The 118,058-nt window shown below is 53.9% G+C and overlaps 4 protein-coding genes and 1 non-coding gene across 6 annotated transcripts in view; 3 read left to right on the forward strand and 2 right to left on the reverse strand.

Annotated features, from left to right (window-relative positions):
- The window catches only part of ZNF574 (zinc finger protein 574), a 5,540-nt gene extending 2,940 nt beyond the window's left edge, over window positions 1-2,600 (reverse strand). Inside the window, exons 1-2 of one of the 2 annotated variants that reach the window (XM_061139443.1) lie at window positions 2,554-2,600; window positions 1-23 (exon numbers count right to left, since the gene is read on the reverse strand). The exon at window positions 1-23 is cut by the window's left edge and continues 2,940 nt beyond it. In XM_061139443.1, coding sequence (XP_060995426.1) covers window positions 1-3 — 3 coding nt within the window. In that variant the 5' untranslated portion in view covers window positions 4-23; window positions 2,554-2,600. Of the gene's footprint in view, window positions 24-2,436 lie in introns of both variants that reach the window. The other variant, XM_061139442.1, reaches the window with a different exon arrangement.
- A 6,232-nt stretch (window positions 2,601-8,832) lies between these two features.
- GRIK5 (glutamate ionotropic receptor kainate type subunit 5) lies at window positions 8,833-69,791 on the forward strand. Its single transcript, XM_061135790.1, has 20 exons — window positions 8,833-9,153; window positions 12,778-12,906; window positions 13,215-13,379; window positions 16,050-16,147; window positions 16,240-16,405; window positions 19,099-19,277; window positions 21,262-21,315; window positions 21,395-21,556; window positions 23,287-23,439; window positions 23,687-23,791; window positions 23,926-24,033; window positions 34,441-34,644; window positions 50,414-50,527; window positions 50,697-50,806; window positions 51,205-51,378; window positions 61,519-61,684; window positions 62,226-62,451; window positions 64,594-64,722; window positions 64,826-64,947; window positions 69,369-69,791. Exons 2-20 carry the CDS (start codon window positions 12,828-12,830, stop codon window positions 69,789-69,791), a joined length of 2,937 nt encoding a protein of 978 aa, XP_060991773.1. The 5' UTR covers window positions 8,833-9,153; window positions 12,778-12,827.
- TRNAR-CCU (transfer RNA arginine (anticodon CCU)) lies at window positions 52,467-52,539 on the reverse strand. The gene has a single exon. It is a non-coding gene; the product is annotated as a tRNA-Arg (tRNA).
- A 4,722-nt stretch (window positions 69,792-74,513) lies between the features above and the next one.
- On the forward strand, window positions 74,514-94,659 carry ATP1A3 (ATPase Na+/K+ transporting subunit alpha 3). The gene is made up of 23 exons (XM_061135802.1): window positions 74,514-74,626; window positions 78,694-78,783; window positions 78,900-78,959; window positions 79,097-79,300; window positions 80,713-80,826; window positions 80,940-81,074; window positions 81,588-81,705; window positions 81,835-82,103; window positions 83,510-83,708; window positions 83,788-83,897; window positions 83,984-84,118; window positions 86,249-86,441; window positions 86,698-86,873; window positions 86,961-87,097; window positions 87,730-87,880; window positions 87,999-88,167; window positions 90,929-91,083; window positions 91,162-91,285; window positions 92,419-92,564; window positions 93,122-93,252; window positions 93,686-93,787; window positions 94,023-94,114; window positions 94,420-94,659. The coding sequence occupies exons 1-23, from the start codon at window positions 74,621-74,623 to the stop codon at window positions 94,446-94,448; spliced, it is 3,045 nt and encodes a 1,014-aa protein (XP_060991785.1). The 5' UTR covers window positions 74,514-74,620; the 3' UTR covers window positions 94,449-94,659.
- Window positions 94,660-98,740: 4,081 nt separating this feature from the next.
- On the forward strand, window positions 98,741-101,700 carry RABAC1 (Rab acceptor 1). The gene is made up of 5 exons (XM_061139445.1): window positions 98,741-98,935; window positions 99,213-99,425; window positions 99,753-99,850; window positions 101,291-101,392; window positions 101,475-101,700. The coding sequence occupies exons 1-5, from the start codon at window positions 98,880-98,882 to the stop codon at window positions 101,561-101,563; spliced, it is 558 nt and encodes a 185-aa protein (XP_060995428.1). The 5' UTR covers window positions 98,741-98,879; the 3' UTR covers window positions 101,564-101,700.
- Window positions 101,701-118,058: the final 16,358 nt, after the last annotated feature.

Genomic DNA, 118,058 nt, shown 5'->3' on the forward strand with positions numbered 1-118,058 from the left:
CATGACGGCGGCAACACCCTGGGCTGGGAGATGTGGGGACAAATCATATCTAAGTCACTGCTTCTTCAGTCCTACCCAGGGACAATTCTTTCCCTTCATCATTCCTCTACCAAAACCTGAGATCAATTTACCCCTCTAACGTTTTGCTTCCATATTTCTACCCCCACCCCACTCCCTAACAACCCTTCCTCTCCTGAACACATAAGAACACCAAGCACAAAGCGTTTCCCACAGTCCCTTCCCAGTCAATCTACCTGAATCTCATCTCTGAATCAACTCCCATTAAATTCCCACCACCAGATCCTTGCAACCGGTCGAATCCCTCATTCTCCTGCCCCACAGCTGGCCCAAGGCCCCAGCCTACCATACAGTAACCTCTTCAGTCAGTATTTCCTCTACTGACTCCTTACCAACACACCACCCCATCCCTACCCCAGGTGCCTCACAGAGGCCTGGAGCACCCACTGCTCACAGCTCGCTCCTCCTCTGCTTCCACCCCCAGGTTCTCTCTCTCTCTTTACACCCCAACCACTCAAACTGTCCCAATGCCCGGCCACCTTCAGCACCTTTTCATGGTTCAACCCCCCTCCTCTGCACATAACCCATCACCCACTAACGTTCTCCCTTTGGTGCCCACGTTCCTCACATCAATAAACTTTTCTCACATTGGCCTAACCCATCTCCACACCTAGACCTTGCCCACCTTAACCACTTTCCCACAATTGCCAGGTCCCTCTCTTCAAATGACTTAACTCCCTCTACACATTAAGGCTCTCTCCCACAACCCTAATAGCCTACCCAGAACTTCTAGACTCAGCTTCACAAAAGACAGCCAGAACTTTCTTCACACTTAGATCCCTTCCACCACCCTAACTCACGTCTCCAGAGCACCCAGACACTCTTCGCATTAATCATCTACCTCTTCTGTGCACTGAGACCTCATCTACAATTCTAAGTCCCTCTGGGGTACCCAGCCCTCTCTTCATACTAACTTAAGCCCCCCTTCTTCACAGACAACCACCCTGGACAATAGAGGGATTCCCAGAACCTTTCTCCACATATTCTTCTTCGCAAAAAAAGACCCTTCCCACCCTAACTTCTTCTTGGGATACCCAGATCCTTCTTTAAAAAAGACCCACCCTCACCCTAATCCATTCCGGGGACAGACGCCCTCCTCTCACACATTACTAATCTAACCTTTTCTTCCTTGCAGAAAGACCCCCTTCCTCCCACCCTAACCCATTCTAGGGACGCCCAGACACTCTTCTTCCTATCAATCGAAGCCCCTCTTATCCGCAGTAAGACCCAACCCCACCCTAACCCACTCCAGGGATGCTCAGATCCCCTCTTGATACCCAAATTCCTCTTTTCTACAAAAAGATCCCACACATACTCTTATCCAATCCAAGAATATCCAGACTACCCTTCATAATGGCTTAGATTCCTTTCCCACATACTCCTCCCACTGTCCAAATCTCATTAAGAATACCTAAACCCTGCATCAGCATCCTAAACCTGACAGCCAGCCAGATCCCCCTTCCTAACACCCAAGCCCCTCTCATCAGCCTATTAACCCTGGGTCTATCCAGCCCCCTGCCCCACCCTAGACACAGATAGCTCTCACCACCCTAAAGTCCTCCAGGGACCCCCAATTCTTACTCTTCACCTTGACCTAATTCCTGGTACTTTCCAAAAAGACTACTTTTCAAGTTATTCTATAAACACGAAGACCACAGCTTCATATAACATAAAACTTCTTTACACAGAGACCCATTCTCAAATCTCTCAACCCATTCCAAGAGTGCCCAACGCTCCCCGCTCGCCCTCCCTCCCCACATACTTTAGTTTAACTCTTCATATTAATGGAACTCATCCCCATCCTTCACACTAGAACCTCCACCTCGCCCTGAGCTCTGAATTTCCCCTCTAGGCATATCCATTTCCTGGTATCTTTTCACACTGAAGACCTAACTCATGGGCCTAACTCTCCAGGCATAACTAGATTTTCACTTTACGTCAACTTAACCACCTCTGTTCTCACGGCCGGAACCCCTCCCCGGGCACCCAGCTGTCCTCTAACCGTCCAGCCTTCGTCCTGGGTTGTCCCACCGCCAAGCCCTTAGCCACGTACTCCCTGGAGCCTTAGAGACCCTCCCGGGGACACTCGAACTCCTCCCTTCCCACCCAACTCCCCGCCAGCGCCCAGCTCGAGCCCCGTCCCTCCTCACTCAGCCCTTCCCACGACTCTCGCTCCCTTCCCACCCGCCGCCCCGGCCCGGTCTCCCGCGCACCCGGCGGGCCGTTGGTACCGCTCCGCCCCACCTCCCGGTGCGCGCCCCCCCTCCGGTCCTCACTGCGCAGGCGAGGTGGCGAGAGAAGGCCGCGCGGGCAGGGTGGGGAGCCCGGCCGGCCCTTCACTCGCCCGCTCGCACGTACCGGCCTCCGCCGTCTCGCACGCCCCGGGACCGGACCCGGACCCGGACCCGGACCCGGGCCGCAGCTCCCCTTGCGCGGCCACCCTGGCGCTGCGCCCTCTCTAGCTCCCGCCGTCACCTCTCGCCTGCTCCGCAGCCTCGTTCTCGCCCCCGATCGCCCGCAGCAACGCCCCTCCCACCTTCCTCCTGGGCTGCCGCGCGGATGGCCGAGTGCGCCCAATCATCGTCCGCCTGGCCTCTGCCATTCGGCCAATCGACGCTCACGTTTCCGAGCCCTGGACCAATAGTATCGGGCGTTGGTCTCCCTCAGCAGCACCCAACCAATCCTCCAGCGACGTTTTCTCACTAGCCCGCCCCCGACTGATAGGGCCCGCCTCCTTACGCCCTCTGAAGGATGTTCCTCCTCCACCTCCTCCTCGACCCCTCTTGACGGGTCGAGAAGGGAGGGCGGCGCGATGACGTCAGGCGGCGGAGCGACGCTTCTGGCGCCATCTTGGGGCCGCTGGGCGGGCGGCGGGTTGTTCTCCAAGGGGAAAGTAGGGGAAATTGAGGCACAGACACCAGGAGGGCGGCGAAGGCGGGGGAGCTGAGGCTTAGGAATCCCTGAAGAGCGAAGGGAGAGAATGAAGCTATGGTCAGCGCGAAGGGGAAGCTGTAACACCAATTGTATGGAAGGAGAAAAAGGGGAAATCAAGGCTCTAGACTTAATTTGTTAGAGAAGAATAAAGGCAGAAAGAAGGAAGGGCAGAAAAACTGAAGGACCTTTGAGGGAAGGGGGGAGGAAGAAATGTCGGAGGGAAAGCACGGATAGGGAATCTGAGCGAGCAAGGAAGATCTGAAGGATAAGGGAGGAAATGGCAGTTGGAGGGAGAAACAGTAAACAGGAGGGGCATTTGTTTCCTATCGTGAATATTTAATAAGCGGCTGCACTATGCCAAGTCAAAGTTAATCTTTGTAGGGATAGAGAAGGAACAGGAAAAGTCTGTGCCCTCCTGGATTTTAATTTCTGAGAATATAAAAGTATCAGATTCAGGGCTTCCCTGGTGGTTCATCCAGTGGTTAATCCGCCTGCCAGTGCAGGAGACACCCGTTGCATTCCTGATCTGAGAATGTCCTACATGCATCGGGCAGGTAGGCCAGAGGACAACAACTATTGAGCCTGTGCTCTGCCCCAAGAGAAGCCACCACAAAAAGAAGCCCGTGTACTGCAAATAGAGAGTAGCCCCTGCTCCTGACACCTCGAGAAAGCCCACGTTATAGCAAGACCAAGTGCAGTCAAAAATAAATATTTTAAGAAAATACAAGTACACAAGTAGCTGTAGACAGCCAGTGACAGTAGTTGTAAAGAAAATAAAGCAGGGGGACAGAGGACATGGACTGATCTAGGGTGGCAGGGAGGTGCTCTCTCTGAGGTCATTGAGGAACGTGGGGAGGGAGCCAGGAAGGAAACTGCCTGGGGGGTTGGGGAAAGTACCCAGATGGATCCTCATTTTTCCCCAAACTCCATTCAACTCAGCCTGTGGTCCAGGAGAATTTCAAAGTAAACCCAAGTCCAGGACAGTGACGTTTCTGCCTTCATTATCAAGGCTTTCAGAGCCAGGACAGAGGAGATGGCAATGGGAATCTCCTGGGCCCCTTCTCTCCCTGCCATGGTACCCCTAGACTTCCTCTATCCCAGGCCAGAGGTCTGAATTCCTACCTTTTGGGAAATCTGGCCCCCATTCCACCTCCCATACTGAAGAGTCACTAAGGTCTCACGCCAGGCCAGCTAGCTCTGGCAGTTTCATTTGAAGAAAGATGTGTAGGGGGTAGATGACCTGAAAGACAGCCAGGGTGAGAACCTGAAGGTGGTGACCCTGTAATGTCTGAACTGTATTCCACTTTCTTCTAGGGTGCTCTTTTTCCAGGCTGATGGCCCAGAAGCTCAGGAAGGCTGGAATCCCCATATGTTTGAGGGGCTCTGACCTACTCACATCCCTTTATGGATGGCCCTCAGGGCCTTGGAAGCAAGTTGCTCCCCTCCCTGCACTGTGGTGTGTTGCCAGAGCTACTCTACTCCCCAAGGACAGGAGGGGACCTGCAAGAGATTCAGCTGTTCTAGTTGCTCCCCCTCCCCCCATTGCTAAATGTCCATCAACAGATGAATGGGTAAAGAAGATGTAGTATGGAATACACAATGGAATACTACTCAGCCATAAAAATGAAATAATGTCAATTTGCAACAATATGTATGGAATTAGAGTTTATCATAGTGAATTAAGAGGAAGGCAATTGCCATATGATGTAACTTATACATAGAATCTAAAACACGACACAATTGAAGATATCCGTGAAGCAAACAGGCTCACAGATACAGAGAACAGACCTGTGGTTGCCAAGCAGGTGGGGTGGGGGAGTGAAAGATTGGGAGCTTGGAATTAGCAGATAAAAACTATTACATATAGGATGGATAAACAACAAGGACCTACTGTATAGCACAGGGAATTCTATTCAATATCCTGTGATAGACCATAATGGAAAAGAATATGAGGGGACTTCCCTGGTGGTCCAGTGGTTAAGAATCTGCCTTCCAATGCAGGGGATGCAGGTTCAATCTGTGGTCAGGGAGTTAAGATCCCACACACCTTGGGGCATCTAAGCCCGTGCACCACAACTATAGAGTCCATGCACTGCAAACGAAAGATCCTGCATGCTGCAACTAAAACCCAACATAGCTAAATATGTAATAATAAGATAAATATTAATGCGTATATATGTATATCTGAATCACTTTGCTGTACAGCAAAAATTAACAACATTGTAGAGCAACTATAATAAAAATTTTTTAAATTTAAATCAAAAAAGTTGTGTAAGAGTTATCTTTATTAGAATCTCAAGTGCTTCCTTTTTTAAACAATTTATTTTGGCCGTGCAGCATGCAGGAGCTTAGTTTCCAACCTAGGGATAAAACTCATACCCCTCATACCCCATGCATTGGAAGCATTGAGTCTTAACCACTAGACCACCAGGGAAGTGCCTATGCTCAGTGCTTTCCAACATAATCCTCTCAATAACTCTAGAAAGGAGGGAGGAACTAATGCTCTCACTCTACAGAGAAAATGAAGCTCAGAGAAATTAACATGTCTCATCATTAGGAAGAGACACAACCAGGATTCTAACCCAGGAGTTCACTCCAAGATGTACACTCTTAGCTCCCACTCAGGTGGGATATCCAGAACATCATACCAAATGGATGAATGCATTGCATGCATGCTAAGTCACTTCAGTCGTGTCTGGCTCTGCCACCCTATGGAGAAGGCTCTCAATGGCCTACTTTGAGCCCGTCCCCATCTCTGAACCGATCCCTGTGGCCGGGACGATGTGGTTATTTGATCCTGGGTCAGGAATCAATCAGTTCTGGGAACCATGTGGTTCTCTGAGGGAAAGTTCAAGTTCTGCCACGGGGATGGGCACTGGGCAGGTGTAAACAAGACTCTGCCTGCCTCCCAGCCTGGAGATACATGCATGTATAAGGAGAAAGAAAAGGGAAGAAAGAGAGCCGGTAAATGCAACAGAGGAACGGTGTTTGGGGTGTAGAGTGTAGAGGGAAACTTGGCTGTGGATTCAGGGTAGAAGGGATGTTAGATGAACCCTAGGTGGTGGTTGTTTAGTCACTAAGTCGTATCAGACTCTTTTGTGATCCTATGGACTGTAGCCCACCCGGCTCCTCTGTCCATGGGATTTCCCAGGCAAGATACTGGAGTGGGTTGCCATGTACCTCCTCCAGGGGATCTTCCCGAACCAGGAATCGAACCAACGTCTCACATCTCCTGCATTGGCAGGTGAGTTCTTTACCACTAGTGCCATCTGGGAAGTCCAGATGAATCATTATTGCCTTCAGGGTGAAATCACCAGGGGCAGGAACCAGATAACCTGGAAGCTAGAATCACCCTTTGGGGTTCCATGCTTTTGGGCAGATTCTCACTCTTGCAGAGGCCTCCTTTCCCCACTTGAAAACGGAAGGGTCCAGCTTGACTTATCTTTCTGCTTGTACCTTCAGCTTGGAATTCCTGGTTTATCTGGATTGACTAGGTCCCTTCACTTCAGATGATGCAGGAGTAAGCTGAGGCCTGCATCCGTTTTTCTGGAGGTGGTGGCACGGGACTAGGGCATCTGGGACAGGATCAGCTTAGAGAGAATATCATTCTATGCTGGGGTCCGTGCATAAGCAATGGTCTAGAGGCCACTGTAAATCTGGGCTTTCAGACCTAGCTGGAGCTGAGAGTGGGTGTTGCGGGTTCCTTAAATCACGTGAGGAGGGGTATGCAAAGTCAGAGACAAATGGGGAGTGGTCTGGGGTGACCGGAGAAGAGGCCTACAGAAACTGGAACAAGTCCTTCAGGGTCAAATACACATGTCAGATGTATGTTGGGGCCACCCCACATGCCAGCTGCAGAGGGACTTCTGTGCCAGGCCAGTGTGAGAGTTGCCACGTGCCGACTGTGTGCCTTCTCGCGAGGCATGCGGTCACGTGTGCTGGGGGCTGCACGTGAGTGTGTTAGTGTCTCCTCCCCATCACGAGCATTGGGGGTGGTGGTGAGTCACGGACTCAGCCTTCAGCGCCAACTGTCATGTTCCTTCCCCCCAAATTTCACCCCCCACCCAGCCGTGCACCACCCACCCCGACCCCAAGATCGAGATCGGAGTCTCTGCTTCTCTCTACCATCCCCCTGCCCTGCTCAGCTCTCTCCCAGAGGGAGGGAGTCTCCCACTTCTGTGGGTTCTGCCCTCCAGCTCCCTGCCCTTTCCCATTGCCTCCTTGCTCGGGTGGGTGACTCTCCTCCCCACCCACTCAGGTCCCCGGGATTTCTCTCCTTTATGGAGAATTCCCCTACTCACCACCCATCCCTGCATCTCCATGGGGGCTATTTCTATTTCTAGGGGCTACTCCCTTTTCCCCACAGGCCCGCTGCTCCTGCCTCAGCAGGTCTTTTGTGTCCTCATTCTGCCTTTCTGGGTTTCCTGGTATCTGGCGGCCTCCCTCCAGGTCCAGGACCCTCTCCCCCTTTCCCTGGCCCTCCTCCCAGTCTCCGTGACGTGCATCCTTGTTCCAGTTTCTGTAGGCCTCTTCTCCAGTCACCCCAGACCACTCCCCATGCCTTCTGTGTCCGAGGGCCTCAGTCCACAAGCTTCCCTCTGTCCCCATCTTCACGAGGGGCTCTCTGGGTCCACCAGCTGCCCTTGTCTCTGAGGTGCTTAGCTCATCTCTGTGGTCTGCTCCTTTGTCTCGACGGCCGTTTTTTGCGCTGGGCTTCTTCCTGTCCTTGTCCTTGTGGGTGTTGTGGACCCTGGGCCACCTCCGTGGCTCTTGATGGCTGTCTTGCCGTTTCTCTGCATTTTTCTTCATCTCCGTAGCCCTCTCCCCCAGCTGCACGGCCTTCTCCCCAGGTCTCCCTGCCTCTCAGCCTCTGTCTCCTGTGGGCGCCTGTGCCCAAGGGCTGCCTGGGCAGGGCGGTGGCATGGTGTGGTGGAGGAGGTGGCCCGAGGGGTGGGCCCTCTGTCCAATGCAGCGCCTTGCCCTCATCAGCATTCTCCTCGCGGGGGCCCCCCAGCCCGGACCAACGGGCTCCCCCTCCCCCGACTCCCCTCCCTCCGATCTCTCCCTCTCTCTGTCTTCCTCTCTCTCTATCTCCTCCTGCCTCCCTCCCGTCCTCCTGCCCGCCCTCCTCCCTGTCTCCCTCCCTCCCTCCTCTCTCCCCCCCGCCCCCCTGCGCTCCAGGACCCAGCGCGGGCGGCAGGCGGGCAGGCAGGCAGGCAGGCAGGCGGCGGCCTCGGAGGGGAGAAGTGGCGGCGGCGGCGGCGGCGGCGGGGAGGGAGGCCCAGCTGGGAGCCCGGAGCCGGCGGCTGTTCCTCGCAGGGGACCAGGAGTCCGTGGCCAGGCCCTCCCGCCGAGGCCCAGCGCTGGGCGCCCCCGGGACACCCCACCCTCCTCCGCCTTCCTCTTCCACCTGCTCCTCTCCATCCTCCCCTCCCTCCTCCTCTCCATCTCTCCACCTCTCCTACCCGGCTCGTCGTCGTCGTCGTCGGCTCTTCTCGGGGTCTCCCAGCACCCCATCCTCCCCCAGCCCCTCCACTCGTCCGCCTCTCCCCGCCCCCAGCATGCTTTCCCGGCGCGGGCTGAGGGCTTGAGGACTCCAGGCCCCAACCTCCTCATCCAGGGCCGGCCCGGGGCTCCAGGGGGGAGGGGGGAAGGGGTGGCCCCCTCCCCCCCACCCAGCCCTCCCCTCCCCCACCTCTCCTGATGGCTGGCCTCCTTGTCGCCACCCAGTCCTCGCCCGCCGTGGCCCCCCCAGGCCGGCCCGGCTAGGGGAGGGGGCGGGGGCCCTTGCCTGGGCCGGCTTCCCCCTCCCCCGGCTCTGCCTGTGCCCCCTCCCTTGCGTTTTCACCTTCCTCCCTCCTTCCCCCTCTCCTCTCTCCCCTTCCCTCCTCCATTTTCTCCTTTCCCCTTCCTCCCCTCCCTGGTCCGCCCTCTTCTCTTCCACCTGTCCTTCCTCCCTGCCCCCCGGGGAGCCCCGTGTTTGGGATTAGTTGGGGGCCACCGCCGGAGGCGGGGGAGGGGGCCCTGTGGACTGCCCTCTCCCCCGGCCCCAGCCACACCGCCCAGCGCCGGAGCATCTCCCCCTTGTCGATCCGATCCTCGGGCCTCGAGGGAGCCCAGCCCTCCGTCCCACCAGGATCCGTGAGTGTCTGCAGGGTGCGGGCTGGGCCTGGAAGGCTGGGCTCACTGCCGGCTGGTGGGGGGCCCACATCCCCCCCGATTGCCCCGAGCGGCAGACACCCTCCCCCACCAAGGGCCTGCCCTGCACCCTCCATCTCCCCACCTCCTTCCCCCTCAGCCTTTCCTCACCCCTTCTTCTCATTACACAGCTCAGCCGTGCCCCCCAGCCCCCCAGCTGCTGGGCTCCTGAGGGTCTGGTTTGGCTCTGACTTGCGATCTCACTCCGCCTCCGGGACTCCTGGCTGGTCTCCGCCCCTGCTCTCCAGCCTTGGTCCTCGGTGACCGGCTCTGCTCTCTCACTCTGTTTCCGTGTCTCTCTCCTTTCCCCTGAGCCTCAGCCTCTCCACCTACCGTGGGCCCCATCCCAGCCGGTCTCTGTCTCCTGGAAGTGTCTTTTTCCATTTTTGAATTTCCTATTTCATGTGTCTCTTGGACCTCTCTCTGACTCTGTCCAACTTCTTTCTCTTTGCGGTGAGCCCAGCCCTTTCTTGGTGTGTCTCTATGGATCTCCCCGTCTCCCTCCCCTCCCTCCGTCTCCCCAAGCTCTCCTGTCTCCTCTCTGTCTGGGAGGATCCTGTGCCTGGTCTCAGCCTCTCCCCACTGCCCTCTGTTCACTTTGCCTGGGCCTCTGCTCACCTGTCTGCCTCTCTCTCCACCTCTGGGCTTGGAGGCCGTCTTCCTTCTCTTACTTTCTGCTTTCTTCCCCCAGATCCACTCCTCATCCTGTCTCCTCCATCCCTCACTCCTTAGCCACTGCCCTGCTTCGTGGCCCACTTTATCTTTCCCACGGTGATCTCCCTGGCCCCCTATTCTCTCTTCCCCTTCTGCATCCCCCTGCCTGGCTTCTGGTTTCCATTCCTCCCCTTGCCTTGGGGCTTGCAGTCTCTAGGGTTGACCTGCTTCCAAGATGCTCCTCTGTGCGGATGGATGGATGGATGGATGCTCCTGTGTGTGGGTGCTTGTCCCCTGCCTGTGCCCCTCCAGGTCACTCACTTTTCTTCCCTCCCTCAGTTTCCCTCCTTGACTCTCCTTTCTCCTCTCTCCATGTTGGGGAGTCTGTCTCTCAATCTTGTGTCTGTCTCTCCTGCTTGGTCTTTCCTCTTCTCCAGAGAAGCTGTGTGGCTCATAGACCTTTTCTCTCCATCTCTCTCTTTCCGACTAGCCCTCCTTGTCAGAGTTTGGTGATTTCTCTCCTCCCCTCCGTTCCTGTTTCTGTTCATCTTTTCTCTCTATCGCTCACCCCATTTGCCCTCTCTCCTTTGCGATATTTCTCACTTGCCCACTTGTCTGTCTTCCTCTCCTGGCAGGGCCCGTTCCGCTCACTCAGCTGCTGTGTTTCCATCTTTATCTGACTCTGCTTAAGTCTCTGGGCCTGATTCCCTGCCCTCCTCTCTCTGTGCGCTCTCCCTCTTGTCTCTGTCCCCTCTGGTGTCTCACTTCTAGGTGATGTCTGTGTGCCCTTCTCTCTCATTGAGCCCCACTTACTTCGTTTTGGTTTGCCTGTCTTTCTGTCTGTGCCTTCCTGTGCCTCTGTGTCCATCTGCTGCCCCAGCCCAGTCCCTGGACTGTCTCTTTCAGCTCCCACCTGTGTCTGCCACCTGCGGGTCCCTGCCTTTCTGGCCCCTGTCTCTTTCTTGGTCTTTATGTTTCTAGTCTCCTCCCTGATTTGTCCCCAGAAGCCCCTGGAGCTCAGGATGACCCCTCACTCATGCCGCTCTCCTAGCCCCGCCCTCCACACCCCTGTCCCTGTGAGTTCTCCTTCTGGGTTCACCCTGCTTTTTTCCATCCTGCACCCTTGACAGGGCTTCACTTGTGATGCAGATTACAGTCCAGAGGCCCCAGGCGGTCCAGCAGGCCCTCCTACCCCCAGCCTGTCTTTCCCAGAGGTCCTGAGAGAGAGGGACCTGTTCAAGGTCACCTGGGAGGTGGCGGCAGAGCAGGGACCTAGGGGGTCTCCAGTGGCCCTGGCCTAGGTTTTTCTGGCTACAAGGGATGATGTGAAGTGTTGCCGTGTGCTTCTGCCTCCTCCATTGGTGGGTCTCATTCTGCCATCTCCCCAGCCTAAGCCCTCCTCCCATGAGAATGAGTGGCGTGTGGGGAGCCCCCCAGGTTCACATCACCCCACTCCAGGCCTCTCAGGAACCCTCTCCCATGGAAACCCAAGTGTCCCTTCCCATGGGGCCCTGCTCTTGACCAGGGGGAGCCATGCAGTTGGCCAGACTCATCCCTGCCTAGTGGTCCCCCTGCAGAAGGCAAGGGCACTGGGAGCAATTAGGGGAAGCAAAGACTCACTGCCTTCCGCTAGTCTTCAGCTCCCTAGAGCAGGGTGGGGGGGCCATAGTTTGGCATGCGATTCAGCAGATAGGGCCCCCCTGCTTTATTCACTCCTTCCATCCAGCTTTCTGGTGGCATCTTGAGTAGATTTGTGTCTTCTCTCCATTCTGTCTTCATGTTCTGTTCTGTGTCCCTCCTGTGTCTTTTTTTTTTTTGGTCACACTGCTTGGCATGTGGAATCTTAGTTCCCCTACCAGGGATTGAACCTGCACCCCTTACACTGGGAGCGTGGAGTCCTAACCACTGGACCACCAGGGAAGTCCCCTCCTGTGTCTTGATTTCCCTGTCTTCTACCTGCCCACTCTCCTCCTTTCCCTGCCCTGCCCTTTCTCTCTCTGTCTCCATGTCTCCCTGTCTTCTGTCTTCTCCTTCTTTCTCTTTCCTAGTCCTGTCCTCTTCTCCCTACAACTCTCCTTCTCTGTTTCTCTCCATTGTTTCTCCCAGTTCTCTTTGTCTTCGTATCATCTTTCTGTTCCCTTATATTTTGGCCTATTTTCCCTTTCTCCTTTCCTGAGTCTTTTCATATCTCTGCCACCCCCAGCCTCTCTTCTCTCTGTCTGTTTTTGTCTTTCTCTCTCATTACTCTTTTTTTTTTTTTTTTCCTTTTTTCTTTTTTAGCCCCTTAGGTGCCTTGGATCTTCCCATCTGTCTCCATCTGTGTGTCTCCATGTGTCTTTCTCTTCCCAAGTTTCTTAACTCCCGGATACTTTCCCCTCCAGACCCCGGATGTCCAGGCTTCTCTCCCCGTGGGATTGTGGGAACCAGGGACGTCAGGAAGGTGGCAAGTGAGGCCTGGGATGGGGTTGCCTAGCAACCACTGCATCCTCTCCAGCCGGTTTCTGTTGCCTAGTAACAGCTGCCTGCCCAGAGACAGGGGCGGAACTGGGTGGGGGGTGGCACTTCCTGGTTTCCTATTGGGGTGGAGATAGTCCCTGGAATCTGCTCTTACCTGAGATCCTTTTCATATCTCCCTCCCGTTTGGGTAGCTGTGAACATTCTCCATCAGTTCTTCTCCCCCTCGGTGCTGGGGTGCTGTGAGCTTTGCTCCCCCTCCCCACTGCTAGTCTCCTCTGAGTCTCGGTGCCCCCAGCGATGCCTTCAGTACTGTCAGCTCTAATGAGAGCAGGGCCCTTCAGAGCTCAGCAACTGTGTCCCAGGCTTTGTGGTCACCACCCCATCCAGCAGTCCACAGAGGGGCTCAGAAGCCCCCATTTCGGCAATTTCCCCGTGGGCGGGGGGGTCTCCCTGCAGGTGGCGAGTGGGGGCCGCGGCAGCTGCGTCCCCATGAGGAGGGGAGGAAGATGCCGGCTGAGCTGCTGCTGCTGCTGATTGTTGCCTTCGCCAGCCCCAGCTGCCAGGTGCTCTCATCACTGCGCATGGGTGAGGCCCTAAAGCCCCCCTCCGCCCCGCCTCTGCACAGACCCTCCCACTGGGCCCTGGGGCTCTTCTCTGATCATGCCCGTCCCTCAGGAACCAGGGATCTGGGCCGCAGTCTGGCAGCCCCTGCCCAGCTCCTTCCTCCCCCTGAGCCTAGGAGTCGGGATCCCAGGTCTCTCCAACCTCAGATTCAGGAGTCTGGACCCCTTCACCCCACCTGCAGCCCTACCTCAGAGCCAAGGAGTCCGGGAACCCAGCCCCTCCTCCCTCAGGACCCAGGAGTACAGTCCCCAACTCCTGTGTTCCCTCAGCTGCCATCCTGGACGACCAGACCGTGTGTGGCCGCGGCGAACGTCTGGCCCTGGCCCTGGCCCGGGAGCAGATCAACGGGATCATCGAGGTCCCAGCCAAGGCCCGCGTGGAAGTGGACATCTTTGAGCTGCAGCGGGACAGCCAGTACGAGACCACGGACACCAGTGAGCAGGGCCACGGGGGGGGCGGGGGTGAGGCAGGCTGGGCTGCTGCCTCCATCCCTCCCTCAGCCTGCCCTATTCTGGCCTCCTCTGCCCCTTCCTTCATGGCTGCACTGCCTCCTCCTTCCCAGAGATGGCGCTGCTGAGTGTGTGGGGCAGCAGGGAGAGCTCCAGCCTGGGTGCTGCCCTGGAGGACCCGAGGGCCTCATTTGAAAGACAAGCTTCATGACTGGTTGGGGATGCTTAGCCCCCAGAGCTAAGTAACGAGGGGCCCAGCCAGTGGGGCTGGGGGCCTCAGGGGCAGGAACAGCGCAGGTGTTCTGGAGAAGACTAACCTGAAACTGAGCTCTGAAACATGAGCAGGATCTAGAACGAGAGGCATTGCTCAAGATCTAGCCTGTGAAACACAAGCAGCCCTCTAGTAGGGGATGCATGAGTCTACTGAATACTCACAGACTGAGCGAATGTCCCTTGAACAGACGTGCTGGGAACACAGACTTGTGGGAGATGTGGCCTTCAAACGAGTTTTAGACAGATTTCTTCCCTGCAGACCTTGTCAGAGCCTTTATTTTGTTCATGTTTGTTTCAGATCTTTGAGAGGCCCAATGGGGTCCAGTGACGCCTAGACTTTTTTGGCGGAGTAGCACAGAACACAAATTGAGAGGCTGGGTTGGAGGGTATGGAGGCAGATGGTGTTCCAGGCACGTGCCTGTGGTCTGGAGCTGGGGCAGAGGGGAGGACCGAGTGTTTGGAGCCAAGGAACACGGTGTGGGGTTGCACTCAGCGTGACCACCTGGGCTCAGGACTTGTGTGCAGGGATCGTGAGAGACTGGAGTATAGCTGGGTGATGGGAGGTGAGGCCGGGTAGGTTGACAGGTCAGCTCGAGGAGGCTGAAACATGCCATCTTCACGTGCAGGCAATGGGGAGTCATTGATGGGTTTGGAGCAGGGAGCTGGTGAAAGTGGAAATTAGAGGCTAGATTTGGGTGGCTCATGAGGAGGCTGGTGAGTGCCTGAGTTGACACCCCTAGGTAGGACAGGGGAGGAGGGGTTGAAGAGAGGGAAAGATGTGAGAAAATTTGAGTACAGAAATGAGACAGGACTTGGTGACTTGACCATTAGGAGAAAGATCAAAGCTGAGGATCATTTCCAGGGATGTGGTGTGTGTGAATGGTGACCCCGCCCCCCTCACCAACACAGAAGGCACGTAGGTAGTAAGTTTGGAGGAAAATGAAATGTTTAGTTACGATGCTCTCTGTTGGGTGGCAGAAACCCAACTCAGGCTGACTTAAGAAAAACAACTTATCAGGTCATGTTGCTAAAGGCCCTGATGCTGGGAAAGATTGAGGGCAAAAGGAGAAGGGGGCGGCAGAGGATGAGACAGTTAGATGGCATCACCGACTCAATGGACATGAATCTGAGCAAACCTCGGGGAGATAGTAGAGGACAAGGGAGCCTACCATGGTGCAGTCCACGGGGTTGCAAAGAGTCAGACACGACTTGGTGACTGAACAACAGCAAAATGACCTAAAGATTAATTTGGGGCTTGCTTGGATCCAGGTCCTCGAATGATATCCCTGGACTGTTTCTGGCATGCAGACACTCAAGTGATGTTCCAGGAAGCTCTGCGTCTTCCTCTCTGGGTCCTACTTTCCTCTCAGTTGGTTTTGTTTTCAGGAATGCCCTCCCCAGCTGGTGTCAGGATGGCCACAACTGGTCAAAACTTTACATCTCTCCAGTTTAGCAAAGCCAGGGATAATTTTAGCAGCGGACCTGGGGAAGGCTCTCAATGGCCTAGTTTGAGCCCGTCCCCATCTCTGAACCGATCCCCGTGGCCAGGACAATGTGATTCTTTGATCCTGGGTCAGGAATCAATCAGTTCTGGGAACCATGTGCTTCCCAGAGGGAAAGTTCATGTTCTGCCATGGGGATGAGCACGGGGCAGGTGAAAACAAGACTCTGCCTGCCTCCCAGCCTAGAGACGCACACGTGTATAAGGAGAAAGAAAAGGGAAGAAAGAGAGCCAGTAAATGCAACAGAGGAAAGGTGTTTGGGGTGTAGAGCATAGAGGGAGCCTTGGCTGTCAGTTCGGGGTAGAAGGGGTGTTGGATGACCGCCCCCCCCACCATGCACTACAGCCCACCAGCGTCCTCTGTCCGTGGGATTCTCCAGGCAAGAATACTAGAGCAGGTTACCATTTCCTCCTCCAGGGGATCTTCCTGACCCAGGGATGGAACGTGCGTCTCCTGTGTCTCCTGCACTGGCGGGTGGATTGATTCTTTTACCACTGAGCCGCCTGGGAAGCCCAGTATCCTAGGTTTTGTGTGGTTAAAAAGGTTGACAAAGACAAAGGCTGAGAAACCAGACACTGGATTTGCAGCCAGAAGGAGGTCCTTGGTGTCCTCTTGCCCGCTTTGTTTCTCTCTTGCTCTGACCTGGCCGTCTGTTGGCCTGTCTCCCTGTCTCCCTGTGTCTCGTGGCCCCTCTGTTTTTTTCCCCTGCGATGGGCCTGGTCAGGGATCGGGCCTCCGGGTGCCCGGCACGGGGAGAAGGATCAGGCAGCACTATGTGGAGTGTCGGGTTCTCTCCTGGGCCAGGGAAGGGTCCCCAAGGGCGGGGTCAGAAAAGAGGAAGCAAGTGCCTGAATCTGCGGTCTCTTCCTGCCCCTCACAGTGTGTCAGATCCTGCCCAAGGGGGTTGTGTCTGTCCTGGGACCCTCCTCCAGCCCCGCGTCTGCCTCCACCGTGAGCCATATCTGTGGAGAGAAGGAGGTGAGAGGGAGCCTGGGGTGGGGGGTGGGTCCCTGGAGGGTGAGGGCTGGGGAGGGGGAGCAGGATGGAAGCACAAGTTCTTCTCTGTTTAGATCCCCCACATCAAGGTGGGTCCCGAGGAGACACCCCGCCTTCAGTACCTCCGCTTCGCGTCCGTCAGCTTGTACCCCAGTAATGAGGACGTCAGTCTGGCCGTCTCCCGGATCCTCAAGTCCTTCAACTACCCCTCGGCCAGCCTCATCTGCGCCAAGGCCGAGTGTGAGGGAGGAGAACGGTTTTTTATTTCATTTTTACTTCTTTGATTTTGTTGGCCATGCCTTGCGGCTTGAGGGATCTTAGTTCCCCGACCAGGGGTCAAACCTGGGCCCTTGGCGGTGAGAATGCGGAGCCCTAACTGCTGGACTGCCAGGGAATTCCCACGAGGGAGGAGAGCAGGAGGCTTTGTTTTCTGTTTCCCCAAACTGCTCTTCCCAAGAGATCTAATCTCTCACAGTCACTTGTGCCCCCTGGTTGTAAGGTCTGGGTGAGTCAGACACAGTCTCTCCTTGTCCCTGCATCCCTTTCCCTTTAGGAACCCAGATCTCTGGGTTCCATAGGCCACCCCCCTTCTCACTTCCCCACCCCAAAGAGACCATTTAATGCGCAGATAATCACTAAGCATGACTCCAAGCAGGCCCCTGCTAGGTCTCGGCGTTTCCTCAGTGAGTAGTGCTAGGCTCGGTCCCCGACTTCCCGGAGCTCCGGGGCCACTGGGCCGCACGGCGGTCGAGCAGTTGTGATTCAGAGTGATGCGAGCTCTCAGGAGTTAAGTGGGGGGTGATCCTACCCTGGTCTGAGAGCCTCAGTGTCCGCCTCCCAGAGGAAGGGACCTTTATGCTGGACCTGAAGGGTGGGGATGAGTTGAGGTGGGAGAGGAGGGAAGGCGTGGGTACTGAGTAGAAAGCAAGGCAGAGGCAAGGCCCAGGGAGGCTCAAAGATGCCGCCCGTGCAGGAGTAATGAAGCAGGACCCGGAGATGGGGCTCCATTGCTCCGGGCCTTGTGTTTTATCCTGAAGACGATGTGCTAAGTCGCTCAGTCGTGTCCGACTCTTTTGCGACCCCATGGACTGTAGCCCGCGGGGCTCCTCTGTCCATGGGATTTCCCAGGCAAAAATACTGGAGTGGGTTGCCATTTCCTCCTCCAAGGGATCTTCCCCACCCAGGGATGGAAGACAGATGTGTCTCCTGTGTCTCCTGCATTGCAGGTGGACTCTTTACCCACTGAGACATCAGGGAAGCCCAGTGATGGAGGGTGGGGCAAGGACTGCACCAGGTGGGTGTGTCGCAGGAAGAGCTCTCTGGGCCCTTTGGCTGCGGTGTAGACAGCAGACTCGGAGAGCAACAGGAGATGTGGCAGGGAGAGCCCCCAGAGGTGGCAAGGGATGGTCTCGATTAGGGCTCAGGTGGTGGCAGGGGCTGGAGGGGCCAGAATGGATCTGAGGAGCATCGTGAGGGAAGGCCAGAGGGGTCATGGACGGTGACCAGGTCCTGCCCGAGGAGGAAGGGACGGTCAGTTCTGGGGCATGCAGTGGCTTTGAGGTGTCCTTGAGACAGTCAAGTGGGGACGTCTAGGGGGCTGGTGGGGCTGGTGGGCCTGTGGGTGTGCAGCTGGAGAGAGAGAGGACCGCGCTCAGTCACCTCCAGGAAGAAGTCCTCTTTCATAATGTATTTCCTGCACACTTGCCGTGGTCCAGACGTTCTTCTCGGTCTTAGGGATGAGGCTGTGCGTGAGCCAGGCCAGGGGTCCCTGCCCTTGTCAGAGCTAATGAGAGGAGCCAGGCGGTGAACATAGAGGAGACGTGGTCCAGCCAGCAGTGTTGAGTCCTGTGGACAGGAACTTCCCTGGCAGTCCAGTGGTTAAGACTCGAGTTTCCAATGCAGGGGCTGTGGGTTCGATCCCTGGTTGGGGAACTGGGATCCCATGTTGCACGCACAGCCAAAAAAAAAATATGTATGTGTGTGTGTGTATATATATAAAGTCTTGTGATAAATAGAGGAAGATGACGAACCGGGAGAGCTGGGGCAGGGGGTGGTATTTGAAATGGGCTGGTGGGCTTGGGCCTTGTTGAGGAGGTGACATTTGAGTAGAGATCTGAAGGTGGTGGGGGACGGAGCCGAGTGGGGATCTGGAGAAGAGCGTTCCAGGCAGAGGGGACAGCAGGCGCGGAGGCCACCAGGCATGTGTGTGTGTTTCTGTGTGTGTGTGTATGTGCGTGTGTGTGAACGAGGAGGCCAGCATGGCTGAGAGTGAGTGAGAGGAGATGAGGTCAGGGAGATGAGGCGCGTGGGCAGATGGAGTGGGGCCTTGGGGGCGTTGAGGACTTTGGCCTTCACTCTGAACAAATGAGAAGGCGTTGGAGGGTTCGGAACAGACGGGGACACACCTGCTTACAGCAGTTCTGGCTGCTGCCCCGGGAACAGGCTCTCCCGGGGGTGCGGGGCAGTGTGGCCATCATAACAGGCAGGAGATGGCAGCGGCCTGGGCCAGGGCGGTGATGGTGGCTCGGCGCCACGGGGTATACTTTGAAACTCAAGCCTGGGTGGATTGGGCGCTGATGTGAGACGGAGAGGAAGCCAGGCTGCCATCAAAGGGTTTGGCCTGAGCGCCTGGCCGGCTGGAGTTGTGCACTGACCCTGAGAGACTGGTGGTTTGGCGAGAAGAGCAGATTGCGGCTCCGCACGTGCGAAGTGTGCGTCCCTGTGATGCAGCCCCTTGAGGGCAGAAAGGTGGCAGGAGACAGGCATGTGGAGGTCAGGGGAGGTCCTGGCCCAGCGCCCCAAGAGAGCCAGCTGCGCTCTGGACAGCTGCCCCGCGTCCTCTCCCCAGCTACCCTGTGCCAGGGAGCAGGGAGCGGCCACTCCCATCCAGGCGCACGGAGGGGCTCTAACACAGGGCCCCTTCCCTCCCTCAGGCCTGCTGCGATTGGAGGAGCTGGTGCGCGGCTTCCTCATCTCCAAGGAGACGCTGTCTGTGAGGATGCTGGATGACAGCCGGGACCCCACGCCGCTGCTCAAGGAGATCCGTGACGACAAAGTGTCCACCATCATCATTGACGCCAACGCATCCATCTCCCACCTCATTCTCCGTAAGGTGGGTCCCTCCCTGCCCCATCTCTGATTCCCTGCAGGGTCAAGAACAGAAACATGGGGGTGACAGAGCAAGTCAGCCAAGGCCCACGGGCATCAGTGGTTGCATGGCGGTCCGGAGTCCCGCTTCTCACGTGCAAACAGTAACCAGGAAGTTCTGTCTCTTCCCGCTTGCACCCCTGGTTGGATCCTGGACAGTTGCCTCCCCTTTTGGAGAATACTTCCTACCTCATTGGGCTGCCATGAGGGTAAATGAGGGAATGGTCGGGAGGCACCCAGATGGCCCCTGGCCCAGAGCAGATGTTGGCGTACTGGGAGTGCACTGCGGTCTTTACTGAGTGCTTGTCCTACTCTGGTTGGGGCGTTTGCGTGTCTTCTTTAATTTGGCTCTCGGGAATTCCCTGGTGGTCCAGTGGTTAAGGTTCCACACTTCCACTGTAGGGAACATGGGTTCCATCCCTGGTTGGAGAACTAGTATTGCACAAGCTGCGTGGCTCAGCCAAAAAAATATATTATATAGGCCTCCCAGGTGGCACTAGTGGTAATGAAGCCCCCCGCCCCCCACCCTGGCAATGCAGGAGATGTAAGAAACGCAGGTTCAATCCCTGGGTCAGGAAGATCCCCTGGAGGAGGGCATGGCAACCCAGTCCAGCATTCTTGCCTGGAGAATCCCATGAACAGAGGAGCCTGATGGGCTACAGTCCATGGGGTCACAAGGAGATGAACATGACTAAAGGGACTTAGCATATAGCACAGTATATATATGTGTGTTTGGCTCTCATCCCACCCTGCAGGGCAAGCATGATACCATTTTGTGAATAAAGAAGCAGGGATTTGGGGGGAGAGATGGACTGGCTCAGAGCCACCCAGGATAGGCCAGTCCCAGGACCTTCTCCTCCCACCCCAGGGCCCTCCAAGTGCCACCCACCAGTGACCCGCATTCATTAATCATTCATTGTTCCCTGCTCTTAATTTTCCTTATAATCTAATCTGTATTATTTATTTTTCTCCAGCTTTTAAAAAATTAAAACCATATGTCATTGCTGAGTGTAGCTTCTAGGAAGAAGTGTGACAGAATCCACGGGGCTCTTGAGGCAGGCGTCTGAGAGAAAAGACTTTGGGTTCTCAAGGCAGGCAGGGCAGCCCTGGGCCACGGTCCCAGCCACTCCTGTGTGAGCAGGTGACCAGTGTTCACCTTCCTTTCTGGCCCGCACTTTCCCGTCCTGGAAGGGGCTGTAACCACGCGCTAACAGCTCTTGCCATGCAGGCTATGCAGGCCGGTGCCATTTCCTGTTCTAATGATCCGAGTGGGACAGAACTGGGTGCTGCAGACCTAAGATGTCTTCTAGCTTTGTTCTTGAGGACTGTGAGAATGTGAATCTTGAGACTTATTTATTTTTTATTTTCTAAATCTTCTTCTTTTTTGGCCATGCTGCGGGCAGGTGGGCTATTAGTTCCCACTCCACACCCTTCCCCCGCCAGGGATCGAACCTGTGCCCCCTGCAGTGGAAGCGCAGAGTCCTGACAACTGAACCTCCAGGGAATTCCCCCAAATCTTGAGATTTAAATGCACGTCCTTTCATGGCAAAGTGCTTTTAAAAATGGCAAGGTGTAGTTTTTCTGACCTGTGACCAGGCTGAGCCCTACACATTAGCAACCCCAGACTTGGCTTTGGGGCAACCTGGGGGTTAAAGTCAAGGTTACCTACCCTTCCGCCACCCTTTTTCTGAGGTGTCCCTTTGGCTGTCTCCAGAAAGTAGTCTTCTAAGTGACCTAAAGAGAAAGGTGGGCACTTGAGGGTGTCATTCTCCCTCCAACAAAATCTTCATCCCACCTGGGGCGCCAGCCACCCTGTGGGATGGGAGGGACCGAGGTCTCCCTCTGTCTCCATGCATCTCCTTTTTCTCTGTCTCTCTCTGTCCCTGGGTGTCTGTTTCCCATGGGGTGTCTCTCGGCTTCTCCCCATTTCTGCCTCCTCTGTTCTCCAGGCCTCGGAGCTGCGAATGACTTCAGCGTTTTATAAGTACATCCTCACCACCATGGTGCGTACCCCCTGCAGCCCCCACCCGCCTCTGCCCCAGGCGGGCCCACCCCAGCCTCACGCCCTCTTCTCGGCCCCAGGACTTCCCCATCCTGCACTTGGACGGGGTCGTGGAGGACTCCTCCAACATCCTGGGCTTCTCCATGTTCAACACCTCGCACCCCTTCTATCCTGAGTTCGTGCGCAGCCTCAACATGTCCTGGAGGGAGAACTGTGAAGCCAGCACCTACCCCGGCCCTGCGGTGAGCTCGCGCCCTCCTCCCAGCACACAGACTCTTCCGGGGCCCCTTTAGGCTTCGGCTGATCGTGCTCAGAACCCCCTGGTACCCCTCTTACTTTCTGAGTACAGCCAGGAGGCCTCATGGTGCAGCCCTGGGGTTGAGTCTGACCCATTTCTTCCTCTCCACCTGCTCTAGCCACACCTCCAGGTGCCCCAGCACACACACACCCCAGGGCCTTTGCACTGGCTCTTCCTGCTGCTCTGCGTGTACATCCCCAGGGAGCTAGCGATTCGCTCATCACCAAGTTACTGCTCAAATGCCCCCCCATTTTAAAAATGGCCGACTACCCATTATTTGCAATGCGAGAGACCCAAGTTCCATCCCTGGGTCGGGAAGATCCCCTGGAGAAGGAAATGGCAACCCACTCCAGTATTCTTGCCTGGAGAATCCCATGGACGGAGGAGCCTGGAGGGCTACAGTCCGTGGGGTCAGAGAGTCGAATACGGACATGACTGAGAGACTAACACACATCCACGGTTTAGCCCCCTCCCCTGCTGGGTTTTTCTCCACAGCGCCTGTCTTTGCTTATCTAATCACCCCGTGGCTTGCTCTATATTGTGCTTAGATGTATTTGTAGAGATTTAGGTTGTAAGTTCCATGAGGGCAGGGGTTTTCTGTCTGTTTTGTTCATTATTGTATCCCCACACCTAAAACCAGCTGGCTCAGGATAGATGTCCAAAAACATGTGTTGAATAAATGCAGACATACAAAAGATGCATACTTAATGTGTATTTGTTCACAGACATCTAGTCAGACACCAGGGTACCAAGAAGACACACCTTCGTGCACAGAAACTTAACACAGACGCCGAGCCACGCGTTCAGACGTGTGCGTGCAGGGCCCTCACGCACACACAAGGACAGATGCGCATCTGTCCGCACCCTGCACCTACCGACACCACACGGCTACGCCGACCGTCACAGCCAGCCCGCTGAGACACGTTCTCCCACGTTCTCCAAGACACACGTCCCGAATTCACAGACACAGCTCAGCAGCCTGTGCGTGTCCAGCCCTTGCTGAGTGCCGGGCACTGTTCTGAGCTCTTTGCATGCGTTCTCTCCCTGGAATCCCACATGAGCACTCAGAGGCAGAGTTAACTGTTACCTTTATCAGGGAGGAAGCGGAGATTTGGGGAGGGGTGTGGACTCAGCTCTCTGCAGGAAATATTAATAGCAGAGCCAGGCCTCTAGCGGAGTCATCTGCCACCCGGCTGCGGGCTCATAACCCTTCTGCCCTCCTGTTTCCTGCACAGGACGCCCTTCCCCCCATGTATAGACAAATATGCACGTTTGTCCAGCCCCACCCACATAAGTGTGTCCCTGGACACGGGCTGTGACTGTCTCCCTTCCCCTCCTCCATGACCCCGTGTCAACCACACGGACACATGGATTTCTGTGCCCACGAACCTCCCCGCTATGGGGGTGACAGCTGGCCGTTCCAGGCAAACCCTCTTGGATGTGCCCTTCCCAAGACACATGCCCCACAGGAAAAGCTGCCCTGACAACGGCTCGGGCAGCCTGCTTGCCCTTAGCCCTGCCATCTCCGACCCCCGAGAAACCCCTCCTTGCTCCTGACCTCATGATTTTACATTCCTGGAGAGAGAAATGTCTGAGGGCTTGGGGGTAAACACCACGGAGCTTCTGGCCTCCCTTGGCTGAACTCTGCCCCCCACCCCACCGTCCACCCCCCAGCTGTCGGCTGCCCTGATGTTTGACGCCGTGCACGTGGTGGTGAGCGCCGTCCGGGAGCTGAACCGCAGCCAGGAGATCGGCGTGAAGCCGCTGGCCTGTACGTCGGCCAACATTTGGCCCCACGGGACCAGCCTCATGAACTACCTGCGCATGGTGAGCGCGGAGCTGGGCGGGCCGAGGGGGCGCTGCAGCCTGCCTGGGCGCAGGGGCACTCACTGTGTCTCCCCCGCGCCCCCTGCACCTCCGACCCCACTCCCCCGCCTCCTTGCTCTCTCTGGGCCTGGCCTTCCTCCGTCTGTGCTGTTCACCTGTGGTCCTTCCTGGTCCCTCTCCCTCTCTCTCTGTCTCCTCCCTCCGGGCCCCTGCCACCCCTCCCTCTGCCCTCCTCCCGCCCTGCTAGGTAGAGTATGACGGGCTGACCGGGCGGGTCGAGTTCAACAGCAAAGGGCAGAGGACCAACTACACGCTGCGCATCTTGGAGAAGTCTCGGCAGGGCCACCGGGAGGTGAGCTTCCCCAGGGCGATGCCGGGGGGCCTTGGTGGGGTGGGGGCGAGGGTAGGGCAGGGCCCGAGGGCTGAGGCATCCTTGGGGTTGGGGGGGCGGAACTGCCTGTGCTGACAGGGCCCTCTCTGCCCCAGATCGGGGTGTGGTACTCTAACCGGACGCTGGCCATGAACGCCACCACCCTGGACATCAACCTGTCGCAGACGCTAGCCAACAAGACGCTGGTGGTTACGACCATCCTGGTGAGTGGCCCTCGTGGGGGTGGGCCGTGGATGCAGCGGCCTTTGCTGAGTGGTGCCCCGGCCCGGTCCTAGTGAGGAGGCGGGAGGCATTGCCAGGGCTGGCCCAAAACCCAGAACAGGGGAGATGCCACCCGGGCACCCGACGACCCCTGACTGTGGACAAGATGTCACCCACCTAATTGCTGCTGGAGCCTCAGCAGGCACAGACTCTGACCTCAGAGCCAGGTTCAGCCTTGGGAGCTGCCAGCCTGCCGATGCCTGCCAGAGACGGGAACTGCTCTCAGCATGAGCATTCCACTGGCACCGCAGGCAGGGCCTCGCACGGCGCCCAGCCCAGGGTGGGCCCCCGTGAATCACCATCGCGGGAGAGGTCATTTTGTCACATTTGCCCTCCGAGCATATTGACACACACCACCTTATTTAATATCCATCTTGAAGAGGCTCAGAGAGGTTAAGCGACTTGGCCAGGACACACAGCAAGTATAAGGCATGGCCAAAAGGGACGACGCCACGTCTCTGAATCTCCGCAGCCTGGGTCTTAAGCACTGTGCTCTGAAGGTCCAGTCCTCTCCTTCCTGAGCCCTGGCACGATCATGGTCCTGTAGCCCCTGGGGTGCCAGTCCTACGTCTTACCAGGTCAGAGACCAAGCAGCCTTTGTGTGTCAGTGAGGATTTATGAACCTGCTCTCACATCAGGCACCGTGCTAGGCCCTGGCAGGTGTCACTCTTTAAACCTCTCAGCTGCTCCTATCTTTCTCCTTTTGATGGTCAGGAAGCAGTTTACAAGGTGGGTCCTGGCTGGAGCTGAGGGACATACTTGGAACCCCTGCCCTGTCCCCTGCAACCTCTGCCTCCTGCCAGGAGGTCAGGGAGGGGAGATGCTCAGGACCTGGGGAGCAGGAGGGTGCCCCGAGCCGCTGGGCTTCAGAGCAGCTGGGTCCCTGCCCGGGTAGCGTCCATTGTCTCGGGGGAGCCCCCCGGTCACTGTGAGCCGGGCTGGCCGATAGCTGTGGACGCTGAGCTCGGGAGGCTTACATGGGCTCCGCAGGACAGCAGAGGCCCCTAAAGCAGCGCGTCGCACGCTGAGCCATCCCCTCGGTCCCTGGGGAACTCCTGACCCAGTGTGGGCCTCGCGTTCCTCTGGAGAAGGGCCAGTGAGCCTGCTGGGGAGGGACAGATGGCCTGCAGACGGGAAACCAGACACTTCCTAACAGCCTCACTGAGGGGCCCTGAGGGCCAGGCCAGGCTGCCCGGGAGAAGGAGCACCTCCTTGCACTCGTGGAAGCGGAGTGCACCCCAGAGGCTTCCTGGGGTTCTGGGTGGGGAGCAGGGGTGGACGTCAGGGCGGGGGTGTCAGGAGAGCACAGTCATGACCCGGGGGCTTCCAGCCTCTTCCCACACTTGTCTCCTCTTTTCCCCAGGGCCCCTGAGCCCGTGTTGCCCTCTTCCTAACTTTCATTTTTCTTGTGATGGAGTCATTCATTCTCTCATTCATTCTACAAATATTTACTGAAGCTGCACCAGATGTGATACAAATCCCGGAGGCACTGGGATGAGTCACAGGTGGTCTCGTGGTCTCTCTGTCCTCGAGTGGCCCCGGGGAGGGGATCCCAGTCTGATGAAGGAGGTGGACCTGGACACAATCATTCCCAGCCAGGGTGATAAGGGGGCCCCACAGAAAGGAGGGGCTGCCTGAACTTTCAAAAGCCTGAGGAAGGAAGGCTTCACAGAGGAGGTGGCATTAGATGGGGCTTTAGAAGCTATGTAGGAGTTGGGTGCACAGAGGAGGGGGCCTGGCCTCCCAGGCAGCGGGAACTCCCAGGAGGAGGGGCCTCAGGAAGTGTTGGCCAGGTTGGATGTGGAGGCAGCAGCCTCAGTGTGCCCCGAACTTTCTCAGACTCATGTTTCTGGGCAGGGCCTGTGCCAGGCACTTGGCGACACAGACGTGAGTCAGCCTGGGCGCCAGCGGGAGGGGCACGAAGTTGTCAGGACCTGTCATATTTCCCGCTCTGGTCCCCAGGGCTTGGGATGGTGCCTGGCACCCAGCGAACATGGAGGAGTGGTGAGCACTGTGACAGGTGGGGACTAGCCTCTGAAGAGCTTAGTCATGCTCACTCTGTACCTTGGAGGGGTTGCCCTGCTGGCTCAGTGGTCAAGAATCTACCTGTAATGGATGAGATACAGGTTTGATCCCTGGGTTGGGAAGATCCCCTTGAGGAGGGCAAAGCAACTCACTCCAGGATTCTTGCCTGGAGAATCCCATGGACAGAGGAGCCTGGTGGGCTACAGTCCATGGGGTCGCAAAGAGTCTGATGTAACTGAAGTGGCTGGCATGTATCTTGGAGACTGTTAAACCGGAAGGGACTGGGCCAGATCTGGATGTTTGCAAAAGCTGGGCCCTGAAGGAGGCTGCAGGAGAGAGATGCTCCAGGTCAGATGGGAGGATGAGGCTTGGGTGGGCTGGGGCTGTGGGGAGGGAGGGACCTGATGTGGGGTGCTGATGGGCTGGGCTGAGGGAAGGAGCAGGATGAGGTCCTCGATGGGGTGGAGGCTGGGGTTATCCCTGGTGTGGGGCCCACATGTCTAGAGCTGAGAGATCAGGCTGGTGCCAAGACTGAAAGAGGTCCCACAGGGAAGCTGGGGGTGTGGGACAGGCCCCAGGGGATGATGCCGTGCCGGGCCCTCCCAGAGCGTTTTCTCCTTTCCTGGCGTTCCTTTTCATTAAGGCAGGACATCTTATCTTGCTCTTTGGTTCTTCTGGGATCAGACAGACCTGACTTGCATTCCTGACTTCACCTGGACCTCAGTGTTCAACTCTCTAGGTTCCATACCTTCATCTGTAAATGGGTCTAATAGTCCCACCTTGAAAGGCTGTGGGAGGATTGCGTGAGATCAGAGGACTCCCCTGGCAGTGTCCTTCTGGCAAAGCGTGCTGAGCATGTGGGAATCCCTTTTTTCTCCTGACCTCGTATCCTCAATAAGAATAGCAACTGAGACTTCCCTGGTGGTTCAGTGGTTACGACTCCAAACTTCCATGGCAGGGGGCATGGGTTCAATTCCTAGTCAGGGAACTAAGCTCCTAGCTCAGACAAGCCACATGGCATGACTCCCTCCCAGAAAGAGTACAGTAATCATCATGACCAGAGTCTGTGAGCTGTGTGCTGAGCCCTTTGCTGGTGTTACTGTGTTCATGGCAGTCCTGAGGCTAGTACCATGGTGACTCCCAATTTTCAGACAAAAATAAGGCACAGGAGGGTTAGTGGACATGAGTGGCCCAACTGGAAGATGGCAGGGCCCATGTGTTTCTACCTTGAACCACAACACGTCGATTTCTGCTTCTTTCCCAGCCTTCACTTCTGTTCTAGACCTGGCCCAGCTGTCTGTACACTTGGTGACCAGGGTGGGTCTCTTCTCTCTGTTCTCAGCTTCCTCCTGTAAAATGAGGGAATTAAAATATTCATGACAGAGTGAAGGGTGGTGGACTAGATCAAGGTTCTTTAAACTGAGCTCCAGCAAGTCGTGGACATGGAGTTGGGTCCTGGCTTCATGAAAAGGTTGAGGCAAGCAGCTTGTGAAGAATTTTCCAGAACCCATCCTACTTGAACATTTTTGGTTTTCGTTTCAAGGGAATTTTTCCCTAACATGCATACAGAAACTTTCACAAATCATGAGTGTACTGATCACTGAATTTTCGATAACTGAGCACACTTGTGGGAGCAGCCTTCCATATGCCCCTTCAGGTCTATAATGCCTGCCACGGTCTCAACTTTTATCACCACATAGTAGATTTGCCTGCTTTGAACTTCAGATAAATGGCATCATATTCTATATTCTCTCTTGTGCATACGTTTGTGAGATTCACCAACTTTGCTGCAAATGGTTTAGTCTTATGGTCCAGTCGCAAAGTCATGTCCGACTCATTGCGACCCCATGGACTGTAGCCCGCCAGGCTCCTCTGTCCATGGGATTCTCCAGGCAAGAATACTGGAGTGGGTTGCCATTTCCTTCTCCAGGGGATCTTCCTGGACCAGGGATCGAACAATGTCTCCTGCTTCGCATGCAGAATCTTTACCACTGAACCACCAGGGAAGCCTTTAGTCGTGTTACATGTTGTGTTACATGAACGAACCTCGATTTATTTACCCACCAAATTGATGGGTGTTGGAGCTGTTTCTAGTTCTTTTGCTGTTGTGAATAGTCTGCTGTGGATACTCTGTCGCATGCCTTTTGGTGAGCGGATAGGCATTCCTGTCGAGTGTATAGGCAGGAGAAGAATTGTTGGGGTTTGCAGCCTCTGCAGATACTGACAAGGCATCTTCCTAAGCCATGGTACCCATCTTCATTCCCACCCATGGTGTATGAAGGATTCCAGTTGGTACTCCCTTCTGCCGGTGCGGAGTGCAGAAAGGCGCCGACCCTATTGTGGTTTTCATGTACATTTCCTTAATGGTCAGGGAAGTTGACCACTTTTCATTTATTGCCTATTTGGAATCTCCTTCTGGGAGGTCACTGCTCAAAGCTTTCTGTATATTCAGAAATTTGAGATATCTGAACTTTTTATTGATTTGTAACGTATTTGTGTATTTTGGATATAAGTTCTTTGTCAGAATATGCATTGCAGAAACCTTCTCCCACTTTGTGACTTTCCTTTTCACTTTCAGAGGTTTGTTTTTTCTTTTTTTCAGCCACACTTGTGTGGCTTTTGGAATCTTAGTTCCCTGACCAGAGATCAAACCCTTGGCAGTGAAAGCGTGGAGTCCTAACCACTCGAAAATCAGGGAATTCCCCTCAGTGGTATCTTTTGAGGAAAAGATTTTTAATTTTCCTAAAGTCCACTTTATCCATTTTTCCCCCTTTCTGTTTAATGCTTTTAAAATTTAAGAATTCTCGGGACTTCCCTGGTGGTCCAGTGATTAAGACCCTGCATTTCCACTATAGGGGGCATGGGTTTGATCTCTGGTTGGGGAACTAAGATCCAACATGTGGTAAGGCATGGACAAAAAAAAAAAAATTGTCTGCCTACCCCAAGATCATAAAGCTAGTTTCCTGTATGTTTCTTTGTAATAATTTTGTCTTTTACATTTAGATCTACAGTCCACCTAGAATTGATTTTTATGTATCATGTGAGGAGGGGGTGGTCAGAATACTTTTTTTCCATATGGATGTTTTATTGAAAGGCATCATTTATCAAAATGTTCATTCTTTCTCTTTTCTCTACAGTCTTACCCTTATCATAAATCATGCATGTTTGCATGGTAAGTCACTTCAGTTGTGTCCAACTCTGTGTGACCCTATGGACTGTAACCCACCAGGCTCCTCTGTCCATGAGATTCTCTAGGCAAGAATACTGGAGTGGGTTGCCATGCCTTCCTCTAGGGCATCATCCCAACCCAGGGATTGAACCCACGACTCTTATGTCTCCTGCATTGGCAGGCAGGTTACCATGAGTGCCACCTAAATCAAGTATACATTTACCTGTGGATGTACAAATTCTTCATTCTACTGTTTGTCTGTCTTTGCTCTACTACCACATTGTCTTAAAACACCACAGCTTTAAGTTGTGTTAAAGCTATGGTAAATCCTTCAGCTTTCATATTCTACTTTAGGATTGCTTTGGTTCTGTTGATCTTTTGCATTTTCATATACATTTACATATCATCTTTAAGATGTTTTAAATATTTCAAAATTAAAAATGTTAAACTGGGGGTGGGACAGAAGTTAATTAAATAGAATGAAATAGCATTCAATTTAATTCTCCATTAAATTGAATTCAAGGCTTGCAGGGTGGGTTAAGGAGTGAAAAAAATCTGTCTCTTTCCCTCTCCAGTCCCCATTTTTTCCCCATCCTCCCAGAAATATCTGAGCATATACAAGCACATCCCCACTCTTGCCTTCACAAAGAATAGCATATTGTACACGTTGTTCTGTAGCTTGTTTTTTTCCTCTTAATATATCTTATAGAACTTGTTATTTCAGTAGTTGCCTGGGATTCTTTGATGACATCAATAATCTTTTTAACCTGTTCCAAATTAGGCTGTTTCAGTCTTTGTTCCTGCTACAAGAAACACTGCCATGACTCCCCTGGACCTACATTTTTGTGTGCAGGTGCATAGCCACTCGTTGGATGAATTCTTAGAATCAGACTTAGCAACATCCCACTGTCTCCAATGCTGGGTTTTCTGCAGAAGATTGTTTTTTGAAGGAGTCTGAAAACCTTGGATTAGAGGCTCCTCCAGGCCCCCAGCTCTGATGGTCTGGGACTGCAGGTTGAATGCTAGATCACTGTTTTCTGACCTTGAGTTCTGTTCCCAGGCCTCAGCCCTTATTTTTGATTCTGTCAGTTCCCACCCTGATCCTGAGGCTTTGAACCCAAATCTACAGCCCAGATGCTTCAGTCTTGAATTGGGAGATCAACCTGATGGAAGGAACGAGGGCTTTGGAGAGTACAGCAGTGGGTTTCAAATCCAACCTCTGCTCCATCTCCCTTTCCCACTGCCCTGCTTCAGTTATGTGACCTTGGGCAAGACACTTGATTTCTCTGAGTTTCAGTTTCCTCCTGTGTATGTCAAGGGGTCTGTACCGGAGCCTTCCAGTTCTAACACTTGCTTGTGTAGAGAATTCCTAATTTCTAATTCTCTGGCTTCGATACCTGGCCTTCCCTTCCCTCACCCCCATCTCTGTATCTGGCTACTCACAGGTCTGCTCTCTGATTCTGTCCACTTGAGTTTAGTCTGGCGCAGAGCTTAAGAGCAGAGCTGTGGACTCAGCCTGACTTGTCCATCTCAACCACTTACTACTTCACTTCTAGGGACCTGTGTCCTCATCTCTCAAATAGAGGTAATAATACCGACCTCCTACGCTGACAGAATAGCTGTCATACAGCAAGCCCACAAAAAATGCTAGCTGCTGCTGCTATTATTAGCATTATCTCATCCCTACTCTCAGCACAAGTTTGGATTCAGAAATGTGGCTTTGGAGAGAGAGAAAAGTACTGCTTTCCCTCCACCCCATCTCCCCTCAGCTCAGGGGCTTTGCTGGGGTCCAGGAATCCAGTCTGTAGTACCTTATAGGTACATTCTAGTACCTATCAGGCTTCCCTGGTGGTTCAGATGGTAAAGAGTCTGCCTGCAATGCAGAAGACCCAGGTTCGATCCCTGGGTAGGGAAGATCCCCTGGAGAAGGGAATGGCTACCCACTCCCGTATTCTTGCCTGGAGAATCCCATGGACAGAGGAGCCTGGTGGGCTACAGTCCTTGGGGTCAAGAAGAGTCAGACATGACTGGGTGACTAACACTATAGTACCTACCACTGTATAACAAACTGCCCCCAAACCTGGAGGCTTCCAGCAATAATGATTACTATTTCTCACAATGCTATGGGTCAACTGAACAGTTTTGTTTTTCTAATGTGGCCGCAGCATGCAGCTTGTGGGATATTAGTTCCCCGACCAGAAATTGGGCCAACACCCTCGGTGGTGAAAACACAGAATCCTAAGCACTTGACCCCCAGGGGAGTCCTTAAAAGTGATGTATTGATTTACTTAATTATTTTTGACTGCATCTTGAGGCTCGTGGCATCTTTGTTCCCCAACCAGGGATAGAACCCAGGCCCTTGGCAGGGAGGGCATGGAGCCCTAACCATTGGACCCCCAAGAATTCCCTGAGCGGTTCTGCTGCGCTCACTGCGATTTCGTGCTGCTGGTGTTGAGGCTGGGCTGTTGGCCAGCACACCTCGGCCCATTCATCCTCACTCATCCTTCAGCAGGCTGGCCTAGGCTTCCTTACGCTGAGGTCCCAGGAGGTCTGTCTGAGGACCCAGGCACTGAAAGTCACAGAGCAGTACTTCCACCATACTCTGTTGGCTAAAGCAAGTCTTGAGGCCAGCTCAGACCCAAGAAGAGAGGAAATCCACTCTACCTCTTGACGGGAGGAGCTGCAAAATACTGTGCGTCCACCCCAGAGCTCAGTAATTCTGTATTCAATGAGAGGCAGCAGGATGACCTCTGTGAACCTCAGTTTCTCTTTTTTTAATTCATTCATTCATTAATTTTTGGCTGTGCTGGGTCTTCACTGCTGTACACACGTGGGCTTTCTCTAGCTGCAGCGAGCCAGGGCTACTCTCTAGTTGCAGAGCACAGGCTTCTCATTGCGGTGGCTTTTCTTGTTACAGAGCACGGGCTCTAGAGTGTGGGCTCAGCAGTTGCAGAGCACAGGCTTAGTTGCCCCAGGGCATGTGGGATCTTCCTGGACCAGGGAGCGAACCCTTGTCCCCTGCATTGGCAGGTGGATTCCTGACCATTAGAGCACCAGGGAAGTCCAAGCCCTACTTTCCACATGTGTAAAGTGAGTCTAAGAATACCACCCGTGTAAGGTCACTGTGAGGAAATAAAGGGATAAAATCCAGAGAACACAGTCAGCGTAGGAGCTGGTACTCAGCAGGTGTTCAGTCCATATGTAATCATTGTGGATATTATTGGCCAAGGTTCTTCCGGCTGGTTCCTGTGTCATAACTCCTTATATTCCTAAGTCCAAGGTGACACTGTACAACCATTTAGACAATAACTGCACAGATAAATTTCCCTTTTGTTGCCATCATCTTCCTATACTTCATCTTACTAACACTTAGAATATTCTCTCCGCTTTTGCCTCATTTGGCACAATAAGAGTTAGTAAAGTCTGCTCAAACCCCTCAGAAATAAGCATCAGCGTAGCAAAACGGCTGTAGCCAGAGATTGCAAACTGTTAGGTGTTTGTTTAGCCTGCCAAGCATTAAAAAAAAAAAGATGGTATTAGAATTTGGATTGTTGCTAACCTTTATAATCAGGAGATTTTACAAAACAACCTGGGTTTCCAAATTCTCTTAACATTGCACCATCTGGCTTCTCAGGCCTGACACTCTGATGACAGTGTTGGGCTGGAGCTAAATCCTGGTGGGGCAGATCCTCTTGGATCCCTTGGTGGCTCATGAAGTCAGTTTAGTGGGTCGCTATCGATTGTGTAGAAAAATGAAACAGAGCAGGACAGAAAATATCAGGCTATTTTGCCATAGTTGTAAGAAGAACTGCTTTGTGGAACTAAGTGTAGTGATGCACGTGCAGCTGCAGGCATGTATGTGTGTGACTTGGATTACAAGTAATATATCTCAAGGGGCTTCCCACGTGGCACTAGTGGTAAAGAACCTGCCAGCAATGCAGGAGACGCAAGAGATGTGGGTTCCATCCCTGGGTTGGGAAGATCCCTGGAGGAGGGCATGACAACGCACTCCAGTATTCTTGCCTGGAGAATCCCATGGACAGAGGAGCCTGGCGGGCTACAGTCCATGGGGTCGCAATGACTGAGCACACATGCATGCCGTGCAGACTAATTCACTCAGGTTACCTGCCTTCCTCATAGCCATTTGAGCTTGCTTTTTTTTTTTTTAATTGGCTGTGCTGCTTGGCTTGTCGAATCTTATTTCCCTGACTAGGGATTGAATCTAGGGCTATAGCAGTGAAGGTGCTGAGTCCTAACCACCGGACTGCCAGGAAGTTCCCATTTGAACTTGAGTGAATGTTAACTTGGCTAGTGGAGATCAAACCAGCTCCCTGGGATCTGCTAGGGGCTTGCAGTTTCCCTGTGCTTTTGCCTTGGCTCTGAGTATTTATGTTTTTTGGTAGCTATTTATATTTTTTTGAGGTATAGTTGATCTATAGTGTCGTTAGTTTCAGGTCTGCAATCTGGTGATCACATTTATATATTCTTTTTTTTTCAGATTCTTTTCCCTTATAGGTTATTACAAAAAAGAGTTTAGTTCCCTGGGCTGCACAGTAGTCCTTGTTGATTATCGATTTGTGGTGCTGGAGAAGACTCTTTAGAGTCCCTTGGACTGCAAGGAAATCAAATCAGTCAATCCTAAGGGAAATCAACCCTGAATATTTACTGGACGGACTGATGCTGAAGCTGAAACTCCAATACTTTGGTCACCTGATGGGAAGAGCTGACTCATTGGAAAAGACCCTGCCCTGATGCTGGGAAAGACTGAAGGCCAAAGGAGAAGGGGGCAACAAAGGCTGAGATGGTTGGATGGCATTACCGACTCAGTAACAGAGTTTGAGCAAACTCCGGGAGATGGTGAAAGACGCAGTAGCCTGGAGTACTGCAGTCCATGGGGTGGCAAAGAGTTGGACACCACTTAGCGACTAAACAACAACAATATGTTAATCCCAACCTCCTAATTTATCCCACCCCTCCCCAACCCTGCCCTGGCTTTGAGCATTAGTAAACAGGGGATGTAGGTAGGCCAGGACTCCGTCATCCCTGCTCTGCGAGCAGGTTCCGGATCTAGCTGCCCGGCGTGGACTCTGGGACCCAGGCCTCCCCTCGATGCCCAGTCTCTGACCCCGCCCCCTCTTCTCTCCTGCTTCCCCAGGAAAACCCGTACGTCATGCGCCGGCCCAACTTCCAGGCTCTGTCCGGGAACGAGCGCTTCGAGGGCTTCTGCGTGGACATGCTGCGGGAGCTGGCCGAGCTGCTGCGCTTCCGGTACCGCCTGCGCTTGGTGGAGGACGGGCTGTATGGGGCGCCCGAGCCCAATGGCTCCTGGACGGGCATGGTGGGCGAGCTCATCAACCGGGTACGGTGGGGCTGGGGCTGCGGAAGGGGCGTGGGCCGGGTGAGGAGGGATGGCGGGCAGCCACTGGGGCCTCAGGGCCAGCCTAGCATGTACACTAGGCACCAGCCCATGATGTGCTGTGCCCCTGTGGCTGGTGAGCACCACGGGGCCAGGACAGACGGGAAGGGGACTGTGCATCACTTCCGGTGTCAAAGGCCGTGCACGTCACTTCCTGTGTCTAGCCTCCGGATGCTTCCCTCATGCCGCCTCGGCTTTGTGTTTGCTCGAAGCTCAGACGGGAATCTACCCGCAATGTGGGAGATCCGGGTCAATCCCTGGGGTGGGAAGATCCCCTGGAGAAGGGAATGGCTACCCACTCCAATATTCTTGCCTGGAAAATCCCATGGACAGAGGCTACAGTCCATGGGGTTGTGAAGAGTCGGACATGATTGAGCGACTCACAAAGACTTGAGTGAATGAAGGAGATGGTGGAGTGGGAACTGGAGGGACTGGACAACTGGGGGAGGTGGAGGAAGCTTCCTGTGGGAGGGGGAGCTAGGAGGAGCAGCCGGGGACTGCACCTCAGGTGCACTGCGCCCCGGCACCTGCCAGGAGGTGGACTTTGGGTTTGCCCATTGCTCTTGCAAGTCCACTCTTCCAGGAGATGTTTATTGAACATCTAGTGTGTGCCTTGCACCTTGCTAGGCATAGGGTATAGCGATGAGCCTAGGCGACCTGGACCCTGCTTCCAAGAGCTCAGGGCCCGTTTGGGATGCAGAAAAACAAATGACCACAAGACAGAGACTTCCGGGCTTCAAGAGGGAAAACTCAGAGGAGGGACCTACGGGATCCTGACCCAGCCGAGGATCCAGGGAGGGCTTCCTGGAAGAGGTGACATCCCAGCAAATTCCCAAAGAGTGTGAAATAGTCAGCTGGGTGAAGTGGAGTTTGGGAGGAGGAGAACTTATTCGGAGGAGAAGAAATGACATTTACAAACAGCTGGGTGGGGTGTGTGTAAGAGAGAGAGGGATGTATCAGAAGAGCAGCTGGACCCTGAGTGTGGGCAGGATGTGAGGGCAGGTGGGAGGTGGTAGGCAAGAGTGCAGTGGAAAGACTATTTTGGAGTCAGGCCAACCCTGGTACGAGTGCTGTGGTAAGTCATTTCTCTCCTCCGAACCTCAGTTTCCCCTTCCTAGGATGGGGGCTAATGATAGCTGACAGGTCTGTAATGAGGGTTACAGACACATCACACATGTTGCTGGTCATATGTAGTTCCTGAGTTCCTCTTTGTTTCTGGTTGCCCTGCGAGGCTTGAAAGATCTTGGTTCCTCAACCAGGGATTGAACGCAGGGCCCCAGCAATGAAGGTGTGGAGTCCTAATCACTGGACCACCAGGGAAATACTGGAACCACCCTGTGGTTCCTTTTTCTTCCAGGCACTAGAAGCTGCATGGGCAAATGCCCAGAAAAGACAAACAGGCCCCTGGCTTAGGGCACGCCCAGGGCAGGTGTGTGGAGCAGGGACCTGTGGCCATAAACAGTCAGGGTGGCCCTGACATTGGACTTGGCGGAGGGCATTGGAGGCTCTCACTTTCCTGTCTCTCTCATCCAGAATTCACCGCATGTGAGCCCCTGAATGTCACCAGGGTAAACTCGAAAAGGCCACTTTGCTTGACAAGGACGTTGATCCCTTAGGGCACTGATTTTCAAAAGTTGTTTTGACTGCAGAACCTTTTTTCCAATTGAAAGGGCCCTCAGAACCCTGGACAAAACAGCTGCTCTGGTGGAGAAGGAGGTGGGGGTGTCCCCCGGGGTCCTGGTGACTCAGTCTCACCCCGACCCCGGCCAATTCCAACTGGCAGGCCCGAGGCACTGTTCTGCAGGCAGCCAGCCACTTGAAAGCTTCAGCCCTGGGTGAGTTTAAGAGTCTGAAGCTAGGACCTGAGGAGCCCAGAGGCAGAAGCTGGTGCCTTAATGCCCACCTCACTGGCAGCCTTACCTGTGACCTCATCGCTATAGCCGGTCCCCAGTCATGTAAGCTCAGAACTGTTTGTTCATCAGGGCCCCCAGAAATAAGATTCCAGGAGAGTAACAACCACCCCCCCAACCAAAGTCACCGTCAACTGGACGCCTGTCCATTCATCAAGGAAGAAGTCTATTTATAACCGTATGACCTTGGGCAAGAGTTTAACTCCCTGTGTGTTAGGACTTGGTGTGAAGGTGCCTGAGGTGAGCGGAGCAGGACTGGGAGCTTTGCTGATTGGTGGCTGCTAATCAGAAAAGTTTATGCTCCTGGGTCCTGGGTCTTGTTTGAATCTCTGCAGAGCATTTGTTGTGTGACCTCGGGTGACTTATTAACCTCCGTGTAAAACCGAAGAAATAACAGATGCTGGCACATAGGGTCGTTGTGAGTGTAAAATGAATTAATCCGTGTAGGGGCTTGGAACAGGGCCCCCCAAGCAGTGGGTGTTGTGAGCCTGAACTCTCTATCGTTGTTAGTGTTATTCCTGTCAGCACGGACATCCATTCATGCATTCATCTGCCCTCCAGCCAGCTAGCATTTATTGAGTGCCTGCTGTATACCAGTAGGAAAAATCCCCTGATGCTGGCAAAGACTGAAGGCAAAAGGAGAAGAGGGCGGCAGAGAATGAGATGGTTGGATAGCATCATTGACTCTGTGGACGTGAACTTGAGTGGGAGATAGTGGGGGACAGGGAAGCCTGGTGGGCTGCAGTCCACGGGGTTGCAAAGAGTCAGACACTACTTAGCAACTGAACAGCAACAGCAACTGTATACCAGGTGCTGTGGTACACCTTGGGGATTCAGCGGCCTGGCTTTGCTCTTAGGGTTAAAGACTTTGGTCCTCAGCTGGCGGCCCATGGGATGCACCCCCTGCACACAAGGGTTGAGTTGGCTCAAATGAGGAGACAGTCATGGGGTGGAGAGAGGCAGGGGCTGCCAGAAGGTCTGTAGGGATGTAAGGGAGGCTGGAGAGGGCCTAGACTTGGTGACTGCCTGGGATGAGGGATGGAGGAGAGAGGACGTGAGCGCTCCTCCTGTTTCTGATTTGGGCAACTGGGCACCAGCGATGACATTTAGGGAAAGAACACTGGAGGAGGAGCAGGCTGACTGTGCAAAGGATGGGCAGGGTTTGGCCTCGCTGAGGCTCATCTGCGTGCTGTGGAAGGCCAAGCACACTGAGCCTCACGCAGACACTCCCCACTGTCCTCCCGGCGGCAGCAGCTGACCTTAGTGAACCTCACACCACGTGCCCAGAACTTTGCAAGTGTCACTTCTTCTAACAATCCTTTCTGGCCCAGACGATCACTGCCCTCCTGCCGATGTGAGATCAGGGGCTCAGCAGTGAAGGGACCGGCCCCCAACACGCAGGGCTGCAGATTGGTGTGTCTGACCTGAGGCCCGTGTCCGTTCCAGACACCCAGCAAGTCCTTGGGAAGCCGGGAGTGGTCAGGGTGATGCTCATGCTGTGCCAGGCCCTTGTCCGAACTTTATGAACTTAACACAACTCCTTGACTCCTCACGGCCACCCCTTTGAGGAAGGCCTGGTGTTAGCTCAGATTTCTGTAATGAGCAGAGTGAGGCACTCAGATACCATGCCCAGGGCACATGGCTGGTGACAGGCAGAGCCAGGGCTGGCACCCCGGCAGGCTGGCCCAGAACTGATGATTGACTTCCAGAGGGAAGACAGCCCGGGGCACCAGCAGCCCCCCAACCACCCCCGGGCCAGGTGCAGGGCTCAGACGCCAGGCTCCAATTATGGTCCATTTATCCCGCTGCGAACTCAGCCCCGCCCCTCTCACCCGCCTCCTCTGGGCCTCCTGTCTTTCTCCATTCCAGTTTGTCCTCTAGTAGGATCTTTCTAGGGGCTTTCCTGGAGGCCCAAGTGGTAAAGAATCTGCCTGCAATGCAGGAGACATGGGTTTGATCCCTGGGTCGGGAAGATCCAGGAAATAGCAACCCACTCCAGTATTCTTGCCTGGAGAATCCCATGGACAGAGGAGCCTGGCGGGCTATAGTCCAGGAGGTGGCAAAGAGTCAGACACAACTGATTGAGTAACACACATTAGTTGTCACCTCCCCAGGCCTGCAGGCTAAACTCTGTGCACTTTGGTCTGGTGCTTAAGAGATCAGGAGGCGGATTTCCAGGTAGAAATTAGCAGGCAGGAGGTGTGTGGGGGCACCCTTAGAAACCTGCCTTGTAAGGTGGCGTGAGGGAAAGAATCCATCTGCCAGTGCAGGAGATGCCGGAGACCCAGGTTCCATCCCCGGGTGGGGAAGATCCCTTGAAGGAAGGCATGGCAACCCACTCCAGTATTCTTGTCTGGAGAGTCACATGGACAGAGCCTGGTGGGCTATAGTCCATGGGGTCGCAAAGAGTCAGCCATGACTGAAGTGACTTAGCACGTGGGAGGGGAGGAGCAGGCTTGGGCAGAGGGAGGAGTTGAGCTGTGAGGCAGTCATGACCGTCCTGCGGGCAGCTCTGGAGCGGGGGTGGCCATTAAAGATGTCCCCCTGAGGGAAGAGGCCAGGCTTTTATGCCCCCCAGCGACAAATCTTTGGAGAAGGGCTGTCCTCAGGGGATGTCAAGGGGCTTCTTCCACATACAGAGCAAACAGCCACCAACATATGGGGCCATGAGTATCCCATCCTGAAGAAGGGTCCGGGCAGCCACCACGGTGTCCATGGCTGTGAGCTGGTCAGACGCCAGACGGAGCCGGCCTCAGATTCAAGTGTTCCCACATGATCGCTGACAGGCCACTTCATCTCTCTGATCTCAGTTTCCCCTCTTGAAATGGGAATGATGTTCCCTCCGTCACAGAGATTTGTAGGGAGTGGGCGAGGGGGGATTCAAGGTCCCAGAACAGAGCCTGGGTCACTGGGGTCTTGCGGGTAAGGAATTTGGGTGTGTTTTTTTGTTTGTTTTTTGTTTTTCTTTTTGACCTCCCTACGTGGCTTGAGGATCCTAGTTCCCCCAGCAGGGATGGAACCTGGGCCCTGTGAGTGAAAGCACTTGATTCCCAACCACTGGACACCAGGGAATTCCTTTTATTTTTTTTTTTCTTTTGGATTTTGTTTTTATTGTGCTGTGGAGCCACTGGAAGGTTTTAAGCAGGGAAGGTGCCATGATCTAATTTCTTTATTCTTTTTTTTATTGAGGTGAAGTTCATATAAAATTAACCATTTTAAAGTATACAGTTCAGTGGCATTTAGTATATTCACAATATTGTATAACAATTGCCTCTCTCTACTTTCAAGACATTTTCATGACCCCCAAAGAAAACCCAAACCCAATAGCAGTCACTGCCATTTCCCCCTTTCTTCAGCTCCTGGCAGTTACCACTCTGCTGTCTGTCTCCATGATTTACTTATTCTAGACATTTGGTGTAAATGGAACCAGCCAATACGTGGCCTTTTGAGTCTGGCTTCTTTCAGACAGCACAGTGTGCTCGAGATTCATCCACATTATAGCGTGATGAGTACTGTCTTCCTTTTTAAAAAAGTATTATTATTATTCTAGAGGAGGGCATGGCAACCCACTCCAGTATTCTTGCCTGGAAAATCCCATGGATGCAGGAGCCTGGCTGGCTACAGTCCGTGGGGTCGCAAAGAGTCTGACACCACTGAGCTACTGAGCACACACACCCACATGTTATTACTGTTACAGGTTGTTATTATTATTAGGTTACCCCATGCAGCATGTGGGATCTTAGTTCCCTGACCAGGGATGGAACCTGCACCCCCTGCATTGCAAGTGTGGAGTCTTACCCGCTGCACCACCAGGGAAGTCCCCTGCCTTCCTTTTTGAGGCTGAATAATATTCCATTACATGGATATAGGGCCTTGACTTAATTTCAAAAGCATTTTAAAATGATTACTCTTGTTAGGGCTTCCCAGATGTTGTTAGTGGTAAAGAACCCACCTGCCGATGCAGGAGACATAAAAGACACAGGTTCGATCCCTGGGTCAGGAAGATCCCCTGGAGGAGGGCATGGCAACCCACTTCAGTATTCCTGCCTGGAGAATCCCATGGACAGGGGAACCTGGCGGGCTACAATCTACAGGGTGGCAAAGAATTGGACGTGACTGAATGACTGAGCATGCATGCAGTGGTGGCTGAGAAATAACTGTAGTGGTCCAAGAGTAGAGACAGGATGGTCCATTTCAGAGGTCGCTGGAAGGTGTGGAAGAGAGAAGATGCTGCGTTGTGCTGGGGTCAAGTGTACCGCCAGGTAGGGTGTGTGCCAGGGGCCAAGAAGAGTCAAGTAACTGCAGGGTTTGGCTAAACAGCTGGGCAAAACTGGTAAAGCCAGTTTCCATGGTGAGGAGGATATAGGAGGGGCCGTCTCTGAGTGGGAAGGATAAGAGTTATCTCAGGGTGTGGATCGTTGGAGATACCTACTTGAAATTCAAGTGGAGACAAAAGGATTTCCTTGTGCGACTGAGCATGAATTATTTAACTCGTCCCCTATTGATGGATATTTGGATGGTTTCCAGTTTTTGCAGGCATAGACAATGCTACCATCAGCTGGGCCTGTGGATTGGTGGGGGTGTTCCTGAGGGATAAGTTCCAAGCAGTGGGTCAAAGGGTATGAATATTTTTTAAGTGCATACTGCCAAATGGCCCTTCAAAAAGGTTCCACCAATTTATATTCCCACCCAAAGTGCACGAGAATGTCAAATTTCCCACACTCTTGCCAACAATGGGTATTATCAATCTTTTAAAAAAATCTTTGCCAACCCGAAAGGCTAAAAATAATCTTAGCGTTTTAACCTAAACACAATGTCACACGGCTGCACATTAACCCCCATGTGGATGTACTGTAATTTATTGAAGCGTTTTTTAGTTGTTTCCAGGTATTTTTATCTGTTTGTTTGTGCTGTTATAAACAACTATAAGCAAACATCTTCATGCACAAAAGCTTAGCCTGCATCGTAGCTGGTTAGAATTGACTCTCAATAGAATTACCAGGTGAAAGAGGAAAACCCTTTGTATGGCTTTTGTTATATACCGTGGAACTGCCTTCTGGAAAGACTGTACCAGGTTCTTTCTTTCCTTTTTTTGGCTGTGCCACATGGCATAAAATATCTTAGTTCACTGTGTACACACGTGGTCAGTCATTAAGTTGTGTCTGACTCTTTGCGACCCCATGGGCTGTAGCCCACCAGGCTCCTCTGTCCCTAGGATTTCCCTGGCAAGAATACTGGAGTGGGTTGCCATTTCCTGGACCACCAAGGAAATCCCTTCTTTTCTCTTTTTCTAAGCCCAGTTTCTTTTAACACCAGCTCTGTCTCGGCACTGAGGATTTGATAGGTTTTTAGATTTTCAGACAACCTCCAGTCATTTTCATAGATGGCAAGGCATTTTGAATTTTCCTGCTTTGACTGGTGTACCACCATAAGGGTTCTGTGGCCACGTGGTTGGTGGAGTCTGAGCCCAAGTTCCACTCAGGAGGGGCCTGATGGGTCTGTGGACTTGCTCTTTGTTTCCCAGGACTGGATTGTATAATTGGAACAGATGTACATGACAGCTGGCAGAATCCCACGTTGGTTTTCTGACCCATGGAGTCAGGATCATTGTTATAGAAAGAGCCAGTGGAAGCCCCCAGAACGCCTCACGTTTCCCAGGATGGAAATCCAAAAGCAATTCTACCGCCTTTGGAGGAACAGCAGAGATTAGTGCCACCATTAATGGCTCAAAAAAGCTGGGGTAGTGATCTCATCTTTGTTCAGCTGGCCTGTTTGGGGACTTCCCTAGCGGTCCAGTGGCTAAGACTGTGCTTCCAGTGCTGGGGGCATGGGTTTGATCCCTGGTCAGGGAACTAAGATCCTGCATGCCACAAGGCACGGCCAAAAAACAGACAAAAAACAACTGACCTGTTTGGCTTGTGTGGAAGGCAGATGGATCTCGGAGAATGACTGTGGATTACTGTAAATGCAGTCGGGTGGTGATTGCAATTGCAGTTGCTGGCCCAAATGAAGTGTCTTTACTGGAGCACGTCAGCACAGCCCTTGGCAGCTGTTGCGAGCTATTGACTGACGTGGCAAATGCTTTTGTCTCCATACCACTCTCCAAGGACCACCAGAAGCTAGGAGTACAAACCTTCAGTCTTGCTGAAGGCTGACATCAATTCTCTTGCTTTCTGCCGTCATCTAGACCACTGAGAACCTGGTCCCTGGATACAGTGTTGCACTCGTCCATCATGTTGGCATCATTCTGCTGATCCGATCTTAAGAGCAGGAACTAGCATTTAGTAAGGAAGTTGGCAGTAAACCCACTGCTGATATCAGTCAGTTATGGTCCAATCTGGAGACAAAACAGCACCAGTTACTTGAACAGAATCATGGTACTCAGTTGTGTCTGACTACAACCCTACGGACCGCAGCACGCCAGGCTCCCCTGTCCTCCACTATCTCCTGTAGTTTATTCAGACTCACGTCCATTGAGTCGGTGATGCTGTCTAATCATCTCATCCTCTCCCGCCCTCTTCTCCTTTTGCCTTCAGTCTTTCCCAGCATCAGAGTCTTCACTAATGAGTTGTCTCTTCGCATCAGGTGGCCAAAGTATTGTCGCTTCAGCTTCAGTCCTTCCAGTGAATACTCAGGGTTGGTTTCCTTTAGGATTGACTGGTTTGATCTCCTTGCAGAATCATATCGGCTATTTTTTGTATGTTTTTTTTTTTTTTTTCCTGTCACAGTGTGCATGCAGGATCTTAGTTCCCTGACCAGGGTTGGACCTGTGCCCCCTGCAGTGGAGGCTCTGAGTGCCGAAACTGTGCACCTCTGATGAACCCATGTGCCAGGATACAAAGCCAACCAAAACTCAGATTGGGACTCGAACCCACGGTCCTTTTTATTTTTTTAATATTTATTTATTTGGCTGCGTCGGGTCTTAGCTGTGGCTTGAAGCATCTTCACTGCCTCATACGGGATCTTTTGTTGCAGCATACAGACTCTCTAGTTGTGGTTCTCCGGCTCCAGAGCTCGCAGGCAGCCTCAGTAGTTGCGGTGCATGGGCATCGTCGCTCTGCAGCTTGTAGGATCTCAGCTCCCCCGCCAGGGATTGAACCCGAGTTCTCTGCACTGCAACATGGATCCTTAACCACTGGACCACCAGGAAAGTTCTCAATCCACTGTCTCTTAATTAGAATCACTCACCCGGTGTCTGAACTTGGGTTCTTTGAGTCTCAGCACAGAAGTAATTCAGGGAGAGGCAAAGTGATAGGCAGGAAATAGAATTACTAATATTCTACTTGCTTGTGTGGGGTGCAAGTGGGCAGGTGAGAGGGCTGTGCCCCAAGGATCAAGTAGACTACATTTTGGGCTTCACTGGTGGCTCAGAAGGTAAAGAATCTGCCTGCAATGCAGGAGACCTAGGTTCGATCCCTGGGTTGGGAAGATGCCCTGGAAAAGGAAATGGCTACCCACTCCAGTATTTTTGGCTGGGAAATCCCATGGACAGAGGAGCCTGGTGGGCTACAGTCTATGGGGTTACAAAGAAGACACGACTGAGCAATTTATACCCTTAAAAGTTGACTGAACACTAACAGTTATAATCAAAGGAAAGTGGAGGAGGGGAAGGACCGACTTTTTCCTGTTTCTTCCAGTTGATGTCAGGCTTACATCACTAGCTTCTCTTTTCTTTTGGATAGGAGAGTGTTTGACCCTATGAGGTCAAACTAGGACTGTCACAGAGCTTATTGAAATCAACAGAAGGGTGGTAACATGTCCTAAAATATGTTGAATCATCTCAGGTTCCATGTAACGACGGTCTCTTGCTTTGAAATGTCAACCATTCCCTTAAATCTCTGTCCTTAATCCTAAGGATCATTATTTTGCTGATCTCGACCAGCACAATGCAAGCTTCATTTTTTTTTTTTCTTTCACTTAATGACCTGGGACATATCTCATGCTTTTACTCATGACTTTGTAGTTAAGCAAACCTGCTTCATCCCAGGATGTTGTAATAGCTTTCTTTTTTTTTTTTTTGTAATAGCTTTCTTGAGTGACCTTTACTTAGAATAGGGCTTCTCCGGTGGCTCAGATGGTAAAGAGACTGCCTGCAGTGCAGGAGACCTGGGTTTGATCCCTGAGTTGGGAAGGTCCCCTGGAGAAGGAAATGGCAACCCACTCCAGTGTTCTTGCCTGGAAAATCCCATGGACAGAGGAGCCTTGTAGGCTACAGTCCATGGGATCACAAAAGAGTTGGACACGACTAAGTGACTTCGCTTTCACTTTACCTTAGAATGGTCTCTCTAAGTTCCCTAGGTTTGCCTCTCTACAATCCCCTACTGTGACTTCTACAGCCATCTGTGTAACTATTTTTATCCCTATCAGTCTTTTAAATTTTATTTTTAAATATTTATTTATTTGGCTGTATCAGGTCTTAGTTAGAACATGTGATATCTTCACTGAATCTCATGGGATCTTTCCTTGTGATGCCTGGACTTTCTCGTTGTGAGGTGCGGGCTTAGTTGCCCCAAGGTATGTGCGGCATACCTCGCAGGGATTGAACCCATGTCCCCTGCATTGCCGGGTAGATTCTTAACCCCTGGGGCCATCAGGGAAGTCCCATCCATATCAGTCTTAACCACTGGACTGCCATCGATTTTCCCTCCTATCAGCTATTGGAGCAGAGAAAATTTAATACAGCTCTTTGTTGGGCTTCCCTGGTGGTCCAGTGGTTAAGAATCTGCCTGCCAGTGCAGGGAACATGGATTCATCCCTGTTCTGGGAAGAGCCTATGTGCTGCAAGGCAGCTGAGCCTGTGAGCCACAACTACAGAAAGTCCTTGTGCAGCAACAAAGACCCAGCATAGCCAAAAATAGACAAATCTTTTTTTTTTTTTTAGACAAATCTTTTTAAAAAAGAATTGTTAGCTTGGGAAATCCCTGACAGTCCAGCGGTTAAGACTCCATGCTTCCTCTGCTCAGCATCCAGGCAGATCCTGCAGGCTTCGCAGTGCAGCCAAAAAAACCCCCACAAAGAATTGTTAACTAGATGTACAGTTGTTAGAGGGCTTCCCTGTTGTCTCAGTGGGAAAGAATCCACCTGCCAATGCAAAGATGGGGGATTCTATCCCTGGGTTGGGAAGATCCCCTGGAGAAGGGAATGGCAACCCACTCCAGTGTTCCTGCCTGGAGAATCCCACGAACAGAGGAGCCTGGTGGGCTACGGTCCATGGGGCTGCAAAAGAGTTGGGACACGATTTAACAACTAAATAACAAAGTGAAAGTTGTGAACCTGCTCACCAAAAGAGTAAAAAAGGAAACTAAGGGATCCTGAAGGTAGCAGGAAGCACCCACCACCCTGAGGGCTAAGGGGAAAGGAGAAGTTGGAAAGACTGAAACTTAGAAACTCAAGAGGCCCAATAGAGCTGAGCCTCAGACCTTTGAGGTAGAGTTGCTGTTGGTCTGGTATTGTGGATGTTTGGTGGGATTTTTGGATTTGAGTGGCGACTCATCCCTGGGTTTCACTTGTGTGTGCTGCTTCAGTCCTTTTACCAAACAATTCATAAGACTTTCATTTTGAGGGAGGCCCAGAGTACAAAGACTCTGCAGCAGGTGCTGGCTTCATGCAATCTGACCTGACTGACACCCAGATCTGATGACCTGGCAGATCCAGGGATGTGCAGAGTGCTGGTGGCAAATAGGGATGCAGGCAGCAGGAGGGCACTCACTTCAGACCGCCGGGGTTTTGAAGCAAATCAGGCTCTTTTCTGCAGATACTATTTTTTCAGCTTGAGAAACTGCTCATTACTGGGCTCCCATAGAGATTGAACACCTGCCCATGGATAGTGACCATGTGACCTGAGCACTCGTGTGATCTGAGTATTGTCGTTTGTGCACCAGTCAGGGTCCTACCAGGAAACAGGTCACTCCAGATATCTGAATGAAGAGAAGTGTTCACTAGGAATGAAGTTGCTAACTAGGTAACTGAGAGGGTAAAAGTTGAAGTCCAAGGCCAACTTTTTCTTCAAGGGGCCGGATGTAAATAGTCCCAGCTTCCAGGTCATCCTGTCACTACTCTTCTTTTGTCTGGAAAGCAGTTGCCGATGATCCCTAAACGAGTGAGGCTGGCTGGGTTCCAGTAAAACTTTATTTACAAAATTGGGCAGATGCACTAGACCTGGCCGTGGTTCACACACCCTTGCTCTGTGGCACGGAGGTAGCAAGTCAGGAAGCCACTCTGTCTCAAGTTCTGAAGGAACGGAGAGGAGCTGACACTATTGGAAACTTTGAGGAAGGGCTCTGTGAGGCTTCTTCTGCGAGTGCTTGTGGTTGTTCTTAGTCGCTAAGTCTTGTCAAGACTTTTTTGTGACCCCATGGACTGTAGCCCGCCAGGCTCCTCTGTCCATGGGATTCTCCAGGCAAGAATGCTGGAGTGGGTTGCCATTTCCTTACCCAGGGGATCTTCCCGACCCAGGGATCAAATCCCTGTCTCCTGCATTGGCAGGCGGATTCTTTACCACTGAGCCATCGGGGAAGCCCACTGCGAGTGCTAGGAAGCTGCAGACTGGATTTGTCTGCTGTCCTGGGAAGAACTGCGGCTGCCTTTGGTGCAGAAGGAAGGCCGGGAGCGGAGAGCCCCTGGAAAGTGCAGGTTACCCTCATTCCTCCAGCCCTGCAGCCTTCCTCTGGCGCCCCCTCCTGGCAGAGCCTGACAGGGAGCCGACGGACAGCACAGGTGGTTTGCAGCTGGAGCACAGAGCTGGTTGGGGGGAGCCCGACAGTCACAAGTGGCTGGTTTTTAGGCATTTAGACAACCCCCCATCGTCATTCCTACAGGTGGCTTATCATTTGGCTTCTTCCCGATTTCATCCCAGAGGTGAAACTGTCAGGGTCCCCTTAGGGAGGGAAGTCTTCTCGAAGGAATGGGTGTCTCTTTTGGGAAATGAAAAGGCGGAGAGGAGGAGGTGGAAAGGGAGGGGGAGTTTTAAGACTCTGAGAGGGATCTAGAAGGAACTTTCAGCCTTTAAGGATCTGTCTGTCCTCTGTTCAGAATGAAACCTGAATCTGACCACCACCACTTTGCCTGCCCCCAGCATCTCCGTGGACTAGTCAGCTTTCTCCCTGCCCATCTCACCCCTATGCCCGCTCCCACTCTTGCCCCTGTGGTCTGTTCTCAAAGCAAGCAGATCAGTCAACTCCTGCTCATACCTTCTGATGTGATGTCCTCCACTGTCCTTGGAGCAGAATTGGCTGCCTTACCCTGGCCTGCAAGGCCCTGCCGGGCTTTGGTCCCCACTCCACTGAATTTCCTACCCCTTGCTTTCTTTTTCTTTTTTTAAAATATTTAATTATTTGGCTGCACCAGCTCTTAGTTGCGACACACAGAATCTTCCGTCTCAGTTGTGACAAGACCAGGGGTCGAACCCGGGTCCCTGCTTTGGGAGCACAGAGTCTTAGCCACTGGACCGCCAGGGAAGTCCCCTCCTCCTCCCCTCCTGCTCCAGCCACCCTGGACACTGTCTTGGGTGCAGTGGGGAAGCCACCCCTGGGTTTTAAACAGGTGATTCTCACTTTGGATTGGGGGTGTTATTAGCGGAGTGTGGCAGTGAGGAGGCTGATGGGCTATCATGGAGGACTTTTGCCAAGACAGACCTTCTGGGGTGTGTAAAATATAATAAAGATTCCTATATTTGCTGGCATTGTTCCTGACAATTCACATATTAGTCATAAGAGGGGCAAATGCACGAGAAAGGAGAAAATTGGGCTTCCCTGGTGGTCCAGTGGTAAGGACTCCGTGCTTTCACTGCTGGGGGCACAGGTTCAATCCTTGGTCACAGAACTGAGAATCTGCAAGTTGTGGGCCAAAAAAAAAACCCCAAAAAACAGAGGGAACCACTCCTTACTCTCAACATCCAGAAATTCCCGAGGGTGGGCTGTGAATCCCATGTGTTCTGGGCCCTTGCCATACGTCGAAGCCTCTGGCTTCACCATCTCTGCTCCCAAGTCTCGCCGGGGCCGTGTCGTCTGTCCCCCACCTTGCGGGAGTCGTGTCACCTGCATCATCTCCCTCTACTCTTGGTTTGTCTTTCGGGTCTGTCCTCTTTGCCTGACGTCGAGCTAGCTTTCAGATTGGTCTCTTCTCCCCTGATCGTGGATTTCACGTGGGTCCCATGTGATCGCCCTATGACCCTGATTCTGTTTTCAGCCTGTGCCACCTCTCTCCTTCGAGGCCTGAGCCCTCTCTCCTTACCCCAGTTCTGTCCCAGCCTCTCTTCCCTCCTGTGCTCTCAAACTCAGCCCCTCGGAGGTGGTGAGTATGTCCCTCTTCCCAGGCCAGTGATCTAGGACCTTGACTCTTCTGTTTCAGCCCCAGGGTCGAAGGTCTGTGCTTGAATTGGGAGTCAGTGCTGGCCCCAGTTGAGGCCGTGGGGGCGGAGCCGTTATTCCTGGAAGAGGCATCCTGGGAGCCCGGTCCCAACCCAGGAGACGTCTCGCCCACACTTACTGCCCCCATTTTACAGAGCAGCAAACTGAGGCTGTGACACATGGAAGCCCCTGTCCCCGGTCACCTGGGTCAGAGCCGGGCTCCCCCTCCGGCACCCGGCCCGTCCCGGCTCCCTGCCTTCTCTGTCGTGTGTGTGCACGTGAGGCCACATGTTCACGTGTGTGCACTGTGCCTCTAGGGGATGCCCCCCACATCACCGCTCCGCCCCACACTCGTGTGCTGTGCATGTGTCTGCCTGCCTGAGTCCACGTGGGTGCACGCGTGGATTTGGCTTGGTGCGCACGTGTTGTTGCTGGTGTAGACTTGACCGTGTACAGTGCTCACATGTGCAATGTGTGTGTGTGTGTGTCTGGGGTGTGTATATGTGTGTGTGAGGTGCCAGGTTTTTTCCCAGCCTGGGTCCTGCCCACAGCTAACGACTGGCTGATGTCCACTTGGGCAAGAGCAACATGGCCTCTTTGGATCAGGCATCCCAATGTGCCAGCCAGACCTCCCAACACACCCTTTTCTCCACCCCCTACCCTTCACCACGTCAGACCTGGACTCCAGCCACCTCCCCCCCGACTCAAGACCACATGCAGATCCTCTCGAGGTCATTCTCAATGGAGCTGGGCTTAGTCCTGTGTCTCAGGATGCCTGCGTTCACACACCTGGGTCCCTAGCACCTGCTGGGGGCAGGAGAGTGGAGGTCACGCCTCTGTGTTATGGTCCCCAGTTGCTGTGTCTTTATTCCCTAGTGCCTTGGCCTCTCTGAGACTCAGTCTCCCCAGCTGTAAAATGGGGCTAGCAGTGGCCCCCAGAGAGCTGTTGAGAAGATTACAAGATAAACCCTATAAAGTGGCATCTAGCTCAGAACCTGGCACGTAGTAAGCTTGATAAATGTTACCTGTTGTTAATTGTTCATACCGAAGAGAAACCAAGACTCCTGGAGGGTCCTGAGTGGGTCAGCGTCCAGGTATCTTGACTCCAATCTCAGGACCCTGGTGTGGTGGGAGTGGCGGGGGGTCAGTGGTAGGTTTTATAAAGCAGGGTCTTAAATGATGAGCTTGACGTGGGAGAGGGGAGCGGGAGAGATTGGATGAGGCAGGGCAGCTGGGAGGAAGGAGGACATGAGATGACAGGGGTCCAATAGGGGGCCCAGGGTGCACTCCCAGAGCCAGTCTGGTCCCCTAGCTCCTCCTGCCGTCCTCCTCTCTGTGTCTCTCTCTCTTGGCTTCTGATACTCCAAATCGCTCCCTCGGTACAGTTCTCTCTGATTGCCCATCTGTCTCCCCGGCCCACCCCTCTGCCCCCGCGTCCCGCCTCCCCTCCAGCAGAAGGCAGACCTGGCTGTGGCCGCGTTCACCATCACGGCCGAGCGGGAGAAGGTCATCGACTTCTCCAAGCCCTTCATGACCCTGGGGATCAGCATCCTCTACCGCGTGCATATGGTATGGTTGCCCTGGAGACGCGGCTGGGGATGGGGCGGGGGTGGCATTGAGGCCCAAGGGAGGCGGGGGCTGCGGGCTGGACCTTGCCTGCCCTGGTGGGGCCTGTGGGCCCTGGGGCTTTGGGAGGGGCTGGTGGGGGGCACTCTGTTCTCACTCCCTCTCCCACCAGGGCCGCAAGCCCGGCTACTTTTCCTTCCTGGACCCTTTCTCTCCGGCTGTGTGGCTCTTCATGCTTCTTGCCTATCTGGCCGTCAGTTGCGTCCTGTTCCTAGCTGCCAGGTGAGTCCACTACCTGCTGCCTGGGAGGGAGGGGGCGGGGAGGAGGCAGGAGCCGGGGTCTCCACGGCTGTCCTTTCTGTCTGTCCTGATTGTCTCGGCCTCCACTCAGAGTCTTGGGTTCCCTGCAGCTGCCCTCCCTTCTCCCTTTCCTGCCCGGTTTCTGTGTTTCCTCCCTGTGTCTCTGACTTTGGCTCTGGGGTCCTCTGCAGGCCTGTCCCCTTCTCGTTCTTCTGTCCCCTTCCTCTCTGGCCCCCACTGTCTCTGTCTGTGTGCGTGTCTCCCTGTCCGTCTGTGTCTCTCTGCCTCTCCACGTGTGTCCTCCCGTCTCTTCTGATCACGGTGGCCCTCTCTCTCTCCTGTTTTCTCTCTTTCTTCCCACCCCCTGTGTCTCTCCACAGGCTGAGCCCCTACGAGTGGTACAACCCGCACCCATGCCTGCGGGCGCGCCCCCACATCCTGGAGAACCAGTACACGCTGGGCAACAGCCTCTGGTTCCCTGTGGGGGGCTTCATGCAGCAGGGCTCGGAGATCATGCCCCGGGCGCTGTCCACGCGCTGCGTCAGCGGAGTCTGGTGAGAGGCTGTCTGCCCGCCCCAGCTGGGGTTGGTGGGGTGTAGGGGGGGACCCTCCTGAGACCTGGGCCCATTCCTGTTCCCCACGCCAGCCATGTGATGGGACGCAGGGTAGGCGGAGCTGAGCCCCAGCTCTGCCGCTCACGGGCTGTACCCTCTCTGTGCCTCAGTCTCCTCATCTGAGAAATGGGAGTGAAAATGCCCACGTCTCAGGTTGTAAGGATCCAGCAAGGTGATGATGGGAAAGTGCTTCTGCTGACGGGAGGGGTTATAATCAGGACAGAGTGGGCATTGTAGTCGCTGTCTGAGACATTGCCCCAGGCAATAAGAGACTAGAATCCTTGAGCCTCGACAGCCTTCACGTCCGCAGGCCAAGGCTGAGACCCAGTCAGAGACAGCTGCTCCCTCAGAGCCCCATGGGGACCCAGTACCTTGAATAGAACTTATTTTGCCCCTGAGACAAGCTCTGAGAAGCTTCATGCCAGAGAGCAGACACTGGCGACCAGTGGTGTCTTGCTCATAGCTTTACATTTTTTGGATTGGTTGGCATTTAAACATTGGGCAAAGTCACTTACAAATTCAGATTTCTTTCTTTCTAAACAAAAAATAGAAAAATATTTAATTAAATTGGTTTATTTGTTGGCCACGTGGCATGTAGAATCTTAATTCCCCAGATTCTATAGGGATCGAAGCCATGTCCCCTGCACTGGGAGCTCGGATGTTCTTAACCACTGGACTACCAGGGTAGTCCCAGACTTCTTTCTTTTTCTGTTTTGTTTTGGCTGTGCCACATGGCTTGCGGGAATGTTTCCCAAGCAGGGATTGAACCCGGGGCCTCAGCAGTGAGAGCTCGCTGTCCTAACCACGGGGCCACCAGGGAACTCCCCAAATTCAGATTTCTCACTTTTCTCAAAGATTTGGGAGATCTGGTATTGCTCAGCTGGCATTCCCACTTGGTGGCGATGTCTGTTCCATTGGCCGCAGGCCCCTCTGCCTCCTTCGGTCACTTTCTGGCCTTGCTTCCATAAGCGCTCATGTTTGCCACCCTGTCTTTGATTTATTTAGCCCCATGGTATGTGGGACCTTACTTCTCCAACCAGGGATTGAACCTGTGCCCCCTGCATTAGGAGTGCAGAGTCTTAACCACTGGACCACCAGGGAAGTCCCCATCCTGTCTTTTAAATAGCAGATGGGCTTGGTTGCAGCTCATGTAACTCTTCTAAGCTCCTTTTCCTCCTTAGAGCCACAGAAAGCCAAGGAGCATGCCTAGAACAAGGAATATTCTCCCAGTTTTATGGATTGGAAGACGGAGACCCAGAGAGAGGAAGTGGCTTGCTAGAGAGAATGCATTTGGCTAGAGGCAGGGCGGGGCTGAGCCAGCTTCCCACCCCAGTGCCACCCACCCCCCAGTCCCTGGGTGCTGCCTGAGCCTGGCTCTGCTCCCCAGGCCCTTGGTGACCTCTCCAGGGCAACCCAAGACGTCGGGCCCCGTCCCCGTCAGTTACAGTCAATGCATCAATAGTCATTCAGCACAAAGTGCTTCTGAGCCCTTTGCATGTGCCACATACTCAGGTGAGAAATTAAGAGGTGAAGGAGCTGAGAATAAATAGGTAAACAGATAAATAAACACAAGGACGTCATATTTTATGCCAGGAATGTATCCCAATGATATTGTCTGATTCAAAACTTGTTCATTCAAGACCAACCATAATGGTGGCAGGTTTTTCTCTCTCTCAACCAAGTGCAACTAACTACCATCTGGCAGTTATTTACAATTTGCTTGGCTTTGAAACTTCTGAATTTCAATGATTTCTTTTAAACATTTTGAAATTGGCATCACTTCAGGAGTTACACCCTGCCTTCCTTTCCTGTTGCTGTTGCAACAAATTACCACAAACTTAGTGATTTAAAAACAATGTAAATTTATTCTCTTACAGCTCTGGAGGTCAGATGTGCAAGATAGATATCGCTGGGCTAAAGTCAAGGTGTTGGCAGGGCCAATTCTGAAGGCTCTAGGGGAGAATCCATTTCCTTGCCTTTTCCAGCTTTTAGAAGCTGCCTGCATTCCTGGGCTCATGGCCCCTTTCTCCAGCTTCAGAGCCAGCAGCACAGCATCTTCAAATCTCTCTGTGACTCTGACCTCCTTCTTCCCCTTATAAGGACCCTTGTGATTCCATGGGCCCACCTGGATACTCCAGGTCAATATCTCAATCTCAGGATGCTTAACTTAGTTCTATCTTCAAAGACCCTTTTTAAGAAAAAAAAATTATTTATTTATTTGGCTGCACTGGGTCTTAGTTCCAGCACTCAGAATCTTTGATCTTCATTGTGACATGCTGGGTCTTTAGTTGCAGCTTGCTAACTCCTAATTACGGCATATGGAATCTAGCTTCCTGACCAAGGATCGAATCCGGGCCCCCTGCACTGGGAGTGCAGAGTCTTAGCCACTGAACCACCGGGGAAGTCCCGTGTAAAGAGCCTCTTACTCTGTGAAGAAACATACATATAGATGTTCATATAGACAGACGTCTTAGGGGCAAGGCTTTCTTCTGCCTACCACACATCCTAAGTGAATTTTATTAGCATTTAAATGTAACGATGTATCGGATGTACATAGGCTGAGCTATTGAAGAATCCGACAGGGTGCAGTGAAAGAACAGTGGAGACTGAAGGTGCTTAGGAACGGCGCCTCTGAGGAGGTGACATCTAGGCTGAGTCCTAAAGGTGCAGAGGCAGGCCTGCCCGGGAGAGGGAGGCGCCTCCCAGCCAGGCAGGAGCGGGCGGCGTGTGTGAGGAGGTGGCTGCAGGGCAAGCAGGGACCCGCCGTGACGGATCTGGGTCAGGTGGGGGACCAGTGACCACCTCTCTGTAGCCCATCCCTTCTGCTCCTCAGTCAGGGACCCTCTTCCCCAGCTGGGTGTTCTATGCCCCCGGGATGTGGTTGCCACAGGAGCAGCAGCAGCCCACCCAGAGCCCGCCTCCTGGGCCCCTCATCTCCTGATCCCCCCGGGGCCACAGCCTCCTGCAGCCACACCCAAGGGCGCATCATCATTTGGGACACTTCTGCCTTGATTCTTTATCATTTTTGGCCATGCCCCATGGCCTGTGGGGTCTTAGTTCCCCAAACAGAGATTGAACTCACACCCCTTGCACTGGAAGCCCCGAGTCTTAACCACTGGACCAGCAGGGAGGCCCCAGTTCTACTTTGAAAATCAGTATTTCCGAGTTCAGACTCTGACCCCAGCCCTGGCCCTCCTGGGCTCCCCCAGTCACTCCCTTGAAGTCGGTCCTTAGACCTCCTTTGCCGTTGTCAACTTCTCAGGCCGGGTCACCCTCTCCTCACGCCCTCCTGGTAAAGAAAGCCCCCAAACCTCAGGTCTCGTTCTGCTCCCTTCCCCACACTCCACCAGGGTCACATGGGCCCCCTTTATTGATATGGCCAGCACAGCCTGTTAGCCATCCTCTTTCTAGAAACTCGTTGCTCCTAGGCTGCTGTGTCTTCCTGGCTCCCTCCTACCTCTTTGGATCCTCTCTTCCATTTCAGCATGGCTTCCTTTGCCCTTGCTCTCTCTCACTCCACACCAGTGAGTCTTCAGTGCTCACAGACTCAATGCGCTCTTAAAAATAAAACCACACACACTACTTTATTTATTTGTTTATTTTGATCACGCCATACAGCGTGTGGGATCTCAATCCCTGACCAGGGATTGAATGCAGGCCACCGCAGTGAAAATGCAGACTCCTAACCACTAGCATGTGCACGTGCTAAGTTACTTCAGTCTTGTCTGACTCTTTGCGACCCTGTGGACTGTAGCCCACCAGGCTCCTCTGTCCATGGAATTCTCCAGGCAAGAATACTGGAGTGGGTTGCCATGCCATCCTCCAGGGGATCTTCCCAACCCAGGGATCGAACCCGTGTCTCTTAAGTCTCCTGCATTGGCAGGTGGGTTCTTTACCACTAGCGCCACTGGGGAAGCCTCCCTTAACCACTAGACCACTAGGGAACTCCTTCAATGCCTTCTTTAAAAAAAAATTTATTTTATTTACTTGTGGCTGTGCTGGATCTTCATTGCTGCGTGGCCTTTCCTCTAGTTGTGGCGAGTGGAGGCTACTGTCTAGCTGAAGTGCACAAGCTTCGCATTGCAGTGGCCTCTCTTATTGCGGAGCCCGGGCCCTAGGGCACTTGGGCTTCAGTAGTTGCAGCTCATAGGCTCTGGAGCACAGGATCAATAGTTGTGGTACACAGGCTCAGTTGCTCTGTGGCATGTGGGGTCCTCCCGAATCAAACTCATGTCTTCTGCATGGGCAGGCAGATTCTTTACCACTTAGCCACCAAGGAGCCCAGTGCCCTGTTTTTATAACAAATATTTGGTAACATCTCTTTTCTGCCTTAATGAAATTCAAAGGTTTCAAATACATCAGCCTACACACATGATTCAGAACAAATCAATATAATGCCCTGATTTCAATACAAAGGAGAAAAGGGGGAGTGATTGATGATAAAACAGTAGGAGAGCAATACCTAAATGCTTGGGCGGGACTGCGCTCCAAGACAGATTGCAGTGGTCGGGTAGTGGATACCATTGCAATTATGAGAAGACAGACCGTTTAATAGAATGAAGTCAACACCTGAGGCGTGACGCTTTGAAATCATTGGCAGATAAGTATATCTGTACAAACACAAATCACCATGAATGTGAGACTCATCAACGCAGCTGGTCCAAGTGTCTTCACGTAGTGACTCAAATACCACAGCAGGGCTGCTGTCAGAGACTCGGTTTCCCCAAATCGTGAACAGTTCTTGGCAAGGTTTCAAACAAAACAACATCCAGCTTTGTTCCTCAATCTAAACAATAGGTACCTTTCTAGAAATGTTGGTTTTTATTCTAGCCATCCCAAAAATATTTTTATGTCCGTGCATGCTCAGTCATGTCCAACTCTTTGCAACCCCAAGGCCCATCGCCCACCAGGCTCCTCTGTCCATGGGATTCTCCAGGCAGGAATACTGGGGTGGGTTGCCATTTCATTCTCCAGATCTTCCTGACCCAGGGATAGAACCTGAGTCTCTTGTGTTGGCAAGCAGATTCTTTATCACTAGCACCACCTGGGAAGCCCTGGTTTTTATGTATCAGGGAGTTAAGAGTCAGATAATCATGTACGGGATTTTCCATGTTTAGACTGGGCTGCCTGGTCAACACCTGTCCCCACCCAGTGACATCAGGACCCCACACAATCACTTTGGTCACCGGAGTGCCCCACACCTCACCAAGCACTTTCCTTAAACAACTCTGGGGCCACTCCCTGCCCAGGAACCACCACTCTGTATACCCCCAGCTTCCCTTCCCAAGTCCTCAACTGCAGATCCCTCCATGAGCCCAACAGGCATCCTCAAGCTCAGCTTGCCCAAAACGGAGCTCACGTCCTTACTCCCAAATTGGTCCCCAGGCTCAGTCTTGGTGAATGGCCCCATCATCGCCACCACCTGTCTGCCATGCTGTCCCTGGGGTCTCGGGGTACCTGGGGTGTACCAGGCACTGAATAATTTTGTCTTGAGTGAATGACAGCATTGACCCGTGGGGTAGGTTTGAAGAGACTTGGTTTCCAGAGAGCTCATGGCAGACCCTGGAACTTTGTGTGAGTTGAGTTTGGGTTGCTTTTGGAAAAGGCGTATTATTCATCCGTTTATCCTACACTCCACCTGCATCCCAGCGCCTAGCATGGGAGTGTGCATGCATGCTCAGCAGAAGACAGCTGCTCTTTTCATCATTATCCGCTGGAAGAGGGGGTGGTCTGGAAGGACCTCTCAGCATCTTTCCTGACTTCAGGCCCCACAGATCTGTATCTGTACCTCGGCAGGGAGCCTAGCCCCTCTCATCTGCCTGGTGGGAGGACAGAGGGCCAGGCCAAGACAGGTGACTGCCTTTGGGTCTAGAGCCAGGCCAGTGGGTACTTCTTTTCCCAAGTCCGTCCTGAGTCACCAGGACCACAAAAGCACACACGTGCATGGCACTTGGGCTGTGTTGTAACTCACTCTTAGCACAGCCCTGTGAGGAGCAGCCTACAATCATCATCATCATTATTACTATTATTATAAATGCTGTGATTTTGGCCACACTCTGAGGCTTATGGGATCTTAGTTCCTCCACCAGGGACTGAACCCACCCACTTGATATTGAAAGCACAGAGTCCTAACCACTGGCCTGTGAGGGAATTCCTACGGGGGCCTCCTATTATACTTAACCTCACGGGTGAATCTGTGGTCTCACAGCTCATGGGGATTTTCCAGGGACCTTGATTTCTACTTTATTTCCACTGTGGTCAGTGACTATTCTCTGTAGGATTTTAATCGTTTGTCATTTATTGAGACTTGTTTTATGACTCAGCATAGAGTCTATTCTGGTAAATATTCTACATGCACTGGCATAGAATGTGTGTTTTGCTGTCGGTGGGTGCAGTGTTTTGTAAATGTCAATTAGGACCAGTAGGTTACTCTTGTCTTCATGTCTTCTATATGCTTACTGCCTTTCTGTTTACTGATTCTATCAATTACTGAGAGAAGAGTGTTGAGATCACCGCTTGTAATTGTGGAGGAATTTTATGTTTCTCTTTTCAGTTCTGTCTGGTTTGGCTTCATGAATTTTGAAGCCATGTAATTAGGTGCATCAAAGTTTGAGACTGTTGTGTCCTTTTGATGAACTGACCCCTTTGCTATTATGTAGCTCAGTTGGTAAAGAATCTGGCTGCAATGCAGGAGACCCTGGTTCGATTCCTGGGTTGGGAAGATCCTCTGGAGAAGGGATAGGCTACCCACTCCAGTATTCTTGGGCTTCCCTTGTGGCTCAGCCGGTAAAGAACCCACCTGCAATGCAGGAGACCTGGGTTCAATCCCTGGGTTGGGAAGACCCCCTGGAGAAGGGAAAGGCTACCCACAACAGTATTCTGGCCTAGAGAATTCCATGGACTATATAGTCCATGGGGTCTCAGAGTCGGACATGACTGAGTGACTTTCACTTTCACTTCCTCTTTATTGCTGATAAATTCCTTGTTTTGGGGTTACCTTTTTTGATATTCATATAGCCATCCCAGCTTTTTAAAAAAAGTACTTATTTATTTTGCTGCACTGCTCTTAGTTGCGGCATGTGGGATCTAGTTCCCTGACCAGGGATTGAACCAGGGCCCCCGTTCAATCACTGTAGCACGGAGTCTTAGCCACTGGACCAACCAGGGCCATCCCCAGCTTTTTTAGTGTAGTGTTTCACAGTATGTCTTTCCCCCATCCTTTCATTGTCAGCTTACCTACACTATTATATTTAAAGTGGTTTTCTTATAGACAGCATGTACTTAGGCCTTGGACTAGGGATTGGCAAACTTTTTTTTGAGTATTGGGCCAAATTATAAATACTTCAGGCTTTGCTGGTCATATGGTATCTGTTGCATCTACTTAACCCTGATTGTGGTACAAAAGCAGCCTTGATTGAATGGGTGTGGTTGTGTTCCAATTAAACTTTTTTTTTTGGCTGCACAGCGGGGCATGTGGGATCTTAGCTCCCCAACCAGGGATCCAACCCACTCCCCATTCCCCCTACATTGGAAGCTCAGAGTCCTAACTGCTGGATCACCAGGGAATTCCCCCAATAAAACTTTATGGACGCTGACAGTGAAATTTGAATTTTATGTGTCGCCTATCATGAGCAGTTACTCTTCCTTCACTTTCTTTTTAAGCATTTAAAAATGTGAAAGCCACTCTTAGCCTGTGGGCTGCACAAAAACAGTAAGTCAGATCTGGCCTGTGGGCCATAGTTTGCCAACCCCAGGCTGAGACCATTTACCTGCAGTATAATTATTGGTATTTGTTTGATGTTGTTTAATTGCTAAGTCATGTATTTTTTTGACCCCATGGACTGTAGCCCACCAGGCTCCTCTGTCCGTGGGATTTCCCAGGCAGGAATACTAGAGTGGGTTGCCATTTCCTTCTCCAGGGGATCTTCCTGACCCAGAGATAAAACCTGGGTCTCCTGCATTGCAGGTGGATTCTTCACCACTGAGCCACCTGGAAAACTCATAAAACCCAGCATTTACTTATAAAAATTAGTTGCATTCATTCAGAAAAAATTCAGACTTTATAAACTTGATGTAAAATGTTACTAGCTATTTCTAAAACAAGAAATAACTAATAACGTGTGTATGTATGTTTGTCTTCCTTGGGGTTTATTGAGATTCTTGGATCTGCAAGCTTATAATTTTCACTAACTGAAAAATTTTGGACATTACTTTTTCACATATTTTTTTTCTGTTACCCCCTTACTCTCTTCTCTCTCTGGGACTCCGGTCATGGATGTAAGACCACTCGGTATTATTCCTCAGGCCACTGAGGCTCTGTGCTCATTGTCGGTCATTTTTTCCCTCTTTGTGTTTCATTTTTTGTGTTTGTGTGTTTCTTTTGAATAGATTCTTTTGCTGTCTTCAGAATCTGTTTTCTTTTCTGTGCAGTGTTTAATCTGTGTAGATCCTTCCAATAAAAATTTCCTTTTAAATGTTGTATATTTCATACACAGATTTCTGTTCCTTTCTTCCATTTCCCTCTGCAATATGTTCATGTTTTTCTTTACATTCTTGATCATTCTGAATGTCTTTGTAATAGCTGTTTAATGTCCTTGTCTGCTAATTCCATCATTTCTACCAATTCTAGTTCGGCTTCCATTGAGCAACTTTTTCCTAGTTGTAAGTCACAGTTTCCTGCACGTTTGTTTATCTGGTATTTTTTTATTGGATGACAGACATTGTGAATTTTATGTTGTTTACATTGTTGCGTGTATTAAAGAATCTTGGGGTTTGTTGTTTTTTTTTTCCTGCAAGACAGTTACTTGTGGATTCTTTTGAGCCTTTCCAGGCCTGTTTTTAAGCTCTTTTATGGTAGGTCTAGCATAACATATTCTTGGGCTAACTTAACTCTAATTCTAATGTGTTATCCTTTTGGATCTCTATTGAATGTCTTATGCATTCAAAGAAATCTCTCTACTCTGGTTAGGAGCTCAAAAGATTCCTATCCCTCTATGAGCCCTGGAAATTGTTCTCCCTTTGAAAGTCATCCTTATCTGACCCCTTGGAGTTTTATCCAGTGCATACACAGACTGACATTCAGCCAAAGATTCAAAAGAGAAAGCTACGCAGATTACTAGAACTCTGAGCATTCTGCTTCTTCCTCTTGGGCATTCTGTCTCATGAATGCCAGCCATCTTGGCCTTCTTGATCTCTGATCTCCATCTCTACAGCTCAGTGAGTTTGCCAGACTCTGGGTTTTCCTTCCTGGCACGGCCGTCTATAAATTAAGTCCAGCTGGGTAATGGCAAGCAAGTCTTACTTCATTATTCTTTCCTCAGGGGATCCTGGTGCTGTGATGCCTATGGTCCTTTGTCTAAGGTCATTTCCTATACCCTGTCCAGTTTTCTATTAATAGTTCACAGAGGGTATTTCCAGACCATCTTATTCTCTTGTGTTTCTGGGAGCAGAAGTCTCTGGAAAGAAAGTGTTAGTCGCTCAGTTGTGTCCAACTTTTTGTGACGCCATGGACTGTAGCCCGCCAGGCTCCTCTGTCCATGGGATTCTCTAGGAAAGAATACTGGAGTAGGTAGCCGTTTCCTTCTCCAGGGGATCTTTCCGACCCAGGGATTAAATCCGGGTCTTCTGCATTGCAGATGGATTCTTTACTGTCTGAGCTACCAGGAAGTCCGTGGAAGTAATACTTAAACCCAGAGAAGGGACTTCCCTGGTGGGCCAATGGTTTCAACTCTGCCCTCCCAATGCAGGGGACCCTTGTTCAATCCCTGCTCAGAGAACTAGATCCCACATGCTCCACTAAGACCTGGCACAGCCAAGTAAATAAATAAAAATCTTTTAAAAAATGTAAACCCAGGGATCTCGCTCCAGATTCTATGATCCCAGCCCCTCCCAACTCTTTGTGACGCCATGGACGGTAGCCCGCCAGGCTCCTCTGTCCATGGGATTCTGTGACCCCAGTCAGCAGTCAGCCTTCTAGATTCTGGGGTCGCTGAACGGGGGCGCCGCCAGTGGGGTGCACAGTCGCGGGGGCAAGGTGGCAGGGGTGGCGCCAGCCCACAGCTCACCCCTCCCACCCCTCAGGTGGGCCTTCACCTTGATCATCATCTCCTCCTACACGGCCAACCTGGCCGCCTTCCTCACCGTGCAGCGCATGGAGGTGCCCGTGGAGTCGGCCGACGACCTGGCGGACCAGACCAACATCGAGTACGGCACCATCCACGCCGGCTCCACCATGACCTTCTTTCAGGTGGGCCCCCGGGGCCACCCTGGCTCGGTGTCGGGGTCACCGCCACGCACAGCGGCTCAGGGCAGGGGAGGGCATTCCTCAGAAGGTCCCCGCAGGGCCTGGAGGAGGAGCGCTGTCCTGTGTGGCCTGGATGGAGGTCTCTCTGAAGCCAGCTGGGCCCTGGCGAGATAATGGGGGTGCAGCCTCTGCTCCCAGCTTCTCTGGATATACCCTGGGAACACTGGGAAGACAGGCTGGGCGTCAAGACGCACCAAGACCCAAGGGTGGGAGAGAGAAAGAGGGTTAGAAAACAGGCCATGCCCCCTCCTTCCCATGCCTTTGGTCCTCAGGTTCCTTGCTGGGCTGGTGGGTGTGGGGATGGCCTTGAGCGGTCTGTCTGTCTTGTCTCTCTCTGTCCTTGGCTCTGTCTTCCTCTGATCTCCTCGCTCTCTCAGCTTGAGGGAGACCTCCTGGAGGGCAGAGGATCAGGCTCAGGGGGAAAGGCAGGAGTGGGAGGACCCTCACCCGTCCTCCTCCCCTCCTCTGTGCTCCCTCTGCGCAGAATTCACGGTACCAGACGTACCAGCGGATGTGGAACTACATGCAGTCGAAGCAGCCCAGCGTGTTTGTCAAGAGCACAGAGGAGGGCATCGCCCGTGTCCTCAACTCCCGCTACGCCTTCCTGCTCGAGTCCACCATGAACGAGTACCACCGGCGCCTCAACTGCAACCTCACCCAGATCGGGGGCCTCCTCGACACCAAGGGCTACGGCATCGGCATGCCGCTGGGTATGGCGGCCCTGGGGCCCCGGGCAGCCGGAACCAAGCCGTGTGAGCAGGCCATGGGGTGGGCCAGACCCTCCCTGAGCAGGCTGGGTGTGCTGTGTGTAGGCTCCTGCCTGTGTGGCCTTGGGCAGGTGTCGCCACCTTCCTGAGTCTCTGCACCCTACACCTGGATAAACAGGCCGCGGAGCCATCCACTCCAGCCCTGCAGGGTGGCAGGGAGAACCCTGTGAGGCTCACCACCTTCTCCCGTTGGCCCCAGGGCCCCTCCAGGGGGAGGCTGTGGTTTCACTGACTTTGCATTCTCTGCACCAAACCCACAGCCTGGCTCAGCGCAGGTGCTCTGGAAATAACAGTGGATGTTGTTGTATGGGTGGAAGGGAGGGAGAGAGGGAGGGAGGAAGAATGATGGATGGATCTGCCAGGGAGACCTGGACGTGTTTTTCCAGGGCTGGTGCTGGAAACTCACCACCGGTTGGGTCACCCAATTTTGGCTTTAAGCCTACCTATATTCTGATGATTGCTGCATTACTTACCTGTGACTACATAACAAACGAGCCCAAATCTTAGCAGCTTTGCAGTAAGGTCAGTGATGTTATCGGGGAAACCTTGGCACCTGGTGCTCTGAGAGACAGGATCTGGAGTCACACCAACCTGGATTACAACTGGTTAATACTTCACCTTCCAATGCGGGGCGCAGGTTTGATCCCTGGTTGGGAAGCTAAGATGCCTTACAGTCAAAAAACCAAAACATAAAACAGAAGCAATATTGTAACAAATTCAATACAGACCTTACAAATGGTCCACAGAAGAAATATTTTTTTAAAAAGAATTATCATAATCAGTAGAGGGTAGGATGTGGGTGGGACCCAAGGATGGTTTAAGGGAAGGATCTGAGGGCAGGGAGGAAAGAGGTGGCCGAGGTTTGGGGCCAGTCAGAGGAGAGGTGTGGCTGGGGACCCACTCATGTGGCAGGTCTGATGCCCTACTGTGTGCTAGGACTGTGCTGGGTACTCAGAGGCCACAGCAGGGAGCTAGCTGCTCAGCCCCCACCTGAGCTGTCTACTGGGGCAAAAAATGGCACTCAGTTAACACATAGCCTTATATGGTGATGTCATGTGGTCACAACTGCTCTGAAGTAAATTAGGGGAAGAGATGGATGGGGAGTGGGGTTCTTGTTGTCATTTTTTTTTTTTTTTAATTTGGCTGCACCACTTGGCTTGCCATTTCTTAGTTCACCAACCAGGGACTGAACCCAGGCCCCCCGTAGTGAAAGCACAGCATCCTAACCACTGGACTGCTGGGGAATTCCCTGGCATTTTAACTAGAGTTAGAGAAGACCCTTCTGAGGCACCATGTGAGCTGCACTTTGAGTGAAGGAACATTCCAGGCAGAAGCAAAGGTCCTAAGAGAGCCCCAGGTGGCAGGACCAGTGAATGCAGGATCTTGTTGAACCTGTGAACATTTTTTTTTTCTAGCTGCAAACAGAAGTCATTGGAGAGTTTTAAGCACCAGAGAGGTGTGATCTATGACTGTGTTTCTGAAATTGTCTCTCTGGCTGCTGTGTTGAGAAGAGCTTCAGTGCAGTGGGGAGTAAGGGTGGGGGCCACAAGGAGGGGAGTGGTGGTGTTCAGTCTCCCAGTTGTGTCTGACTCTCTGCAATCCCATGACTGCAGCACGCCAGGCTTCACTGTCCTTCACTGTCTCCCAGAGTCTGCTCAAACTCATGTCCATTGAGTGGATGATGCCATCCAACCATCTCATCCTCTGTCGCCCCCTTCTCCTCCTGCCCTCAGTCTTCCTCAGCATCAGGGTCTTTTCCAGTGAGCCGACTCTTCCCATCAGGTGGCCAAAGTATTGGAGCCTCAGCTTCAGCATCAGTCCTTCCAATGAATATTCAGGGTTGATTTCCTTTAGGATTGACTGGTTTGATCTCCTTGCTGTCCAAGGAGGGGGAAATGGTGACAAATGTGACAAGTCGGGGGCTTGGCCCAGGGGTGGTTAAGGGGAGGCGGTGAGCAGTAGTCAGATAGAGGGTGGACAGGGAAGATGCTGGGCGCACAGCAGAGCCGGGAGGAGAGGAGCTGGGCCTTGGAGGGGCAGGGCTCCAGGGTCCTGATGACCGCCCCCGCCGTGTGCCCGGTCCAGGCTCCCCGTTCCGGGATGAGATCACGCTGGCCATCCTTCAGCTTCAGGAGAACAACCGGCTGGAGATCCTGAAGCGCAAGTGGTGGGAGGGGGGCCGCTGCCCCAAGGAGGAGGACCACCGAGCCAAAGGTCAGCCGCCCCCGCATGCCCTGCCCTTCCCAAAGGCCCCTCACTGGTCCCCTCCTCCCTGGCCCACAAGGCCCGACCCCTGGCTCTCCCCCTCCACCCCCAGGCTTGGGCATGGAGAACATCGGGGGCATTTTTGTCGTGCTCATCTGTGGCCTCATCATTGCTGTCTTCGTGGCGGTCATGGAGTTCATATGGTCCACGAGGAGGTCGGCAGAGTCGGAAGAGGTAAGGAGGCTGAGGAAGGGTGTGCGGGGAGAAGCGGGACCCTGGGGGTGGCGGGGGGGTCGTGAAGACTGTGGCATTGGGAGCCATTCCTGGAGGAATGCGGGGGAAGGGGTGGGAGCCAGGGAGGGGAGAGACGGCCTTCCAGGGGTCCTGGAGCTCCAGAAAGAGGTGAGAGCAGGGACTTCGCTGGTGGTCCAGTGGTTAGGACTGGTGTTCTCAAGGCAGAGGGTCCCAGTTCAATCCCTGGTCAGGGAACTAAGATCCCACAAGCTGCAGTGCAGCCAATTAAAAAAAAAAAAAAAAAAAAAGAGGCGAGGGCAGAAGGAAGACGAGAGAGAGGGTCCACGGGCATGAGGAAGGATACAGGGGGAAGAGGGCGCAGGCAGCCGTGAGGATGCGGGGAAGGGATTGAGGAGGGGCACAGAGAGAAGGCTCCCGGGAGAGAACGAGGTGGTAGATAAGGAAGAAATAGCAGGAGAGACAACGGGGCAAGGAGAATGCAGCTGTATGCGGCAGCAAGGAAGCAGGCGTGCTGGCCGCTCTCACGCCCTGTGTGCGCGGGCTGCCCACCCACACTCCACCGCTAACCCCGCTGCCCGCCCCCTCGCTGCTCCTCTGAGATTCCCACCTTCCCCGCCTTCTGCCAGCCTCCAGCCCCTCCTCCCCCTCCTCGCTGTGAGCCCTTGACCTTGCTTCTGCTCGCCTGAGAAAAGCAGAGGAGTCCGAGAGCCTGCCAGCCCTCACCTCCACATGCCGCCACCCGCCTGCCTTCCCCACGCGCCCTGTTAGTTATTCCAAATGAGCGTCCACGCTTCTCCTCGCTAACACTCCCTCCACCTGTGCCTGGTTCCCTCCTCCCCTCTCGCCTTCCCAAGGACATTCCTCAGCCTTCTCTCCTTCCCTCCAGCATCATCAGTTTTCATCTCTCTATCAGATCAAGCCGGGTGGCAGACAGATACACTATCCTTTCTCCCATCTTCAAGGAATCCTCTCTCTCCACCCCGATTTCCCTCCTGGTCACCAGCCCGTTTCTTCCCTTCTGTGGTAGCCTCGACAGGGTGTTTCCAGTTTCTGTCCTTCCATTCATTCTTGGACACACTCCCATCCACCTTCTGTCCCCGCCCCTCTGCCGAAGCCAGTCTCGCCATCCGTGACCTTCACATCTGAAATCCAGTGCCTGAGTCTCCAGCCTCATCACGGTGAGGTAGCCCTGGGCTCCCACACAGCTGGTCACCATCTCCTCAGCCCTCTCTGGTCCCTGCTCCTGTCATCTTCCTCCTACCTCTCTGACATTCTCCTTGGGGGGCCCTAGGGCTCGGGTCTTGGACTTCTCTTCTCTTCCTCCCCTCCCTCGGTGATCTCTTCCAGCCAAATGGTTTGCAAGACTGTATGCTGATGACTCCTGCATTATTCATCTTTTGCCACGTAACAAGCTATCCCCCATTTTAGCAACTTCCAACAGCAAACTGATACCAGTTCACAGTTTCCACAGGTCAGGAATCTGGGAGCGGCTCAGCTGGGTGGTCCTGGCAGCTCAGTGTCTCTGCTGAGGTCACGTGCATGACGTCATGGGGAGTTGCTCTTGTCTGGGGGCTTCCCAGGTGGCGCTAGTGGTAAAGAACCTGCCTGCCAATCCAGGATACATAAGAGATGCGGGTTCGATTCCTGGGTCAGGAAGATCCCCTGGAGGAGGCGGCATGGCAACCCACTCCAGTATTCTTGCCTGGAGAATCCCATGGACAGAGAAGCCTGGCGGCTACAGTCCATAGGGTCGCACAGAGTTGGACACGACTGAAGTGACTTAGCACGCACACACACAGAGGCCCCACTGGGGCTAGAGGATCTACTTCTAGGATGGCTCCCTGTCTCACAATGTACTTGGGGTTTTAATTTATGGGAGTGACTGGGTGATGACACGGAGAAGCCAGTGCCAGGGAAAGAAGAATTTATTACTTATATCACCTAACAGATTGCCGCCGCCCCCCGACCACCAACGCCGCTAGGGCCACAAGGAAAGCATCAGCTTTGATCAGGAAGCAGAAGGGAGAGAGAAACCTAGAGCAGAGGCTTTATTGGGAAAGGCAAGACAAGTGGGGAAACGGCTTAGTACTCGGCCACGTGAACGCTGTTAGCAGGTTCTGGGCTAGAGGGGTGGTCTCTACTCGTCTGGTACCTGCCCTGGGTTGTTTTAGGGTTTGGTGTGTGAGTCAGATAAAAGGGGAGTATAGATTCAGAACTGGTTGGGTTTTCGTATGAAAGGCAGGTTTCCAACCCTTTGCTGTCCCTAAGAATCAGCTAGCTCTGGGAGGGCGGTCTCTCCCTGGCTAGCAAGATATTTAAGAAGTCAAAACATCCTGAGATAGAATAAAAATACACTCATTCACATGGCCACGGGCAGGAGGCCTCAGTTCTTACTCAGCGACTTCTCCATAGGGCTGCTTGAGTGTCCTCAGGCCGTGGCAGCCGACTTGCCCCAGAGCGAGGGATCCAAGAGAGAGCCGAAATGTCAGCCGACCTAGCCTTATTCTGTGGATCACACAGGGACCCTCCTACAAAGGCAAAGGGGATTACACAAGGGTGTGAGCATCCCGGGGCAGGATCTTGGAGGCTGACTACCATAGCCCCCAGGTGTGTATCCTTTCCAGGGACCTCGCCCTGAACCCACAGTTTGTAAATTCAGCTCCCTGTTCTCCGCCTGGCTGTCCACCAGGCGGTGCGTGACATCACGTGGCCAACACGGAGCTCCTGCCCGCCCATTAGGCAAGGCCGTCGTTCCCCTCCCTCTTTCTCACGCCCTCTTCCTGATCTCAGCAAAACCTGTTGGCTCCACCTTTGAAACACACCCAGAATTCAAACTCTTCTCACCTGCTTGGCCGCCACAACACCGTTCCAGTCACTGCCATCTCTTGCCTGGTGATCAGAGTGGTTCCCTAGGGGGCTCCCTGCTCTTGCCCTTGGCCTTCCTACAGTCTTCTCAGCACAACTCCAGAGTGATCCGGTGAAGGCACAGCGGTCCTATATCTAAAACTCTTCTGACTCAGTTGTTCTGTTGTTGTTCAGTCGCTCAGTCGTGTCCGACTCTTTGCGACCCCATGGACTGCAGCACGCCAGGTTTGCCTGTCCTTCACCATCTCCTGGAGCTTGCTCAAACTCATGTCCATTGAGTCGGTGATGCCATCCAACCATCTCGTCCTCTGTCATCCCCTTCTCCTGCCTTCAATCTTCCCCAGCATCAGGGTCTTTTCCAGTGAGTCGGCTCATCTGACTCAGAGTGAAAGCCAAATGCTTACCGTGAACTCTGGGCCTTAAACAAGCCAGCCCCCGTGGCTCCTCTGACCTCCTCTCCTCCCATGCCCCCTTGCTGCCCTGCCCTGGCCACCCTGACCTGCTCCAGGTTCTTCCAGAACCTCCGCACCTGTATCCAGCTGAAATGTCTGCCCTCCCTCCTACCAGGTCCCATGCAGCTCATCCCTGCCCTGCCTTTGTCTACTTGCAGGTCCTCTTCTCAACGAATCTCCCCTAAGGTCTCATCTCAACATTCAACCTTGCTCCCCACCCACACCTCCATCTCTTTTCCAAATTTAATTTTTATCCAAAGCACTCATCACCATCGAACATACTATGTCTTTACATTTTGTCTCTGCGTGCTGGAATATAACCTCCAGGAGGGCAGGGGCTTCCATCTGTTCTCTGCTGTGGCCCTAATGCTCCCAGACAGTGCCTGGGACACTGTAGGTGGTCTGCCAGTATGTTGTGAAAGTGTTAGTCACTCAGTTGTGTCCAACTCTTTGTGACCCCATGGGCTGTAGCTCTCCAGGCTCCTCTGTCCATGGGGTTTTCCAGCCAAGAATACTGGAGTAAGTAGCCACTCCCTTCTCCAGGGGATCTTCCTCACCCAGGGATCAAACCTGGGTCTCCTGCTATGCAGGCAGATTCTTTAGCATCTAAGCCACCAGTAGGCGGTCAGCACCGCGCAGAGGAATCAGTGACAGAGGATGGAGAACAAGTAGGAGGGAAGGAATAGATGCAGTCAGAAACTCTGGAATGAAAAGACAAGAGGCGAGAGAGGGGAAGAGAGGAGCATGGCTCGGAGGTGAAGGGCCGATTTAAGAAGAAATCCAGAGAATAAGGGAGAAGGGAGAGAGAAGTGGAGGACAGACAGGAGTTGAGAGGTGAGAAGAAGGAAGAGCACGGGGAGAGAAGGGACCTGCGAGGGAAGAGACTAGGGAGTGAGGAGAGGATGGAAGGAAGGGAGACGATGAGAGCGCAGGTGGGAAAGAGAAAGAGGTGAACACAGCGGTGGGGCGGGGAGAGCAGGAGGATGTGAAGAGCGTTGCCTAGAGGACCAGAGGGGTGGAGAGGGAGGAGGCGCGGCCGCAAGGAGGGCGCAGACCGTGACCGCCGCCCCGCGCCGCCCCCAGGTGTCGGTGTGCCAGGAGATGCTGCAGGAGCTGCGGCACGCGGTGTCCTGCCGCAAGACGTCGCGTTCCCGCCGGCGCCGGCGGCCCGGCGGCCCCAGCCGGGCCCTGCTGTCGCTGCGCGCCGTCCGCGAGATGCGCCTTAGCAACGGCAAGCTCTACTCAGCTGGCGCGGATGCGGGCAGCGCGCACGGGGGCCCCCAGCGCCTCCTGGACGATCCGGGGCCGCCAGGCGGGGCTCGGCCCGCCGCCCCCACGCCCTGCACCCACGTGCGCGTCTGCCAGGAGTGCCGGCGCATCCAGGCGCTGCGGGCGTCCGGGGCCGGCGCGCCCCCGCGTGGCCTGGTCGCCCCCGCCGAAGCCACCAGCCCGCCCCGGCCCCGGCCCGGCCCCGCCGGTCCCCGCGAGCTGGCCGAGCACGAGTGACCACGGGCGGGCGCCCGGACTGACGCAGGGGCTGGGCCCGCCCCAGGCCCCGGTCGCCCTCGCTTCCCCAGTGGGCGAGGGACGGGACTTGCGCCCGCCGGGCGCCGGACGCCGCGATTTTGCCTTGGGTTGCCGGTGAAGTCCGAGGCTCGGTTCCAGAGCCCTCCTGCGCCCCCTACTGGACTCGCCGGAGGGAGCCGCGGACTCCCGCACGCCGCCCCCGACTGCGGACAAAGAGGAGCGCGGGGACCGAGGACTCCGGGGCCCGGGACTGCAGGGGTCGTTCCCAGAAGCGGAAAGCAGTCCGCGGGGAGAACCCCATCCTGGGACTGCTCAGGCTCCCCAAGACTTGACGCAGCCCTCCCTACTTCTGGAGAAGTGGGAAGCCTCTGGCAGATGGGTGTCCCCTGGCGCCCCTCGACTCTTCTCTTTCTCTTTTTTGGGGAGAAACCTCCGAATTTCTATGAGACCCCCACAGGGAGGGGGTCAGTTGGGCCCCCATCCCTCCCCCCTGCCACAGCCCAGACCCTGTTGGAATAAAAAAAAGAACAAAACCCCAAAGCTGGGGATACGCGGGTCTCATTTCCTGGGGGAGTGAGGGCACCGAAGAGTTGGGCTTCCCCTCCCCACCCCCCAGGGAGACTGTTGAGAATCACAGACTGGATGGGCACCCCTGCACTCTCTCGATTCTCCGCCCTGCCCACAGACAGCAGGTCAGCGCAGGTCTGGGCAGCTGGCCCTTCTCCACTGACCTTCTCCCAGGACAGAAGGAGGCAGCTCTCCCTGGGACAGATGGAGAGATGCAGGGATCTGGAGAGGCGGAGACACCAGGAAAAGGAGACATAGAATGACAGAAACCAGATGGGGCTGGGGGAGGGGAGGGCGAGTGATCAGTTCAGTGTGGTGGTGGCCCGGCTAGCCCGGACAGTGACAGGTGTGTGCCTGGGCCAGGGTGATTTGCTGGCCTTGTAATCATGTGCATGTGTGTACCTCCCTGAGACCACCTTCAGTTGTCTGTGACCCTGATCCTGTGTTTCTGCTGAAAACGTTAACTCCCCAGCCCCCAAGAGAGGAAGTGAGAAATCCCAGTGGAGGGGGAGGTAGGGGGGCGGGAGGCCGAAGGGCCTGTGGAGCCGGGGAAAGGGGTGGGTCTGCTTTCTGTCCCCGCCCTCCCCCGCCCCGCTGGAGGTTTCTGTGGAAACTGCCGCTGAGAAAGGACGAGTGAAGGTCACACAGCCAGAGCCAAAACGAGGCCGAGTGGAAGAGGGAGAGATGGAGAGGTGGAGAGAAAGAGATGGGACAGGAATGGGGAAGAGACAGAAATGGAGTAGCGATGGGGCGAGATCACGGAGGGGAGCAGAGAAGGATGGGGAAATAGGCCAAAGAGGAAGACACAGGGAGACAAGCCATAATGAGGTGGGAGAGAGGTGGGACAGAATGGGAGAGAGGAGGGGTAGAAAGAGAAAACAGAAGTTAAGAGACCGGGGGAGTTGGGGCTGAGAGAGGCAGAGACTGAAGTGGAGCAGAGATGAGTGAGAAACAAGCCTTGGAAAACTAGATGCAGACGTTAGGGGGCCCGAGCAGTGGAAATGCTAGAGATCAAGCGAGGGAGAGGAGCGAGGCTGGGCCCCGCCCCTCGGGCAGGCGGCCCAGAGCTCGGGAGCTGTCCGTTCAGCACCGGCCTGGCGCGCAGCATCGCCCTGTCTCCCCCACAGGACCTGCCAGCCTTCGCAGTGCTTGGGCACGCCACATCCGGGGGACCCCGCCTGGCACACAGCACCCTGTCTCAACCTGGCCTCTTCCGTGTCTCAGACACTTGCCATATGTGTGCCCTTCAGAGGCAGGTGTGGGGGCGAGCTTGTGTCTCAGGATGTTTCTTGTTTCCACATCTCTTAGAGACTAAATCAATGTCTCTGCCCTTGAGCGGGAATGTCAGTCTGTCAAGGGAATAGAATATGGCTGCAGACATTTCTGGTCTCTCCCATTCTCTGTCCCAATACCAAGCATCAGGTCTCCCATTTCTGAGTCTCCCCCACCCGGATTTCTGCTCTGTCTCTTCAGTCTTTATCTCTGTCTCCCACAGTTTGCCAAACATGTCTGCCTGGCTCTCTATGTCCCTGTGTCGCTCTCATCTTCACTAAGTAACGCAGTTGATCTGTCTCCTCCATCTGTTTCCTCATTTCTGTCTTTGCCAGTCTGTCTGTCTTTGTCCATCTTCCTGTTTTTCCTTTCCTATTTGCATCTCTCTGGTTCTGAACTCTGTGTCCATTCATCCCCTTAGTCTTTCCTTCCGTCTCTCTTGCTGAGTTCCCTTGTCCCCATCCATCCCTGTGACCTTCTTAAATCTTCCTCCTCCCCCACCCAACTTCCGCAAAGCCTCACGCTGGGAACACTATGCACAGTCATCAGTCTCCCCAAACTGAGGAGGGAGTGCATGGAGGGACATGAGCCTGTCTGGGGTGCAGTCTCCCCCAGCCCAGCTGGTGAGCAGGAGAGAAGGCCAAGAATCTCCTGGGATCCTGAAACCCCCCAGGCTTCTCCATCCCCCCAATCTCTCTGCCATGGTCCAGGCTCATCCCTGCAGGATAAGGTGGAGAGGAAAAAGATAATATGTTGACAGAGCCTCCCTCCTTCCCTCCCATCCTCCTCCTGGAAGGGGACAGAGTTCCGCAGAGGGGCCAACTACCAGGGCTAGAAGATGTGGCTCCCCCCCCCCCCCAGTCTCCATGGAGACAGGCCAGCTCTGTAAGCCCAGCCTCCTTTGCTGCATATGCTGCCTCCCTGTTACTATGGCAACAAAGGACAGCAGGGAAGGATGGGGACGGGTCAGAGTACAGGATTGGGCTGAGGCTCTGGGTGCTGGAGGAATGAAGGAACCCACCTTCCTGCCCCCATTTACTCTTTGGCCCAGTCTCCCTGTCCTGTGGTTCTGTGGTTTTGAATCTCCCATTTTTTGTGTCTCACTCCAGCCTTCAGCCTTTCACACATATCAGTGACCTGGTCCTTAACCTTCATGCCCCTTGCCTGTCCCCCACATCTTGACTTCCATAGGTGGAAGGATACCCACATTCTGAAAAAGCTACAGAGACAGGCTCTTGGCTGCTCTCTGCCCTTTCTGCCATCCCCAGAGTCTGGGAGTGTTCCTCATAGAGCAGAGAGGTGGGGGTGGGAGGCTGTAACTCCTCAGGCTCCAGTGGGTGGCCGATGGGGTGTTGTGTTTTGTGGCAGGCCTGGGGTGTGGGTGCTAACTGTGCATCTGTGTGTGTGTATATCAATATATACCGAGCTGGGAAGTGCACAGCGTGGGAGTGTGGGCATTGGGGGTGTTACACTGAAGCTACAATACAACTGTATAAGACAGCACTGCAATACATGATGAGTGTAGTGTGTGAGGCGTGTGGGATGGTGTTGCGTGATCTGTGTCTGTGAATTATTGTGCCGTGCATGAGTCTGTGTGCACCCTTTGTCTGTCATTCACAATTAGCAATACTTTGAAAGTTTTGCATGGAGGGTCTTTGCATATGCCCAGATATATTGGGGAGAAGTGTGTGTGATGTTGTGTGACTACACAGCAGAGTCCACAAAGGTTCAAGTGGTGTCTGGGGCAGTGTGAGGCCTGTGTCTGTGTGACGGTGCTGAGTGTGGATGTGTACTGGTTCATGGGCCGATAGATTATATGTTTGCTGGTCTCTGTGTGAGATGGTTTAAGGCCAGCTATGATGGAGCATGTGATGTGTGTGTCTGTGAGGTGGTGTTTTAAGGGTGTGTGTTCCTCTGCATGGCATTTTATGACTGTGATTCTGTTGTGGTGTGATGGGGTGTGCAGTGTGTGTGTTACGTGTGTTTTCCTTGCTATGTGTTTGTGAGTCTCTGGGCTTGTTTTGATGGGGTACTGTAGGATGTGTGGGAGGTGATAAGCTGGTGTGTGACGGAATGTGATTGTGAAACTGGTGGTGTGTGGCGGGTGGTGTTGGTGGGTGTCCCCAGCATCTGTGCTCTCTGGGTGACGGTCAAGTGTGAGTCCGATGCTTGGTGGGATTCTCTGGCTGTGATGAGTCTCCTGTGTACCTGTGCAGTTGTCTTTCGTTGGATAACTGCCATGCCATAGTGGGTAGGGGGTGGTCACACGGTGAGGGGGCCTCAGGGCCCCGCCCCCCTCTGCAGCGGCCCTGCTCATTGCGGGGTCTCTTTCTCGCCTCTTGGATTCCCTCCACCTACCCCTCCTGAACAGCACCCCAGTCTCCAGGGCTCCCCCTGCCTCATTGCAGAGAAGGGTGCTCTGGCCTTCCTGCCTTATTGCAGTGGTTTACGGGGCTTCCCCCCACCCGAGGTTCACCTTCCACAGCGCCCCCTCCCTTTGGTGGCATACAATGAGGGGGGTTCCGGGGCTCTCCCCCCTCAGCGCCCCCTCCTTGGAGGCGACACCCCACACTGCGGGGGTTTCCAGGTCCCTCATTGCGGGGGGGTTCTCCGGGTTCTCCGCCTCCCGCAGCGCTCCCCCTTCGCCGCCGAGCGGCCACTTTGCGGAGGCTGGGGGGCGGGGAGAACAGCTGCAGTACCGGGGGCGGGGCCGCGGGCCATCCATCAGGGCGGCGGCGCCCCTGATTGGCCGGCCCCGGCCCCCCCGCGGGCGCGGGCATATGAGGAGGCGGAGGCGGCGGCGGGCGCCGCAGACTCTGTGCTGTAGGGCTGACCGCCGGACCCACGCGCGGACCGAGGCGCGGGCGCTGCAGAGGCCCCCAGCCCGAGCCCGCGCCTGAGCCCACCCTGAGGCCCCCTGCCCCGGCCCCTGCCCCGCCCGCGTGCCCCTGTCCCCCGGAGCCGCCAAGATGGGGGTAGGTGCTCAGGCCAGCCAGGCGATGCCTCTGTGTGTGTGTGTGTGTGTGTGTGTGTGTGTGTGTGTGTGTGTGTATGTGTGTGTGTGCGCGCGCGCGCGCGCCTGTGTGTGTGTGACATTGTGGGTCCAGTGACATTGGGTGTCTGCGGAGAGCGGGGGCGAGGACTCTAGGACCTCTGCTCTCCGGGACCCGGGTGCAGGACCCTGGGAGCCGGCTGACCCGGCCCGTCCGTGTGGTTGTGTCGCTGGTTGAGTGTGTGCGCGGGGCTGCCTGGGTCGGCGGGAGTCTGTGGCGCATGTTGGTGTGTCCTTTGTGTGCGGGGTCCGCGGGGCACGGACCGGCCTTCGGCCTCTCTGTCTGACCTGCTGTGGTTCCCTGCTCAGCCGAAGATGTGCGTGTGCGTGTGTGCGTTCCTGGTTCTGTCAGGCCTGGCAACACCGTTCGCCTGCGATTGTGTGGCCCGGGTCGTGTCTGAATGCCTGCACCCGTGTCTGGGTGTGTCTGAACGCCGGTGTTTGTGTCTGGGGGTGTTGAAGACTGTCTGCTTCCGTGGCCAGGCGGGGATAGGTCCAGACTATGAGATGCACACCCGATGACCTCCCTTTCTCCTTCCAGGCCCGCATGGGGGTGCTCCGCAGTGCGGAGCAGCCTTGGTCTGCAGCGTGTGTCTACCTCCTAATCTGGGGGAGCAGATCTGGGGGCTGGGGGTAGCAGGAGAGCCACGGCAGGGAGAATGAGTGCCTGGCTGAGGGCTGTGTGTGCAAATGCGTGTTGTGGGGTATTGTGCATGCCCGGCTATGCCCTTTCCTCTGTGTCCGTGTGTCCTTGTCTGTGAGTTTCTCCAGCAGATGCCGCCTCTTTCCCTGGCTGACCACCTGACCCCCCAGCTGCAGCCCTGGATCCCTCCCTGAGTGTCTGGGGCGGGGCCAGAGGGAGGGGGTGGGGGGAAGGAGGCTGGTGGGCTGGGCTGGGTGGGATGAAGAGAGAGGGGGTTGGGATAGGAGAGGGAATATGAGGGATGGGGAGAAAGATGGCGGATGAAGGCTGTTGGGTCCAGGGACGGAGGTGGGGGATGGGGCTGCAGATCGGTGGATGGGGGTGGGCGAGGGGAGAAGGGAAGAAGAATTGGATGGGGAGAGGACTGGGAGAGAGAAGGGGCAGGTGGGAGTCAGTGATGGCTTCCAGGTAAGTGGAAATGGAAGGGAAGCCGTGGGCAGAGTGGAAGAGAGGACTGAGGCTAAATGACTTAGATAAGAAATTGGGGACGGGTCTTAGGAAAAGACGTGGGACAGGAGAAGTGAGCGCTTTAGACATGGGAGACAGAGACTTGGAAAGACAGAGAGAAATGAGCAGACACAGAGAGAGATGCTCTGAAAGAGACAAAGAGACAGAGAGACAAAGAGACATAGACACAAAGAGACAGAGAAAAAGAGACATAGAGACAAAGAAAGAGACAGACACAGGCAGGAGGATATGGAAAGATAGAGAGATATAGACAAGGAGAGACATGGAGAGACAGAGAAACTGAGGCTGAGATGAGGAGACCCAAGGGCAGACATATCCCATCCAGAGACAACCAGAGTCAGCCTGAATGACAGGAAAAGGGGACAGAGGGCATAAGGGGAGGTCGACCAACCGAGAGACGCTGAGACGAGGCCTCAGACACCTTGAAAGGGGGAGGGAGGGGTGGGCTGAGGGGCAGAGCCTGCTTGAGTTCAGCCAGCTTGCGAGGCTGGCAGCATGGAAAATGGCGAGGAGCTGCAGAGGCGGGCTGCAGCGGCCAGACAGGCGTGTCCCCCACCCTCCGAGGTGCTCCCGCCCCGCAGTGCGCCCATCTGGGCCTCCTGCCTTGACTGGGAAAGCCTCGGCTCCCCCTCCAACAGATGGAAGCCTGCCCCCAAGGGAGTCTGATCATGGCAAGGGCAAGCAGGAGCCAAGGCTCGCCTGCCAGGGACCGGGGTATCCCAGCCCCTCCTCCCTCAGATCCAGGAGTCCAGGCCCCCAGCCCCTCCTCCCTCAGATCCAGGAGTCCAGACCCCCAGCCCCTCCTCCTTCAGACTCAGGAGTCCAGGCTCCAGCCTCTCCTCTCTCAGATGGAGGAGTCTGGAGCTCCACCCCTGGGTCTCACAGGGACCCAAGCATCAGCTCCCTGGCCTTCCCTAAGGCCTCAGGGGTAAGCAGCTAGTTTTCTTCCCACCTCCCTCCAGGCCCTCTCTCTCCTCTCTTGCCTGCCCCTCATTTCTCTAACTTGTGCCCACGACCTTGTATCTCCACTCTCTCCGTCCTTGGGTCTGCCTCTTGCAGAGGCTGAGACCCCTCCCGAAGCGTGGGTGGAGGAGGGTCCTCCCTGACCCCCAAATCTCCATGCTCCGTGTCAGACGCAGCGCTGCTGCAGGGCTGGCCCAGAGCCAAGCCACCCTCCTGCCCCCTGAAACCCAGGCTCCCAGGCCTCTAAGATGCAGTAGCCCCCCGGGCTCAGCCTCCGGGTCTGGGGGCAGAGAGCAGGCAGCTCAACCCTCTACAAGGTCACGAGGGGATTAGCGCTGAGCCGCGCTGAGCCTGGGATCCCAGCTTGGCTCTGGGCCTGTAAGATCTGTCAGCGGTTCCCACCCCTCCTGCCAGCCTCCAAGGATGCTGCCTTCCCCATGAGCCCAAGCCCCCAAACTGGAACTTCCATCGCTCCCCCCACACTACATCCAGTTCATGCCAGGCCTGGGGGACTTCTGCCTCTTGCTCTTCTGCACCCGGAATCCCAGCCAGCAGCTAGTCTGTCCTTCAGAGACCTAAACATACCCACCCCCGTCCAAACGCATTCATGGCTTCCTCCAGCCCCCAGGAGAGAAGCTAGGCCCACAGCTTGTCAGTCAAGCCCCTCAGGACCGACTGCACATCCAGCCAGGCCACCATCCCTGGGCCCAACAGGCGACCTCCTGGGCATTTGTCCCAACTGGGTCCTCTGAAAGAGACATCCATGGAGTTGGGAGAAGAGACCCAAGAGAAGAGCCAGGAAGAAAAGACAGGGAGAGACCTGGGGGAGTTATATGGGGGAGACCTGGAGCTGGAAGCACAGAGATGCCAAGATGGATGAGAGAGAGAGTGAGAGATACGGGGATAGAGAGGAAGATCGCAGAGCGAGACCGTGAGAGACAGACAGACAGACAAGACGGTTGAAACAGTAGAGACAGGGAGAGGCATATCGAGCATTACAGAAAAGGAGGTACCTTGAGAGATGAAGACAGAGAAGAGATAAGGATGGGCAGAAAATCCTGACACTCAGAGATAATCTAAGAGCCCCACACACCAACTTGGAAAGAGATAGGGGCCCAGGGAGCACACAGAGAGACGGACTCAGCCAGACTCAGGGAGAGAGTGCAAGAGAGGGGGACGGACATTGTATGAGACGGAAAACATAAAGAGCCGGAGATCAGAGAGAGACAGAAGTCTCAGAGAGACACGCGTCAAGCTGCAGACACAGAGAATGTGAAGTGATGAGAGACTGCGATCAGAGAGATGGAGATCCCCACAGTTGGAGAGGGGGAGAGGTACAGCGGCAGAAGGAGACAGAGAGAGACAGAAGGGGATAAGACACAGCACAAACAGAGGTCCGGAGAGACAGATCAAGAGAGATAGACCAACAGACAAAGCGAGAGACAGACACTTGGGGGTGGGGGGTGGGGCTTGGGCAAGCCCAGGGAGAGGGAGAAAGAGACAGAAAGACACACAGAGACAAAAAAGATGGAGACTGAAGGGGAGAGACCTAGAGACAGACAGAGAGAGAGGCATAGACAGACCCAGATGGAGACTCGCTAGCACAGAGATCCAAGGAGCCCGAGATGGGGGGTGGGGTGGGGGCGTTGGGAGGGGCTGGGGGGTTGGAAGCAATAGGAGGAGACAGGCCTCGGGAGTTCTGAGAGACACCCAGGCTGCAGGGCAGGGACAGACGGACCCACCAGAGCAGGGCCTGCCCGGAGACACAGCTGCACAGCCGCAGGGCACTGCCCCCTGTAACCCCTTCTCGCCCGCAGTCTGGTGGTTCTGACAGCTATCGTGTCGCCACCTCGCAGGACAAGAAAGATGACAAGGGCTCGCCCAAGAAGAGCAAGGGCACCAAAGACCGCCGGGACCTGGATGACCTCAAGAAGGAGGTGGCGATGGTGAGTCCCACCCTCTGCGCCCACCCGGAGCAGGCCCCTCCCCCAACGAACCCCCCCCCCCGGCCCCGCCAGGCCTCCACACTCACCCGATGTCCCCCCAAACTCCTGTTCTTCAGACAGAGCACAAGATGTCCGTGGAAGAGGTCTGCCGGAAATACAACACCGACTGTGTGCAGGTGCAGCCGGGCTGGAGGGACAGGGGTCCCCGGGGTTGGGGGGGAGGTGTGACCCCCCAAGGCCTGAGGGTGCTCTGTAGTGTTGGGGGTGCCAGGGTTTCTCCGGGAGGGTCCTAAGTGAGTCCTGTGTCCCCCAGGGTCTGACCCACAGCAAAGCCCAGGAGATCCTGGCCCGAGATGGGCCCAACGCGCTCACACCGCCGCCGACCACCCCGGAGTGGGTCAAGTTCTGCCGCCAGCTCTTCGGGGGCTTCTCGATCCTGCTGTGGATCGGCGCCATCCTCTGCTTCCTGGCCTACGGCATCCAGGCGGGCACAGAGGATGATCCTTCTGGCGACAACGTGAGTGCCCTCCACCCGGCCCCGCCCAGGAGCTCGTCCCCGTAGAGACATGGAGGCATGTCTCACTTCTCCCCTTGGACTTTTCAAAGCCCCGCCTCCGACTTCTTCCCATCTAACTTTCACAATCACCCGGTGAGAGAACCAGAGATGCAAGGAGGAAAATGGGTGCAGAAAGGACAAGTATGGGACTTCCTGTTGGTCCAGTGGTTAGGGCTTGGCGCTTCCAATGTAGGGGGCCTGGGTTCGATTCCTGGTCGGGAACTAAGATCCTGCAAGCCACATTGTACAGTTAAAAAAAAAAAGGCCAAGTTGCTTGTTCAAGGTCACACAGTAGGAAGTATGAGCTGGGGCTCCATCCCAAAGCTGTGTGACATCACTGGCCTTGAGGATAGACACTAGCAGGTGGTCATGGCCTGAAAGATGCTCACTGAGTGGGCTCGCATAGAGACCTAGGCACACCCACATGTTGATTTATCAGGTCCTGTTCACTCAGCACGGGGGACACACACACTCACGGTCCCAACAGACATGATGCTCATAAACATAGACCTGTGTTCTGACTACATGGCGATCCTTGTATGCACACACCCATGCATGCACATGTACACACTAGTGCAGAGAGTCAGTGCAGGCAGTCACACGAACACATAGATTCAAGCACAGCCACCTAGTTCAGACACAAAGGCACAGACACAGCCATGGACTGATAGACAGACAGACAGACACAAGCACCCAAACACACAGTTGCAGGCATAACTTGGTGGTGGACAGAGAGGTGTGAGAGTCAAGCGCAGACAGGATTCTCAGAAATTAAAACCTAAACAGATGAACAGACCCAGAGTCTCAGACCTACGCAGACCAACAGACGGAGACAGAGACAGAGATCCATCTAGAGAGAGTCAAACACGAACAGTCTCATCCATTTAAAGTCAGGCGTTCAGTCAGTCAGACAGGCATGTTGACCTTAACACAGACAGACACATGAATAATAGCATACCCACCGATTCTCTGACACAGGCTGAAAGACCCACAAAATAGAGAGATGGACAGACCAGAGGCTCAGACACGCTTTTGTTCAGAAAGAGGGATTCAAGGTAATTCCCTGGTGGTCCAGTGGTTAGGACTCCGTGCTTTCACTGCCAAGGGCCTGGGTTTGATCCCTGGTCAGGGAACTAAGATCGCATAAGCTGTGTGGCAAGGCCAATAAATAAATAGAACCATTTTAAAAAGAGAAAGACTCAAACGTGGACAGCCAGAGAGATACAGACCCTCAAACAGATACAACCTGAGGTCAGACATACAATTGCAGAAGCCCACGGACACAAAGCTCTCTCCCCAGACTGCACACATCTCAGGGTAGGGCCAGTGGGGAGTTGCTGTGGGGCGGGCTGTGACCTTGAGTCTCCCCACAGCTGTACCTGGGCATCGTGCTGGCAGCTGTGGTCATCATCACCGGCTGCTTCTCCTACTACCAGGAAGCCAAGAGCTCCAAGATCATGGAATCCTTCAAGAACATGGTTCCCCAGGTGAGGGGTGCCCAGGAAGGGGCCAGGTGGGGTGTGGACAGCTGCCGAGGCTGTGCCCAGTGACCTCAGGCAGAGAGCGTCAGGGAGGTGACACCTCTCCATCCCACCCGCAGCAAGCCCTGGTCATCCGGGAAGGTGAGAAGATGCAGGTGAATGCTGAGGAGGTGGTGGTTGGGGACCTGGTGGAGATCAAGGGTGGAGACCGAGTTCCAGCCGACCTGCGCATCATCTCAGCCCACGGCTGCAAGGTGGGTGTGGGGCCCAGCTCTGCCCTTCCTGGAGCGGCCCAGGAGTCCAGGCCCCCAGCCCCTCCTCCCTCAGACCCTGGATCCAGGCTCCCAGTCCCTCCTCCCTCAGACCCTGGATCCAGGCTCCCAGCCCCTCCTCCCTCAGACCCAGGAGTCCAGGCCCCCAGCCCCTCCTCCCTCAGACCTAAGAATCCAAGCCCCCAGCCCTTCCTCTCTCAGACCCAGGAGTCCAGGCCTCCTCCTCTTCCCTCAGGCCTGCAAGTACCTTTGACCTTGCCTAGAAGTTGCACCCTCTCCACCTTCAAGAGCCCAACCTCTGTCCTCCAGACACAGACACCCAGACTTCTAGGTCTCTAGCTGTGACCTCCACAGACACAGGTTTCCTTTATTAATGAGATTTCCACCTCATTAACAAAACAAATGAACAAACAAAAATCTTGAAATCTCCTCTGAGCAAATGCCAGTTGAGCCCAGGCCCGAGGTTGAGTCCGGTCTCCTGTGCCCCCACCCCAGGTAGACAACTCTTCCCTGACCGGCGAATCAGAGCCCCAGACCCGCTCCCCCGATTGCACGCACGACAACCCCCTGGAGACCCGGAACATCACCTTCTTTTCCACCAACTGCGTGGAAGGTGAGACAGTCGAGGCGGGGCGGGCACCCAGGTGGGGCCGGGCTGGTTCAGACAGACAGACGCGCCTCCGGGGCTCGGGGTCCCACTGCACCTCGATGAGCCTCAGCCCCGAACCCTCTGGCCCCACAGGCACGGCTCGGGGCGTGGTGGTGGCCACGGGTGACCGCACTGTCATGGGCCGCATTGCGACTCTGGCTTCGGGGCTGGAGGTGGGCAAGACGCCCATCGCCATCGAGATCGAGCACTTCATCCAGCTCATCACCGGCGTGGCCGTCTTCCTGGGTGTCTCCTTCTTCATCCTGTCCCTCATTCTTGGATACACCTGGCTCGAGGCTGTCATCTTCCTTATCGGCATCATCGTGGCCAATGTCCCAGAGGGCCTGCTGGCCACTGTCACCGTAAGGCCCGGACCCCCGGGTCTGAGGGAGGAGGGGGCTGGGGACCCGATGGCAAAGATCTTTTCTTTAAAAAAGTTTTTTTATTTGGCTGCACTGGGTCTTAGTTGCTGCATGCAGAACCCTTAGGCAATGATCTTATTTTATTTACTTATTTATTTTTTGGCTGCCCCACACAGCCTGTGAGATCTTAGTGCCCCGACCAGGAGTCGAATCTGTGCCGCTTGCATTAGAAGGTGAATTCTTAGCCACTGAAGTCCAATGGCAATGATCTTGATTGCAACTTGGGGGGCCAAATTGCAATCAAGACATCAAGGGCCAAATCCTCCCAGACATTGAATATGGAGGGTCCTGGGATTCAGAGGGCCTCCTGAACAAAATAAACCAACAGGGATTTCCCTGGCTGTCCAGTGGTTAGGACTCTTTACTTTCACTGCCAAGGGCCTGGATTCGATCCCTGGTCAGGGAACTAAGATCCCACAAGCTAACCACCCTATCATTTTTGAAGTTAACTTACAAAATTAAGAAGCACACTCTCATGGTAAAAAGTCGAAAGAATATATTAAAATAGTTAAAGAGTAAAATAAGTCTGGACCCACTACCTAGCCTAGCCATCAACCCCCCTCAGAAGCAGGCTCACTGCACTGTTCCCAGCAGAGGTGGGCATATTCCCACATATGTAGTAACTGTTTTAAGGGTACACAGAAGGGACCATTCTAGGAATACTATTCTGCTCTTTGATTCTTTTAGAATCAATAGATCCTGCAAACTTTTCCATATTAGCATATTCAAAGCTACTCGAGGTCAAGGCCTTTTATTGACCTACACGGTACACACGAGAGTTGCACATATGAACATACAACCTGATGAGCTGGAGTCAGCTGAAGACACCCTAGGTCAGCTGCCCCCAGATGGAGTTCCCCAGAAACCCTCTCAAAACCTTGTTCAGCCCCTCCCCCACAACCCCAGGATTACCCCTAGGATAGCCTGGTCTCAAACAGTAGTTTTTGTAGTTCACGTCAGTGGAATCATTCAGCAGCAACTCTTGTTTCTGCCTCTTCTTTGCTGAATGTTAGTTTTGAGCTTCACCCATGTGGTTCTAGGCAGTGATCTCTTATCCTTTTTCATCGCTGTATAGTATTCCCATCCTTTATTTCTCCATTTTTCTCTTCTGTTGTTAGGGAACACTTTGGTTGTTTCTGTTTGGGACTATTATGTCACTGCTGTGAACATTCTAGTATATTTTGGGGGGTGCATCTGAGCCCATTTCTATGGGTCTGTGCCTTGGGTGGAGTCCCTGGGTGATTCTTTGCCCAGGATTCTCTTTGGGCTAAGCAGTCAGGTTGTTGCTGGCCCAGCCCTGCCACCTGCCTCTACCTGTCACTCACCTGTCCTTGCACATGCCGCAGGTGTGTCTGACACTGACTGCCAAGCGCATGGCTCGGAAGAACTGCCTTGTGAAAAACCTAGAGGCTGTAGAGACCCTGGGCTCCACGTCCACCATCTGCTCAGACAAGACAGGGACCCTCACCCAGAACCGCATGACCGTCGCCCACATGTGGTTCGACAACCAGATCCACGAGGCCGACACCACAGAGGACCAGTCAGGTGAGGGTGGAGCCCAGACAGGACTAAGGGTGCTTGGACCCCCCCAGGTGTCCCTTGCCCTGACTGGTGGATTTTTCAGGGACTTCATTCGACAAGAGTTCGCATACCTGGGTGGCCCTGTCCCACATCGCTGGACTCTGCAACCGTGCTGTCTTCAAGGGGGGTCAGGACAATGTCCCCGTGCTCAAGGTGGGTCCCACCTCCCACTGGCCTCAGCCCGGCCCCTGCCCACCCCATGCTTCTCTGCTCTGACAGCCCCCTCTCCTGCCCTACAGAGGGATGTGGCTGGGGATGCCTCCGAATCTGCTCTGCTCAAGTGCATCGAATTGTCCTCTGGCTCCGTGAAGCTGATGCGTGAACGTAATAAGAAAGTGGCTGAGATCCCCTTCAATTCCACTAACAAATACCAGGTACCCTGGGGCTCTCCACTTTCTCTGTGATGCTGAAAAAGCAGTCAGCTCTGCCCCACTGCCCTCCTGCTTTGGGCAAGCTATTAACTTTCCCAGAGCCTCCCAGTTTACCCATCTGTAAAATGGGACTGATAGTGGAGAGAGGAACAGAGACGGGAGTGAGAGCAAGGTCTCTGTGGGAGTGGGAGGCAGAGGAGTAAAGATCTTCCTGTAGCAGAGTGGGAACCAGCCAGAGATCGCATTCATTCATCCAGCAGATATATTTTTAAGCAGCCACCATATGTCTGAGATGCTTGTGTTAGGTGCTGGAGAGACATAACAGCAGTGAGTGAAACAGTGAAGTTCCTCCTCTTGTGGAACTTATGCTCTTGTGCCAGGAGACAGACAATGACAGGGGCATGAGGACTTGAGAAAATTTGGAATATGTCAGCCAGTCACCATGCTGAGGGAGGAAGCCCTGCAGGTATCTGGGGGGCAGTGGGCAGAGTATGTGCAAAGGTCCTGAGGCAGGAATGTGTTGAGGTATCTATCTGAACAATAGTCAGGGGGTGTGGAGCCAGAAAGCATGGTGGGAGATGAGGGCTGTGTGTGCTGGGCCAGGTCCTGTCAGGCCTCATGAGCTGTGGACACACCTTGGGTGTGACCTTGGGGGGAACATAAGCCAAGGAGCAGGGTAGAGATGGGACCTGACTCACATTTTTAAAAGCTGCTTTATGGAGATCTAGTTCATACACCATCATAGATCACCCACGTAAAGTACATAATTCAAGAGTTTTAGTATAGCCACACATAGTATATAGTACAGTATAGTATATATAGCATAGTATAGCTAGCATCTACTCAGTCAGTTTTAGAGAATTTCCATCATCTCAAAAAATACCCTCACACTCTCTGGCTTTGTTCCCCTACCTCCCCCATCTCCCCAAGCCCTAAGCAACTACTAATCTACGTCCTGTCTCTATGCCCTTGCTTATTCTCGACACTTCATGTAAACAGAATCCTACAATATGTGTTTTTGAGTGTCTGAGTTCTCTCACTTAGCATCATGTTTTCCAGGCTCAGGGCTTCCCTGCTGGCTCAGACAGTAAAGAATCCGCCTGCAATGTGGGAGACCTGGGTTTGATCTCTGGGTTGGGAAGATCCCCTGGAGAAGGAATGACTACCCACTCCAGTATTCTGGCCTAGAGAATTCCATGGACTGTAGAGTCTATGGGGTCACAGAGTCGGACACGACCGAGTGACTTTCACTTCCCTTTCCTTCCATATTGTAGCACGTATCAGTACTCCGTTCCTTTATATGGCTGAATAACTTTGCATTGTATAGTGAGATCACATTTTGTTGATCCATTCATCTATCAATGGACATTTGGGTTATTTGCACCCCTTGGCTACTATGAATAATGCTGCTGTGAACATCCGCTACAAGTTTCTGTGTGGACATAGTCTGCGTGCCTCCTGGGTATATACCCGGGGATTGCCAGCTTACGTCGTAACTCTATGTTTAAGCTTTGTGGGGATAGCCAGGCTGTTTTCCAAAGTGGCTGCACCATTTTTCACTGACTCTCATATTTTAAAGTCTCCTTCTGCCTACCATGAGGAGGAAATAAAAATACAGTGGGGAGGGGAAGACAGACACAGGGACTCGATGTGGGGGTGCTGCTGTGACATTTCATATGAGAGATGCTGGTGGCTGAATGGGAAGGCAGGGGAGATGAGAAGAGTTCAGAATCTGAGTACTTCAGAGGTGAGCTGAACAGATTTGGTGATGGGGTCTAGTGTGAGATGAGAGATCATCGGGCGAGGCAGAGAGAAATGCACGTGTCCTCAGGACCCTTGAGATTTCTGTGAGAGAGACACAGAGGAGAAGAAATATTCATCAGACAAAGAGACAGAAATGGGCAGGGATGAGCAGAGATCTCTGTGAGAGAGTCCGAGAAACAGATGACAATCTCTCAGGCGGAGAGATCCAGGCAGTGCCCTCTGGGGAGCCCCGGCAGTGGTCCGTCCTGGCATCCGTGGCATCCTGGCACCCGAGGGGGTGGCGGGGAGTCCTCTTCCCCCCAGCTGGGCGCAGGTAGCCTCCAGGTCCCTGGGAGGCTCAGGCACGGCCACCCTCGGCTCTGTTCGCAGCTTTCCATCCACGAGACCGAGGACCCCAATGACAACCGGTACCTGCTGGTGATGAAGGGCGCCCCCGAGCGCATCCTGGACCGCTGCTCCACCATCCTGCTGCACGGCAAGGAGCAGCCGCTGGATGAAGAGATGAAGGAGGCCTTCCAGAACGCCTACCTCGAGCTCGGCGGCCTGGGCGAGCGCGTGCTTGGTGGGCACCAGGGGTGGGGCCAAGTTGGGGCAGGGACCGGAGGGTAAGGAGGGATGTGGTGCTGCCCAGAGCCTGGCTCAGAATAGGATCTCCCAGAATGCACCATGATTGAATGAATGACAGGGGAAGCCATCTTTCAGAAATGAGTGTGGACCGACTCTGGCCAGCTGGGGAGTCTGATTGCTGCCATGGGAGCTGTGGGCAGGAGGCAGGGAGGACTGAGGCTGGAGCGCCCGTTCCTTTCTCCCCTCACCAGGTTTCTGCCACTACTACCTGCCTGAGGAGCAGTTCCCCAAGGGCTTTGCCTTCGACTGTGATGATGTGAACTTCACCACCGACAACCTCTGCTTCGTGGGCCTCATGTCCATGATTGACCCTCCCCGAGCAGCTGTCCCCGACGCGGTGGGCAAGTGCCGCAGTGCAGGCATCAAGGTGTGGCCCGGGGGGCAGCGGGGGACGCAGGGCCAGGGCTCCAGGGGCCAGCGGTGAGGCTGGACCATTTGCACACAATGCCCGCAGGTCATCATGGTCACCGGCGATCACCCCATCACGGCCAAGGCCATTGCCAAGGGCGTGGGCATCATCTCCGAGGGCAATGAGACTGTGGAGGACATTGCTGCCCGGCTAAACATCCCCGTCAGCCAGGTCAACCCCCGGTGAGCCCCACCCAGCCCTACTCAGGCCCCTCTGGGATGGTGGGTCCCCTTCCTCCTGGGTCTCCTCTGTTGACTCAGCATCTGGGCCCCGTTCCACTTCTATCTTAATGATGAGCAGCCTGGTGCTCCAGCTGCGTGAGGCTGGCAAGGGGTAGGCTCATATCCCAGCTTGGCCACGCATGAGCTCTGTGACTTTGGGCGAGTCATTTAGCCTCTCTGAGCCCCAGTTTCCTCCTCTCTAAAATGGTCTGCTAGTAATTCCCATCTGAGAGGATTCTATGATATCCCTCATTCCTGTGTTCGTCAGTCTCTCTTCCTGCCTGTCTTTATGTCTTTGTCTCTCTCATCTCTGTTCTGACTCCCTTAGCTTTCCCATGCTCATGTCTCTGTCTGGGTCTGTTTCCATTTCCTGGTTGTCTGCATATCTCTGTTCCTCTAAGTCCAGGGTCCCAAAATTCTTCCTGAGGTCTGCCCTCCATCCCTCCTGCAGCCCCTCCTCTCCCATTTCCCTTCATCTCTGACCCCACCACCGCCACCCCTGCAAAGCCCTTTGTCCCTCTCTCAGATCCTGGTCCGTCCTCCCCTGTCTGTGGGTCTGTCCGCATGTCCTGACCACTCTCTGCTCTCCCCAGGGACGCCAAGGCCTGCGTGATTCACGGCACTGACCTCAAGGACTTCACCTCCGAGCAAATCGATGAGATCCTACAGAACCACACCGAGATCGTCTTCGCCCGCACCTCCCCCCAGCAGAAGCTCATCATCGTGGAGGGCTGTCAGAGACAGGTGGGCTGGGCTGGGGTCCCTCAGGGGAAGGGGGCTGGGGGCCTGGACTCCAGGGTCCATGGTGAGAAGAGGGTGGTGTCAGGCCTCCGGGCGCCGTGCTCACCCTCTCCCCCTCCAGGGAGCCATCGTGGCCGTGACCGGGGATGGCGTGAACGACTCCCCCGCCCTGAAGAAGGCCGACATCGGAGTGGCCATGGGCATCGCTGGCTCTGACGTCTCCAAACAGGCAGCCGACATGATTCTTCTGGACGACAACTTTGCCTCCATCGTCACGGGTGTGGAGGAGGGTGAGTGAGTCAGCCCAGGTGGCCCCGGAGACTGGGGTCCCTGCATGAAACCAGAGAAGGGCAAGGGGAACAGGCCGGGGCTGCAGCGGGTGCACGACGGGGAGACCGCGAAATCCCACCAGGCCCCCTGCACAGCCTGAGCTTGTCCTTTTCAATTTTCTTCCCCCCGCAGTGTCGGGGGCTCCCTGGGGGCAGGACTGAGCTGATACACTTCAGGGTCCCTGTGTTGCCCAGCGAGAGCCCAGTCTGTTGGGCAAGGCAGAGGTGGAAGTATTTAAAAAATACGCAGTACCCCCCCCCCAAAAAAATACTCAGAAGTACAACCTCAGGGAGGCAGAGGGTCCAGCAGAGGGGCCCTAAGGAGGCCCCTCCCCCAGCCTGCAGTCGGGGGCCAAGAAGCTTCCCCAAGTGGGCAGGAGTCCCTGTGCCAAGTCCCCAGGGCCATGTGGGAGTTTTCACACAGAGAAATGCCAGCGAACGGAGTTGCAGGCAGAGGCAAGGCCGTGTAGGGGCGCTGGCGGGTGAGGCCAGGCCACCAAGAGTCCAGACCTCAGGGTCCCCTGGGCATCACTTCCTGACGGGTCTGGATGCGGCCGCAGATGGGGCTTGTTCACGTTCAGTTTTATTCTGATCATCCCAAGTAATTCATGATAATTTTAGAAAACGCAGAAAAGCATTAAGAAGCACATTAGCATCACCCACAACCTCACTGTCCAGAAATATTCACTGTTCACACTGTGGTGCATTTTCTTCCAGTCTCTCTCTCACATTTCAAATGTGTCCAGTGTGAAAAATAACTCGTGATAAGCAAGAATTCAAACAGTAGAGCTGAGCCTACAGCCTCAGGTTAAATGCCCTGAGCCCTTGTCTCCTGTGGCCCAGAGGACACACGGTTAACCCTTTCTCACCGCCCCCCGAAAACATCTTCCACGCATGTGCAGAGCACACACTCATGGGTGCCCTAGTTCATGCCTCCCAGACATTTCTTGGGCTCCTACCTTGTGCATCACGCTGGGGGCTGGAGAATCAGCTGTGAGCAAAGCAGACATGGTCCCTGCCTTCCAGGAACTGGGGGGCCTTCCCCAAGTTAACAAATTATAACATAACAAATGTAATTACAGGCACTTGCCTGGAGGTCCAGTACTTAAGACTCCATGCTTCCAATGCAGGAGGCACAGGTTCTATCCCTGGTCAGAGGGCTAAGATCCCACATTTCATGCAGCACAGCCAAAAAAAAAAACCCCAAAACAAAAAAAAAACAAATAATTACTCATTGTGACAGGTCCTAAGAAGAAAACCAGCAGGGTGCTATGATACGTGATAACAGGGGTCCTACCTTTTTAAAAAAATTTTTTGGCTGCACTGCATGGAGCTGGGGATCCTAGTTCCCCCACCAGGGATTGAACTCGTGCCTCCTGTGTTGGAACCACGGAGTCCTAACCACTGGACCTCCAGGGAAGTCCCAGCAGGGGTCCCACCTAGATAAGGAGGGGCAAGGGAGGCCTCTCTGAAGTGAAAGAAGAAGCACAGTTTAACCTTCAGTAGGGGGAGGTCCAGATACACCCACAAGCAGAGCAAGTGGCACAGTGAACCCCCATGTCACACAGCCCAGCTCAGTACACACACTGGATTATGTTGAAGTTCACTTAAATCATCGCCCATAAATATTTAGGGTGAGACCCCAGTAGTTTGTGGAGAGCCACACATGGCAGGGATAGGCAACAGCAGGTGTGAACAACCAGGTGCCTATTGTTTACACAAAGGTGATCATACCATCTATATCACCGCCCACAGAACAGCCTGCCTTTCTGTGCCTTTTTAAAAAATAAGTATGGCAATTCCTTTATATATATATATGTATTATTATTATTATTTGCTGTGCTGTTTGGCTTGTAGGATCTTAATTCTCCATCCAGGGATCAAACTTACGCCCCTGCAGTGGAAGCAGGGAGTCTTAACCAATAGGCCACCAGGGAAGTCCCTCTTTTTTGGCTGTTATAATGTTATGGTGGGGCTTCCCTGATAAAGATAAGGATAAAGTTGGTAAAGAATCTGCCTGCAATGCAGGAGACCCCGGTTTGATTTCTGGGTGGAGAAGATCTGCTGGAGAAGGGATAGGCTACCCACTCCAGTATTCTTGGGGTTCCCTTCTGGCTCAGCTGGTAAAGAATCCTCCTGCAATGCAGGAGATGGGTTCAATCCCTGGGTTGGGAAGATCTCTTGGAGAAGGGAAAGGCTACCCACTCCAGTATTCTGCCTGGAAAATTCCATGAACTGTATAGTCCATGAGGTCGCAAAGAGTTGGACACAACTGAGCGACTTTCAATGCTGTGGTGAATATTCTTGTACTGGCTTTTTGGTAGACATAAACACTCATCCCATAAACCTATGATGAGGATTGCTGGGTCAATAAGGCAGGGATGCTTAACTTTAACAAAAGCTACTGGGAACTCCCTGGCAGTCCAGTGGTTAAGACTCTGCACTTTTGCTGCTGGGGGCACAGGTTCAATCACTGGTCGGGGCAACTAAGATCCTGCAAGCCACGCGGAATGGCCAAAAAAGGAAAAGAAAATAAACTGCTACACAGTCTTCCTAAGTGGTTGTATTTTGAGAATGTTTGAACAGAGGCAACCCGGTCAGATGTCTGAATGCAAAGGCGGGTGGTGAGGGGATGGATTAGGAAGGACTGGGTACGGAAGGGGCAGGGGGACTAGAGCGCCCTGGCGTGGGTGCTGAGGTCTGAGCCCACCCCTGCCAACAGGCCGCCTGATTTTCGACAACCTGAAGAAGTCCATTGCCTACACCTTGACCAGCAACATCCCGGAGATCACGCCCTTCCTGCTGTTCATCATGGCCAACATCCCACTGCCTCTGGGCACCATCACCATCCTCTGCATCGACCTGGGCACCGACATGGTGAGCCCCGGCCACCCCCAGACTTCGGGAGGGCCGGGTCCCCCCCACCACCCCGATTCACCGGCTTCTCCCGCCCAGGTCCCTGCCATCTCATTGGCATACGAGGCTGCCGAGAGTGACATCATGAAGAGACAGCCCAGGAACCCACGCACCGACAAGCTGGTCAATGAGAGACTCATCAGCATGGCCTACGGACAGATCGGTGAGGACCTGGGGCCCCCGCCTGGCTCACGGCTGAATGCCCAGTGCCTGGCCCACCTGGGCGCTCGGGAACCTCGTGTTGAATGAGTGGAGTGAAAAGCAGGACCTGCTGCCATAGGTCTAGTCGTGGCGGTACGAGCACGAGCTGGAAAAGAATTTCCAGACACAGAGCATTTCAGAAGGGAGTGAATGTGTGAAGAGCAAGGAGCAGAGATAATGAAGATACTGCAAATGTAGCGGGTGCGGGAGAGTCAATGCTTTTCATGGGTTAGTAGCCAGTGTTTTAGCCTCACAATGAAGAAAGCTCCTGCTAGAAGGGTGGCATTAGGTGACTGGTTGGGGTGCTAGAGGGTGAGTACCGGGGTGGGCATTTTTACCTAATATGGGGTCAGGAAGGATCGCAGTGTGGGGGGTTTGGCAACAGTTACAGTGCGGTTCAGTCAGTTCCAGAGGTGACATTGGTTCTGGACTCCCCTTCTGTGGCCTTGGTGTGGGACTCCACAAGTTTGGAAGGAGCGACTTAGAGATGGGGGGTGGTCACTGAGGTGGGGCAGGCACGGGTGGAGGAAAGGCCTCCCGGGGGGGCATGTGGGATACTGAGTGGCAGGTCAGGGCTGGCCCCAGGAGGGCCACGCCACTGCTCCACCCCCCAGCATGCTGGGAAGGACCTGTCAGCCTGTGAGCTCTCTGAGGGCAGGGGCGAGCCCCACCCCTTCCTGCCTCCTCCTCCCTCTGCGGCTGGAGGTGAGGCGTGCAGAGCTTTACTGGTGTCCCAGCAGAGGCTTGGTGATGGTGCTGGTCAGAGGCCTGGAAAAGTCATTCGTGCATAGGGGGTCCTCAGGGATTTCCTGATGGCCAAGTGGCCCGGTCAAGTGGGAGGGAGCCTCCAGGTTCTCCATCTCTGGGGAGCCCCCTCCCTAAGTCTGCTGCTCCAGGGAGCCCATTTCAGGTGCTCACCACCAGGTGGCGCTCTCAGATCGCCCTCTGGGAGCGCAGCCAGGAGGAAGCTCAGGCCAGGGGACCGAGCGCTGCACCAGACTCCTCGTGTGGGTCTCCAGGGGCCCCAGCGGTGCCCTGGGCTGGCTGCCTGCCCCGACCTGAGCCTCACCTCATCTCCCTACTCTCCTCCTCCAGGAATGATCCAGGCTCTTGGTGGCTTCTTCTCCTACTTCGTGATCCTGGCAGAAAATGGCTTCTTGCCCGGCAACCTGGTGGGCATCCGGCTGAACTGGGATGACCGCACGGTTAACGACCTGGAGGACAGTTACGGACAGCAGTGGGTGCGTAGGGCTGGGTCCCACAGCGTGGCCATGGGCCTCCCAGCAGGGGTCTCTGCCCACAGCATCCTGGGCCACGGTGAGCTGTCTTGTCCATGCACGGGTGGCTTCCTGTGATGGCTCCTCTGCCCTGGGGGTCATCAAGACCCTCCCCCGGACACAAGGGGTCTCCTGGCGCTCTTGCCCCAACCCATCTTGGTCCTGTTCACTGGCCAGGCTCTCTGCCCTGCCAGGCAGGAAGCCTTTGTGACCCTCTTCCCAGTCTCTGTCTTCCCTTCAAAGCCCAGCCAGTGTCCCCCCAGGAGGCCCCTGGGGTCTCTGGTCCACAACTAAGGTCACCAGCACACTCTCCTTCCTTATCCATTTCCTCACTCTTCCCAAGGGGCTCTGAGCTACAGAGGGCAGACATGTCTCCCCAGGGCACCCCATCTGGACAGAGTCCCCACTTTGCCTTGGGGACCTACGCAGGGGTGCACACAAGGAGCAGGTGGGCAAGGAGTGGGGCCCAGGGCTGCAGCCACACTGACCGCTGACTGACACGCGCATCGTCACCCTCGCAGACCTACGAGCAGAGGAAGGTGGTGGAGTTCACATGCCACACGGCTTTCTTTGTGAGCATAGTGGTCGTGCAGTGGGCTGACCTGATCATCTGCAAGACCCGGAGGAACTCTGTCTTCCAGCAGGGCATGAAGTGAGGGTTGTGGTCGCTGTGGCTGCTTTCCGCCCCATGTCTGTCTGTTCTGGTTTTGCCTTTGAGTTGATTTTCTCTCCAGTGGACACATCTATCTTGGATTCCCTGCCTGCCTCTGTGTGTGTGTGTGTGTGTGTGTGTGTGTGTGTGCGCGCGCGCGCGCACCTGCATGCCCGCGCACTGCTGGGATCTTCCTGGGTCTCTCTCCAGATCTATTTTATCTTTTTATACCCCTGCCTGTCTGTGTGTCTCTGTCTTCATATTTCACTGTCACCATCTCCCTGGACCCGTCTGTGCCTCGCTGCCTCTTTCTGTCTCCATCCGTGTGTCTCCCTGTCTGTCTCTCTTCCTCTGCCCGTGGGGGTGCCTCTGTGTCTATGGGGTGGGGATGCCGGGTGGGCTTCACTGGGTCCAGCCCTGACTGTGCCTGCAGGAACAAGATCCTGATCTTCGGCTTGTTTGAGGAGACAGCCCTGGCGGCCTTCCTGTCCTACTGCCCAGGCATGGACGTGGCCCTTCGCATGTACCCTCTCAAGTGAGTGCCTTTCCCCCTCCAGGTACCACCTGCTCCAGGGTCCTCCCAGGAGCCTTTGCAGTGGAACACCCTCACGGGGTGGGGGGTGGGGGGCCTCTGTAGACCCAAACCCAGAGCTATGGCCAGGGCACCCGTCACCTTGGGTAGGAAGGATCAGGGAGGCAGTGCGCTGGGCCTGGCCCCTCCTTTCCAACGTGTTGCCCGGCGCTGACTCGCTCCTCTCGCTTCTTCGCAGGCCCAGCTGGTGGTTCTGTGCCTTCCCCTACAGTTTCCTCATCTTCGTCTACGACGAAATCCGCAAACTCATCCTGCGCAGGAACCCCGGGGGTGAGGGGCTAACCGGGGTAGAGGTGGGAGGCTGGGGGGAATGGGACCGGGCAGCTGGAGCGGGAGGCGGGAGAGCGCCGCCTGGTGACGATGCTAACCTCACTCTGTCTCCCCCCTCCTCCCGGCCCCTCCCGTACCCCCTCCTCCCTTCCGCGCTGTCTCTCCATCCCCTTGGCACCTCTTCCCTCTCCCCTCCTCTCCCGGCCTCCTCCTTCCGGTGTCTTTCCCTGTGTCTCTGCCCCTTTGGGCTTCTTTCTGTGTCGCTGTCTCTCTGTCTCTGTCTCTTTCCTCCTTTGTCTCTCCAGGTTGGGTGGAGAAGGAAACCTACTACTGACCTCAGCCCCACCACGTCTCCCGTCTCTTCCCTGCCCCCGCGAGCCCAGGACCGCCCACTCCAGTCCCCCTCATTTTGTATTCTGGGGGGAGGGGCCCTCTCTCCCCGTGGCCCCGCCCCCTCCAAGCGATCTCCCGCCTCCCTCGCCCACGCCCCGCCCCCTGACTGGCTTCGCGCCCCGCCCCCGCCCCCGCGCCCCGCCCCCTGCCTCTCCCCCACCTCTCTCTTTCGTGTGTGTCTGTTCCTCTCCTCCTCACCCCTGCCTCCCAGACCCCTCCCTGGACTCTTTTTTACTCCCCGTCGCCCCCTGGCTGATGCCGTCTCTGATTCTGGACGATTATCAAATATATCAGTGGGGAGAGAGAAGCCATGTGTGTCGCGCTTTGCTTTGTTGGGGGGCGGGTAGCGGGGGTGTGTGGGCGGGACAGCGTTCCCTGTGCTGGCGCCCATGACTGTGTGATTCGCAGAAGCCCAGAAATTTAGCCTGGCATGAACTTGGGAGTCATGGAATCTCAAAGTCATCCAATCACGGAGTTTTAGACCCAACAAGGGTTAGTGTGAGAACACTGTGAATTCGCCAGGTGACGGGATCCTGGGATCAGAACACGGGAGAGGGAGTCAGGCTCTGGATCCTCTCATACTGGAGAGGACCCTGGGGGGCCATGATGATATAATGGTTCACTGAGCTCCCGCTCTGTGCTCTGCCCTCTTCTAAACATTCTACCTGTATTAGTTCACTTAATCCTCACAAGGCACCCAGGGGGAAAGTGACTTGCTCAAGGTCACACAGCTGCGAGGTGACAAATCTGGGATCTGAACCTAGGATGTCCAAGCTCTAAGTCACCATGTTCTTCTCTTTTTGTTGAGATAAGCTTCCATACAGTGACTTGCACAGATCTCAAAGGCATAGCTCAATGATTCAAGTAATTACATCCATGTAGCCACCATCCATATTGAGCTATAGAACATTTACATCTACCCAGAAAGTTCCTTCATGACCCCTTCCCAGTCAGCAGCCCCTCCACAGGCAGCCACTGATCTGCTTTCTGTCACCATCTTTTGGTTGTGCCTGTTCTTGGACTCTCTAGAATGAAATCTTATGGTGTGCTGCCGCAGGTCCTTCTCATCCTCAACATCAGGTCTATGAGGGTCATCCATGGTGTCTCAGGTATTGGTAGCCAACACTTTTTCATTGCAGGGTTTTCCACTGTGTGACTATTATGCTATTTGTCAATCCATCATCCTGTTGATGGACTTGTTGTTTCCCTTTTGGGAGCCTCTAGGAACATTCTAGTAACATCCTCTGATGACACATGTGGGCATCTCTGTTGGGTACATGCCTAGAAATGTAATTGCTGACTGGGGATAGACTGTGTTTACCTTTCACAGAAATAGCCAGCCCTTTCCAAAGCTCTTGTGTCATCAGCATTGCCACAATGTATCAAAGTTCCAGTTGCTCCACATCCTTGTCAACACTTGCTATTGTCAGTCTTTTGAATTTTAGCCCTTCTGGTTGGGCAGCCCTACCACTTCCCTTGAGACGGCCTTTATAACAGAGCTGGCAGTGAGAGGAGGGCCTGGGGCTGGTCCTTGGCCTACCTGCCTCCCAGCTCAAATGTCTGGGATGCTGAGAGTCCACATGAGTGTGAGTGTGTGTGCATGCCCACTGCACAAGACAGTGCTGAGGAAGAGTGCCTTAATCTGAAGGGGAAGACAGTCGGAGGATAGGGGCCGTGACCAGACACCGCCTGTGACGCCCAGGGCAAAGCCTGGTCCTGGTAAGTGTTGTGAGCCTGGACATCCCTGAGGGAGGCCAGAGAACCTCCTTTATTCATCAGGTACAGGGTGAGGAATACTCCCATAGACAGGTGAGCAATCTGAGGCCCAGAGAGGGCAGGGATTTCCTTGAGGTCACACAGCAGATTTCGGAAACCCAGGTTTCCAATTGTCTATCTTCCTACTCTCCCAGCTCCATTTCTTCCAGGGATCCAAGAGGCAGGAAGGAGGCCTCAGGCTGGAGGGACCCCCTTATCTCTGGCCATCCCCCTAATTCATGGCTCACTTGCTATAGGCACCTTTTCCCTGGTCTCCCCTCATCCCCCTGTCTCAGGGATCTTCCCATCTCTCACAATATCTCTGCCTTAGGGCTTCCTCCCACAATCCCTGTTTCAAGGGGCTCCTCCCTCCCATTGCCCTTATGCCAAGTCCCCCCTGCCCCACTCAGAGGGTCCCTCCCCACAATGTCCTTGCCTCTCGACCCCACTGTCCACAGCCCATACCTTTTGACACCTCCAGGCCTTTGCTTGTTATGTGCTCTGCTCTGAGCAAGTACTCACAGGAACACAAACATGAGTTATGAGTGAAATTACTTTTATTTGTGTTCTATGAGGAAGCCCCAGAGCTCTCATAACAAAAGTTAAATCCCATTTCCCCAAGGTTGGCCCTGGAAGAAGGCAGTTGGGTCTCTGCCTCCAACCCTCTGCTCCTCAAGACTCATCTTCCTCTTGGGGGCTCTTCCAGTTACCTCCACTGCTCCCATTACTTTGAAATCAGGGGGATGCTCCCCCATTAATGCTCTGGACTAACTGTGGACTCACAGAAAACCCCCTACGCCGATTTCCTGAAGCCCAACTCGACCCAAGTGGGAAATCTGAACAAGCTTCTACTAAAAGCCTGGGGTTGACAAAGAGGAAAAGTGAAAATGTTAGTTGCTCACTTGACCCCATAGCCTGCAAGGCTCCTCTGTCCATGGAATTCTCCAGGCAAGAAAACTAGAGTGGGTAGCCATTCCCATCTCCAGGAGATCTTCCCGACCCAGGGATCGAACCCGGGTCTTCCGCATTGCAGGCAGATTCTTTACCGTCTGAGCCGCCAAATATCTCATTGGGTATTTTCCTTTAGCCCCACCCAGCCTTGGAAAATGAGGTTCTCAGTCTGTGTAAGGAAGCCCAGGCTCCCTGAAACTTCTACACATTTCTTGAGGTCATTCTGGTGCACCCCCTTAGAACTCTGGCTGGTTTTCTACAACTCACCCCGCAGCACGGGCAAAGACTGAGAGTGTTAAGATTTTGGGAACCAGGGGAAAGAAAGGCCCATGTCTCAGACACCAGCCACTGTTTGGAACATCCAAGGGGCTAGTGAGAAGGCTGGGACTTCCCTGGTGATACAGTACTTAAGAATCCACCTTCCAATGCCGGGGACCTGGGTTCGATCCCTGGTCTGGGAACCAAGATCCCACATGTCACAAAGCAACTAAGAGTTGTAACTAAGAGTTGATGTGTTGTAACTAAGAGTTGATGTAGCCCAAAGTAAACAAATAAAATTTTTAAAATTTTTTGAGAAAGCTGAACTCTAGAAATAATTATAACAGCCATGATAATGTAGTGGCAATAGCATGGACTACTGTTTACCGAACAGTTGTGAAATATCAAGACTCTTTCAGGCACTTTACATGAATCATTCAACCCAATCTCAATCCCATGAGTGTGGTACCCCCAGGATCGTTACTGTCCAGATGAAAACACTGAGGTTCAGGGAGGTGATGAGGTCAACACAGCTTGAAGTTTGACCTCTGACCCCAGAATCCCAGCTCCTTTAGTTATGACATCTACATCTTTAAAAAATTCTCATCCCTTCAATAAAACTGAATGAAAACATGAAAAAAAAAAAAAAATCTCAGCCTTTTCCTACACTTCCCTCCACCAGGGCAGGGGCATGCCTAGATTCCTAATCCTAATCGATTCTACCTTGGGAGCCCAAGGGTGGGGGTGAAGTTTTGCTCCCCACCTTAGACACCCCCTCCAGCAACCACGGCCCCATCACTAGCCTCTTAAAGAAGGAAGGAATAGACTCCCACGAATTCTTTACAGTCTTGCTATTCAAAATGTGGGCCATGGAACAGAAGCATCAACATCACCTAGAAACTTGTTAGAAACGCGGATGAAGGGTCTCGCCCTAGATCTGCTGAATCAGAACATCTGAGTGTTTTATCAAGTGTTTTTTTATACCTCCTAGAGACAGAATGACAGCTCTACACGGTCCCCATTATAGCCTGCACGGGGAGTACACAGCGTCGTCTTGCCTTTAGAGCTCGCCTAACGCCCTGACTCTTGACAGCCCACCTTCCCCGACTCCACGCGTCCTAATTCGGAAACTACAACTCCCACAATGCTCAGAGGGGCTCTGGGTTATTTTACACGACTACAACTCCCAAAGTGCGTCGCGAGTCACACCACCATCATGGTGCCTATTCTCGCCGGCACCATCAGGACTACAACTCCCATAATGCTCGACAGCAGAACTACCGTTCCCCAGCGGCTCCAGAACGACTACACGTCCGCTCCAGCTCTGCTGGGTGAGGCCGGGCTCGGGCGGGGCCCGCGGGGTCTGCAGAGCCCTGGGCTCCTTAGTTCTTCCCCAGACAACACAGACATGGCGGCCGAGAAGGACCAGCAGAGGGATGCCGAGGCGGAAGGACTGAGCGCCGCGTGAGCAACCGAGACCCGGGAGTCCTGGTCCCCCGACCCCTCCTCCCTGGGGGTCCTAGGAATCCCGGCCTCTAGACATAAGAGTTTGGGCCTCTGTTGTCCTCTTCGAGGACTTTGGAGTCTGGGCCCTCAGCCCCTATCTCCCCTGAGATCTAGGAGCCTGGGGCCATTATCCACCCCAGAACCCCGGAGTCCGGCCCCCTCGGTCCTCTTCTTGCTGGGGGGTCCGGACTCCATCCCGGTCGGTCGATCGCTGACGTGGCCCCTCACCCACCAGGACCCTGCTGCCGAAACTGATTCCATCTGGCGCGGGCCGTGAGTGGCTGGAGCGGCGCCGTGCGACCATCCGGTCCTGGGGCTCCTTCGTGGACCAGCGGCGCTTCTCGCGGCCCCGCAACCTGGGCGAGCTGTGCCAGCGCCTCGTACGCAACGTGGAGTACTACCAGAGCAACTATGTCTTCGTGTTTCTGGGCCTCATCCTGTACTGTGTGTGAGTGCCTCTGCGGCCCGTCCGCGCCCCCGTCCCCACCCCCACCAGGCTGCGTGGCCCGCGCTGGCCGACCCCGCCCTCTGCATCCGGCCCCACCTCTCACTGCCCAGGCCCCATTCCCGTGGGATAGTTCTGCCGGAAGTTTTCACCGAAGGGCCAGGTCCGTAGTCCCCCCCATCAACCTGGCCAGGATTCAGTGTGACCAAATGTGACCTAGGCTTCCCCGGCCCCAAGCAGATCTCCTGCCATCCGCCGGTGGGAAGGTCAGGGCCTCCTTGTCTGGCCTAGCCCCAGCTCCCTGACACATGGCTCCCTGCCCGCTTCCAGGGCGACGTCTCCCATGCTGCTGGTGGCTCTGGCTGTCTTCTTTGGCGCCTGCTACATCCTCTATCTGCGCACGCTGCAGTCCAAGTTTGTGCTGTTCGGTGAGAAATCCCTTGCCCAGACTCTTCACACCCTGGTCTCTTGGAACGCAAACATTTTGACATCAAACCCAGGTCCTTTTGAACCCACGTCTGCCCAAGCCTCTATCTACACTAGATTCCTCCAAATTCGGTCCCGTAAAGTCTCAGACACACCTGATGCTCCCACCCACTCTCAGCCCCCCAAAATTGCTATCCCCCAAGTGCAGAAGATACCCCAGAACCCACCTCCGCCTGAATCCTCAAAACCTCCTCCTTCCCTCTCCCTCCTGCCTAAACCTCCTGCCAAAAACGTCAGCTGCACGTACCCACATCGGCCACCAGGTGGCGACTTCCCACTGGCCTATATCCATGCTCCCCCTTTCCTGCTTCGTGGGGTAGAAGTGGAAATCTTGGGATTTCTCAGAGAGGGAAGCTGAGCCTTGTGGCTCAGGTGGTCCAAGACTGGCACCGGAAACACCGCTGAGAAGAAAGACAGGCCTGGGGACTTCCCTGGTGGTTCAGTGGTTAAGACCATGCTTCCAACGCAGGGGGCATGGGTTCCGTCCCCGGTCAGGGAACTAAGTCACACATTATGTGCAGTGCTGGCAGAGGGTTTAGAAATAACAGACGGCCCTGAGTTCCCAACTAGGAGATGCTCAAGGGCTTTGGAGTGGGGATAAGGGGGAATTGGGCTCAGATGGACAGGTAGACCTAAGATAGAATGCTTCAGAAGCCTGCTGGTCATGTACATGACAAAGGTGGGCTGGGTGGAGGGGCGCATCGGGCTAGCCCAGGGCGTGGAGGGAGCGCTTGGAGCATAGACACGACTTGGCTCCAGCCATTGCTGCCACCAGTACCTGCAGATCTGACCTTCCACTCCACCACGAGAAGCCAGACTTCTGTACAGCCGCCCCTTGGTGTCCATAGGGGATTGTTCCAGGAGCCCCCACATGGATGGCAAAGTCCACCGATGCTCAGGTCCCTTATGAAAAATGATGTAGTACAATGATCCACGGGTTTCCATCCTTGGATACAGAGGGCCGGCCTATTGTTATGTGAAATTATCCAGTTTTTCCGGCAGCCACAAACCAAATTCTGGTGGAATAATGTGCAGACTCAAAAGACACATCCCCAGGTCAGACTTGGCTCTTGGGCTGCCAGTCGGAGGTTCCAGATCTGCGCGAGGGCAGGTTGGAGCAGGAGAACTATAGTCAGGAGAGGGAGGCTGGGAGCTTCCTAGCAGAAGTGGGGTTGAAGGGCAGAGGGCAGGGGGCTGAGGAAGGCACTCTGTGTTCCCACGGTCAGTGGGTGGGGCCAAGGGCTGGAGGGCCTTGGCACAAGTTTAGATTAGACCCTGAGGCTCCTGGAGCTTGCAAGACCAGAGTTTTGGGGGAGCATCAGGGGTTACTCTGGGAGGAGGCACGAGTCAGAACAGCTGCCCCAGTGCCCTCTGCCCCGCAGGCCGTGAGGTGAGCCCTGCCCATCAGTATGCCCTGGCCGGGGGCGTCTCCTTTCCCTTCTTCTGGCTGGCTGGCGCGGGCTCTGCCGTGTTCTGGGTCCTGGGTGAGTACAGGCTCTGGGCAGCATGGTGGGCGGTGGGGGCCAGGTGAGGCCACCAGGCCCTGAACTGCCCATTTGCCTGCAGGAGCCACTCTCGTAGTCATCGGCTCCCACGCCGCCTTCCACCAGATGGAGGCTGTGGACGGGGAGGAGCTGCAGATGGAACCCGTGTGATGTGGCTTCGCGGGCCCGCCAGCCTCTGGAGCCAGCTGCCCCTGTTCACTCCGCTCCGGCCAAAGGCCCCTTTCCCACGTCAAGACCAGGGAGGGACTCCAGCTTTGGGAATAAAACTGTTACAGTTGTCCAGCAAATATTCTCCCGAGGTCTTCTGTGGGTCTGTGCTGGTGATGCTAGGGTCCTGCAGAGACCAAGAAGGTGGGGGTGGGCCGTGGACACAGGTGGGGGTGGGAAGTGTACAATAAGCAAGATAAATAGCAAATATGATAGGATGGTCAGTGGCGACAAGGTCTAAGGAGGAGAAAAGAGTATGTCGGGGCCCCTGAGATCACCCCCATGTTTCATGATTTGCTAGGAGGACTCAGGACTCGGGCACCAGCCGTATTCACAGCTGTGATTTATTATCATGAAAGGTTATGAAGCAAAATGTCACATAGTTGTGTCTGACACTTTGTGACCCCATGGACTGTAGCCCACCAGGCTCCTCTGTCCATGGAATTCTCCAGGCAAGAACACTGCAGTGGGTTGCCATGCCCTTCTCTAGGGGATCTTCCCGATCCAGGGATCAAACCCAGTTCTCCTGCATTACAGGCACTGTTACCTATGAGGCAAAATCAGCAAAGAAAAAAAAGGCACGTGGGGCGAAGTCCAGAAGAAACCACAAGCTTCCCAGAGCCCTCTCCCAGTGCAGTCACCAGATTGAGTGCAGTTGCCACAACAGTGAAATGCTGTCTGCAGAGAAGTTCATCACAGACTCAGTACCCAGAAAGAAAGCAGGTCTTCAGCATAAACAATGTGGTTTGCACAAACAGTGTAGACACAAGAGCCATTCTTTCAGGGAGCAGCAAGGACCCTGCCGAAATCCAGGTTCCCAGAGGCCAGACAAGGGCCACTACCCAAGCAAAGCCTCTCTAAGGATCGCCATCTTCATGGTAACTCTTCATAGAGGAAGTTCTGGAAATGAGTTATAGGTTTAAGAAGCTTCCCTGAGGTGATGTTCAGTGAAGACTTAAATTGAGTGAGGCAGACTTCACTGGTGGTTCCAGCGATTAAGAATCTGCCTGCCAATTCAGGGAGCACCAGTTTGATCCCTACGCCAGGAAGATTCCACATGTTGCGGGCCAGCTAAGCCCATGTGCCACAGCTACTGAGCCCACGCACCTAGAGGCTCCACTCTGAAACGAGAGAAGCCCCCCACCCCCGCCCCGTGCCCAGCAAGGAAGACCCAGCCCAGCCAAACAATTTAAATACATAAATCATGTTAAAAAAAAAATTGAGTGAGGGAGGGAATTCCCTGGTGGTCCAGTGGTTAGGACTCCTTGCTTTCACTGCCAGGGACCCAGGGTCAGTCCCTGGTCAGGGAATTAAGATCCCATAAGCCATGTGGTGTGGAAAAAAAATTTTTTTTGGAAAAAGACCTACTAGCTTTCACACTTAGATATTGGTGGCTAATCACCTTTAGTTTGTGAAGTGAGTGAAAGTCGCTCAGGCGTGTCCAACTCTTTGCGACCCCATGGACTGTATAGTCCATGGATTCTCCGGGCCAGAATACTGGAGTGGGTAGCCTTTTCCTTCAGGAGATCTTCCCAACCCAGGGATCGAACCCAGGTATCCTGCATTGCAGGCGGGTTCTTTACCAATTGAGCTATCAGGGAAGCCCCTGAATAATAATAAGTTGAGAGCGGGAGCAGCCACAGATCCCTCCCTCCCAGAGGGAGAACGTTCTGGTGAGAGGAAATGGTAGGTGCAAATGCCAGGAGACAGCAGTGGGCCTGGAGGTCTGAGGAACAGCGGGGAGGCCCGTGTGGCTGGAGCAGACGGGGGCGGGTGGACGGGAGGACTGCCCTCCCTCTGGTGGGGAGGGACGTTGGTTTTCCTGAGTGAGGTGAGAGAGACGCACTTGGCCCTTCGCTGTAACGTGAAGGCCGCTGTGGTACAACCACAGACTAAGAAGAAAGGCACGTGGCAGGGAAAGCAGTTGGCAGGCGAGACGACAAAGAAGTGACAGACGGGGCTGAAGAGCCACTTCAGAGGGGCGGGTCCAGGAGGGCTCTCTCAGGAGGTGACATTCCCGTGCGCTCTGAGGGACCCAGAGCCGGCCACAGGAAGAGCCGCGGGTGAAGCGGCCTAGCAGAGGCACAGTGCCCCACACAGCCAGCTGAGGCTGGCCTCCCCAACCTCCGGTCTCGTCAAAACTCACTGGTTCAGAATTCTTTTCAGCAAGTGTTTATTGAGGGTCCACTGAGTGCACAGTGGCCACAGGACTGGAAAAGGCCAGTTTTCATTCCAATCCCAAAGAAAGGCAATGCCAAAGAATGCTCAAACTACCACACAACTGCACTCATTTCACACACTAGTAAAGTAATGCTCAAAATTCTCCAAGCCAGGCTTAAGCAATATGTGAACTTCCAGATGTTCAAGCTGGTTTTAGAAAAGGCAGAGGAACCAGAGATCAAATTGCCAACATTTGCTGGATCATCGAGAAAGCAAGAGAGTTCCAGAAAAACATCTATTTCTGCTTTATTGACTACGCCGAAGCCTTTGACTGTGTGGATCACAATAAACTGTGGAAAATTCTGAAAGAGATGGGAATACCAGACCACCTGACCTGCCCCTTGAGAAACCTGTATGCAGGTCAGGAAGCAACAGTTAGAACTGGACATGGAACAACAACTGGTTCCAAATAGGAAAAGGAGTACGTCAAGGCTGTATAATGTCACCCTGCTTATTTAACTTATATGCAGAGTACATCATGAGAAACGCTGGTATGGATGAAGCACAAGCTGGAATCAAGATTGCCGGGAGAAATATCAATAACCTCAGATATGCAGATGACACCACCCTTATGGCAGAAAGCGAAGAAGAACTAAAGAGCCTCTTGATGAAAATGAAAAAGGAGAGTGAAAAAGTTGGCTTAAAGCTCAACATTCAGAAAACTAAGATCATGGCATCCAGTCCCATCACTTCTTGGCAATTAGATGGGGAAACGGTGGAAATAGTGGCTGAATTTATTTTTGGGGGCTTCAAAATCACTGCAGATGTTGACTGCAGCCATGAAATTAAAAGATGCTTACTCCTTGGAAGGAAAGTTATGACCAACCTAGACAGCATATTAAAAAGCAGAGACATTACTTTGTCAACAAAGGTCCGTCTAGTCAAGGCTATGGTTTTTCCAGTAGTCACGTATGGATGTGAGAGTTGGACTGTGAAGAAAGCTGAGTGATGAAGAATTGACACTTTTGAACTGTGGTGTTGGAGAAGACTCTTGTGAGTCCCTTGGACTGCAAGGAGATCCAACCAGTCCATCCTAAAGGAGATCAGTCCTGGGTGTTCATTGGAAGGACTGATGTTGAAGCTGAAACTCCAATATTTTCGCCACCTGATGCGAAGAGGTGACTCATTGGAAAAGACCCTGATGTTGGGAAAGATTGAAGGCAGGAGGAGAAGGGGACAACAGAGGATGACATGGTTAAATGGCATCACTGAATCAATGGACATGAGTTTGGGTAAACTCAGGGAGTTGGTGATGAACAGGGAGGCCTGGCGTGCTGCGGTTCTTGGGGTCGCAAAGAGTTGGACACGACTGAATGACTGAACTGAACTGAGTGCCCAGTATTGTTCCGGAATTCTGTTACATATGGTGGCCATCAGCCAGGTATGGCAGGCTTCCCTGGTGGCTCAGACGGTAGAGTCTGCTTGCAACGCAGGAGACCTGCGTTCGGTCCCTAGGTCGGGAAGATCCCCTGGAGAAGGAAATGGCAACCCACTCCAGTATCCTTGCCCGGGAAATCCCATGGACAGAGAAGCCTGGCAGACTACAGCTTGTGGGGCTGCAAAAGAGTCAGACACAACTGAGTGACTTCATAGCCATATATGGCTATGAGCTACTTGAAACATGGCTGATCTGGGTTGAGACGTGCTGTGAGTATAAAATACACACCAGGTTTCAAAGACTTAGTCGGAAAAGAGTGTAAAATATCTCATTAATAATTTTTATATTGGGTATGTGTTGGAAGGATAATCGGTTGGATGTTGTTGTTGTTTAGTCGCTAAATCATGTCCAACTCTTGTGACCCCCATGGAATGTAGCCCACCAGGCTCTTCTATCTGTGGGATTCTCCAGGTAAGAATACTAGAGTGGGTTGCCATTTCCTTCTCCAGGGGATCTTCCCAACCCAGGGTTCTAACTGGAGTCTCCTGCATTGCAGGCAGATTCTTCACCACTAAGCCACCTGGGAAGCTGGTAGATACGTTGGGTACCTGTTGGATATGCTAGGGTTGGATATGTTAGGGTAAATTAGTATTTTCACTTTTTTCTTTACTTTTTAAAATGTCAGGGAATTCACTGGTGGTCTAGTGGTTAGGACTTGGCACTTTCACTATGGGGACCAGGGTTCGATTCCTGGTTAGGGAACTAAGATCCCGCATGCCGCACAGCATGGCCAAAAAGTGTGATTAGGTAAATAATATAACATTACATCTATAGCTGCTATCCTGTTTTTACTAGACATGCTGGCTTAAAAACAACAGCACCACCGTTGAAGAAAGAACAGCACCACAATTGAGGCCCTGCCTTCTTGGAACTCACATTCATGGACCAAACAACCAACCAATAGGAAGCTCTCAGACAGCCAAGCCTATGAAACAGGAGACTGGATGTGACTAAAGGGTAATTGTGGAAGGCAGGGGCTAGACTAGAGTGGAGGGGCAGGGACTTGCGGGCAGTGAGGAGGAGCTCACCCTTCAGAGGTCTCGGGGAAGAGTGTTCTGGCTCGAGGGAATTGCAAGTGCAAAGGCCCTGAGGCAGGACTTGCTCAATGACACGGCACTGCTGTGGCTGCGGTGAAGGGAGTGATAAAGGGGTGACCCTGAGGAGGATGTCAGGGGCCAGAGCAGGCGGGACCTGGGAGCCACGCGGAGCTTTTGAACTACAGCTTAAGGCAATGTGAAACTATGGAAGGCTTTTGAGCAAGGAAGGGAGAAGGTCAGGTATGAATGTCAGGAATATCCCCAAGCAACTTCCCTTGGAGGTCTAGTGGTTAAGACTCTGTGCTTCCTCTGCAGGGGACACAGGTTCAATCCCTAGTGGGGAACTAAGATCCCACAAGCCGCGCAGTGTGGCAAAAAAACAAAAACAAAAACAAAACACTATCCTTTGGGGTCCTGTGAGAGATGGGCTGGAGGCAGTAAGATCATGGGGCATGAACCAAGCTGGGGAAGACGAGGCAGGGACTGTGAAATGGAAAGGACGGACAGGAAAAGAAGATTCAGGAAGATGAAGGTGGGGGCTTGGTGACTGGCCTTTGTGGGAGGGTGCAGGCAAGGGGAACCCCCAGGCTTTCGGCAAAATGGGGAGACCAGGGGGCTCGTGTGTGCGGGTTCACAGTGTTCCCAGGCACCGGGGGCGCAGTTCCAGTGGTTGCCACCAGGGGGCGGAAAAGCGCTTCCTCCAGCCCCTCTCCCGGGAGGGCGCCGGGGATGGGCTCCTCCTGGCAGAGGAGACTCGGAGTGTCTGCGGCTGCGGGTCAGGCTCCTGGGTCTGCTCAGAGGCCATGTTCCCAGCTTGAGGATGGCTGAAGGTGTTCAGTTTGTTAACCCAGATGCCAGTATTCCCAGGGGAGCCTGCCATCAGGGTGGGTGGTCACTCTGCCCAGTTTCCGTCGCTGGGCCTGGAGTGAATGCGGTCAGACCGCCTCGTTTGAAGGTGACTGAGGCCGGAGTCCCGAGGATCTGGGACTGAGGTCACTGGGGCGAGGCGTCAAAGCCCGGGTCTGGGAGTGGGAGGCTGGGACTCGGGCCGGAGGCCTAATCTGGCGGTGACTGACTCCAGGTCCCTAATTCTGATCCTGAGACCAGCAGCTTCCATGGGGTTGTTCATGAGTAGGGGGTCACTTCCCTATCTATCCCTTCCTGAACTGGAGTTGAAAGGTTTGTTTTGGGGTAACAGAAACTGGGGGACTTGGTGTCTCACCAAGAACCAAAAGTCTGGTTGTCTATTTTGGTGATGGAGGTTGGGGTTCCAGCTGGCTGGTCGGGGTGACAGATTGAGGCTCTGGCTGTCAGTTTCATGACTGAAGAGCCCGTTGGCTCAGGTTTGGGGTGACAGGGACAGTGGACCTACTTGTCCAGTGTAGATTGACAGAATCAGGGAGTGCTTGCCCTTCACCTGGGGTGTCAGACTGGGCATCTGATTGTCTTGTTTGGGGTGACAGCTTGGAGTCCAGTCCCTGATTTGGGGTAATAGAAATTGGGGTGCTCAGTTCCTCAGTCGTGTCTGACTCTTTGTGACCCTGTGGACTATAGCCCGCCAGGCTCCTCTGTCCGTGGGATTCTCCAGGCAAGAATCCTGGAATGGGTAGTGTGGGTTGCCCACCTCCTTCTCCAGGGGATCTTCCTGACCCAGGGATCAAACCCAGATCTCTTGAATTACCAGGTAGATTCTTTACCACTAGCACCACCTGAGAAGCCCCGGAAATTGAGGATCTGTTGTCAAGTTGGAGGTCATTTATCTGACTTGAGGTGACAGACTGGGAGTCCTGGTGACACTGGAAGTCCAGGGCCCTAGTCTGGGATGACAAGGTAGGGGGCCCCCTGCACTGGGGGGCCCCTGATGGGAGTCTGGTTGTTTCCTTGAGGTGGCAGAGACAGGAAATACTGTCTGGCTGGTGGTGACAGAGCTTGGGGGTGCCCTTGTGTAATTTAGGACACCAGGGATTGGGGGGCTCTTTGCCCAGTGTGAAGTGACAGCAAATGAGAGATTTTTTTTAAAACAACATTTGCCTTTTTTTCCTGGTTCTGTCACCTGGCTTGTGGAATCTCAGTCCCCCAATCAGGGCTTGAACCCCCAGGCCATGGCAGTGAAAGCGCTGAATCCTAACCACTAGACTACCAGGGAACTCCCCAGGAGATTTTTTTTTTTTTTAGTTTAAAGAATGTCTGCTTGTCTAGTTTGAGATTAAAAACACTGGATCTAGTTCTCAAATTTTTCTCTTTTTTTGACACGCTGCAAGCTGCATGTAGGATCTTAGTTCCCCAACCAGGGATTGAACCTGCGCCCTCTGCAGTGGAGGTGTGGAGTCCTAACCACTGGACTTCCAGGGAAGTCCCTAGTTCTCAAAGTTTAAGTGACAGGTCTGGGACTCTTTTATCTGGTTGGGAGTGACAGAGAGCAGAGTTGTGGGAGGTGTTAGGCACTGGGGATCTTGTCAAGGTTGGGATAATGGGGACTAGTATAGTCTGGGGTGACAGACTGAGGGTCTTATTGTCTAGTTTTTGGTGACCAAGACTGGGCTCTGGAGTTTCTTTAGGGGTGTCAGAGTTGGGGTCTAGTCTTTTTGAGGGTGACAGAATGGTAGTCTAGTTGTTAGGCTGAGACGCCAAAATTCTAAGGTTTGGGATGCCAGATTGAAGATTCCATTTCTAGTTTGGAGCGCTAGAAACTGGGGTCTGGTGGGCTCCACTGGGGTGTCTGAGACTTGTAGTCTGATTATCTCTTTTGGGGTTCAGAGACACAAGGCTGGTTGTCTGGCTCGGGGTTATAGAGGCCAAAGGCCTGGTTATCTAGTTTAGGGTGATGACGCTGGGCAGAGGGGTGTTAGTTTGGGTGAAAGACATTGGGGTGACCACCTGGATAGTATGAAGAGGCAGACACCACAGGTCTGGTTGCCTCGTTGGGATGACAGACCAACTGGACTCCTGTCTGTCTTGAGAGGCAGAGACCAGGATTACCATCGTCATGAGATTTCAGAGGACTGTGGGGTTTCTTTGTCTAATGTGAAGTGCCAGAGCCTGGGGGTCCAGATGTCTGGCTTGGGACATCAGAAGTGGGAGTTCAGGGACTTCCCTGGTGGCCCAGTGGCTGAGAATCTGCCTGCCAATGCAGGGAACATGGGTCGGATCCCTGGTCTGGGAAGATCCCACAGGCTGCAGGGCAACTAAGCCAGTGCACCACAGTTATGGAGCCTGTGCGCTCAGGAGCCTGTGCTCCGCAGGAGAAACCACTGCAGTGGGAAACTTGTGCATCACAACTAGAGAAAGTCCGTGCTCACCAAAACTAGAGAAAGCCCGCACAGCATGAGCAATGAAGACCCAGGGCAGCCAGAAGAGAAAAAAAAAAAAAAAAGAAATGGGGATTCATGTGTTTAGACTGAGGTGTCAGAGACCAGAGGTTCTGGGATTCAGAACCTGGTTTAGGGCGATGGAGACTTGGAGGTTAGTTGCCTAGTTTGGAGATTAGGGATCAGTTGTTCATTTGGGGATGAAATGATTGTGACTTCAGGGTTGCATTTAGGGTAACGTAGAATGGAAGTTTGCTTGTTTAGTTTGGCAGAAGTGAGACCAGGGTTCTGGTTGACCAGTTGAGGATGACAGACTGGAGTTTGACTGATATGAAGGCTGCAGGGGCCGGGCACCAGGTCTCTCGTTGGAGGTGACATTTTATGTATCCAGGTGCCTGGTGTGGAGTGACAGAGCCTAGAGGTACCCTTGTCTTGTTTAGGGGGGACAGAGACTGGGTCCAAGGGCATATTTGGGGTGTCAGAGACTGAGGGTTTGATTTTACCCTTTTGTGGGGAAAAAACTGGATTCCAGGGACATTCAGTTGACAGAATCTGGAGGTCTGCTTGCCTACTTTCGTGGGACAGAGCTTAGGGTTCTGGTTCTATATGGAGTGACAGACTGGAATCTGGTTGTTGAGGGTCAAATTGGGGGTGCCAAGGAATATTTGGGGGTTTGGCTGTGGGCCTGTTATCTAGTTTTGGGGATCATAATCTTGGGCTCCAAGGTGTATTTGGGGTGAGAGACCAGGGGCATGGCTGTGTGGCTTTGGGGAGACAGAGTCCATGGTCCCAGGGTATATTGGGGGTGATAGAAAGGTTGTCTAGTTTGGGGGATCAGAGACTGGGGTCCCAGGGTGTATTTGAGGAGACAGAGAATGGGGTCTGGTTGTCTCATTTGTTAGGACAGTGACTGGGATCTCAGAGTGTATTTGGGGTGGCAGAGGTTGAAGTCTGTCTAGTTTTGTGGAATAAACACTGAGGTCCCAGAGCATATTTGGGGTGACCGAGGTTGGGGTCTGGGTCTAATTTCACATGACAGTGACTGAGGTCCCAGGGAGCATCTGGGGTGACAAAGCCTGGGGTGTGATTGTGTTGTGGGACTGAGAGACTGGCATCCAGGGTGTTTTGGGGGTAACTGTCTTGTTTTCTAATCTGGGATGATGACTGGCATCCTTTGTCTAGTTTGGGTTGACAGTGATCAGGGTTCAGTTGTCCATTTGGGAGAGATGGGTACTGGGATCAACTGTCTAGTTTGAGGTGATGAGACCAGGTATCAAAGGTAACAAAGGTGGGGGGACAGCATCTCTCCCTTCCAGGTGACAGAGACTGCTTGTCCCTGGATCTGGAGCCAATTCACGTGAACAACGGCACTAGCGGTAAAGAACCCACCCGCCAACGCAGCAGACCTAAGAGATGCAAGGTCGATCCCTGGGTCGGGAGGATCCCCTGGAGGAGGGTACGCAACCCACTCCAGTATCCTTGCCTGGAGAATCCCATGGACAGAGGAGCCTGGTGGGCTAGTCCATAGGGTCGCAGAGTCAGACACGACTGAAGCGACTTGGCATGCACATATGTATGTGAACAGTGGTTCAGTTGAGGGTGACAGAAATTGTGAGGCCAACCATTTACTTTGGAATGATAGAATTGGGGTTCTCAAAATATCTTTGGGGGTGATGGATGGGGTAACTGAGAATGGGGGTGCCAGTGGAGAGTTGGAAGGAACTGAGATGGGGGGCTAGCTTGCTTCCTGTGGGTGACAGAGGCCGAGTTCCTTGTTGGGGGTCAGAGACTGGGGTTCTGCTAGTCTACTTGGGAGTGACAGATGAGCACTCAATTGCCTAGCCTGGGGAGACGCAACCTGGGGATCCAATGACCCGATTCAAGATGACACATGGCATTGTGGAGACAGGCTATGTTTCCATACCAAGGGTCTGGCGCTCCATTGAGGGTGGTGTGACGGGGGTGGGGGGACCTAGTTTCTTATGACAGAGATTAAGGTTCAGGGTCTAGTTAGGGGCATTAGGCCAGGAGTCCAGACTGTAGTGGGTGTTAGGGGGAGCCCAGGTGTCTAGCTTGGGGCGCAGAGACTGGGGGTGTGGTTGTGCAGCTGGTCAGACTAAGGACAATCAGTTTTAGTCCGAGGAGGCAGAAACTGTCACTCGAGTCCTCTGGTTTGGGGTGCAGAGCCTGGGCACATGGCGTCTTCCAAATGCTGAATCTGAGAGTGCTGGTGCCTGAATGTCCCTGGGACGGACTCAGTCAGGGGTCTCCTGCACCCAGGGGTGGGGTCCCTGAGTAAGCATGGCCTGGGTGTGCAGCCCTGTTTAGGGGTTACTGAAGCTGAAGAGTCTGGCTGTTGAAAGCAGAGAAGAAATTCCCTGGCAGACCAGAGGTTCCGCTTCCACTGCCGAGGGCTCAGGTGCAATCCCCAGTTGAGGAGCTAAGATCCCGCAAGTCGTGTGATAAGACCAAAAAAAAAAAAAAAGTGGAACAGAAGAGGTTGGGACCCCAGGGCCCAGGATCCACTTGAGGGGTTCTTGATTGGGTCTGGGGATGTCTGCAACATGAAAGGCCGAGGGCTTTCAAGGTAGGGATACGTCCGCACGTGAGTGTGGAGGTGATGGGTCCTGGGCAGAGATACCCAGCGTGCGGGGTGGGGATCGAGGACAAGACCCAAACGTAGGCCTTGGGGGAGGAGTCGCTCTCTGAGGCGGGGGCACAGTGGGCTGTGGAGCTTTCTGGCTCGGGGATCAGGCTGGCTCAACTGCCCTCATCAAAAGCAACAGCATCCTGAAGGTCAAGGTCGAGTCTGGGGGCACGTGGTTGTGGTGGCTGAGGTGCATTGTTGCAGGTGATGAAAACTGGGGACTCAGATCCCCACTTTGGGAAGATCCTGAATTTGGGGTGACTGGAGTCCCTCCTGCCAAGTTTTGCTGCTCATGAGCCCACGTTCCTGATTTGGGTGCCCAGGTTCTAACTCTGTGACAGTGCAGACTTCCATGGGGACAGCAGGAGACAGCCTGGATGGTAAGACTGGAGGGGCCTCCTGGGGCACTTCCCCGTCAAGTCTGGGTAAGCCTGGGGACTCAGCTGTCCAGTTGAGACTGACTGGCTTGGGGTTTAGTGGTGACCACATCTGGCAGCCCCTTTGCTCATGTGGGGGCTTCCCAGATGGCTCAGTGGTAAAGAACCCGCCTGCCAATGCAGGAGATGCGAGTTCGATCCCTGGGTTGGGAAGATCCCTGGGAAAAGAAAATGGCAACCCACTCCAGTATTCTTGCCTGGGAAATCCCATGGACAAAGGAGCCTTGGCAGGCTACGGTCCACGGGTCACAAAAGAGTCGGACACGACCTAGCGACTAAACAACATGTTCATTTGGGGGTCCTATTGATTACTTTAGGGCTGACTGAAGTTTGGGGCTCGCTAAGCATGGGTGTCCCACACCCTGGTATAGGGGGTATCTGACCCTGGGAGCCCAGATGCCAAGCTTGTGGGTGACCTGCCAAGGGTTTCAGGTGTGTATTCTGAGAGGAACTTGCTGTGGCTTTACCGACTGTGGGGCCCTGAAGCCAGGTAAATTTAGGGGTGAGACTGTGGTCCATACTCTAGTTTTATTTTATTTTAAATTGGAAGATAATTACAATCTTGTGATGGTGTCTGCCATACACCAACATGAATCAGCCATAAGCATACCTATGTCTCCCTCTAGAACCTCCCTCCCACCTCCCTCCCCATCCCACCCCTCAACGTTGTCACAGAGCACCAGTTTTGGGTCCCTGTGTCACAGAGCAAATTCCCACTGGCTGTCTATCTTACAACTCCCCTGGTGGCTCAGATGGTAAAGCATCTGCCCGCAATGCGGGAGACCCGGGTTTGATCCCCGGGTTGGGAAGATCCCCCGGAGAAGGAAATGGCAACCCACTCCAGTACTCTTGCCTAGAAAATTCGATGGACGGAGGAACCTGATAGGCTACAGTCCTACCATGTGTTACCTATCTTACCTACCATATGTTACCTATCTTACCTAGGGTAATGTGTATGTTACCTGTCTTACATATGGTAATGTGTATGTTTCAATGCTACTCTCTCAGATCATCCTCCCTTCTCTCTCCCCCACTGTGTCCCCAATGTCTCTCTATGTCTGCATCTCCATTGCTGCCCTGCAAATAGATTCATCAGTACCATCTTTGCATTCTAATTTGAGGACTAACGCTGGGGCCCTAAATGCTGACGTAGAGGTGACTTACCCTGGCATCCCGATGGCAGGTCCTGGGACCCCAGAGCCCTAGTCTGGGGACAGCTGAGGCAGCTGCTCAGATGTCTAGTTTTGCTGTGCTTAGCTGCTCAGTCGTGTCCGACTCTTTGCCACCCCTGGACTGTAGCCCTCCAGGCTCCTCTGTCCATGGGATTGTTCAGGCAAGAATACTCGAGTGGGTTGCTGTGCCCTTCTCCAGGGGGATCTTCCCGACCCAGGGATTGAATTGGGGTCTCTTGCATTGCAGGCGGATTCTTTACCAGCTGAGCTACAAGGGAAGCCCCAAAGTCTAGTTTGGGGGGCCGAATATGGGCTTTCCAGATGGTGAGGTTGAGATGACTACCAGAGAGCCCACGTGCCAGCCCAGGATGACAGCTGGGGCCTAGATGTCAAGTTTGACGGGGACCCCCCCTTGTTACCTGCAGTTGACTCTGTCTTCAGATGCCTCCTTGGGGGGTGTCATTCTTGTGTATCAAAAGACTAGTTTTGGGGGGCATTTTAGAGGGGGAATGCTTGACTAGCTGGGCATTACCAATTAATACATACAATTTGGGGTTCACTGAGCCTTGAGGCCTAGTAGCCAAGGTGTGAAGTGACTGTCACTGGGCTTCCTTGTATCTGGTTTAGGGGTGATGGAGTTTGGAGTTGCCTATTGTGGGGGTTGGAGGAGATGGCAGCCCACTCCAGTCTTCTTGCCTGGAGAGCCCCCATGGACGGAGGAGCCGGTGGGCTACAGTCCATGGGGTTGCAGAGTCGGACAGCCCCGAGCGACGAGGCACAGCACACAGTGGTGTCTGAGGCTCATCACCCAGGCGCCTAGTTAAGGGGGGACGACACTGAGGCTTAGCCCTTGGAGGGCCTAGACGCCTGGTTTAGGAGTGGCTCAATGTGGGGGTCTCAATACCTAGTTTGGGGTTAACCAACCTTGAAGCCCAGACGCTGACTTTAGGTTTACCAGCTAGGGAGTTTCTACTGCTTATTTTACTTTGGTACTGAGACCAGGGGTCCAGCTGTCTCTTTTTCAGGTGTCTCAAGTGTCGGGTGTTGTTTAGACAGTGGTGATGAAGAGGTTAGGGATTACTGCCGGTGGGGATTCCACTGCTTATTTTATTTTTTAAATTATTTAAAAATTCTTTTATTTTTAATTTTTGGCCACGACACTTGGCATGTGGGATCCCAGTTCCCTGATCCAGGACTGAACCCACGCCCCCCACAATGGAAACATGGAGCCCCAGCCGATGGACCACCAGGGAAGTCCCCATCGTTTATTTCAACGGTGACAGTGGCTCTGAACCCATGTACACACTTGGGGGCTGGATGAGCCTCGGGACTTAGTTAACAAATTTGGGGGTGACTGTGGATCCCCAACATCATGATGGTAGGTAACTGGGTTGAGATCCAGAAGTTTGAGCTGGGGAATTGAAGCTAGCTTGAGGCATCTGACTGTAGGGGTTCACATTTCTAGTCTGGGAGGATCACTGAGCTTAGGGATACAGAGACTTGGCTTGGGGAGGGCTTGAATTAGTCTCCTGTGGCCGGTAACAAACCAAGTGGCTTAAAACAGGAGAAATTTATTCTCTCCCAGTTCTGGAGGCCAGAAGCCCCAAATGAAGATGTCAACAGGGCTGCGATCCCTGCAAAGCCTCCAGGGGAGGATACTTCCTGGTCTCTTCCTGCCTTGGTCCTCACATGGCCTTCTCTGCCTCTGTGGCTTGCTTCTCTTCCGTCTCTTATAAGGACATCATCATCGTCACTGGATTTAGGACCTCTCCCCAGCTAATGCAGGATGGTCTACATCTGGAGATCCATCACTGAATGATATCCTTTTTTTTTTTAACTGAAATATTTTAAAAAATTTTTTAATTTTTTTTTTTTTGCTATGCTGGGTTTTCATCGCTCCATGGGCTTTTCTCTAGTTTGCAGTGAGCAGGGGCTACTCTCTAATTGTGGCGTGCAGGCTTCTCATTGCAGTGGCTTCTCTTGCTGCGGATCATGGGTTCTAGGGTGTAGGGGTTTCAGTAGCTGCTGATCTGCAACTCTGGAGTGCAGGCTCAACAGTTGTGGTGCATGGTCTTAGCTGTCCCATGCACATGGAATCTTCCTGGACCAGGGATCAAACCCGTGTCTCCTGTGTTGGCAGGTGGATTCTTTACCATGGAGCCACCGGGGAAGCCCCAACTTAATGACATCTTCAAAGACTCTTTATCCAATAATGTCACATTAGCAGGTTAGGACATGGGCATCTTTTGGGGGACCACCGCAACCCACCACACGGGTGTTTGAGGAAGGCACCTTACATTCTGAGTTGGAGTCTCTCTGATTATGAGGTTCCCAGAATTTATTTCAGGATGACTGACCTTGAGGGTCAGCTACACATGCCTGATTTGGGGGTTCCTGGCTTGATGTGCCTACTTTTAGGGTAACAGCCTGTGAGATACTAATAGTTAGTGTAGGACAACTGAAGGTTGGGGGCCAGAGGTATAGTTTGGGGACTGTAGTTTGTAGTTGCTCAGTCGTGTCTGACTCTTTGCAACCCCATGGACTGTACAGTCCAGGCCATTTCTCCAGGCCTGGAGTGGGTAGCTGTTACCTTCTCCAAGGGATCGTGCCAACCCAGGGATCAAACCCAGGTCTAATGCACTGAGAGTGGATTTTTTACCAGCTGAACCACCAGGGAAGCCCAAGAATATTGGAGTGGGTAGTCTATCCCCTTCTCCAGGGGGATCTTCCCGACCCAGGAATCGAACCTGGGTCTCCTGAACTACAGGCGGATTCTTTACCAGCTGAGCAACCAGGAGAGCCGATTTGGGGATCACTAAGCTTCAGTGTCAGTCAGAGTCCTGTCTTTGGGGATGCCTGAGGTTGGGAGGCTAGCTGCCTAGTTTGTGGGTTAACTTATTAAGTTCCCAAGTCTTAGGGGAGGTAATGGGGGAGGGAGCTCAGATGTGCATTTTAAGGACAATTGATGATGGAGTTCCAGAGGCCAAGTTGGGGAGTTAGTCAAGCTGGTTATTCAAATGCCTCGGTTAGAGTTACCAGTGATTGGGTCCAGATGCAAGGCTGGGCTGTGGGGAGAGTGGTGTCTGAGTCTGTTGGGGCAACTAGATGACTAACGTCAAGGTGACTTGCTCTGAGGCTCCTGACCTTGTCCCAGTGGACACTGAGTCTGAGGAGCCAGCCAACCGTCTCGTTTGGGGGAATCTTAAGCAGGGTGGGGCCCAGATCCCAAGTTTGGACTGATTGAGTCTGGGGGGGGCCCAGTTGTCAGGACTGGAGTTGCTCAGTTCTGGGGTGACCGAGTCTCGGCCCCATTTCCTAGTCTGACAGCAGCAGTCATGCCCTGAGTGGGGTGACAGCATCTGGGGGGCCTGTTTGTCTAGCTCCTGGGTGACTTATCTCAAGGTCCTAATGTTTGCTTAGGGTTCAGTGAGGAAAGTCTAGTTTAGGCATGCCAACTTTAGGGCCTCTGATGCCTAACTCTGGGGTGAATGAGTCTGAGGGAATAAGTGTCTACTTTAGGGGTGACTTGCAGAGTTATTGACTTATTTGGGGGTGACTGATCGGAGGCCCAGCTCCCTTATCCTCTCAGTGTCTTGGGATGGCAGTTTGGAGTGAGTGGGGCTGAGGTCCAGAACCCTCGTCTAGGGGTGTCTGGGGCTGGGCTGTAGGTAGAGTGGGTGTCTGAGTCTGAGTAACTTTACATGGCTTGGGGTGACTCAGCTCAAGGTATGGGTCTGATCACAGGGGTCTACGGTCTGCTTGGGATTTCTCTCTCATCTTGGGATTTCATTTCTCAGGGATTTCTGAGAGATGGTGGGGACTCAGGCGCCTGGTTTGTGGGTTTGCAGCCTCCTTTAGGGGAATTGGAGACTGGGGCCCGGAAGTGCTAAAGATCCCATCCTTCCCCAGGTCTGGGGAACCCCAGCTTCAGTGCTGCCCCCAAGGCTGGGCCCCTCCTGCGGATCTTGCGGGCTGATCCATTTCTGGGATGACTGATTTGGGGGTCCCACTCCTGGCATACGTGGGTCTGGAGGAGACAGAGGCGGCCCGGGCGGGCGGGCGTGGGGGCGCTGCGGCGCAGAGCCGGGCTGCGGCCCCGGGGGCTGGCTGCGGCGGGGGTTCCCGCGGGAAGCAGAGCGCGGCGGGGCAGCCGGCGGCGGGAGGGCGAGCGCCGGAGTG

Source organism: Dama dama, chromosome 4 (assembly GCF_033118175.1).
Source record: "Dama dama isolate Ldn47 chromosome 4, ASM3311817v1, whole genome shotgun sequence".
In the NCBI taxonomy this organism is placed as follows: domain Eukaryota; kingdom Metazoa; phylum Chordata; class Mammalia; order Artiodactyla; family Cervidae; genus Dama; species Dama dama.

What these genes read in the sequence shown, in the direction of transcription:
- ATP1A3 (XM_061135802.1), top strand. An exon ending in ATGATCCTTCTGGCGACAAC is followed by an intron (nt 79,301 to 80,712) that starts GTGAGTGCCCTC and finishes GTCTCCCCACAG; the next exon opens with CTGTACCTGGGCATCGTGCT. An exon ending in TCTCAGCCCACGGCTGCAAG is followed by an intron (nt 81,075 to 81,587) that starts GTGGGTGTGGGG and finishes CCCCCACCCCAG; the next exon opens with GTAGACAACTCTTCCCTGAC.
- GRIK5 (XM_061135790.1), top strand. Translation starts at nt 12,828, where the DNA reads ATGCCGGCTGAGCTGCTGCTGCTGCTGATTGTTGCCTTCGCCAGCCCC. An exon ending in AGTACATCCTCACCACCATG is followed by an intron (nt 21,316 to 21,394) that starts GTGCGTACCCCC and finishes TCTCGGCCCCAG; the next exon opens with GACTTCCCCATCCTGCACTT. An exon ending in TGGGCGAGCTCATCAACCGG is followed by an intron (nt 34,645 to 50,413) that starts GTACGGTGGGGC and finishes CCCCTCCAGCAG; the next exon opens with AAGGCAGACCTGGCTGTGGC.
- RABAC1 (XM_061139445.1), top strand. Translation starts at nt 98,880, where the DNA reads ATGGCGGCCGAGAAGGACCAGCAGAGGGATGCCGAGGCGGAAGGACTG. An exon ending in GTCCAAGTTTGTGCTGTTCG is followed by an intron (nt 99,851 to 101,290) that starts GTGAGAAATCCC and finishes TCTGCCCCGCAG; the next exon opens with GCCGTGAGGTGAGCCCTGCC. An exon ending in TGCCGTGTTCTGGGTCCTGG is followed by an intron (nt 101,393 to 101,474) that starts GTGAGTACAGGC and finishes ATTTGCCTGCAG; the next exon opens with GAGCCACTCTCGTAGTCATC.